Source organism: Capricornis sumatraensis, chromosome 12, assembly GCF_032405125.1.
Source record: "Capricornis sumatraensis isolate serow.1 chromosome 12, serow.2, whole genome shotgun sequence".
Classification (NCBI taxonomy): domain Eukaryota; kingdom Metazoa; phylum Chordata; class Mammalia; order Artiodactyla; family Bovidae; genus Capricornis; species Capricornis sumatraensis.
The window spans coordinates 64071645-64215823 of NC_091080.1; the positions used below are offsets into that span (position 1 = coordinate 64071645).

General features: G+C 40.3%; 1 protein-coding gene across 1 annotated transcript; it reads left to right on the forward strand.

Moving 5' to 3' along the window:
* The first annotated feature begins 25220 nt into the window (after positions 1-25220).
* On the forward strand, positions 25221-100072 carry NDFIP2 (Nedd4 family interacting protein 2). Its single transcript, XM_068984285.1, has 8 exons — positions 25221-25609; positions 63524-63689; positions 68071-68204; positions 76712-76805; positions 87304-87428; positions 91966-92032; positions 94713-94818; positions 96882-100072. The coding sequence occupies exons 1-7, from the start codon at positions 25289-25291 to the stop codon at positions 94814-94816; spliced, it is 1011 nt and encodes a 336-aa protein (XP_068840386.1). The 5' UTR covers positions 25221-25288; the 3' UTR covers positions 94817-94818; positions 96882-100072.
* Positions 100073-144179: the final 44107 nt, after the last annotated feature.

The following is a 144179-nucleotide window of genomic DNA, read 5'->3' on the forward strand; positions in this document are numbered from 1 at the left end:
AGTCATTTTTATTCTGCATTTGGTACACAAATATATACATAAATACACACACACACGTATGTATGTATTTTTCATCCTGTATTATTCGTAAATCACAGGATATCTCCAAATTGGTATATAAGGGATGAAGTCTACCTATATATAAGGATCAACTCTTTCCTTGGCCCAATCATTTAAAAATGGCACAACTAATTAACATGGAAATAAATATAATCTTACAATTGACATACTTTTTCAGCAAGAATGTCCTAAGAACAGTAGGACAGTTCTTACAACATTACAAAAGGAATGATGCTGAAGCTGAAGCTCCAGTACTTTGGCCACCTCATGCGAAGAGTTGACTCATTGGAAAAGACTCTGATGCTGGGAAGGATTGGGGGCAGGAGGAGAAGGGGATGACAGAGGATGAGATGGCTGAATGTCATCACGACTCGATGGACATGAGTCTGAGTGAACTCCGGGAGATGGTGATGGACAGGGAGTCCTGGCGCACTGCGATTCATGGGGTCGCAAAGAGTCGGACATGACTGAGTTACTGAACTGAACTGAACTGAATATGGCATAATATATAAAAATGTAACTTTCTTCTTATAAATTCTTACTTTTTATATAAAAGAGATTTAAGTAATGAAGATAAGTTTTTTGGAAGAGGAAAATTATAATTCTTCTATGAGAATGAAAGTTTCATAATCAACATGGAGACATCACTGGCTTAAAGGCATCTACCATGGTCAAGGTAGATGCTGCTTGGCCTGAGAGATTTCCAGCGTTAAAATGGAAAATCCAGGACTTTCCTGATTGCCCAATGGCTAAGATTCCACACTCCCAATGCAGGGGGCCCAGGTTCAATCCCTGGTCAGGGAATTGGATCCCACATGCCACAGCTAAGAGTCTGCATGCCGCAACAAAGACCCAGTGCAGCCAAGTAAATAAATAAAAATAAACATATATTAAAAAAAGGAAAATCCTCAATCCTGGAAAACTGCACTTCTGGGCCAACCTGGACAGTTGATTACTCTACTTTTAGCTACTGTCAGGGTAGCTAGTTTAGGGTAGCATAAAAGAAATGATTATTTCTTTTCAAATTTGGATAACAGAAACCTAACAGATGATTCACTTGTTAGGAAACACTGATTCCCAGAGTTAAAGGGGGATGTTTCTGGAAATGGATCAGGAGCAGGTGGGAAAGAAACAGCTTAGCAGTCACATGCTAACCAGTCTTGCCTGCTGTGATTGTTGCAATGTGAGCATGTGTTTGTCTGCTGCTGACACTGAGTCATGCTTATAAAGCAAGGAAGTATCAATTAGTGAAGAGGACTTTCATAGTGAACCTCAACCTTAACTTTAAGTGTTAGGGCATCAGCCTCACATCTCATTTTTCAAGCTCTTAGATAGGGTTATCAGGTAATACACAGAATGCACAGTTAAATTTTATAAAACCAATGAATAATTTTTGAAAGTTAGTATTGAGAATAACTTTAAATAAGTTTATGTGTCCCAAATAGTGCATGAGACATACTAAAAAGATGTCCATTACTTATCTGAAATTCAAATTTAGCTGGGTGTCTTGTATTTTTATTTGCTAAATCTGGCAACCATGCTGGGAAGAAAATAACTCAGTGCGCCCATTAGTATCAAGACAAACACACAACTTCTTCCCTGAATAGGGCTCTTGATCTTTCTTTATCTTTCTCTCACCAGCCCTCTCTCATCACCTGCTTGAGACAGACAGGCCTGGGGCAGTGGCAGTGGTGGTGAAAGGGGAGAAGGAAGAATTTCTTCAACCTTGTCCCTTTCCCTCCATCCCCACCTGTCCGTGTCTATGTTCCTACACTTTCTTCTTCAGTTCTGATCTCAGAACTGAGATCTTGCTCCCACTGAGAGTCATTTCCCTGCCAGATAAAAGCTACGATCTCAACTCCCCCAGCTTCTCCCTCCCCGCTGGTTCTCTTTCTTTGGCAGGTGAACAGTCATAGCTCTGATTTTTAACCAAAGGTGCCCCTTGGCCCTCTCCTGCCATCCTCTCTCTTCTCTATTCTTTGAGGAACACTCTGCACTGGTGGGTTTCACACCTGACTAAGCAAGAAAACACTACCTGGAAAATGTTACTAGACTATCTGCTCGATCCCTCTCCAGACCAAGCAGTTTCCAGGAGTGTTTACCTTCACCACATTTAGACAGTTCTACTTCTCAGTATCTCCGGGCTTTATCCCTGCCTCTGAGAGCCCCTTGTCCTTGCTCTGGTCCAGGGCAGCATGACTCCTGCCAGGATTACTGTAACACTCTTTCAGTTGCCCCGCGTGTGTGCGTGAAGTTGTGTCCGGCTCTTTGCGATCCTATGAACCGAAGCCCGTGAGGCTCCTCTGTCCATGGGATTCTCAAGAATACTGGAGTGGGTGGCCACTCCCTTCCTCCTGGGGATCTTCCTTACACAGGGATTGAACCCAAGTCTCTTACGTCTCCTGCATAGGTAGGCGGTTTCTTTGCTACTAGTGCCACCTAGGAAGCCCTCCAGTTACCCTACGTGCCTCCAATAGTCTGAACACACTTCCACCTGATCCTCGGATTAATTGTAAACCCATACTTTATCTTGTCACATTCCTTATTGGAGTCCTCAATTGACTTCTCCTTGCCTCCAGGATAAAGTCCAAGTTCCTTAGCATGCCAAATAGAGTCCTTAATTATGTGGCCTCTCCTAACCATAGCACCCAATCACTCGCCATCCTTCTCCCCAAGAATATTTAACCGCCTGCAGTTTCTGCAGGCGCTGCACATTCTTGTTTCTCTGGTTTTACTTGGGCACTTTCAAAATTCCTCCCACTGGGAACATCTTTAGCCCATTTCCTAACCTCACTCCTCCTTATCCTTTGAAATAAAGGAATTACCTGCTCACTTCTCTACTTTTGCTATATGGGTAGTAAGCTCCTCAAGGGCAGACAAGGTATCTAATTCTTTTTTGTGACCTCACTATATACCATGCCTTCCCTGGTGACTCAGACAGTAAAGAATCTGCGTGCAATGCAGGAGACCTGGGTTCGATCCCTGGGTCTGAAAGATGCCCTGGAGAAGGATTGACTACCCACTCTAGTATTCTTGCCCGGAGAATTACATAGACAGAGGGGCCTGATGGGGTATAAAGTCCATGAGGTTGCAAAGCTGAGCAACTAACACACTATACACCACAATGTCATAAACATTATTGTTGCTGTTTAGTATCTACAAATACTGTTGTGGGTACTCCATAAAAGAAAGAATGCTTGGATATACTCCTGAAAGATTCAGTTTAAAAAAAATTAAAAAGCTACAGGCTCTTTCCCTGGTAAGAAGGGTTAGAATGCAAATTCAAATTTCAAAAGCCAACTGAAACTTAGACTATTAAACTTACAGGTGAACAGGATCTCAGAGTTCTTATAGTCCAATTTATGAACGCCTGCAGACTTTAAAAAGTTAAAATATTAAATGTAACTCAAATTTACACCAGGACCAACTAAGTCTGTATTCAGCAAGGTTTCCTGTTTTTTTAGAGTTTTGTTGTTTTTCCTGTACCCTTGATTCTTTGACCTTTCCTTTGTCTTTTTCTTTATTATAAAATCCAACAATGGCTACCAAACTTCCTACAAGTGTGTTAGTCACTCAGCTATGTCTCATGGACTATTTGTGACTATTTGTGACCTCATGGACTATAATCTGCCAGTCTCTTCTGTCCATGGAATTCTCTAGGCAAGAATACTGGAGTGGGTTTCCATTCCCTCTCTAAGGGATCTTCCCGACCCAAGGATAGAACAAGAATTTCCTACATTGCAGGTAGAGTCTTCACTGTCTGAGCCACCAGGGAAGCCCCAGTGAATTCAGTAAATCCGACACCTCAATCTGAATGATAGCATGTCTTGTCTGTTCATCCCTGTATCTGAATCTCTTTGCTAAACAGGTTGAATGTCTCACAGTCCATTTTCTGTTTCTTACTTGTGGCCTGGGAGTAGAATGTTTTAGCTGAGTCAAACAACTTATTTCCTTCTACTAGTGCAAGCTTTTATCATCAACTTTTTATGTTTTCTGCATATTTTTAACTATTTTCTCTACATAACATAAAATTATAAAAACTCTGAGCAAAAATGAGTTCCTATGTGCATAACATTGTTCTTGTACACGATATATAGGAATCACTCCTGTATTTATGTATGGTAGATTTGCAAATACATGTGCAAAATATTTACTAATCTATTTTGCTTCACACTTTATGCAAAGTTTGTCTTCTGTTACAAAGAGCAGAAGTGTAGTGTGTGGTGTTTTTCCAATCCTTTTTTATGTGTGGTAAAATACAAGTAACATAAAATTTACCATCTTAATTGTCATTTTAAAAAATATATATTATTTATTTGGCTGCGCTGGGTCTTAGTGGCAGTATGTGGGATCTAGTTCCTTGACCAGGGATTGAACCCAGGCCTCCTGCATGGGGACATGGAGTCTCAGTCACTGGATTACCAGGGAAATCCCCATCTTAAACATTTTAAACTGTATGTGTGCTGTGCTTAGTTGCTCAGTCGTGTCTCACTCTGCAACACTGTGGACTGTAGCTCACCAGGCTACTCTGCCCATGGGATTCTCCAGGCAAGAATACTGGAGTGAGTAGCCATTCCCTTCTCCAGAGGATCTTCCTAAGCCAGGGATCAAACCCAAGTCTTCTACATTGCAGGCAGATTCTTCACCATCTAAGCCAATAGGAAAGCCTAAGAATACTGGAGTGGGTAGCCAATATCCCTTGTCCAGGGGCTCTTTCTGACTCAGGAATCAAACCAGGGTCTCGTGCATTGCAGGTGGATTCTTTACCAGCTGAATTACCAGGGAAGCCTGTAAATTGTATAGAAAGAAAGAAAATGAAGTCCCTTAGTCGTGTTCAACTCTTTGCGACCCCATGGACTGTAGCCTACCACACTCCTCCATCCATGGGATTTTCCAGGCAAGGGTACTAGAATGGGTTGCCATTGCCTTCTCCAGGGGATCTTACTGACCAAGGGATTGAACCCAGGTCTCCCTCATGGTAGGCAGATGCTTTACCATCTGAGCCACCAGGGAAGTCACAGTTCAGTGCTATTGAGTCCATTTCTATTATTGCCAATTGTCACTAACTTCTGCCTCCAGAATTCTTTTCATCTTGCAAAACTAACTCTATCCCTTTCCCCAGGTCCTGGCAACCACCATTCTACTTTCTGTCAGTATGATTTTGACTACTCTAAGTACCCCATGTAACTGGAATCATATAGTGTGTGCTTTTTTGTGACTGGTTATTGACTTAGCACAATGTCTGTGATGTTTATCCATGTTGTAGCACATTTCAAATTTCCATTCTTTTTAAGGCTGAATAATATTTCACTGTACGTGTATACCACCTTTTCCTTATCCACTTCATTCATCCATGGACACTTGGGTTGCTTCCATGGTTTAGCTATTTTGAATAATGCTGTGATGAACATGGATGTACAAATATCTTTTTGAGGTTCTGCTTTTAATTCTTTTGAGTATATACCTAGAGGTGGAATTGCTGGATCATAGGCTAGCTCTGTTTTTAATGTTTTTGAAACAAATGTAATGTTACTTTCCACAACAGCTGTATATCATTTTACATTCTTACTGACAGTGGAAGGGTTCCAATTTCTCCACGTCCTTACCAACACTTGTTGGGTTTTTTTTTTTTTTTTTTGATAGTTGTTGTTGAGCTGCTAAGTTGTATCCAACTCTTTTGATATCCCATGGACAGTAGCCTCTGTCCATGGGATTTCCCAGGCAAGAATACTGGAGTGGGTTGCCATTTCCTTCTCCAGAGGATCTTCTTGATTCAGGGATCAAACTCATGTCTCCTGCATTACAGGCAGATTCTTTACCATTCTTTACCAGTGAGCCATCAAGCCCCCTTTTTTTCATTTTTTTCCATAGTTCTGTTCAGTTCAGTTCAGTTGCTCAGTCATATCCGATTCTGTGCAACCCCAAGTACTGCAGCACACCAGGCCTCCCGGGCCATCACCAACTCCTGGAGTCCACCCAAACCCATGTCCATCGAGTTGGTGATGCCATCCAACCATCTCATCCTCTGTTGTCCCCTTCTCCTCCTGCTCTCAATCTTTCCCAGCATCAGGGTCTTGTCCAATGAGTCAGTTCTTCACATCAGGTGGCTAAAGTATTGGAGTTTCAGCTTCAGCATCAGTCCTTCCAATGAATATTCAGGGCTGGTTTCCTTTAGGATTGACTGATTTGATCTCTTTGCAGTCTGACTGGTTTAATCTCCTTTTTTTATAGTAGCTATCCTAACTGGTGTAAAGGAGTAACTTGTTTTTATTGTTAGGATTATTTGGCCTATTTGGAATAATTGGATAGCCTAAAGTACTTTTGCTTTTATTGGTCATTTTTGAGTTTGTTTACAAAGCTGTTGTTGTTGCAAATAAAAGATAAAACATACTGCTCTCATTTCCTGAATATTGATCCATAGTCTCTCTGACACCAAATGATCAGTGACCTTGAACTGATGACAACGTCACATGGGCTTCCTAACCTTGAAATTTGCTTTAAAGCCAGAAAAAGTGACTGGCCCTTTTCTGTTTGTTTTTGTTTAATGACTATATTTAATTATGTTAAAAATTACTGCTAGGCTTCTTTGTTTTTAGCTGTGGAAATGGATATTGTGATTATGTTTAAAAAAGAGTTCTTACTTATGTGGTAATCATTTCACATATGTGTAAGCCAAGCCCTTAAGCTGTATACCTTAAATTCATACAGTGCTTGAGGTCAATTATATCAATAAAACTGAAAAAATTAAAGGCACAACAAAATATTACAAATAAACAGAAAGCATTCTTACCTTTTGTTTGTTGCTTTAGTTGCTCAGTCATGTCTGACATTTTATGACTCCATGGGCTGTTGCCCTGCCAGGCTCCTCTGTCCATGGGCTTTCTCAGGCAAGAATACTGGTGTGGGTTGCCATTTCCTCCTCCAGCATCTTATTTTTTTCTGTTGTTCAGTTGCTCAGTCGTGTCCAACTCTTTGCAACCCATGGACTGCAGCATGCCAGGCTTTCCTGTCCTTCACCATCTCCCCGAGCTTGGTCAAACTCATGTCTACTGAGCTGGTGATGCCAGCCAACCATCTCATCCTCTGTCATCCCCTTCTCCTCCTGCCTTCAGTCTTTCCTAGCATCAGGGTCTTTTCCACTGAGGTGCATCAGGAGGCCAAAGTATTGGCCAAAGCTTCGGCTTCAGCATCAGTCCTTCCAATGAATATTCAGGACTGATTTCCTTTAGGATTGACTGATTTAATCTTGCAGTCCATGGGATTCTCAAGAGTCTTCTTCAATACCACAGTTCAAAAGCATCAATTCGCTGGTGCTTAGCTTTCTTTAAGGTCCAACTCTCACATCCATACATGACTACTAGAAAAACCACAGCGCTGACTGGATGGACCTTTGTCACCAAAGTCATGTCTCTGATTTTTAATATGCTATCTAGGTTTGTCATAGCTTTTCTTCCAAGGAGCAAGTGTTTTTCAATTTTGTGACTGTAGTCACCATCTGCAGTGATTTTGGATCCCAAGAAAATAAAGTCTGTCAATGTTTCTTATGTTTTAAAGATATATATTAAAATGTTTACAGAGGGCCTTCCCTGGTGGTCCAGTGATTGAGACTCCAAGCTCCTGATGCAGGCGCCCCAGGTTTGATCACTGATAGGAAGACAAGATCCTTCACACTGCAACTGAAAGACCCCTTGTGTCACAATTAAGATCCAGAGCAGCCAAGAAATTAAATAAATATTTTCAAGTTAAAAAAAATGTTTACAGAGAAAAATGAAATGATGTCTGAAATGTGCTCTAAAATCATCCAGTGGAAGGTGGAAGGTGAGAGCCGGTAGGTTACAGATGAAAAAAGATAGGTCATTAACTGGTAATTGTTGAAGCTCAGTGATAGATTCAGGGAGGTTTGCTGTATTAGTGTCTTTGCTGCTGCTGCTAAGTCACTTCAGTCGTGTCCGACTCTGTGAGACCCCATAGATGGCAGCCCACCAGGCTCCCCTGTCCCTGGGATTCTCCAGGCAAGAACACTGAAGTGGGTTGCCATTTCCTTCTCCAATGCATGAAAGTAAAAAGGGAAAGTGAAGTTGCTTAGTCATGTCCGACTCTCAGCGACCCCATGGATTGCAGCCTACCAGGCTCCTCCATCCATAGGATTTTCCAGGCAGGAGTACTGGAGTGGGGTGCCATGTCTTCTGAGGAAATTATAGTTTCTCTTTATAAAGTGTTTTTTTAAGCTGTGTTTAATCCTGTAAGTTAAGTATATTAAAAGAAGTATGGTAGTATGGTGAGAGTAGCTTGTCACTTAATGTAGAAGGTAAAGTGAAATAAAACATGTATATCACAGTCACATATTGCTTTTCTTGCATTTTATCAGCATAGACGACTGATGGTGTTCTCAAATGATATTAAGCTTGTATAATATTAGAAAAAATTTTAATTACTAAAATTTGCTTGATTAGTTGAATAAAATTGAGGCAAAAGCACATTACTCATAAATAGACCCATAATGCAAAGTCTACTTTTGCTGAAAGATGTACCACAGCTCTGTCCAAGAGAACTTTCTGCAATGATGGAAATGTTCTATATCAGTGCTTTCCAATATAGTAGCCACTATACATATGGCTATTGAGCTGGCTGGCATGACCAAGTGGCTAGTGAAACTGTAGAATTAAAATTTAAATTCTATTGATTTTCACTTGTACTTTTAAGTGCTTTTCATTAGAAGATCTGACAACTCATATTTTTCAGTGAAGATGTATATCCCTTTGACAAGTAAAAAACAATTACAAAGGAGGGGAAGGGGACAACCCAGGATGAGATGGCTGGATGGCATCACGGACTTGATGGACGTGAGTCTGAGTGAACTCTGGGAGATGGTGATGGACAGGGAGGCCTGGCGTGCTGCAATTCACGGGGTTGCAAAGAGTCGGACACGACTGAGTGGCTGAACTGAACTGAACTGAACTGAACTGAGAAGTCTAATAATACTGCTTTATAGATGATGTTAAAATTTAAGCTTAGAAAGCATTATAAGTATTATCTACAAATAATGTTACAAGATTTTAAATGTAGTCAATTACATTTATCTTGCTTTACAATTTCAGTTTTTAGTATACGATATCAAAGATTTTTAATAGCTAAAAATAGGTAATATTTATAGAATGCTTAGCATATGTGAGGCATTATTTATGTATTTTATATGTATTCAACGTATTAAAGATTAACAAATTTAATCCTTATACCAACCTTAACAGGTAGGTACACTATTGATATTTCCATTTTTCAGTGAAGAAACCGAAATAGAGAAGTAACTTACTCAAGCTTATGCTAACAACTTCTGGGGTTGGGGATTTGAACCCAGAAATTTGGCTTAAGTTAATATTCTTAATTGTTTTGCTATCTTTCCTCGTTTGAAATAATTTGGCTGGAAAAGGAGTAAGAATGAATGATTAAGTAGTGTATTCACTAATTAATGTGTTCATAGTTTGAAGAAAAATGTTCAAAGAAAAAATGCGTTCATAGTTTCTCATCTTAGGAAAAATCCTATGTAAGGTATTGTATGATAAGGTTAAGTAAAATTGGATACAGAGAATCACTCACTATGTTTATTCCTCCTTGCCCCTCTAAAAAACTATACTTAGGGAAAAAGACCAGAAATAAATATTTTGTCTTTTTTGTATGTTCGAATTTTCTATAATAAGAAAAATGTTTATGAAAAAACTTGTTACTAAAATCATAAATCATATTTAAAACTTCTTTATGGTCGATATTAATATTTGGTATTAGAGGAAATCTAAATCGAGATTGATAGGAAAGCTTATTAAAACTTCTCTTGAAAATTTTAGCTATTTATTTTCCCAGATGCTCACTCTGAGAATTAGTGTTAGTTGACTCTGAAGATACTTTTATTTCTAATAAGTTATTAGGCCCACATTCCTTAAAGATATTATTTTACTTATTTGTCTGCTAAACAAAATGAAACATTTTTTTAACCTAAAGAGACATGTCTTTGGTAGTCCTTAAAATGGAACTCTTTGAACTGACACTTTAACCTCTCTGAGGCTGGCAAATAGATAGTGGGTAGAATAAAAAGTACATATTTCACAAATGATTTGTCTTCATTATTGATTTGAGTATTTTAGGAGCGAAAAATACCTTTTGGATATGCCATATGTACATGACTTAAGATGACTTTTTCATAAAGGGGTACTACATTGCATACGTTAGTCAGGAATTCTCCTGAAATTCATAAGACAGATCTTTTAATTGCTGACTAGCAACATGAATCATTATGTTTCTAGCTGTCATTTATTGAACACTGACTGTCTGGAAGGCACTCTAGTCCAGTGAGATGAGTAATTTCATTTCCATTTTACAAATGAGAAAATTGATATACAAAAGGGAAATTCAATGCGGCTGAGTCAGTTTCTGTATAAGTGACAGAGCCAACTTTGAAACACAGTTCTACCATGCGTATTAATTCTGAAGATTAAATAAAAGAGCCCAGGAGAAGACAACCCAAACATCCACTGATGGATGAATGGATAAACAAAGTGTGGTATATACATATGTGTGCTGTGCTTAGTCGCTCAGTCTTGCTGACCCTATGGACTGCAACTCACCAGGCTCCTCTGTCCATGGGGATTCTCCAGGCAAGAATACTGGAGTGGGTTGCCATGCCTTCATCTTCCCAACCCAGGGATCAAACCCAGGTCTCCCACATTGCAGGCAGATTCTTTATCATCTGAGCTGCCAGGGAAGCCCAAGAATACTGGAGTGAGCAGCATATCTCTTCCGTAGGGAATCTTCCTGACCCAGGAATCAAACTAGGGTCTCCTGCTCTGCAGGCAGATTCTTTACCAGCTGAGCTATTGCGGAAGCCCGGTATACACATATAATGAATCATTAATCAGTCTTTAAAAAGGAATGAAATTCTGAAATATATTACAACATGGATGCACCTGAGGAAATAATGCTAAGTGTAATAAGCCAGACACAAGAGGACAAATATTGTATAGTCTACTTGTTTGAGGTACTCAAAATAGTCAAACAGAGACAGCAAGTAGAATGATGGTGGCTAGGGGCTGGGGGCGAAGGGAACCGGCATTAGGGTTTAATGGGTACAGTTTCCACCTGTGATTATAAAGAAGTTCTGGAAATGGATGGTGGTGATGACGGCACAACAAAGTATGATTGTACTAATGCCACTGAACTGTTCAGGTAAAAATGTGCTGTGTTTAGTTGCTTCAGTGGTGTCCAACTCTTTGTGACCCCATGGACTGTAGCCCACCAGGCTCCTCTGTCCATGGGACTCTCCAGGCAAGAATACTGGAATGGGTTGCCATGCTCTCCTCCAGAGGATTTTCCCAACCCAGGGATCAAACACACGTCTCTTATTATCTCCTGCATTGGCACTTTACCACTAGTGCCACCTGGAAAGCCTCAGTTAAAATAATCAAATGGTAAATTTTACATTATATATATTTTACCACAATAAGTAGCAACTCATGAAGACTCTAGTAGAGTTCTAGCCCATTATGAGCTTCCCTGGTGTCTCAGAGGGTAAAGCGTCTGCCTGCAGTGCAGGAGACACGGGTTCGATCCCTGAGTCGGGAAGATCCCCTGGAGGAGGAAATGGCAACCCACTCCAGTACTCTTGCCTGGAAAATCCCATGGATGGAGGAGCCTGGTGCAGGCCACAGTCCATGGGGCCGCAAAGAGTTGGATACAACTGAGTGACTTCACTTTCACTTTAGCCCATTATAGAACCAAGTCAAGACTGAGGATCATAAGAGACTCTAATCTATAAAAGTAAACGGAAGTGGGAAGGAGATCATTAATGAGATGTTGTTTAAGTGGCCAGACCTAGTTCTATTTACATTTAGGATAAACCAGCGAAAATTTCATAGAGAACAATTAGGTATTTCCAAAACCTCATTTACAAAGTATAATATTTTGTTTTCCTTTTGGAGTATTTCTTTGTTGGTATTAAAAACTCTTTAAAAAATAAGACAGCATCCTAAGAATGGATGCTATGCATCTATTGAAAGAAGAAAGTATTAATCGCAAAGTGGTATATGACTCTTTCTGACCCTATGGACTGTAGCCCACCAGGCTCCTCTGTCCATGGGATTCTCTAGGCAAGAATACTGGAGTGGGTTGCCATTTCCTCCTCCAAGGGATCTTCCCAACCCAGGGATCAAATTCAGGTCTCTTGCAATGCAGGCAGATTTTTTACCTTCTGAGCCTAGCCCTGAGCTTCAGTCAGTTATAGACAATAAATCAATAATCAGGGCCTACTTTATGCAAGGTCCCACGTCGGTTACTAAAAGTAGACACATTCTATCCTCTGCAGGTAGGGCTTGAAGGCAGGAGAAGTAAGTCTCATAAAAAGGTGTGAAAAAGAGAGGTGAGCAGGCCAAAAGGCTAAAGCCTTTTGAAGGTGATGTTGAAAGGAATACACACTAAGATGGGCAGTCTCACACTCATGTGGACAAGCAAATTTCACTCTCTGAAACTAAAGGTCAGATTTTAAAATATATTCAAATAGATGAGATGCTGATGGATAGTTCTGTACCAATGTATTCCTCCTAACCCTATTTTATTATTTATTTATTTGGCTGTGTCTTAGTTGCAGCACGTGGGATCTTTTGGGATCTTTAGTTGAGGCATGCAAACACTTAGCTGTGGCATGGGATCTAGTTCCCTGATCAGGGATCAAACCCAGCCCCCACCCCTGGATTGGGAGCGCTGAGTCTTAGCCACTGGACGCTCAGGGAATTCCCTCTTGACCCTAATTTGGAGCATGATTTCCCCCACCCTCTCCTTTGGTATTTTAAACACAAGCATAAGAGAAGAGGGGCTTCCCAGGTGGCGTGGTGGTAAAGAACCTGCCTGCCTACGCAGGAGACATAAGAGATGCAGGTTCAATCCCTGCCTTGGGAAGATCCCTGGAGGAGGAAATGGCAACCCACTCCAGTATTCTTATCTGGAAAATTCCATGGACAGAGGAGCCAGTGAGCCACTAGAAGCTAGGGGAGAAGTATGGGATAGATTCTTCCTCACATCCTTCCAAAGAAACAATCCTGCCGACATTTCATCTGTGACTTCTAGCCTCCAAAATAGTGAGAAAATAAATTTTTGTTGCTTTAGCCTCTCAATTTGTGGTTCTCTGTTACCACAGCACTAGGAAACTAATACAAGTCCCAAACTAGAAACACACTGAATGCCAATCTACTCAGTAAACAGTTAAATAATGTATGGTATATTCACTCAATGGAATCCTATACAACAGCAAAGTGAACTAACTACAACTACCCCAACAATATGAATAAATCAGGACTTCTCTGGTGGTTTAGTGGTTAAGACTTTGTGCTTCCAATGAAAGGGGCATGGGTTTGATCTCTGGTTGGGGAAATAAGATCCCACAAGCTGTGTGTCACAGCAATAACAAAACCGCAAAACAAAGAAACAAAAAAAAACAGTATGAATAAATTTTACAAACATAAAGTTAATCAAGACAATCAGACTTGCAGGGAACAAAAGGTACAATTCCATGCAGATAAAGTCAAAAGTTTGTATATAAATATTAAAAGTCAGGATTATGGTTAATATTTGTATGGGAGTAGAGACTGGGAGTGGGCCACGGGGTTTCCTGGGATTCTGGAAATATCCTAGTTCTTAATATGGTTGCTGTTCGCAGAGGCTCAGTTTGTGAAAACTCTTTGTGCTGTTCACTTAGGAATTTCATGCTTTTGTGTATATATGTTGTTTCAGTTTAAAAAATTGTTTAAAGTTAAAAAAAGAAAACTCAGCAAATCCCCTTTCCCTCACTTGATTTGTGACCTGTGGTAAATTCCTTAAGATTCTATATCTCACTTTCCTGATATGTAAAATTGTAATAACAACATGTAATAACTGCATGTGTTTGGTGTGAAATATAGTGAGATATATATGAGTGAGTGAGTGAAAGTTGCTCAGTCCTGTCTGACTCTTTGTGACCCCATGGACTATAGCCCGCCAAGCTCCTCAGTCCATGGAATTCTCTAGGCAAGAATACTGAAGTGGGTTGCCATTCCCTTCTCCAGGATTCTTCCCCACCCAGGGATTAAACCCAGGTCTACTACATTGAAGGCAGATTCTTTACCACCTGAGCTACTAGAGAAGTCCTAAGTAAAAGCACTTAGTAAAACTGACAGCTAATTTCAACAGTGTTATCCATTATCATCACAATTATAAAGTTCAACAATATACTAAGGAATAGTTGGAGAAGGGGACGACCGAGGATGAGATGGCTGGATGGCATCACGGACTTGATGGATGTGAGTCTGAGTGAACTCCGGGAGATGGTGATGGACAGGGAGGCCTGGCGTGCTGCGATTCATGGGGTCGCAAAGAGTCGGACACGACTGAGCGACTGAACTGAACTGAACAACAACTGACATACTTTCTATATATGTCATAGAACAGTGTGTACAATGTGTACTGTACAGTGTGTACAGTGTGTACTTATACACACTGTTTGTGGTTGCTGTTCAGTCATTAAGTTAGGTCCCATTCTTTACATCCCCACGGACTGCAGCATGTCAGGCTTCCCTGACCATCACAGTCTCCCAGAGTTTGCGCAAACGCTTCATGTCCATTGAGTCGGTGATACCATCCAACCATCTCATCCTCTGTTGCCCTCTTCTCCTCCTTCCTTCTATCTTTCCCAGCATCCAGGTCTTTTCTAATGGGTAGGCTCTTCCTCCAATACTTTAGCCAACAGGTGGTCAAAGTATTGGAGCTTCAGCTTCAACATCAGTCCTTCCAATGAGTATTCAGGGTTGATGTTGATTTCCTTTAGGACTGATTGATTTGAACTCCTTGCAGTCCAAGCGACTATCATGAGTCTTCTCCAGCACCACAATTCGAAAGCAGGAGTTATTATTTTATACTGACTTGTGTAGAGCATAAGTCCAGTCACTTGGGCTAGAAAAAATAAGATGTGACCAAGCTGGGAGGCCTAACCAGCTTCTGTGTTTTTAGTCTTCATCTTCCCTACATTGTGATATTTTTTAAAACATTTATTCATGCTATTTATTTGTCCATGCTATGTCTTAGCTGTAGCATGTGTGATCTAATACCCTGGCCAGGAATGGAACTTTGCTCCCCTGCATTGGGAGTGTGGAGTCTTAGCCAATGGATCACCAAGGAAGTCCCCACCAAGTATGTTGTGATATTTGTTCCACATGTTAGGTGTGAAAAGGTGTTAAACATCACTTTTTTTCTGGCAGCCACTAGAAAAGGAAAGAAGGGAAAAGGGCCTTCAGAAACAACTACCTGCTTTATTTGTATGGTTACATTTCCTGTGAACGTCCAAACAATCTGTGAGACAGGGAAGGAATTAGTATTCTGATTTTAAAGATGAACAAACAAGCTCAGCAGGTTAAGTGACTTACTCAGCAGCATCATTGCTAAGATATGGCATAGTCGGGACACAAGCCATTAGAAACTTGTGTGGCTCATTCAGGAAGTAAATGAAGGAGATTAATGTAAGGTGAATAGTAAGAGAGTTTTTGAGCAATGGTGTCCAATGGAAACTTCAGTGAAAATGCAAATGTTTTTTATCAGCACTGCCCAATATGGTAGCCACTAAACACCTGTGGCTAGTGTCAATGAGGAGGTAAAATGTTAATATTATTAATTTGAATTTATATTGTCACATGTGCCTGCATGCTCAGTTGCTAAGTCTTGTCCATCTCTTTGAGGCCACATGGACTGTAGCCTGCCAGGTTTCTCTGTCCATAGGATTTTCCAAGAAAGAATATTGGAGTGTGTTGCCATTTCCTCCTCCAGGGGATCTTCCTGATCCAGGGATCGAATCCAAGTCTCCTCCACCTCCTATATTGGCAGGCGAATTCTTTACCAGTGAGCCACCTGGGAATCCCTGGTTGCATGTAGCTAGGGGCTATTGCATGTATGTGTAGTTATATTGTTTCAGGAATCAAGGTCAAGTCCCATGCTCAGGGTTGGAACTGGGCTAATTTTATATGGTTAGGTCATCTTCAACCTTACATGAACAGATATATAAGTATGTATGGGGTTGGGATGGTTTGATGTTTAAGCTTATATACATATAACTAATGTTAGGTACCTATTCTGTTTTCAAAGAGTATATTTTTGAAGGACCTATTCATTTTATTTTAAAAAGAATTTTTGAAGATTATTTACTTGTTCCAAAGCAGCAACCCCTGAGAGGATTAGCAACTATCTCAGAATTAATCCTTTTGTGGTAAAACATTTGACTAATATCTCTTCCAAAGAAATTTTGACGTGTTGAGTTCTTGATGTGTCAGAGTTCTAAATGTTTATTCTGATTTGTACTGTTTTGGAGGGTTATTTCTGGCTGGATGTGGTGGAAACAGTCAGCGGAGTATTTTGGATTGTTTTATGAGTTACCACATTTGAACCAAGCTGAAAGTGGAGTGGTAGCTTTGCAGATAGCCCTTTAAGGTTGCGTTACCTCTCTGAGCCTCAGTTTCCATATTTTCAAAACCAAGGTGTCTGGGTGGGTGATCTGGAAAGTCCCTTCAAGTGCTAGAGTTTTTATAGCTCCATGAAAACAAACATTCCTCTCTTTTCCAAACAGATGGATTCTAAGGAAATTTCAAGGGCCTGTAGTGAACCAAATCATCTGCCTCATTCAAACCAAGAATAAATTACATTCAGTTTTCTACTCTATGTGTATCTGTGTGTGTGTGTGTTTGTAACATTGATGCTTTTCTTTTAAAAAGTTAATATCTGGATGGTAGGGTGTGAATGTTTGTGTTCCCCTAGATTCAGCTATTGAAAATCTAATGCCCAGGTTGATGGCATTAAGAAGTGGGTCTTCAGGAGGTGATTAAGTCCAGAGATGGGGCTCTCATGATTGGGACTAAAGTAACTATAAAAGAAGTCCCTAGAGAGATCCCTCACTGGCCCTTCTGCCCTGTGGGAACAAGAATTCCACACTCTGAAACCTAGAAAGGGACTCTAGTGAAAACCAGACCATGCTGCACTCTGATTTTGGACTTCCAACCCCCAAAACTGCAAGAAATAAATATCCATCGTTTATAAACCACCAAATCTGTGGTAATCTGTCATAGCAACCCAAACAGACTAAGACACTGGATAAAGAAGAGGATTTGAACTTGATGTCTTCATGCTTATTGGGGAAATAACATCAGATTTCTCAATGATCATTCTCTATAAGCATAATTTATACATATTTCATGGAAACTTTATTATTGACAGATAAACTGGGATACATTAGAAATATTTTACTTATTCTAGAATAAAACTTCCAGACATCAAGGGAATTCCACCACCACCTCGTTTTTTCCCCATTATCTGGGCTTACATTGGCTCTGTTAAGCCCTTAGGTTTTTTTTCCCCTATTTGAATCTCTTAAAATTTTTTTTTTATTTATTTGCCTGCACGAGTTCTTAGTTGCAGCACGTGGGATCTCAGTTTTCTGACCAGGGATTGAATCTGGGGCCCCTGCATAGGACACTCAGAATCTCAGTCACTGGACCACTAAGGACGTCCCTCCCCAGTTTGAATCTTAAGGCTGGGTAATGGGTATGAATTTTTCCCTAGTTCCATGTGATAAGTCACTCTGTCTAATTACTGACATCATTTTGTCCCTTCAGATTTTTTTATCCATGTCCTTTACCCTCAGTACTGAAATGAGACAACTTTGTTATATGGTGACCTTATTGTTAATATTGTATTATGTTGTTAACAGTGAAGCATATTGACTGCAGGCCACTTAACAAATAGAGCCTGGTGCCTCTCTTTAAAATGTAAAGAACACTTTGATAGGTAGAAGACACTTTTCTTTCTTATATTTTTTACACTCCCCCCTCCCCTCCACATACAAATAGTGTTTATCTTCTTTTCTTATACGATAATCAAATGTATGTCAAGAGAAACCTGAATAGGCAATATTCTCAGTGCCAGCCCTGTTCTTCTGTGATGAAAGTGATTATCAGGCTTTCAGAGAAAAAAAGAACAACACAAAAAGTCATGCTTTAGTGTGGTTAAAGAATAGTCTTCCATGTTCAAGGTAAAGCAATGACCATTTTAATAACTTTTAACTTGTGTGCTTAGTCGGTCAGTCATGTCCAGCTCTTTGTGACCCCACTGGGATTGGTAGCCCACCAACTGGGGTTGGGATTGGTAGCCCACCAGTCTCTTCTGTCCAACGGATTCTCCAGGCAAGAATACTAGAGTGGGTACTCTAGAATACTAGATTCCCATCTCCAGGGGATCTTCCTGACCCAGGGATCTAATCAGGTTCTCCTGCATTGCAGGTGGATTCTTCACTGTCTGAGCTACCAGAGAAGCCCCAGTAACTTATAACTTAGCCCAACTTAAAAAATATGTAATCCTGAAGGCAAAATGGCTGCTGATTTGCTTAGGTTTGTTGCTCATGACCTAACAAAGAAAAAATAAAAATTTTAATAAAAAATATTGTTAGCTGAGAAGTAGCTTATCAAAAATCAAATGTTTTCTAATTGTTACCTGTTGGTCCCTGTATATCCAACAATACATGTATAAAATAAAGCTGAGAGGAAATACTTACTATGAAATTTTATTTTAAATCTGTAAGCTAATTCTCTGGTACTTCCTTTCTCTCTTCTGTTCTCCCTCTTCCCTTTATCCTTGATTATATAGAGACAATTTCTTTTTGTAGTGTTTAAAAAACTTGCAATAGTTTGCTTTGTCAACTTGGTTATGCTATAGTCCCAACTATTCAATCAAATACTAATCTAAGCATGCTGTGAACTTATCTTGTAGATATGATTAAAGTTCAAAAAGGGCTTCCCTGATAGCTCAGTTGGTAAAGAACCCATCTGTAATGCAGGAGACCCTGTTTCGATTCCTGGGTTGGGCAGATCTGCTGGAGAACGGATAGGCTACCCACTCTAGTATTCTGGCCTGGAGAATTCCATGGACTGTATAGTCCATGGGGTTGCAAAGCGACTCAGTGACATGACTGAGCGACTTTCACTTTCAAGTTTCAAAATAAGTTGATTTTAAGTAAAGGGGATTATCTTCTATAATCTGGGTAGGCTTTAAGAGCAGAACCGAGGCTTCTCAGAGGAAGAAGAAACTCTGTCTGTAGACAGCACTTTCTAGAGTTCCAGTGGCCTGTGCAATGGATTTGGACTTGCCTAGCAAGCCCCCAAAACAGTGTGAGACAATTCCTTGCAATAAATCTCTTTATGTACATCTTCTATTGGTTCTATCTCTTTGGTTGAGCTGACTGATAAAGAACATTAGCTGTGTTTTAGATTCTTCAAACATACTGGAAAGAGAAGAAAGAGGCAAAGGAAGTAGATACCTGATTGTCAAGTTGCTCATTTTACAAGATTTCCTCTCTAAAATTATAGAGCTGAACAGATGACAGGAATCTCAATAACAGTTAAATAAGGAACACTATGTGAAGCCAAATTGAGGTTCATGCCTACAAACTGCCTAAAAGATCCACATACATGGTAACAGAGATAAAACTGCAGTAATAAGTATGCTTATTTTTATTTACTAAATGATAACAGTTGATTATGTTTTCCAAAATCTACTTTAGAATTCATGTACTGAAAATAATGGTTAATGAATTTTTATTAGAGACATAGAAATCTGCAGATGTGTGCTCCAGATAGAGAATGTGATTTTACCTCTTTTTGATAATTCTCTAGATAAAGCTGTGGTCACACTAACCATCAATACCTACTGAGGAGTAGTTCTACTGAGTTGGCCAAAAAGTTCATTTGGATTTTTCTGTAACATCATATGGGAAAACCTGAACGAACTATTTTTTCAACCCAATATGTTGTATGTTGTAGAGGAAGTGATATAAAAAGACTAAAAATCACTGAAGAAGCAAAGAAAATTTGGAGTTTTTCCTGTCTTGATTTAGGCCTCTGTAGATGGTCATCTGCAAGCAATGGCATGTCTACTGCTCTTTAACAGATGGGAATCTCAACAAAAATCCTGCATACCTGGTTAGAGATAAGAGGAGGATGTGGAGGGCTTCCCTGGTGGCTCAGACTGTAAAGAATCTGCTTACAATGCAGGAGGTCCGGGTTCCATCCCTGAGTTGGGAAGATCCTTTGGAGAAGGGAATGGCTACCCACTCCAGTATTCTTGCCTGGAGAATTTCATGGGCAGAGGAGTCTGGTGGGCTACAGTCCATGGGGTTACCAAGAGTCAGACATGACTGAGTGGCTAACACTTTCACTTTCTTTCAAGGAGGATAAGAACTGGGTTGACTTCTGGAGGGAACTCCTCTGCTTCTGGAAGAATAAGAGGGATTCCCAGTGGGAAGTATGTCCAGGTAAAGGGGCCCTGTGACTTGGCCTGACAGCATCACTTTAAAGAACAAAATCAAAGTCATTCTTAACAGGAAGGTTATAGATATATTACATCCCCATGAGAAAATGATCACAATGGAGGGTACTTAGGGTTATTCTGGAGATGAAATATCAGTTAAGTGAAAGGACAGTTGCAGTCATTTAACACAATTTTGATAATAACAGTGTTCAATCACTTAATTTTTTTTGATATCTATTTTCGTCATTTAATTTTGGCTGTGCTGGGTCTTTGTTGCTACGCGCGGGCTCTCTCTAGTTTCAGCGAGTGGGGGCTACTCTCTGGCTGCGGTGTGTGGGCTTCTCAGTGCGATGGCTTCCCTTGCTGCAGAGCACGGGCTCTGGGTGTGCGTGCTTCAGTAGTTGTGGCTCGAGGGCTTAGTTGCTCCGCTGCATGTGGGATCTTCCCAGACTAGGGATTGAACCCCTGTCACCTTCATTGGCAGGCAGATTCTTTTTTTTTTTTTAATTTTAATTTTTACTTTATTTTGCTTTACAATACTGTATTGGTTTTGCCATACATTGACATGAATCAGCCACGGATGTACATGAGTTCCCCATCCTGAACCCCCCTCCCACCTCCCACCCCATATCATCTCTCTGGATCATCCCCGTGCACCAGCCCCAAGCATCCTGTATCCTGTATTGAACATAGACTGGTGATTCATTTCTTACACGATAGTACACATGTTTCAATGCCATTCTCCCAAATCATCCCACCCTCTCCCTCTCCCACAGAGTCCAAAAATCCGTTCTAAACATCTGTGTCTCTTTTGCTGTCTCGCATACAGGGTTATCATTACCATCTTTCTAAATTCCATATATATGTGTTAGTATACTGTATTGGTGTTTTTCTTTCTGGCTTACTTCACTCTGTATAATAGGCTCCAGTTTCATCCACCTCATTAGAACTGATTCAAATGTATTCTTTTTAATGGCTGAGTAATACTCCATTGTGTATATGTACCACAGCTTTCTTATCCATTTATCTGCTGATGGACATCTAGGTTGTTTCCACGTCCTGGCTATTATAAACAGTGCTGTGATGAACATTGGGGTACATGTGTCTCTTTCAATTCTGGTTTCCTCGGTGTGTATACCCAGCAGTGGGATTGCTGGGTCATAAGGTAGTTCTATTTGCAATTTTTTAAGGAATCTCCACACTGTTCTCCATAGTGGCTGTACTAGTTTGCATTCCCACCAACAGTGTAAGAGGGTTCCCTTTTCTCCATACCCTCTCCAGCATTTATTGCTTGTAGACTTTTGGATCGAGGCAGGCAGATTCTTAACTGCTGGATCACCAGGGATGACCCATCACTTTCTATCTTATATAAAAAAATGCTGACAACATTTCAGTTCTACAAGGATCAAGCCATTAGGCATCACATATCTTAGAGTGTGACCTGAAGGGAATTGAGGACCGAAAACATCAGAAAACATTCTTTGCTTTGGGTATATTGGCCCTTAGTTCAGAAGAACATCTAAGGAAAAATTTCAAAGGACCTCAGACTCTTTCATTTTCCCATACACAGTTAGGCAGACTAAAGATAATTTTAATGTGAGATATCTGTTCTTTGTGATTAGCAGTAATCTTTTAAGGCTTGACTACATATTTTTTTTCCCAGCAAACAAACTTTATAGGTATCCCGGCTCCTCCTTTCCCTTTTCCGAGTAGCTCCTCAGAGCTATCTGACAAGCTGTTTCGGGGCTGCAGCCTTCCAAAAGTTCCTCAGGTAAAACAACTCACAGCCATTTTGTGCGTTTTTTTCTTTCGACTGACCATCTTGGTACTTGTCTAGGTTGGGCTCTCAAGGAAGCAGATACTGTTACGAAATTATGAGTGCAGGAGCTTTATTAGAGTTAACATCTGTGAAAGCACAAAGGATTGGGTGCGGAAAGCTGTCACAACATACTGCAGAGCTGACAAAAATCTCTGCTAGTTCAGCAGGGAACTCTGGAGCAGACGGCCCCTTAAAGGGGTCCAGTGTCAGGCAAAACAGTTAGACCTGTACCCCTGCCTTTAAAATAGCGGGACCTCAGAGTAAAAAGCTGAAGGAAAACCCAACAAAACTAACAGCTGGATGGCTCTAGGCAGAGGGTACTTTCATGACAGGGAATCCAGACATCTTATCTCCACATCTGCCCCAGTACCGCAGTGGGACACTAATTAAATTTTTGCTGGCAGTGTATTTGGTGATGAAGAGGTCTTAGTGAGGTGTACTCTAATTCTAAAATTCCACCTGAGGGACTTCCCTGGTGGTTCAGCAGTTGAGAGTCCACCTTGCAATGTTGGGGACCTGGGCTCGATCCCTGCTCAGGGAAGTAGGATCCTACATGAATCGGAGCAGCTGGGCCTGTATGTTGCAGATACTGACACCAAGCACCGCAATGAAAAATCCCAGGTGACACAGCAAAGATCCACATGCCACACCTAAGATCTAATGCAGCCAAATAAATAATAAGACAAATAAATAAATATTTATAAAATTCCACTTGAATTTATAGTGGTAGACCACCACTTTAGGTAACTAGACTTGTCACCACCAAAAGATTAAAGATGACAAATATCAAATGTTGCTTAAGGCCTCTAAAATGATCAGGATATCGTTACTCCCATGCCTTCCCCCAAAAGTTGCTCCTATGGGACAACTCAGGGCCTCTTCTGCTTGTGATGCATCAAAGATCCAATCTGACTTCCTGAAATGCCACCTCCTTGATCTGTGTGAGATCACAGATTCTCATTGTCCTCTGGAGAGCCACTCTGAGCTCCTTCTGCCCATTTCACAACGAAATGCAACAATGCAACAGTGGAGAGAAAGAGAAAGGAGCTGATTCACTGGTCGGATGGTTCATTTTAAGGGTGTATTACAGCATGGTGCTTAACATAGTAGAGGCTCTGGAATCTGTCACCACTTGTTAGCGATTGGCTTTGGAAAGTTCCTGAACCTCCCAGTGCCTTAGTTTCCTGATTTGTTAAACCCAGATGACAATTGTGCCTACATCATGGAGATGCTGTGAAGACAAAATAACGTAGCTCATGCAGTTCTTGGCTTGGGAAGGGGTCAACACATACTTGCTCTTCTTCTCCTTCTCTTTCCCGTCTTTCTCTTCCTCTTCTTCACTAAAAAGACACTTTCCTGGTGAATTTTTTCACCTGTTCTCTAGGTTAGCAAACCATTCACAAAACTTGGGAGGAGAGTAAAACTGAAAGATCTGTTACTCTAATAAGATTTAGGATGTTTACTTTGGGTCAGGTCACTGGTTTTCACCATTATGTTCTCATTACTGTTCTGGGTGTGCTAGGTGTAAACAATGGCCTCCCTTCTGTGCATCAGCTTGTTTGAAAGACAAATGGACATATAAATGATTAATGAAAGTGCAGCAGCATATAAAATTAAGTTCTAAACGAACAGTATAGACCATAAGTGATGTAGGGCTCTAATTTCATTTTGCTGACACTGGTGGTTGTCTTGATTGTTGAAAGGTAATACCATTTGGGGTGAAATTGTGAGAGTGAGTTCCTGCATAGCTACACAATGAAATGTCATGTTTACTATCTTAGAACCGAAAATGGATTAAGTTATATCTGAAGAAAGCCTGGGCTTCCCTGGTGGCTCAGATGGTAAAGAATCTGCTTGCAATGTGGGAAACTTGGGTTCAATCCCTGGGTAGGGAAGATATTCTGGAGGAGGAAATAGTTACCCACTCCCAGTATTCTTGCCTGGGAAATTCCATGGACAGGAGAGCAGCGGGCAAAAGTCCATGGGATCGCAATAAGTGGGACAGGACTCAGCGACTAAGCAACTAAGCACAAAGAAAGGTTAAAGACATTTAAGTATGACATTATCGTTGCCTCTTATTGTATCAGCCTATTAATACTTTCCACCACTGGATGTGTCAAGATGGCAGATATACCAAGAACTGATCAATGCTTTGAATAAAACAACGGGGAAGGCTTACATTTTTCAGTTGCTCTCTCAATGAATGTCTCTCCTTATTGTATTTTTGCTGTTTTTAACTAGGTGATGAGGCGCATCCAGTAGCCTTTTTCATTGCAGGGGATTTCTCTTTTGGGGATTCAGGAGGGAAGAGAAATAGAAAAGACAACTGAGCCAGGTCACGTGGGATCATAGTTTTCAGTGTATAGAAACTCGGTTAAAGAGTACGCCGCCCGATCATATTCTTTTACTTCCTAGAGAAACATGCTTTGTGTCTGGTGGGAGATACACACGGTAGGTCAAGTGTGGTTAACCGGTTATTGAGATCGTCTTACTGCACACAAAGCGAATCTTTACTGTTAAACCCTTTGAAATTACTGATGTGAATATGACCCTAGAAGAGTCCTATATTATTTCATTATCTTCGTGTATCCTTTCAGTAACCTAATGCTCCTAGGGGCTCCTTTCCTCTGCGAGATACATGAGTATGGCTGAAGACTCCTTGTTGGACTCTTAAATCTCATTATCAAGAAGGGGACAAACAAAACAACCTAAAAAGATATCCCTTAACTCACTAACGGTTTTTTAATAAGTCTTTTATAAGTGTCCTAGCATTGTTCTAGGCTGGGTGGATAACAAGACGAAGTGCGAGGAAACACGATGACTTGTCCTCAGGTGTTCCTGGAATGCGTCCCTTTTCTCCTCGACAATGTGACTCTGCCTGCACGCAACCCGTCGGACTGAAAAGACCAATCAAGGACGGTGATTTTTTTTTTTTTTTTTTCTCCGCTCCTTTAGCCACCACCCACTCCCGACAGGCTGACAACCTAGATCGCTCCCCTGGACTTGCCTGACTTTTCCATCTCATCCCACCCAGCGAAACCCCCGCTCGCGACGCGGATGGGACGCCGGAGGACCCAGCGAGCATGCGCGACCATCCCGAGCATGCTCAGTAGCGCGCGCGGCGCCCCGAAGCTTCGCCCCCCAGCTGCGGCCGATGCGGAGGTTTCCGCGGCTTCTGCGGCAGCGACGGGAAGTGAGGCGGCTGGGCCGGGCGACCGCGGCCGCAGAAACAGAGGCGGAAGAGTTGCTGAGGCGACGACGTCGTTGAAGGGGGTAGCCGAGGGGGCTGAGTGCCGAGGGGACTCACCCGCTCGGAAGCCGGACCCCGAGCCGGGCAGGATGGATCACCACCAGGCGGGGACTGGCCGCTACCAGGTGGTGAGTTTCTGTCCCCAGCCCCGGCCTCCTGCGCCGCCCGGAACCCGGGGATTGTCCCCCCACCCGCGGACTCCAGAGCCCCTTTCCACGGGTTATTCCCGGCGGGGCATGTTGGCTAATGTGTTTTTGGCTCTTCTGGCAGAACCGTGCTTCCTTCGCATCTCTCGTATTGGAGGCTGCCTGTGGGTCCTTGAGACCCTTCTTTCTAGACCCAGGTCGTCTTTTAGGTCCTCATCCTTCCTCTGTTAGACCCCCCCCCCCCCCCTTTTAGAACTTATATGTCTTTTATTTCTCACTTTCTCGATCATTTCGTCATGCCCTGACCCAGTTACTTCAGAGATTTTCCAGTGGATTGTATACTGGAAATGAGTTCACATACCTGCTGGGAAGGTGATCGCCGTCATAGATGGAGGTAGGGTGGGAAGGAGGGAGAGGTAAGCACTATGAGGGGTGAGATGTGGATTTGGGGTTAAAAAAAAAAAAAGTGTGGGTTTAAAAATTGCGCAACCGTAGAGAATAGTCGTGGGGCTGATCTTATTTCTTAGTCCTAGTTAACCTTGTCATTTTGGCCTTTTCTGCTTTTATTAGAAAAGCGACTTTTTTTTCCTATTTTTTTTAATTGGTGGGAGGGGAAACAGGAAGTTTTCCTAAAAATGCTCATCGTGTTTGAAAAATAAATTTTCTTTAAATACAAGGTTTTCAAGTTTAACCATATAAATCCTTTGTAAGTTGAAATGAGTGAAAAGTGCTCCTCTGTTTTTCCCGTGTCCGTTTTTCTAACATATATTTTTCTTCTGATACTAATTCTGATGGTGTCATTGGAGAGGCCTAGGTAAACCCTGTTTAAAAATGGACTCAGCTATAGTTGACTATTTCCTTGCAGCTAGGTAGTATGTTATTCTGTAAACTTTGAGGTGGTAATTTAGTTAAGCCTCTTTTCTGAGGGAAAGGAGAAAAACGTTGATTATGGAGCACCGATGGTACAATTGACAGTACTCTTTGTGAGATTTACAGATCTAGATATGTTAGTGCAGATTTCATGCTTCAAATCTATTTACACAGGTGAGACTTATTGTGAACTAAGAATTTCTATTAATAAGTGTACTTTGATGAATATGAAGGGTACTGAAAGTTAAAATCCCAACGTATGTAGTTTTGCGTTTTTTTTTTTTAAATAAAAACTCATGATGCATCAGTTTCATCTGGTTTACATCTGGTAAAACCTCCAAATGATGTATGTTCATTTGGAATTTTGAATTCTGCAAAATGCGGGTGTGGGGGGTATACCACGATAAAGTTATTGATCTGAATTCTGTAAAAATTTATCAGTGTTTACAGAATGGTTTGGAAAATATTGCTGCCAGTATGGGAAGACATTTTTCAAGTTGTTAGTGTATACACTTTTGATGGTTTGTTTTCATTTTTTTAAGGCATATTCCTATTTTTGCAGATGTTAGTAAAAATAAAATATTGAATATTGTTACCAGTGGGTTTATTTCTTTTCTCTAATCACGTTTCTTTCCTTTTCCTATTTGTTTCCCTTAATAGTGTTAGCCGATTCAACTCCTTTCTCTTTGGGGTTTTGCTTATAAGAATCAACCATGTTCTCATATACAGATCCCTATTCAAAACATTATTAACTGATGTATCTATGCTTTAAAGTGATTTATTATAATATCACATTTGCTTTCAGTAGTTATGGTTAATTGTATATTTTTAAGAATTCCTAAAACCAAAATGTTGGAAATTGCTCCGTGACCTTTAAGATACTTTCTTTTTCTCTACAACTCCTTTCAAAATAGTGGACGGTATGATATTTTATTGCCCTTCTTTTTTTTTCCTAGGTGGATATGTGTCCCACATAGACTTTGAATGGGTGGAGACAATCTTTCAGAGCAGAGGGCAAAAATCTGCCCTTCTAAAGATACTTCTCGATTCAAGTAGGTAGGATATCACCTTCCTTGTAAGGTGAAGTGTTTGAGAATCTTAGTACAGTTTACATTTAGATTTAAATTCCAGTTCCTGTGTAATTACATGGTAATTTCATCTGTCTAGAATAGCTCTTGGTTTTGTTGAGAATGGCCTGATCAGTAACTTTATCTTGGTATATTCCCCACATCCCTGACCCCGCACCCCCCATTAGAGATATGTCCTATGTAGACTTTGAATGGGTGGAGGTATTCCTTCAGAACAGAGGGCAAGAAAAAAAAAAAAGGGCAGCCGATTTGGTTGGCATTAAGCTAGGGACCAGTCTACAGCTCTGGCTTGCGTGACTAACACAAGTGTTGTGCGGCTGGCTTTTTTGAAAACTCTGGAATGATTAATAACCGGAGCAGTGAGCAGTTTCAGTTGTCGAATGTTTAGAGATGACTAAGTAGAAGACAGGAAAATATGCTCGGTGGCGAAATGGTATATACGATGTTAATTTTCCACTTATTCATAGAGTTAAAATTTAGTTTTCCGTATCGATAAATTGGGGCTTCCCTGGTGGCTCAGATGGTAAAGAATCTGCCTGCTATTTGGGAGACTCAGGTTCCATCCTTGGGTCAGAAAAATCCCCTAGAAAAGGGAATGGCTACCCACTTCAGTATTCTTGCTTGGAGAATCCCATGAACAGATGAGTTAATGGTGATGCCTAGGACCGTCAGAATAACTTACTGTCATTAATGAATTCACAAGCTTTATGTGAAAACTACTTTTTCTGTGATCTCTGCTCCATTGTTAAGTGTCTAAATTTTGTTCAGTAAAACAGTGTTTACAATGTACAGAGCTACCCATATAAACACCTTGCCTTGTTACCCTTCTAATTTCAGAAAAAACCATGTAGTTCCATTGTGTCATGGGAAGCTGACTTTTGTTTGGTAGGAAATGGGCAGTGTTGCCAGACTATGAAGTAGTTGACTTGGCTTGGAGCTGTTATGCCACATTCTGACTTGGATGTTCTCTATTTTAAAGGACTTGTGTACTTGAACCACCAAGCTGACTGCTAAGTTTTCAAAGGTATTCTGTGTACAAGTTAAATTGGCACTGTTGATTGCAGCAGTAGTTTTCCAAACTGGGGCATTCAGAATGAAGATAATAGATGGTTTTAGAAGAAATAGAATACATATTAGCATATGTGTGTGCTAAGTTCCTTCAGTCATGTCTGACTCTTTGTGACCCTATGGACTGTAGCCTGTGAGGCTCCTCTGTCCATGGCATTCTCCAAGCAAGGGTTTTGGAGTAGGTTGCCATTCCCTTCTCCATGGGATCTTCCCCGACCCAGGGATCAAACCTAGGCCTTTTAAATCCCCTGCATTGACAGGCAGGTTCTTTACCATTAGCGCCACCTGGAAGAACATATAGTTGCATATTATAACTGTGAGAGCTTCTGCCCTGAAGACAATGGTTTGAATTTGTTTAACCTAGCTGTCCCTAAACCACAGATTTTTAGAGACAACTTTGATTCTATTAACATTTCCAAAACGTTAGTTTTCTATAAGAATGAAGTATTCGTACTATGATGATATAGCTGCTTTGCTCTAACATATGGTGAATTAGAGTTGCTCTTGATAAACCAGCTGGGAAGGAGATTGACTATTAATGATTAAACAAAACCCTCACATCTTTTAACGTCATTTGAGCCTATATTTAGGTTGTGTTGATTACAATTTGTGAGACCTTGCCTTACTTATCTAACATCTTAAAGCCTCAGTTTCCTCAGTACCTACCTTATTAGGATTATTATGAGAATTATATAATGTAATACATGTATAAAACATAGTGTAGAGATTGATATATAATAAATATTATGAATAATGCAAGGTAAACAAACTATAAAATGTTACATAAATTGCAGTTTTTGCTGCTGTCTGTGTTTTTGTCTCTTATTTAGCAACATGAAAATCAACTAGCTCTTTGTGGTCCATGTCAAGAACTCTGAAAAATCTCAAGATTTGATTTTGCCATATTTACAAGCTGACACTTAGTCTGTTAATGTTTCATGGCTGCTGGCAGACAAACAGGAGACTCCCAGGTCAGAAACAAGTGACGTTATTACTCACGGCACTGCACACTCATGAACGTCAGCCTGTTTGTGCTGTCTTTCCTTGTAACCAGGTCGCATGAGGATGATGGGTCTAGATGGATGCACACAGTGGATCACAGCTAAGGAACTCGGGACCAAGAGGCCAGCACTTTTTTTTTTTAAGCAAGCTGCAGGCATTAAAGCAAACAACAGACAAGCTAGTTCACCTCTCCCTGAGAGGCAGTTGTCAGCTGTGGTCATCTTGACCTTCTTTGTTGCCTGTGTGACTTATTATAAGAATCCTTGCAGTATCATGAATTGGACAAGCTTTGCAGACTGTCACATGCAGTAAAAATGTGCAGGGACACTCAGACCCGCAGCTGGCTGCCTTAGCCAAGAGTACAGGTTCTGGGTGAGATGTGACTTTTAGGTGCCGTCATGTACTTTTGTTTCACATTTAAAAGAAATATTTCAGTCTTTTTCTTTATGTTTCAGTTTTTCCTTCCTCTCTTGTCCCAGCGAGATTACTTGTCACTTGTTTGTTTCCTTTGAACTTAATAATATCCTTTATCTGATTTACATTCTTCCCACACCTCTTTTACATCATCAGGGTCCATTGCTTAATCTAGGTACTTCTCGTTCTTTTCATGCTTAAGTTCTTTTATGTTGACATTGTGAACTTTTCCTTGAAACTCTTTCCTCATTCCTGAAATGAAGGAGCTCTCTACTCGGCCTGCAGTGCAGGAGGCAGAGGAGATGTAGGTTTGATCCTGGGTCAGGAATATCCCCTGGAGGAGGAAATGGTAACCCATATTCTTGCCTGGAAAATCCCATGGACAGAAGAGCCTGGTGGGCCACAGTCCATGGGGTCGCAAAGAGTTGGATGTGATTGAGCAGCTAGGCATTGACTGCCCTGATTTTTCTTCTCTCCATGAACTCACTTTGTACTTAACTCTTCAAATGTTGATATTTGCTATGGCGTGGACTGTTGTAATAGCCTGCTTAGAACTTTCTTCCTTCATCTGATCATCCTTTGGTATATGCTTGCACTGCATGAATTGTAGAATATAAATTTGATTTTCATTTCCTTGCTTAAAAATCTTCCGTGGCCTCATTGAATCTCCCCCACCCCCCAGTTTAATATTAAAACTTTCAGGGAATTCCCTGGTGGTCTATTGGTTAGGACTCTGTGATTCCACTTCCAAGGGCATGGGTTCGATGTCTGGTCAGCGAACTAAGATCCCACAGACCACACAATGCGGCCAAAAACAAAACAAGCTTTCCAATATATTCAAAAGTTGAAAGAATTGTACAGTAACTTCCATATACCATATACCAGTTGTTGGGCCTACATTTCCCAGTTCAGTTCAGTTCAGTTACTCAATTGTGTTCAACTCTTTGTGACACCATGAACTGCAGCACACCAGGCCTCCCTGTCCATCACCAACTCCCAGAGGCCACCCAAACCCATGTCCATTGAGTCAGTGATGCCGTCCAACCATCTCATCCTCTGTTGTCCCCTTCTCCTCCTGCTCTCAATCTTTCCCAGCATCAGAGTCTTTTCCAATGAGTCAGCTCTTTGCATCAGGTGGCCAAAGTGTTGGAGTTTCAACCTCAACAACAGTCCTTCCAATGAATATTCAGGACTGATTTCCTTTAGGATTGACTGGTTGGATCTCCTCTCAGTCCAAGGGACACTCAAGAGTCTTCTCCAGCACAACAGTTCAAAAGCATCAATTCTTTGGCACTCAGCCTTCTTTATAACCCAACTCTCACTTCCGTACATGACCACAGGAAAAACCATAGCCTTGACTAGACGGACCTTTGTTGGCAAAGTAATGCCTCTGCTTTTAAATATGCTGTCTAGGTTGGTCATAACTTTCCTTCCGAGGAGTAAGCGTCTTTTAATTTCATGGCTGCAGTCACCATCTGCAGTGATTTTGGAGCCCAGAAAAATAGTCAGCCACTGTTTCCACTGTTTCACCTGTTTCCCCATCTATTTGCCGTGAAGTGATGGAACTGGGTGCCATGACCTTCATTTTCTGAATGTTGAGCTTTAAGCCAACTTTTTCACTCTCCTCTTTCACTTTCATCAAGAGGCTTTTTAGTTCCTCTTCACTTTCTGCCATAAGGATGGTGTCATCTGCATATCTGAGCTTATTGATATTTTTCCCGGCAATCTTGATTTCAGCTTGTGCTTCTTCCAGCCCAGTGTTTCTCATGATGTACTCTGCGTATAAGTTAAATAACTAGGGTGACTATATACAGTCTTGATGTACTCCTTTTCCTATTTGGAACCAGTCTGTTGTTCCATGTCCAGTTCTAACTGTTGCTTCCTGACCTGCATGTAGGTTTCTCTAGAGGCAGGTCAGGTGCTCTGGTATTCCCATCTCTCTCAGAATTTTCCAGTTTATTGTGATCCACACAGTCAAAGACTTTGGCATAGTCAGTAAAGCAGAAATAGATGTTTCTGCTTTTTTGATGATTCAGCAGATGTTGGCAATTTAGTATTTGTGTTACTGTATCCATCTTATTTTTTGAGCTTTTAGAATAAGTTGCAGATATCAGTGTACCTCACTGAAAACCACATGCTTATCATAAGCCTAGAGTTAACTGTTGCTTTTTGGTTTTTGTGTAAAATTGATGTATAGCGAAATGCACAGATCTTCCGTGGCCTATTAGATGAGTTTTGACAAGTACGTAACATCAGTGTAGCCCAAACCACTTTTAATATATAGAGCAGGGACCAGCAAACTACATTCTAACTCTTGTTTTGTAAATAAAGTGTTATGGTAGTGTAGCCATGTTATTCATTTACAGTGGCAGATTGGCTTTTGAGGTAGAGCCCAGAAAGCCTGAAATATTTGCCCTTCTGCCCTTTATGGAAAAAGTTTACTGACCATTGGGACAGAACACTGCTGTCATTATAGAAAGTTCACTCATGACTCTTCCCTGTTGATTCATACCCACCAGGTGATTGTTATGCTCTTTTGTTTTTCACTTCGAATTAGGTTTACCTAATTCTAGAATCACACAGCATGTGGTTTGCCAAGCTTCTTTCACTCTGCATGCCGTTTAGGAGATTGATCCATGTTATTGTATATATTAGTGCATCCCTTTTTATTGTTGAATGGTATTTTATTGTATGGATGTATGACAGTTTGTTTCTCCATTGCTCTGTTGATAGACGTTTGGGTTGTTTCCAGTTTTTGGCTATTACAGATAAAGCGGTTAGGAATATTCTAATGCACATCTTTCTGTGGTTATGTTTTTATTTCTCTTCGGTGAAATTACTGGGTAATAGGGTAGATGTATGCTTAATTTTATGAGACATCACCAGACTTTTTTTCCAAGTCTGTGTACCATTTCCACATGTACCATTTTACACTTAGACCACCAATGTATAGAAGCTTTGGCTGCTTTACCACCTTGCCAAAATTTTGATATTTTCAGACTTTAAACTTTCAGCCATTTTAGTGGGCTTACTGGATTTTGAAGTATAAATTTTCGTTCTTTTTTTAATGTCTTTTTAAAAAAATTGCTTATTTTTGGCTGTGCAGGGTCTTTGATAATATGTGGACTTTTCTCTAGTTGTGGTGCTCCAGCTTCTCATTGCAGTGACTTCTCTCCTTGGGAAGAACGGACTGTAGGCGCATGAGCTTCAGTAGTTGTAGCTCACGGGCTCAGTTGCTCGGTGGCATGTGGGATCTTCCCAGACCAGGAATCGAATCTGTATCCCCTGCATTGGCAGGCAGACTCTTTACCACTGATCCACCAGGGAAGCCCCTAAATTTAGGTTTTTAACATGCAGATTCCTTGACTGGACCTTTCCATACCTACACAATGCCGCATCTTAGCAATTTCCCCGTCCCACTTAATTTTTATGCAATAACCACTGAAGTCCAGGAGGACGTGCTTCTTATTAGCGTGGACCCTAACGTCTTCTCTCATGCTTCCCTGACTTCACATGTGTTTGTTTCTCATCTAAAGTTCTGTGCCGCAACCCTGTGGTTTCTTTTGCTTTATAAAATCCTGTTCCTAAATGTAAAAACTCCTACGAAATTATAATTGGAAGAGGAGGCAGGGTGAGTTTCATGGATCTGTCATCTCTCCATCACGGCAGAAGGAAAGTTGAGAATCACAGTGTCGGAGAACTCGTTATTCTGAATCGTGTTTTTGTACTTTTTTGTGTACCTTCTAGAGGTGCTTTGGGGTTCTGGGAATGTCTGATTTTTATTGCCTCTTTAATATAGATTTTAAACTTTGAGGAAATGCACACTCAGGTGTGTTTAAAACCAGGTTTCCATAGCTCAAAGATTAATATTATGTTAATTTGTGTTGCCAGGGTAGTTTGTTTTTGGACGGACCCCACATTAAAGTTTCTCTGGCTGTTTCTGTGCATGTAGCAATAGTGGCTAAGAGTGTGTCATTAGTTTCCTTGAGTACAACTCATTAAAAAAAATTATACAAACAAGTGAGCTACCTTAGAATGCCTGAACAATGCTGAATCAGATGCTAGCCATCACTTATGTGTATTTGAGCATTCCATGAGCTAATAATGGTGTAGTGTTTGTGCAGTCACAAGTAAATGCATTGGGATTATGTCCTAAAAATAACATTATAGATAGCATATGTGCATGTTGTATGTTTTGAGTGCCTCTTGTCAGATTTATACTTAAAATAAGGCATGGGAGCAGTTTTTAGATATCATTATTGATTAACTGTGAAACCAAGGTCCTATAACTCATTTATTCAATATTAATTTTAAAGTATCTCTATCTGCCAAATTCTGTTTTAGGTACTGGTAAACAAGACAGTTCTTGTCTCATGGCTCATACTTTGTTGGAGGGAAGGCAGATAAATAGTAAGCATAATTTCAGATAGTAATAGGTGGTTTAAAGAAAGTGAAGCAGGATGCTGGAATAAATAATACATTTTATCAATAATGAAGTAGCAATAGTAGAACAATAATATTTTTTTGTGTTATGTATCAGGAATATGCTGAGAACTCAGCTGTGTGCTTTTACACTTAAGAGCACGTTTATTCTTTAGAACAGTTCTGTGAAATAGATAATGTCATGATCCTCATTTTGCAGATGGAGAAAAATGAGACATAAAGAGGTTAAATAATAGCCATGTGTATGAATCCAGGTGTGATGGATCTGGTATTCAAATCTTGATGCTTTAGTTTTATATTGTTTCATAACAAACTACTCAAAACACAAGCATTTTATTATGTTTCAGTTTGGCTGTGATCAGTAGACTGGTGCTTCTGCTCCATGGGCTGTTAACTGGGGCTCCAGCCATTTGGGGACTTGATTGGATTGGAACATTCAAGATGACTCACTCCCTTCACTAGCCGTTGATGATGCCTATTGACTGGAAGCTCAGCTTTGACCGTTGATCATTTCGGTTCTCCTCTGTGTGTGTCCTCTTCATGTGCCCTCCCAGTGTGACTGTGGCCTTTCACATCATAGAAGGGAAAACGAAGCTGCCATTCCTCTTAAGGCTTGGACTTAGAACTCCAGAATGTCATTTGTGCTGCATTCTATTGGTTAAGAGACTCCCTGGTGGCTCAGATGGTAAAGCGTCTGCCTACAATGCAGGAGACCTGGGTTCAATCCCTGGGTCAGGAAGATCTCCTGAGGAAGGAAATGGCAACCCACTCCAGTACCCTTGCCTGGAAAATCCGATGGATGGGGAAGCCTGGTAGGCTACAGTCCACGGGGTCACAAAGAGTCGGACATGACTGAGCGACTTCACTTTCACTTTCTTTCTGTTAGTTACAGCAGCCATAAATCCAGTCCAGATTTCTGTGGGAGCGTCTGTTGCGGTTCATGGACCCGGGCTTCCGTAGTTGTGGCACACAGACTCCCAATGCAGCCGAATAAAGAATGAAAGGAAGGAGGTTTTTTTTTTTTAAAGAATTTCAAGGTGACCATGGAGCATTAAGCCCCAAGCATGAGGCTCTCCAGTGGCTGGGTCCATGTGACTGCCCTGGTCACGTGCTCCTAAAGAGACCCCTGAAAGGCGTTTTACTGTGAGGATGGTGGCGGTGGTGGTCTGGGCTAGAGGTCAGGACACGTTCTTGTAAAGGACCAGATAGTAAGAATTTTAGGCTTTCCAGGTCATGTGGTTTCTGTCACAATTGGGTACCAGATTGGCTGTCTCAGTGTCTCAAAAGTATCCAACTTAATGTATAAGCAAGTTAACATGGCTGTGTTCTAAGAAAACTATTTACAAAAACAGATGGTAGACTGCATTTGGCCTGCTAGCTGTAATTTGCCCACCCTCGATGTTCACCTTCACTTTCACTTTTCACTTTCATGCATTGGAGAAGGAAATGGCAACCCACTCCAGTGTTCTTGCCTGGAGAATCCCAGGGATGGGGGAGCCTGGTGGGCTGCCGTCTATGGGGTTGCACAGAGTCAGACACGACTGAAGCGACTTAGCAGCACCAGCAGCAGCAGATGCAGATGAAAGAGGAATGTACCTCGTAAAGGCCTTAAGTTTGGGCATGTTGCAGGATGCTTCTGACAGATGTTTATTTCATTCAGTCTTGAACTGAACCCTTAGGAACCGTGGTAAAGTTGTTTCGCATCGCTTACTTCTTGTAACTGGTAATCAGGCAGGCACCTGGCCTATCACTAGAATTGCTGTGGAGACCCCAATTACAATATAACATTTCCTGTGAAAAAAGCAGAGACTAAGTTTTTCATATCTCATAGAATCTTCATTCTGTTAGAATGGTCACATCACTGAGGCCATTTAAAATACAGTACCCCTTCACAGTACTCCCATTTTCTGTTCCATTTTTTTCCATGGTACTTGTCACCACCTGATATTTTCAAATTTTTGTTTAATTTCTGCCCTCCCCCCCACCCCCCACCGTGTGTAAGCTTCACAAGGACAGATCTGTTTTGTTCACTGCCATGTCTGGCATCACTGACTCATGGCCATGAGTAAGCTCCGGGAATTGGTGAAGGATAGGGAGGCCTGGTGTGCTGCAGTCCATGGGGTCGCAGAGAGTTGGACGCGACTGACCTGACTGATTGATATCTGTCAATATGTGGCATATGGTAGGCACTTAGGAAGTATTTGATAAGAATGAGTGATTGGTGTCAGCTCAAGACCAGTTCCATAGATTCAAAACCTTGTGTCTGTTTTTTTATTCTAATTCTCATTTTTATAAGAATTCTTTTGTTTTTCTCCTGCTACCGAGACTTGGACTCTCTCAGGTTGTGTGTGTGTGTTTTGCATTACCTTCTGGCTTAACATATGCTGCTTAGTGTTATGTGTGTCTTTCCCTCTCCCTTCCCCCACTTGTTCTCCACACGCACGCGTGCACATGCACGCGATTGGCCCCATAGGGTTGTTCAGTAAGGAACTCACGGAGCCATGTGCAGTGGCTCTGCTTAGTACCTTCATTGACTGTGGAGCTGTGGGTCCTGCTTTTATTTTCCTCATCTGTTTTATATTGACTACTTACAGAGTATTTTCTTTTTATTCTTTCTTTAATGTCACATCTACATGCTAAAACACTGATTGTATGTGCGTTAATAATGTATTATTTTAAAAGTTTATATATATTCTACATGCAGAGGCCTGACTTAAGCTTAAATAACTATGGAATACATTCTGCTGACCTTATTAAATGTAAATTTACTCAAAAGAGCATTGTAGTTAGGGCTAGCCTATTTATCATGTGATTGTAAATCGTCGTCTGTGTTTTCATGTTATGGTTTCTTCCAAAAGTTTGGTCACTTAGCTGGAATTAAGGTGTGGGTAAGATTCTTGTTAAAGACATGCCAAGTGCAAGTTGGGAAATGCTGCAGTAGTCTGAGGTTTACTATCAGATTATTTCAGGGTTTTGACTTGTGTACTTTTAAGATTTGAACATCAGTACTTTAATTTTTAAAAGTTTAGGAATGTGCTGTGGTTTAGGTTCTCTGTGGTGTTTCTCTTGAATTACCCATTACATTATGTAAAGAAATTGGCTGTTTGGCAGAGGCTTTGAGAATAAGGAAATAAACTGGATAATTTTACTTTTTTACGAATTTTGAGGCTCTTGGGACTTGTGGCCTGTTGGATGCTAGACTGAAGAAACCCAGTGGTTTCAAAGAACATTTGTTCTCATTTGGGTACAGTGTTCATTTATATCAGGGTGACTTTTTGTGTGATTTCCTCAAAAGGGGAAGGATGAGCACTTGAAATAATACTTGACCCTTTTAAATTTTTGTTTGTCAAAAATTAGAGCTTAGAGCTCAGTCTGAGTCCCTGCTAACTTCTCTCTGCTTCGTTACTGCACTGCACGTGTGCATGTTTTGCATGGGAATCTTTTTGTTTTCTTACCTTGTACCTTGCCAGCCACCACTCCACACCATGCTCTCCCTTGCCTTCTGGCTTTGGAACATACTGTTGCCCTTTTCTCTTTTCATTCTTCTTCCTCCAGGATGAATTTCTATTCTTTATCCAAATCTGTTTAGCAGAAAACCTCCCCTCATCCTCTGCCTCGCCAACTCCATTTCCTCCCTTTCCTACCAAGTTCGCTGTATGCTTTTAATACTGTGCCCTTATCATAGTCTTTGCTCCATGGTATGCATTTTGTAAACTCAATGCGAATTAGGGCTTAGGTCTGTCTTATTTATAATAATACGTAGTGTAGGTCTGGGCCCATCATATAGTGCATTGTAAATGCTTACCGAAGAAATAAACATGCTATTTCTGAATGAATTCAAGTATATCCATGAGATTACTGATATATTTATAAAGTGAATAGATTTCCAGAGTACTTTTATGTAAAAGTGACATTATATTGCGCAGCCCATACAGTGATATTTTGGATGTCCATAATTAGAGTATATACTTTGCTTTTAGAGTAGTGCAGAGAAATCTCTTTAGATGGATTCTGGTAGTTTTACATAATTCCTCATCTGACTGGTGACTTGCATTTGCAAATAATTAACCATGGTTAGGTTATTTGGTTTACTTATGGACAGAAGGAAACTGTTTCCAGATATTGTGAAAGCAGGGATCACTTTCTTCAGCCATCTCATTTTACAGAAGACTGCCCGAGGGAGGATCTGTTCAGGGGTTTTTCAGCAAAGCTTGGATGACAGATTTTTTTTCTCTTACGTATAAGCATTATTAGCTGAGTTAAAAGCTGGGAAACAGAACTTTCATTTTGGTTGCTGCTGCTGCTAAGTCACTTTAGTCATGTCCGACTCTGTGCGACCCCATGGACGGCAGCCTACCAAGCTCCCCCGTCCGTGGGATTCTCCAGGCAAGAGCACTGGAGTGGGTTGCCATTTCCTTCTCCAGTGCATGAAAGTGAAAAGAGAAAGTGAAGTCACTCAGTCATGTCCGACACTTAGCGACCCCATGGACTGCAGCCTACCAGACTCCTCTGTCCATGGGATTTTCCAGGCAAGAGTACTGGAGTGGGGTGCCATTGCCTTCTCCATCATTTTGGTTACCTTCCTTTTATTGATGGCGATACCAGACATGGTGATACTGCCGGGCTTGACCAGTATAGGAAGAACCTGGTAGTCACTGGCCAACCGATTGTCGAGAACCCAAAACTGTGTAATCTTTCAGTGGGCTGGATTCAGCTTGGAAGTGAGTTTTCTTTGACCAGCATACGTTATTTAAAATCAAAACAATACAAGTATACAGTTTGGAAAGTTAGAGTCGACAAAGACAATGAGAAACATCAGTCCTCCTTTCCCAGGCTTGGTCCTCCAAGCTTTCTCCTCAAAAGAACACAGTCTTTAACTGTTTTAGCTGCTTTGGTTATTTAACTTTGTATTTTAAATGTAATGATATTAAGCTACTACTTGATTTGTTTGTTTTGCTTTGGATTCTTCCATGACCTGCTTTTCCTTCCCAGATCATCTCTGTAGTCTCACCTCATAGGTTCGCATCTTGGCTTCTCACTTAAAGCACTGTAACCCTTAGGCTGATTACGTAACTTCTCTGTGCCATCGCTTCCTCACCTGTAAAGTAAGGATGTAGTGTAGGTACTTCCCTTACTGCTAATAGATAGAATTACTGGGAAGAGCAAATATTGGGAAGAGCAAATGTGTGAAAGGCTCCTAACATTTGGTTAAGTCGATAAGTAGTGTTTACATTTTATGACTATGAAAGCATTGTTCACTAGTGAGTCAAAGTGGTGTGTTTTGTATAACTTGTAAAATTTTTCATAGGGTTGCCTAGTTTTTATTTCTTCATTGTCTCTTTATTTTTATTGAGGTATAATTAATTTACAACACTGAGCTAGTTTTAAGTATACAGCAGTGTGATTCAGTTACGTATATAACTGCATTCAGGGTATTGAGTATAGTCCCTTGTGCTCTGCAATAGGTCCTTGCTCTTTACCTGTTTTATGCATAGTGCTGTGTATGTGTTAATCCCAACCTCCTCTGATTTATCCCTTACCCCCACCCCCTTGTGTATCTGTGGTTGATTCTTTACAGATCTTCTGTCATTTTTCAGAATTTGCTTTTCAGCTGTGTTTTTGGCTTGATCACATGGATTGGATAGGTATTAGTTCCTTTATTTTGTTCTTTGAAGACATTCTTCCTAGAGCCGTCCATCCTGCTGTTTCTAACTATTACTATTTGTTCTTTAGGCCTGACACACAGCTGCCATACCGAGACTTTCCTTCATCACTTTGCTATCTATGTTGGATCCTCTATATTTTGAATTCCATTTGATTTCCATTTATTTGGGATTTTCTTATATGTCTTTATAAAATTTTCTTTTTTTTTTTCTTTTGGTGGTAAGAGACCACATTCACTGTGGTCTGATTCCTTTTAAATTTATTGAGACTTGTTTTATGGCCTAGTATATTACCTTGGTGATGTATTGTGTGCACTTGAAAAGAACGTATATTCTTCAGTTGTTGGATACAGTGTTGTATAAATGTCAGATCTCAGCTTGTGGGATCTCAGCCCCCTAATCAGAATTTGAACCCAGGCCAGGGCAGTGAAAGTGTGCGCTCCTAGCCACTAGGCCACCAGGGGACTCCCTATAGATACATGTTTTGGGAACAGAAAATTCCTGACTGAGTTTGTTTTCTTTCAGCTGTTTAAGATTTTGTTCCGTTTTCTTGTGATGATTTGTGGTTTCTGATGACAAACCTGTAGTTATTTGAATCCTTGTTTCTCTGTATCTAATATATTGTTTTTCAGCCTGCTCCATTAACTTTCATCTTTGATTTTTATTTATGTTTTTCTATTTTGGCTGTACCTTGCAGCATGTAGGGTATTAGTTCCCTGACCAGGGATGGCACCCATGCCCGCTGCATTGGACGTGGAGAGTCTTAACCACTGGACTGCCAGGAAAGTCCCTATCTTTGATTTTTAGAAGTTCTATTATGATCTGTCTAGGTGTAATTTTCTTTGAATCTGTTCTGCTTTAGCCTCACTGAAGTTGAATTTGTTAATTTACTCCTTTCATTACTTTGATGAGTAATGGACATTATTTCTTCAGTTTATTTTTCCTGTTTTTCTGTGAGTTTCAAGTTGCTTGTTTTCTACACCTTTTAAAGGTTTAGAGTTCTTGTGGCTCTGTTTGTTAGCATGTTTATTTTTTCTATTCTTTTTCTTTTCTGTTCTTTACAATGGATGAATTTTCTAAATCGATTTAAATTCACTCTTTGTGCTGTGGATCCCATCCAGTGAATTTTTTGTTTCATGTATTTAATTTTTCCAGTCTACAGTTTTTATTTGGTTCAGTTTTTTGTTTTCTATTTACCTTCTGAGTTCAGTTCAGTTGCTCAATTGTATCTGACTCTTTGCGACCCCATGAACTGCAGCACACCAGGCATCCCTGTCCATCACCAACTCCCAGAGGCCACCCAAACCCATATCCATTGAGTCGGTGATGCCATCCTGCCATCTCATCCTCTATCATTCCCTTCTCCTCCTGTCCTCAATCTTTCCCAGCATCAGAGTCTTTTCCAATGAGTCAGCTCTTCGCATCAGGTGGCCAAAGTACTGGAGTTTCGGCTTCAACATCAGTCCTTCCAATGAACACCCAGGACTGATCTCCTTTAGGATGGACTGGTTGGATCTCCTCACAGTCCAAGGGACTCTCAAGAGTCTTTTCCAGCACCACAGTTCAAAAGCATCAATTCTTCGGCGCTCAGTCTTCTTTATATAGTCCAACTCTCACATTCATACAAGACCACTGGGAAAACCATAGCCTTGACTAGATGGACCTTTGTTGGCAAAGTAATGCCTCTGCTTTTTAATATGCTGTCTAGGTTGGTCATAACTTTCCTTCCAAGGAGTAAGCGTCTTTTAATTTCTGCAGTGATTTTGGAGCCCAGAAAAATAAAGTCAGCTGCTGTTTCCACTGTTGCCCCATCTACTTGCCATGAAGTGATGGGACTGGATGCCATGATCTTATTTTTCTGAATGTTGAGCTTTAAGCCAACTTTTTCACTCTCCTCTTTCACTTTCATCAAGAGGCTTTTTAGTTCCTCTTCACTTCCTGCCATAAGGGTGGTGTCATCTGCATATGTGAGGTTATTGATATTTTTTCCGGCAATCTTGATTCCAGCTTGTGCTTCTTCCAGCCCAGCATTTCTCATGATGTACTCTGCATCTAAGTTAAATAAGTAGGGTGACAGTATATAGCCTTGACGTACTCCTTTTCCTATTTGGAACCAGTCTGTTGTTCCATGTCCAGTTCTAACTGTTGCTTCCTGACCTGCGTATAGGTTTCTCAGGAGCCAGGTCTGGTATTCCCATCTCTCTCGGAATTTTCCACAGTTTATTGTGATCCACACAGTCAAAGGCTTTGGCATAGTCAATAAAGCAGAAATAGAACCTTCTGAGATTCCCTCTCATTTTATTGGTTTCAAGGTGATACTACTTTATTTCCCAAAATATAGTTGTAATACCAGCTTTAAAATCTTTGTATGTGGTGCTAGTGGTAAAGAACCCACCTGCCAACATAGGTTAGACATAAGAGATGCAGCTTCGATCCCTGGGTCAGGAAGATCCCCTGGAGGGGAGGGCATGGTAACCCACTTCAGTATTCTCGCCTGGAGAATCCCTGTGGACAGAGGAACCTGGTGGGCTGCAGTCCATAGGGTCGCACAGAGTCGGACACAACTGAAGTGACTTAGCGTGCATGCACATAGTAACTATAATCTCAATCATCCTGGGGTTGGCATCTCTTGATTGCCTTTTCCCTGGAGAGTGATATATATTCCTTAATATTTTGTGTTTCTAGTAACTTTGGATTTTATCCTGGATCTTCTGAGTGTTTTGCTATGGTCCTCTGGAAAACATACGTATTTTGTTTTAGAAACAGTCAGTTCAGCTTCAGATTTTAAGTACTGTCTCCCATTCTGTGTGTAGTGGTTCAGATCTAAGCTTAATTCCTTAGGCCCTCATTCATCTATTTTAGTTTCAGTCCTGCACATGCATGGTTCGAAGAGTGGTGATTTCCCCTCACTTCCTGGCCTGCCTGGGCTCCGTTTGTTCCTCACTTCCTCTGGTTGGAAATAGCAAGGGTTCTGTTGGGGGTTTGGTAGCCCCAGCCAAGGTGCCTTGCCACAACTATGGTTCTGCCTCACAGCAAGGCTGCAAAATGAACAGAAAGGGAACACTCTCCTTTGTGCAGGTTGCTTCTCCAAGGCTTAATTTCCCTCCAAATCCCTATTTTCCTTAAATTTCAGAATGTTCAGATAGTTCTTTTTTATACTTCAGGTTTGTAGTGGCTCTCTGGGGGAGGGCTGTACTGTAGGGGGCCTGCCATGCTGGAACTTGAGCCAACTATAGATTTTTGAGGTTTTTGTTTTTCTACTCCCTGCATTAACTTTATTCCTATTATTTTTGTTTGTTTTTCTTTCATGTGAGAGGTTTTCTTTAAATTTGGGTGCTCTTTCTTTGCTTATTTATATTCTATAAGCTGGGTTTGTGTTTCTTGACTTGTTCATCCAGGATTGTGTCATTTCTTGGTGAGCCAGCCTTTTCACTGGGGGGCCTCCCAAGTGTCAGAGTCTGCCATTTAGTTAGGAAGCTATGGCAGTAGTTTAGGTAGGCAATCCTGGTAGTTTGGATTAGGTAATTAGATAATTAGTAGCATTGAAGAGAAGTAGATGGGTGGATTCAAAGATGTGTGTGGTGTGGTAGTGATGGAGTGTGTGTGTGTGTACTTGAATTAGAATCAGAAGTACTCATGAGGGTAATGCTGTGGCAGAGTAGATTACTACCTGTGAGTTTTTATTTGAGGCATTTTGAAATAGAGAATCTGAATTTAGAGACAGTAAAACCTGAGTCTGAATCTTGTTTTTGCCCCAACGAGGTGTGTCAGTTCAGTTGTTTAAAGCTTGTTCCAGTATACTCATCTCAGAGGGTTGTTGTAGGAAGTAGGGTAGATGCTATAAGTAAAGTGCCTTTGTTTTGTTCTGTTTTTTAAAAAGTAACATTTATTGGACCTTTACTATGTCAGGGTTTATTTTAAGTGTTTACAGGTATTAACTTTTGTAATCCTTATAAAAGCCCTGTAAGAGAAATAGACTCCCATTTTGTAGATGATAAAAATGCCTAAGTAGGTCACAGAGTTGGTAAGTGTCAGAGCCTAGGTTTGAGTCTTAAAAAGTTGTTTCCGAAGCCTTTGTACTTAACTGGTATGTTTCATATCCTTAGCCCAGTGTAGGTGGTTGAGGACAGGCTTAGAACTGTTTGTCCCAATTTGCTTTTTGGTACATGATATTGTCCTACACAGTAATTTTTATTGACTTATTAATTGAAAGCAAAATTACTGTAGTGTCTAATGAAATATTTTAGGTCCATCTTTATCAATGTTTTTCTTATACTAACTCAGGTTTCTCTTTAAAGCAAAATCTAGTCTTTTAAAAGGTAAAGTTAAAATTTTAGTTTACCAGAGGTTTTCCTCTCCAAAACTATATGGTAAGTTTGTTTTTTTGTGTGTATGCTGAGATGGCTTTGCTGACAGAATTTGTGTGCCATAGAGAATCACCTATCCAGTTCCTCTTGGGATAGGATTTTCGCTCTGGTTTTTTCAGAGGCACAGTTTATAACGTATTTTGGTCTTGTGCATCTTTGCAGTAATGAATTCATGTGTGTGTAAATTTTTACTAGAAAATGTCAGTGTTGTGGAAAATCTTGTTGAAATAGTTTCTTTTTTTTTAAATTGATAAATACCTTAGAGTTGTAGGATTATAATAATCATTGTAATAGAGAATAAGTATCATTTATACAAATTAGGAATTATATAAGGTGAATCAGTTCAGGGGCACATAATTACCAACTTTTTGAGAGAGAGAGTGTGTGTGTATGTGTTTGGCTTTTGATAGCATGAAGTTATTCAGATCACATATTCATATTTATCAACCGGCTTTGGAGGCTTTGCTTTGGCATGCAACGCTTTAATGGATGAGTCCTTTTAGCTCTCTCTGGCGGTGGCATCTTGGCGTTTGCTCTGCTTCCTGGATGACTCACCACCAGCAGCATGTCCAGGTAATTGATATTACTGTATTTAGCTTTGCCTGAGAGTTCTGCTGTTAGCTTCTCTGTTTCAGTTGAGGAAAAGACTGAAACTTGCTCTGAAGAAGGCTGGTATTTCAGGCCTGGTCCTTGCTAATCTTGCCTCCCTAATTTACCTGTGGTAGAATACGCAGACTTTTTATTTTAATGCTGCATGTGGCTGCTCCGGTCGTGTTGAATTATGCCCTTGCGTCAGAACTCCTAGTTGTTAGAAGTTCTAGGGACTGATGGGTTGGGATTTGCACATATTTCCTGCATCCAGTTTAGGATCTCAGACATACTGTAGTAGGCATTTAGTAACTACTGGTTGAGTGACTAATAACTGAGTGAAAATGAATGAATCACAGAAAGAAGAAGAGGCTAAAAAACCCAGTCAGGATTATACAGGAGGTGCTAAATCTATATCTTAAATTTAGATTTTTTCCCATCAGACTATCGTCCTCAGTGTGTAATAGGCAGTATCCACGGCTCTGGATTCAGTTTTTGCTAAGACTCTTTAAAGTTGGCAGAAGAAAATAAGGACCCTTAGAAAAGAAGCCGTGAATAGTCAAAGATAGGAGGCAAACCAGAGGAAATATTTCTCTGGAAGCCAAAGAAACCAATTAGAACTACAGTCAACTGTGTTGAATGTACATAGTACCCCCTCTGTGTTCTTCAGTTCTGAAATCTGCAGATACAGAGGCTGGATTCTCAGTATGCCATTTTATATAGGATTTGAGTATCTGCACTGTGGGAGTGAGGATCCTAGAATTCCAGGTTATCCAGGGACAATTGCATTCAAGATTTTTGATAGAATGAGTGGGTTTTTGGACCTTACAATTAGGAAGAAGGTCATTGTTCTTAGCAAGAACTATTTGAGCAAAAGCCAGATGGTAATGGATTCAGGAGGAAATGAGAATTAGAAGTGCACCGAATTTTTGTTTTTCTTATTAGGATGTTTGTCACTAAAGGAAAAGAAGTATAAGATGGAAGTAGCTCAAAAAGCATGAGATAGAAATTTAAATTTTAGCTGGGTACAGGTTTTTTTCCTAAGTATGGTGTGAATAGAATATACATGTGGGCAGAGAGAAGGAAGTTAGTGGAGAAAAGAAAGAAGAGACATAATGTAAAAAAAAACAAACAACCCAATCCTTTGGGAGGCAGGATCTTTTCTGTGTGGTTATCTCGTATTTAGGAGTAAAGAATATAAACGGAAGCCATATGCTAAATTTAGAGCTGCATGGGAGAGAAATTGAAGGAGTTTTTGCTCGAAATCCTGTTTTTCTTTGTGAAGTAGGAAGCACAAATTTTGACCGAGAGTTCCATGGTTGGAAGTGGGGGCTAGAAGAGTGGTGAGCTGAAACACCTGCCATGGTGATGACTAGTTCTGACGGCCTTGCTGGAATTGGAAACCAAATTTTTACGGGACCCATCTATATAGTTATGGGATTTGCTTCCCTCCTTCTACCAGGAGATAGTAGACAGACTCCCCTCAAATTGAGTCTCAGTGGGGTAGATGTGGCAGAGGATATGGGAGCTAGGAAATTGAGGGTGAGTGTCATTCGAGTTTTTCACTTTAAAGTCCAGGCTGCTTCATGTAGGATAGAGAGCGAAACCAGGTGACAGTGAGTGGAGGGCCCAAGGAAGAAACTTAATGGAAGTAAGGGAGTGAAAAAGGTAAAGGTGAGGAGGTTGTGACCAGTAATTAAGATGTAGAAATCTAGTGTTTTCTAGTAGAAGCATTTTAGATGATTGTGAGGTCAGGGAAGTAGAGAACTGATGGAGTTACTAAGACCACTCAACTTTGAATATTATTACTTCCTGTTTCACAGCTCAAGTTGGTTTAGCTGGTGGCTCAGACAGGAAAGAATCTGCCTGCAATGCAGGAGACCTGGATTCAACCCCTGGGTCATGAAGATACCCTAGAGAAGGGAATGACAACCCTCTTCAGTATTCTTGCCAGGAGAATTCCACGGACAGAGGATTTTGGTGGGCTACAGTCCATGGGGTCGCAAAGAGTTGAACATGACTGACTTAAACGTGCATACATCTTATGTTGTAGTAGGAATTAAGGTAGAGGGGACGGTATTGGAAGTGTAGGGGGCTGGCATGTAAGTTTAACTCCCTGTGGAATTATATAAGAACAGGATTAGAGAAAGAAGTCTGGAGGACTGTGTGGAATTGTGAGCTTCAGGAAAGACGCTTGATCTTGTATTGGCTGTATCCAAGAACATTTTCTTTGTCTTCTTGTTTCCAGATAAGGGAGAGTGAGGTGAGGATTAACATTTTTGTTTGAGAGGCTTTTGAGAGATGTACTGTAATGCCATTCAGGGAAAATAGGGTTTTGATGAAATATGGAGAAATCATTTTGAAAAGTGACCAGTCTATATAGTGTTCAGGTTTTTAATGATCATATAGGTTTCTAGTGATAGAGTGGAAATTAGAAGCTGGGATTGTAGAGTTTTAAATTAATCTGTTTATGCAATGTATTTTTTCTGTTTTCTTGTCCTATTGCATTTTGATTTTTAACTTTAGTTTAAAATAATTTTAGACTTATAAGTATGGGAAATTAGTACAAAGGATTCCTGTATACCATTCATATTATTTCCTCAAATGTTGATTTTTTATTACATATGCCTTGTGATATTTTGTTTGTATATATGTGTATATATACACACAGGTTATATTTTTCTGAAACACTTGAAAGTAAATGGCAGATATGTTACCTGTTTACGTCTAAATATTTCAGTGTATATTTTCTAAAAAAAAAAAAAAAGACATTCTTTTACAAGCCAGTGTGCAGTTACCAAAGTCAGTGACATGAATGTGGTACTGTAATCTATAAATATATTTTACCAGCTTCTCTATTAATGTCTTTTATTGTGAAAAAAACCCACAGCAACGTATTTTTAGATTAGGATCTTAGTCCCTGATCAGCTATTGTTCTTAGTTATTGTGTCTTTTTGTCTCCCTTAATCTGGAACAATTCTTTAATCTTCTTTGTTACGGATTAGATTAATGTTTTGGAAAGATTCATATGAAGTATTTTATAGTATACCCTACAAAGGACCTTTAATTGTACTTTGATGCATTGATTTTTAGAACTCCCTGGTTATTATTGTCTGAAAGATTTACAGTGATGGTTGTCAAATGGCGATTTCTGTATTCTGTCGTTTCTTCTGCATTTATTCTGTAGAATTCTGTAAGGAAGAGCATTTGTAGCCTCCAGTTTACTTATTCATCTCAGTTAGTACGAATTCATGGATTTTAACTTGGTTGATTTTACTCTCACACTACCATCGTTTTGAGACTCAGATGATCTCAGAGTTGACCATCTGTTCCTATGTGCTTGTGACAAGTCCCCATCATTTTTGCACTTTCCTGCCGTCCAGCAGTTGGATGATGTGAACATGTCTGATTTCTGCAGTTCAGTTTGGGTGGGGGAAGCACCATCTGCACTTTCCATGTAGGCCTGCAGTGGAAGAGCAGTGACTGACAACCATTGTTGCTGCCGTGGTTTACTGCTGGTGTGCTGGGTGCTTAATGAGCATTTTCTCAGAGTCGTTGGTAGAAAGTTTGTGGAGTTTTAGTTTTTTTTTTTCAGCTAGGCCATAGAATAAAGCAGTTGGAACATTGATGTTGGTGCTGCTGACAGTGCTAGTACCATCCTCACTGAAGCTCTGAGGACTAGATAGTATTACTGTGGCTCAGATGGTAAAGAATCTGCTTGCAGTGCGGGAGACCCGGGTTCCATCCCTCGGTTGGGAAGATCCCCGGGAGAAGATAATGGCAACCCACTCCAGTGTTCTTGCCTGGAGAATTCCATGGACAGAGGAGCCTGGTAGACTCCAGTCCATAGGGTCATAGAGTTGGACACGACACACACAGATTATGTAGACAAATACATAACGTGATTAACAACTATTTAAGGTCAGAGAGCGCCCTGGAGAATACACTTGTTATAGGTGGGAAAGAGACAAAAAGCTTCATGAATCACTTTGACCTCTAGAATGGGTTTCTTAAGAATATAATCACATTTATGGGATGGGGAGGGAGGTGGGAGGAAGGTTCAGGATGAGGAACACATGTAAACCCATGGATGATTCATGTCAATGTATGGCAAAAACCACTACAATACTGTAAAGTAATTAGCCTCCAGTTAAAGAAAAAGAATAGAATATAATCACATTCAAATGGATACATGCTGATACTGCTTTTATGTGTAGTACCATTAACTGGTTGATGGAAAATAACAAACATCATAGCATCTGGGTTTATGTACGTGACTTTCTTTTCTTGTAAATACAGTAATGGGGTAGTAGTTATAAAAGGTTACTGAGTGGTTGCAGAGACTGGTGATTTTCTTTATAGTATTAATGAGAAGTTTTACAAATGTTGGTTTTCTGACTTGTAGAAACTTGTTCCTTTAAAGCATGGATGGAAACCTTTTTAACTTAACACATGCTGTCCTACATTAAGAACAACAACAAAAAAAGACTGTTTCATACTTTCTTTGATCTCTGTTCTAGAGAACTTAGAAAAAATACAGAAAAGTTAAAAAAAAACAAAAAACCCAAGAGAATCGTTTGCAAGCACCCATGCTAGCCATTTGTCTGTTAACAGTCATTTTGAAACTGCCAACATTTCATCTTACTTCAAATAAGATGAAGAATGTATGATTTACACACACACACAATCTTGTTAATTCTTTAACACTGTATCTCGAACGTTTCCTGTTTCATCAAGTATCCTTTGGCCTCTCAGTCCTGTCTGATTCTTTATAGCCTCATGAGATTTTCCAGGCAAGAATAGTGCAACGGGTTGCCATTTCCTCCATCAGGGGATCTTCCTGACCCAGAGATTGAACCTGGGTGTCTTGTGTCTTCTGCGTTGGCAGGCGGGTTCTTTAACACTGCACCACCTGGGAAGTCCCTTTGGAAGCACCATCTTAAATGGCTGTATTCTATTACGTTGATAACAGTGTTTGTTCTATTTTGGATGAATAGGATGTTTCCAGTTTTCCATTATTATAACACTGTGTTGAACAGCTTTATGAAGCTAATCTTGTTTCTGATTAGTTTCTTTGGATGTAGTCTTAAAAGTGTAGTCTTAAAACTTTCCCAGTCAATCACTGGGCTAAAGTATGTTTTTATAATAATTTTTTAATTTTCATAAAAAGGGATACATAACTATTTTTAAAAATACAGGCAGTATAAGTACAGAAAAAGAAGCAAGTTAGGCACCCAAATCTTACTAGCCAGAAATACCTTATGTTGACATTTGGTGGACGTCTTTCCGTTTGTGCTTATAGACAGGAATAATGTAATAAGAAAGAGATCATACTATTTTTTTAAAAGGAGAGTATGAAATACAATTTTGTTTGACTTTAATGGCAAGGAAAGAAATCTTTAAAGAACTGCTGAATTCTAGATAACCTTTCTTCCAAGGAGTAAGCGTCTTTTAATTTCATGGCTGCAGTCACCATCTGCAGTGATTTTGAAGCCAAAAAAAAAATAAAGTCTGACACTGTTTCCCACTCTTTCCCCATCTATTTGCCATGAAGTGATGGGACTAGATGCCATGACCTTCATTTTCTGAATGTTGAGCTTTAAGCCAACTTTTTTGCTCTCCTCTTTCACTTTCATCAAGAGGCTTTTTAGCTCCTCTTCACTTTCTGCCATAAGGGTGGTGTCATCTGCATATGTGAGGTTATTGATATTTCTCCCGGCAATCTTGATTCCAGCTTGTGTTTCTTCCAGTCCAGCGTTTCTCATGATGTACTCTGCATAGAAGTTAAATAAGCAGGGTGACAATATACAGCCTTGACGTACTCCTTTTCCTCTTTGGAACCAGTCTGTGGTTCCATGTCCAGTTCTAACTGTTGCTTCCTGACCTGCATACAGATTTCTCAAGAGGCAGGTCAGGTGGTCTGGTATTCCCATCTCTCTCAGAATTTTCCACAGTTTCTTGTGATCCACACAGTCAAAGGCTTTGACATAGTCAATAAAGCAGAAATAGATGTTTTTCTGGAACTCTCTTGCTTTTTCCATGAACCAGCAGATGTTGGCAATTTGATCTCTGGTTTCTCTGCCTTTTCTAAAACCAGCTTGAACATCAGGGAGTTCACGGTTCACGTATTGCTGAAGCCTGGCTTGGAGAATTTTGAACATTACTTACTAGCATGTGAGATGAGTGCAATTGTGCAGTAGTTTGAGCATTCTTTGGCATTGCCTTTCTTTGGAATTGGAATGAAAACTGACTTTTTCCGGTCCTATGGCCACTGCTGAGTTTTCCAAATTTGCTGGCATATTGAGTGCAGCAATTTCACAGCATCATCTTTCACGATTTGAAACAGCTCAACTGGAATTCCATCACCTCTACTAGCTTTGTTCGTAGTGATGCTTTCTAAGGCCCACTTGACTTCACATTCCAAGATGTCTGGCTCTAGATTAGTGATCACATCATTATCCAGATCATGAAGATCTTTTTTGTACAGTTCTTCCATGTATTCTTGCCACCTCTTCTTAATATCTTCTGCTTCTGTTAGGTCAGTACGATTTCTGTCCTTTATCGAGCCCATCTTTACATGAAATGTTCCTTTGGTATCTCTAATTTTCTTAAAGAGATCTCTAGTCTTTCCCATTCTGTTGTTTCCCCAAATCACTGCAGATGGTGACTGCAGCCATGAAATTAAAAGACGCTTACTCCTTGGAAGAGAAGTTATGACCAACCTAAATAGTATATTCAAAAGCAGAGACATTACTTTGCCAACTAAGGTCCGTCTAGTCAAGGCTATGGTTTTTCCTGTGGTCATGTATGGATGTGAGAGTTGGACCGTGAGGAAGGCTGAGCACCGAAGAATTGATGCTTTTGAACTGTGGTATTGGAGAAGACTCTTGAGAGTCCCTTGGACTGCAAGGAGATCCAACCAGTCCATTCTGAAGGAGATCAACCCTGGGATTTCTTTGGAAGGAATGATGCTAAAGCTGAAACTCCAGTACTTTGGCCACCTTATGCGAAGAGCTGACTCATTGGAAAAGACTCTGATGCTGGGAGGGATTGGGGGCAGGAGGAGAAAGGGACGACGGAGGATGAGATGGCTGGATGGCATCACGGACTCGATGGACATGAGTCTGAGTGAACTCCAGGAGATGGTGATGGACAGGGAGGCCTGGCGTGCTGCGATTCATGGGGTCGCAAAGAGTCAGACACAACTGAGCAACTGAACTAAACTGAACTGAACTGAATTCTAGATAAAGATTTCTGTCCACAGAGTTGTTAGGTTCTGTAGGATTTCACTAAAATTAAGAGTTTAAAAAAATCAATAAGAAATAGTGCTGCAAGGATTCTTCAATATTGCTATACTTTAATGTGGCTTTCCAGGTAGCTCAAGCTGTAAAGAATCTGCCTGCAATGTGGGAAACCTGGGTTCAATCCCTGGGGTGGGAAGCTACCCTGGAGAAGGGCATGGCAGCCCACTCTAGTATTCTTGCCTGGAGAATTCCATGGACAGAGAAGCCTGGTGGGCTACAGTCCATGGGGTGGCAAAGATTCAGACACGACTGAGCGACTAACACACACACACACACACACACACACACACTTTAATATCTGAGATTCAGTTCTTTATTATGAAGTATGCTGCTTAGCCAGTTTGGTTTCTTGTATTTGACCTGGTACTGCATTTGATGGCTTACTTTGGCACATACAAATAAGTAACTCTTTGGAGAATCTATGGAAGTGTTCTTATTTAATTTGATTATGTAAACAGAAGGAAACCTTTCATTGCATGCTGCCATTGTCACTATACTGATCATTGCTTATGCTGGAATGGATATGTTGACCGAAATAAACATGCACAGTGTACATGTTGTGAGTTCGGGGACCTTACTGAGAACTGTAGCCTGAGAGATAGCCCCTCAGCTTAGGACTCCTCAAAGAAGAGAGGGTAAGGGAGGAAACAGAATGTATATGAGCTTTATTTGCTGGGAAAACGCTATAGTGAAGCATAAAAAGATTACTGAAGAGTTGACTCATTGGAAAAGACTGATGCTGGGAGGGATTGGGGGCAGGAGGAGAGATGGCTGGATGGCATCCCTGACTCAATGGACGTGAGTCTGAGTGAACTCCGGGGGTTGGTGATGGACAGGGAGGCCTGGTGTGCTGTGATTCATGGGGTCGCAAAGAGTCAGACACGACTGAGCGACTGAACTGAACTCATCACAAAATCAGACATCTGAAGTGAGTGATTTTAGTACTTTTCTGTGGATAGGAAGACATAAGAATCTGAGATCGTTTGAAATGTTTTCTTAGATGTGTATCTTCACTGTCTGAGGGCTTTACATCCAAAGCTCAGAAAGTTCCTCATCTTTCACCATCCTGAATTCCCCTCAGAGTGCACGGCCCTTGGGCCACCGCAGTAGCTAATGGCTTGATCCTTGTAGAACTGGAATGGCAGGCCACATGTATTTCTTTACAAATACTGATATGTTAGCTTGTAAAAATCAAAGCATGGAGCTATTTTGAAAGCTCCGAATTTGAATAGATTTATAAGTTTAAACATCATCATTAAAAATTTCTCCTGCTTATAAAATATGTGTAGCAGTACTTTCTCCATTGGAGTTTCTAAATTATGGTCCTCAAACTACTTAAGGGAATCGTAAAGCCTGAAATTGCTCTGTATTATTATTTCCACAGCAGTTTTCTGTGTTCTCTAAGTGGATAATCTTTGCTTATTTTATTGCCCAGGCACCCTGCCCAGGAGGAGGGCGAGGTTGGTTGGGAAACAGTTGCTGTGCCCAAGGAGTTGATGTACCCTGACTGATGTAGAGTGTCCGGGTATAGTCTTGGAATCTGGTGGCTTCAGCCTCACCCAAGGTATTGTAAGGTATCTGTAATGAAAGAGTGATGGACAGGATTTTAGGGGGACAGTCCCATGTCTGCCATAGATAACCTAATTGCTTAAGACCACAGCATAGTCATTAATTAGTATACCTCAAAACGCTGCTTGAATTGTAGAGAGACAAAAACCCAAGTTAGTGACCAGGTTTGAAAAATGAGGTGTTTTTTTTTAAAGTAAACTTAAACATATTTTATGTTATATAACACATATTTTGGTACAAAACCATGGCAGGCAGGGCTGAAACTACCATCTTCCTGTGATGAAATATATAGACGTTTGTGGTCTTTTCATGCTGAGTTATTGTGAGCTAGATTGAGAGATTATGGGGAGACTGAGAAGGTACATGAAGGCTGAGAGGCAGCAGTGCTATGTAGACAGACAACTTTAGATGTAACAAAGTATGAGAAGCTGCCAGTCCAGTTGGTACACAGATTTTTTTCTCTTTTCTTTTTGTCTTTCTCTCTTTTTCCCCCTTGGTCTATGATAATCTGTTGGTAATCTGTGTTAAGATCATATCTATCTGTTGCTAAAGAGGCATAATTATAGGGCAGATTTGTAAGTACGTGTTTTCTTAGGTAAGGCCTGAGAAAGCCAAATAGAATTTTGAGAAAACTATTTTTCTGTTGACATAAACATTTAAGAATAAGGTCAGGTACTTGTCATTTGAATTTCTCTGGTGGCTCAGATGGTGAAGAATCTGCCTGCAGTGTGGGAGACCTGGGTTCAATTCCTGGGTCAAGAAAATCCCCTGGAGACGGAAATGTCTCCAATATTCTTGCTTGGAGAATTCCATGGACTGAAGAGCCTGGCAGGCTACAGACCCGTTAATTAAAGGATTATGAACACGAATAATGAGTGTAGTATATAGAGCATTTTGTATTCAAAGAGAATAATCTTAGAATCTAGCATATTTAGGTTTCAGTTTTAGCATATATAAAGGAATTTAACGGGAGCCTAAATTCTTTTAAAAATAGAAATTTATATAAGATCTTTATCCCATCTGTTTGGTTTCTTTGTTCCTTGGAGGTCTTTGGGATGTAAATATACTCTTTCTCCTTTAACTTCCTAATGCAATAACTAGCTATTAGAGACTTCAGGATCAGTTCCTGAGCCTGCGATTGCAGCCTGGATCTCAGCTTCCCTGGTGGCTCAGATGGTAAAGAGTCTGCCTGTAGTGTGGGAGACCTGGGTTCAATTCCTGGGTCAAGAAAATCCCCTGGAGAAGGAAATGACAACCCACTCCAGTATTCTTGCCTGGAAAATCCTATGGAAAGAGGAGCCTGGCAGGCTACAGTCTATGGGGTCGCAGAGTTGGACATGACTGAGTGACTTCACTCTCTCAGAGACTTCAGAGTACTTGGGTTATAGCAAGGTTATTTCTCCAGTCTTTGCATTTTATACTGTTGTGCCGAGTGACTTACATTGCATTTTCTTTTCATTTTAACCAAGGCTGATTCCAAATACTTTGGAGCTTATTTTCATAGTGTTCAGCAAGACAGACATAACATCCAGTTTTGTAGAGCTCTTACTTTATCTGGGAAAACAGACTGTAAGTGAATGATTACACAGATACTTTCTATTGTGATAAGAGCTGAGAAGAACAGGGTGCTTTAAGGTTGTGCTGTTTTGTTGTTGTTCAGTTGGAAGTCATGTCCAGCTCTGCGACCTCATGGTCTGCAGCATGCCAGACTTCCTTGTCCTTCACCATCTCCCAGAGTTTGCTCAAACTCATGTCCATTGAGTCAGTGATGCCATGCAGCCATCTCATCCTCTGTCATCCCCTTCTCCTCCTGCCTTCAGTATTTCTCAGCATCAGGGTCTTTTCCAATGAGTCGGCTCTTCACATGGCCAAAAGGAGGCCAAAGCTTTGGAGTTTCAGCTTCAGCATCAGTCCTTCCAATGAACATTTGTGACTGATTTCCTTTAAGATTGACTGGTTTGATCTTGCAGTCCAAGGGATTCTCAAGAGTCTTCTCCAGCACAATTCAAAAGCATCAACTCTTTGGTGCTCAGCCTTCTTTATGGTCCAACTCTTGCATCCATACATGACTACTGGAAAAACCACAGCTTTGACTGTACTGACCTTTGTCGGCAAAGTGACGTCTCTGTTCTTTAATATGCTGCCTACTTTTATCATAGCTTTTCTTCCAAGAAGCAAGTGTCTTTTGATTTCATGGCTGCAGTCACCATCTGCAGTGATTTTGGAGCCCAAGAAAATGAAGTCTGTCACTGTTTCCAGTTTTCCCCCATCTATTTGCCATGAAGTGATAGGACCGGATCCCATAATCTTAGTTTTTTGAATCACAAGCTGGAATCAAGATTGCCGGGAGATATATCAGTAACTTCAGATATACAGATGACATCACCCTAATGGCAGAAAGTGAAGAGGACTAAAGAACCTCTTGATGAAGGTAAAAGAGGAGAGTGAAAAAGCTGGCTTAAAAGATTGTGTTAGAGTCCTCATCTACTTTTGAGAGGTAGGAAAGATTTTCTTGTGAACTCGATTTTAAGTTAAGATCTGAACAGTGTGTAAAAGTCAACTAGGCAGTGCAGTATGTGTGTTATTTAACAGAGCCTAGAGCCCCTTTTTGGCCTTCGCAGGTCAAGAATCTGCCTGCAGTTGAGGAGACACAGGAGATGCTGGTTCGATCCCTGGGTCGGGAAGATCCCCTGGAGGAGGAAAATGGCAATCTAGTCCAGTATTCTTGCCTGAAAAGAAATCCAAAGGACAGAGGAGCCTGGCAGGCTATAGTCTGTAGGGTCACAGAGTTGGACACAACTGAGCGACTAATGTAGAACCCCTTTGTAGTATGTGAATATGCTTAATTTTAAGAAGTGAATTTAATGAGTGGATATTTAGGTCGGCAGCCCAGAACTGTCCAGTGTGACAGTATAAAATTAGTCTTGTATTCTTTAATGACTCTATTGCGGTTAATTATGCCTCTCCCTCTTTTTTCTTTTCAAAAAACAGATACAGTTGCTCATTTGTTCTTCAAATATATTTTTTCTGTGGTTACAGTTTCAGATTGTGTCATTTTCAGCAGAAGATTGTACATACATAAACCAAAAGGAGAACTATTATAATATTATGATGGTATTTTATGTGGAAAAAGCTTTTTTATCCTAGGATATCATGTTTACCTTAACGTTGCTTCTGAGACATGCCAAACCAGAAATCAGAGGATTTTTGCATTTTGGTTTTACTTACTAAAAATTAAAAAATTCAAATTAATTTATGTTTAGGGTGAAAAGTCAAATAGTAGAGGATGATGAAATTTCTTCCCTGCCTGCAGCTCTTTGTAGTTTCTTCTGTATCTTTCCAGAAATCTTGATTGCCTATATATATTACATAGATAATCTTTTTCTCTTCTTTAGGGGAAGGGGAAGTTTGTAGGAAATAGCTTTTAACAATATTTTGTTGATATACAGTTGACTTGTGATGTTGTTTCTTCTTATTTAAAAAATTCAGTTATACTGTACATAATTTTTTATACCTTTCTTTCAGTTGACATATCATAAGCAGACAGTAGCAGTTTACAAATACAATAAAAGCCCTGTTTATTTAAAAGACAATTGTGTCTTGTTAAAATATCTTTTGATCCTTGGCTTTAAATGTTTGTTTTGCAGACTCCTTCAGGTCATGGAGACTCTGAAGCCCATGGTGTTATTTGTGGAGCACCATGAAATAATGGTATTCTCTCGTATGAGCAAGAAAGGTTTTGACCAGCAGAAATATGCCTGTATTATATTATGAAATAGAAAACTGGAACCAAACTTTTGTATTTTCAAAAGAAGAAGCTAAAAATTAGGCATATTTTCCCATTAATATTTACTTGTTGCTTGTGTACTCTTTTCTAATCATTTGTATCATTTCTTGATCACTGCTTTATTATAGATTCTTTCTCATTAATGGAAAGGTATGCAGACATTGCAGAAGTTTAGTGGAAAAAATTTGGTGGGGAAATAAACTTAAGATTCTGTTAATTTGTTTAATGGTATATGTGTGCATGAGGAAGACTGCTGAAATTCACTTTTATTTGTATGAAAATCTAGTTCCATTTGCTAAGCATCAGTGTTTTGTGTGACTGTCCTCTGAGCTACTGGTTCTAACACTTGGGTTGTTTGTAGAAATTTCTTAGCACCGGCTATTACCTTACCTGTAGGAGGATAGATACAGCAGCTTACTTTCTTCTTGGGTGACTAAACTCAGTAGCTTGACTCTACAGCTACAGATTGATTTTATTGTAGCCCTTATCTGTTTGCTTCTCTAAATCAGGTGTTGGGTAAGGCAACATTGACTGACAGAGATTACCAGAGTTTTTTTCCTAGAGTCTTGTTACGTTAGGGCTAGAAGAAACCCTTATCATCTCCTACTTTTGTATGAAGGATAAGAATCCCATCAGATGTTGGTTGACTGACCCTGCTATTTTTTTTGAGAATGAAAGAGGTGAAGAAAAGTCTAAAATGAGTGGGGCCCTGGTGCAACAGGCATAAAGTGTCCTGGGGAAAACAGCTATATGGTCATCCTCATTATACAAGTCTTGCCAGATGTCATTCAAAATCTGCCTGAAAGGATTTGTTGCCCCACAGAAAAGCTAGTATTCTAAAAATTAAAAGGTACTAACTAAAAAATTTTAAATTGAGCTAAAGTTTGTCTCCTTGGAACTACTAACTCTTCTTTCCAGCTTTTGCCCTCTGGTACTAAACGTAGTCAGTATATGGCAGTATACAAAATATATTAGCTCTTTAGAAATTAAAAAAAACAAAAAACAAAACAAAAAAACTAAAAACTGCCCCTTCCCTGCAGTCTTAGATTTCTTCCCTGTAATTCAGTTTCTGTGCTAGAGAAAAAAAAGACAAGACCATGCTGCTGACTAACCCACCAGGCCCTGGTACTGGGGTAGAGTTCACTAAACAACATTTTACAGCACAGCCATGATTGTTATCTTCGTATGTTTAGAAACCTTTCAGTGAGATCTCTAGCTTCTCAAAAGCAGACTTTGCAGTTATTATCTCAATGTTTTATCACCTTAAGATAGAATGAAGGAATATGTGTAGGAGGCATGCCAATTCTAGTTAAAGAAACAGTAGTTTATACACAGGAAGGCTAGACCTCCAGCTAGCTAATCATAACGCTTACAGTTTTCTCATCATTAAAAATACTTAATGTACATGTAGAATGACTAGCTACAGATATATCCTTCAGACTAAAAAATTGTGTTTTCCTGTACAGCTTTTCATCACTCTGATCACTGGGTTAAAGATACTTTAATTTTCATGTGCTATTGCCCTTTTTTTTTTTTTTTTTTTTCCCCAGGAGGCCCATAAATAGGACAAGCTAGGAGGATAACGTTTGAGGTGATGTATGGATGAGACACAGCACCTGGTTCATTACTGTGTATATGTGGGTCCCATTCCACTCTTCCCCTCTTTTTCTGCTATTTAGGAAGTTGATACAGAATGTAAAATAGAAGCATTGAACAGCATAACAGCATGATTAGGGAAAAATTTCTACAAATGGCATTGTCTACTTTGATAAACGTATTGCTTAGTTTGAACCCTTGTGTGAATTTAGAGGAAAGGCAGTCAGATGTCAAAAAAATTAAACAGTAGTCCATCTGAGAAAGGAGTGGAGATTCTTCTTGGAGCCAGTCTGAGGATTGTAACGCAGGAGACAATCTTTCAGAAAGTTCTGATTGCTGTTAAAAGTTAAAGCACAAATGTGTAAGTTTTTGCGACAAAAAGTTATACATCAAAGTAACTGGGTTGGGAAGATCCCCTGGAGGAGGAGGAAATGGCAGCCCACTCTGGTATTCTTGTCTGGAAAATCGCACAGACAGAGGAGCCTGGCAGGCAACAGTCCATGGGATCTTGAAAGAGTTGGACATGACTTAGTGACTAAACAACATATTGACGCTTTACATAGTCCAACAAGGTAGGTAGTGGGGTCACTGTGACTCCTTACAGGACCGAGAAAGCAGTGTTACCTCCTGAGGAGTTACCTTGCTGGCACCAGATGGAAATTGCATTTTGGGGGTGAGCAGGCATTCCTTTGTCTTCTAAGGGGATCCAGTCTAGTCAATAGTGAATGCACAATGCACAGTAGAAGGGAAGGGGTGGTGACTCAAAACGGCAGAAAAATGTTTATGCTAAAATTTTTCTTGTCCTGCCTTAAAAATAAGTTTGTTTTATCACATTATAGGTTAATCTGTAGAGACACCAAAGATATATAAAAAATTACAGTGTTACATTTAAAGTGAGTTGGAAGTTCTGTGCCGCAGTGGACAGACACTGTTGACTGAATTATTGGGTTTTACTGTTGACACAGAGCAACTGTTCACTGTATACTATAATTTTGTAAAAATGAAACTGAAGGTGTTAGTAGGGCGGTTGAAATTAATTGGTGTGTTGTATAAGTTCCAAAACTTTATTTCTGAGATCATATGTAAAAATGTCTGTAGTAACTGTTTTTATTGTAGTTATGTGAATGTGTTTTGATAGGTTGAAGAAGAGAGTTGGTCATTCTGGGGAGCATATTCGATGTGGTAGGGGTGTTTCCTGTGAGGAATTAGGGCAGAGCTGTTTGTCATACAGGGTTTTCTTTTTAGTACAGTTCATCTCCATTTGCAATATTAATAGTAGATATGGAAAATGGTTTTCCCCTTTTTTTTTTATTTAGACACCTTCACTATTATTTGTTTGCAACTGTTACTGCTAAGTTGCTTCAGTCGTGTCTGACTCTCTGCAGCCCCATAGATGGCAGCCCACCAGGCTCCCCCATCCCTGGGATTCTGCAGGCAAGAACACTGGAGTGGGTTGCCATTTCCTTCTCCAGTGCACGAAAGGAAAAGTGAAAGTGAAGTCGCTCAGTCATGTCTGACTCTTAGCAACCCCATGGACTGCAGCCTTCCAGGCTCCTGCGTCCATGGGATTTTCCAGGCAAGAGTACTGGATTGGGGTGCCATTGCCTTCTCCAATTATTTGTTTAGTAACACTAACTTCTACATATACTAAATATACTCATATAGGCTAAATTACTAAATATAAGCTATTTCTAAGTATATATCTGTACTTTGTTTGACTTGACTTGTTCATGTGACATTTTTGCTCTTAAAAATGTGGTCAAAGGTGACTGAATGCGTTGGGAGCTCTCCTGAGTGCTTTGTAATGGGAAACATAGAATATGCTTCATGACCCTAGAGCAGAGTGTTGCTAGTCAAGAGGTTGCTCATTTAGTGCCTACTTAGAAAAGCCCTGCAAGTAAATAAATGTAAAAGCTCATAGAGTTGACTTTGTGCTTATTTGAATTCACTTTCTGCGAATGAATTTTGTTACATAAATTTTGATGCTGTCAACGGAAGAAAAACACATAACCTAAAAGTTGCAAGTTATGTTTTATTTGGGGACCTTAGTGAGGACTGTAGCCCAGGAGACAACCTCTCAGGTAGGTCTGAGGAACTGTTCTGAAGAGGTTAGGGAGAAGCCAGGATTCGTAGGAGTGTTTTTCTGGGGGAAGGCCAGGGGAATAGTAGAACATGAAAAGAATACTGTTAATCACAAAAAACAGACGTCTGAAGTTAAAAGTTAATGATTTTAGTTCTTTTCTACGACTGAGCGACTTCACTTTCACTTTTCACTTTCATGCACTGGAGAAGGAAAGGGCAACCCACTCCAGTGTTCTTGCCTGGAGAATCCCAGGGATGGGGGAGCCTGGTGGGCTGCCATCTATGGGGTCGCACAGAGTTGGACACGACTGAAGTGACTTAGCAGCAGCAGCAGCAGGTGTGTGTGCACATGTGCTCAGTTGCTCACTTATGGCTGATTCTTTGTGATTGCATGGACTGTAATCTGCCAGGCTCTTCTCTCCATGAGATTTTCCAGGCAAGAATACTGGAGTGGGTTGCTATTTCCTCCTCCAGGGGATCTTCCTGACCCAGGGATTGAACCAGTCCCTCCTGTGTCTCCTGCATTGGCAGGTGGATTCTTTACCACTGTGCCACCTGGGAGGCTCTTTGTGCAGAAGATATTAAAGTCTGGGCTTATTGAAATTATTCTTCATATGTGCTTCTTAACTACCCAGGGCCTGTATCCTCTCTTTCACCATCCTGAGTTCCTCTCAGGGTACAGTGAATGTGGTTGGCGGTGTTTGTTGGTAGCTTGATGGTGGGCAACCTTCATTGCTTGCTGGAATGACAGGCAACGTTTTTCCACAGTGTTATGAAAAAGGTTATCTTTTTGAATTGATTTTAGGTTGATTTGTTTTGTTAAAAATTATAATACATTTATGAACTTTAAAAAGTGTTTTGCTGGTGTAATCTCTTACCCCAAGACACATCCAAAAGCAATGAAGCAAACTGACCTCCTGTTTTACTTCACATATTTAAAAAAATTCTTTAGTGACTACTTATTAGACTGAAGCACTGCATAGTTTCTGTTTTTGAGTTTATAAAATAAAGTATATTAAACGAGAAGAAGGGTAGAACTAGTATTTGCTAAATGCCTTTTGTGTGTTTGGCATTATGCTAGTTGATTTTTAAATATTATTTTACAGTTCTGTGAGGATTTTCGTTTCATTTAGAATTTACATGTGGAGTCACTAAGGTACAGAGAAAGTAAGTTTAGTGAAGCTTATAAAAAATGGAGTAATAATTTTCATGTTCTAAAATTAAAAATGCATTATATCACAGCATGCAGATTTATTCTCTTGACACACTTTTTTTTTTTTTTTTAACTATAAAGCAGGAGGTGTGCAGCCACATTGCTTGGATTTGATTCATGGCTTAGCCTTCCTACCTATTGTGATGTTTGGCAAATTACTCTAAGTCTTCATGTCCAAGGTGGTTTTGGTTTGGTTGGTTTGGTATTTTTCCTTTTTTCTTTTAGCCTGTCAAATGGGGATAATAGTCTAACAGTCTCTTGTTGGTTGTGAGGATTAAATGAGTTAAACCATAAAGATCTCAGTATATTATCTAATATTTATTGAACTTTCAGTAAACTGGTTGTAATGAAGAATAGTTTTCAAAGTTTTATATGCACAGTGACTTATTTTGCTTTATAAGTAATTCTTTTGGAACTTAGGAGAACCTCAGAGTATTCCACATTTTTAGAATGTTTATAAATTGTCATTATATTTCATTAATTCATTTTATATAAGATACCAGTATAATAGATAAGGTATGGTTGTATTAGGAGTTTTACTTTTCTTTGCTGTATACAGTGATTAATACGTGGTAGACAATATGTACTGCAGGATTGAGCGAACTTGAATCTGTTTATCATTACCTTTTCTTCCTATAAATTCCTAAAAATTTGACCTTTAAAAATTCTAAACTTAATGACTGATGTCTCTCAAAAATTTTATTCATCTTTTAAAATGCTATTTTAGCTTGTTTTTAGCTACAAAAGAAAAATAAAAATGATTCTTTGCCTGAAATAATCTTTAAAAATTAAAAAAAAAATGTGCTTTACATTAATGTTTTCATTTTCCTTTGTTCTCTCAGCTTCACAATGAAGAGGATAATTCAGAATCGTCTGCTGTAGAGCAGCCATCTACTTCAAACTCAGCAACACACACCGTGCAGGCTGCTTCTTCAGCATCTGGACATGAGACTGACTCTTCTCCTCCTCCTTACAGTAGTATTACCGTGGAAGTACCTACAACTTCAGGTATTGTTGCTCTTAGTAGGGAACTGCTAGTAATGTTTTTAATAACTTAATTTTTTTTTTTTACCAGTATGGTTTTGTATAATTATCAAGTCTGTTAATGGGCTTCTCCAAAACAAATTTTTCTAAAGGTAGTTTATAAAATAATTTACTTTGTGCCTTATGTGTCTCACATTTTAAAAATTAATTTAAAATTGTAGCTTGTCAAGCTTTCTTATGCTTGCTAGAATCCATTTCCAGTGGACTAACCTATATAACTTGTGGAAGAAATAATACATACCTATAGATTCATGCACACATATAATGCCTACAGACATGCATGTATATTAACATACCCATACATATGTGTGTTTACTTGTATAGTCATAAAACCAGGTATTATTCATGATGAACGTGAGTGGGAATGTGGTTTGCATATGTGAATGGAGGTGAAGGGTGTACATAATGTTCCCCCCTGCACATGGTAATATTTCTTGAATATAAGGCAGTGATTCTCGCTTGCTACTGTTCATCTCATCCTTTCAGGTCATTCTCAAGAATACCCTCATCTGTTTCTCTGGCCACAATTTATATTTTCCCAGTAATGCTAAGTTAATCATTCTGTGATGGAAGATGCTAAGAGTGAAAGTCCCTTTGCTGAATGTCCCTCTGTTGTAGCTACTATTTGTTTAACAGACCACCTCAAACCTCATGGAGTAAAATAACAGTCATTATTATCAATTCTCAGAATTTGGAGGGTGAGCTTGGCTCCATGATGAAGTTCTCTGCTAGAGTCTCCTGTGATTGTTGTCTGATAGAGGCAATTGCAGGCTTACTTATTCACGCATTTATTTACTGGTTGAGGCAGGTTTAAACTGGGGCCTCAGCTGAGGCTTTTGGCCAGAACAGTTGTTGGTGGCCTCATCTTGTGGTCTGGGCTCCTCTCTGAATGCAAGCTGACTTCTAAGAAGAAGTGTTCTGAGGGAAACCCAGATAGAATGGGTTACATTGCCTCAAAAGTCACAGTGCAGGTTGTTAGAAGTGAGTCAGTTTAGTCTCTCTTCAGGATTATTGAAGAATTAGTCTCTGCCTCTTCATGGGAAGTGTTTCAAAGAATAGACTGTGGTTTAAAACCACCACAGCTGTATACAGCCTCAGCCTCTTTGCGGCCAGGCCTGCTCCTTTGACAGTCTCCCCTATTTCAGTAAATGGCTCTAGCAGGCCAGAAACTGGGAGTCAGCTTTTTGGTATCCTATTATAAAATCATGTGGTTTTTCTCCTTCAGTTTTTGTTGTCATGAAATATTTTATTAACATATTTCTTCTTGAAGCTAATCCATCCCTATATGCTTGGTCTTTTTGTCATCATGTTCCAGTGTTTCCTGGATTTGAATTCATTAATATTTTAGTGTTTTTGCAGCTTTTTTGATGTGATCTGTAACTTTATGTACTGTCTTTTTGGTTTGGAAAAAGCAAACTGTTGGAAAGCAAAGTTGAAAGCAAAATTTTTTGAAAGCAACATAAAATGACTTGAGAAGCTTCTCGTTTTTCTATGATGTATAGTGGTTTTGATAAAGTAGCATGATATTTTTTTTATTGCAAATATTTCCTCATTTTTATTTTATAATTAAACATATAATTGAACATTAAACATATATAATTATTATTTTTTTAATTTTATTTTTACTTTATTTTACTTTACAATACTGTATTGGTTTTGCCATACATTGACATGAATCCGCCACGGGTGTATACGAGCGCCCAATCCTGAATCCCCCTCCCACCTCCCACCCCATATCATCTCTCTGGATCATCCCTGTGCACTAGCTCCAAGCATTCTGTATCTTGTATCGAACATAGACTGGTGCTTCGTTTCTTACATAATAGTATACATGTTTCAATGCCATGATATTTTTAAAGGTTAGGCGGATTTCAGCTGTGAAACAAGTGAAGCCTGGTACCTAGATGTTCAGTTATTCTCACCATCTCCTTTGTGATTCCTGGTCGTTTAAATTTTTTCACCTCTGCTAAGAGGCCATCCCTGACTAATGGAGAGTAAGAACTGAGTAATTCTAGAATTTTGGGTCTTTGCTTAATGAAAGCTATTATACTATTTTTCTTTAGCTTTTTGGTCAATGTTAAATTTTTGGTATGGACAGCACCTGTTTTCTGTGGAGATTATGTTCTTCAGTAGATCCCTTTATGACTGTTTTTATAGATCTGAGCAACATCAGTTATAAAAGGTGACATTTGTATATAATGCTTCACTTTTTACAGAGTCCTCTTGAATATTGTTCTATTTTATCCCATAATAGCAAGTAATACATCGCTGGGTCAGCTTCATAGATGAGAAAGGAGAATTTCATAAGACTTAAGTGATGTGCTTGAGGTTACACAACTTCCAAGAAGGAGGGCTAGGGTTGGAACTCCCCAGACTTAACATTCTGTGGTTGAGAACCAACCTTTGCCTTAAAGGGGAGAAGAAAAGGAAGTAAAATTGACAAGTGAAAATTAAAGATGCGTCATCTCAACTTTTACCTGTTATTGGCAGAGGTATTTTTTCTATCGTGGGGGTTAAAAGTTTTTAATAACTTACATATATATATATTTTTTAATTGGAGAATAATTGCTTTACAGTGTTTCACATCTAGTTTTAAGGTAAAGGATCTCATTACCTTGGATAATATATATGCCAGTGTTCGAGGTTTTTACATAAATATTTATTTATCTTATTTTTGACTGTGCTGACTCTTCATTGCTGCGTGCGGATTTTCTCCAGTTGCAGTGAGCAGGGGCTACTCTTCAGAGCGGTGTGTGGGCTTCTCATTGTTGTGTCGCCTCTCGCTGCAAGATCAGGCTCTAGGGTGCTTGGGCTGCAGTAGTTGTGGTACACAGGCTTAGTTGGCCCGAGGCATGTTGGATCTTTCTGGACCAGGGATTGAACTTGTGTCCTCTGCAGTACAAGGTGGATTCTTAACCACTAGACCACCAGGGAAGCCACCATTGTTTCAGTTTTAAAAGTTTATAATTTTAATGTTTATTGCCTTAAACTTCATAATCATTGTTTTTACTGAAGTTTTGCTTCTACTTTGGTCTTCAGAATTAAAGAAATCTATTTACTTGACTGTGTGCAGTGTTTTTACATCCTAATCATAAGTCTTTTCTAAGACTTTGTGACTCTTGTGCCTTTTGTTGGATAACATTCAGTATTATGCTGCCGCTCACCACTTCCTGTTACTAAGTTAGAAATTGCCTAACTTCAGACCTTTAGCTCTTATTGATAGCATTAAAAATACTTATTTTTAAAACCTATAGACCTTAAAATACAATAGGAAAAATTTTGGTGGAGTGTAGTGTGTTTTCATGTTGAAAATGCAAGAAAGTCTGATAAAGATAGGTAAAATTATAAACAATATAGAAAATGTGAAAATACTGTCATAATAGAGGAAATCACAGAAGTAGTGTTAAACACTGTGGTATGAACTACTTTTAGAATCTGCCTGTTACTTATGTCAGTAATTCTAGCACATCTTAGTCGACTGATTGACCTATGTGTATGATTTTACTTATACGCAAGTTGGCAATAAATGTTGCAGCTAAAAAAAAATAGTTTATTGTAATATACTTCTGGAGATCATATTTCAAAAATAGCTTAAAAATTGCGGAGGGACAAACTCTTCCAAAAAAAGAAAATCTAAAGAGCTAGGTAGATGCAGAGAAAATGGGAGAAGGGATAAGAGTAAAAAAGAGTTAAAAGCATTAATCTTTTAGCAAAGAGAAATACTGAGTTTGCTTAGGAGTTGCTAAAATTGACCCATGTAGAAAAATTAATGTCATATATTAGCAGAACAAAGTCTTTGGAGTCTGGAAATTTCTGGGTTCTGCCACTTCTTGATTGTGTGATCCTGGGCAAATCACCTAACTTTTCTGAACCTCAGGGTTGCTGGGGTTAATGTATTTAGAAGTGGTATAGGAGGTGGCGAGTGCTATTTCAGTGTTTTGTTTTGTTTTTTTTAACTATTATTCCTGCTGTTTTTACTTTTTTTGACTGTGAGATTATGGGCAGATAAATTCTCTGAGCACAGCAAGTGGGTGCACAGGGCATGTTCACATATGGTGAGTTTCTTACCTCGTTAGTGTTGCACACATTTTCAGAGTCTCTTTCTTGATGCTCTTGTTTTGTGTATCAGTCTCTGGATGATATTTATCAGTCCTTTCTCAATAAATACCGGACTCCAAGAATATGATGTAGTAAAAATTTATATGTTATACAGCTTATAATGTAGGACTACAAATGGCAGTGATCATCCTCAGTGGTATTCTGTAACTTGTTAAATGTATTATGGCTGTAAAAATGTCACTAGTTTGTCTTAATGGTTATCTTTTTTTAAAACCCTTTCCTTCAGATACAGAAGTTTACAGTGAATTTTACCCTGTGCCGCCTCCTTACAGTGTTGCTACCTCTCTTCCCACGTACGATGAAGCTGAAAAGGCCAAAGCTGCTGCGATGGCAGCTGCAGCAGCAGAAACATCTCAAAGAGTAAGACAGTGTTATTGTTTCCTTTTGAGAATAATATCCAAGATAGTTCTCTCTGCATGCATTATTTTTTTTTTTATTAGTATTTTCTATACTGCTGCTCATTTGTGTCATCGTGTTTTGGCACTCTCTGAGTGAAATATACCTTCTGCATTCCTTGACCCCCCTCATTGTTGTTTCTGTTGGTCTTTTCCTGCACCCTGTCTCAGACTGTGGTCATCTAGGTGTTCTTTTTACCATTAATGTATCATTTTCTAAACTTGATTTCAGGCATCTCCTGCACTAAGACTCATCCCTCCCACCCTTCCCCCTGCCATCCCTCTGACTTCCTCATGCAAGTTACCCCCACCCTGTTGACCTCTTCACTGTTAATGAAGTGCCTTTAGTGTCTTTACTTTCTTTCTTATGTAGCTTAGATTCTGTGGTCCATAACTATAATTATAAATCATTATTTTCTATTCATTTTTTATACATTAGCACAGCCAGTCCAGTGACTCTATGAGTGTACTTGCAGTAGGTTAAAACACTCACAGGCAAGTCTTGGTCAGTCTCTTGTGGGCTCACTGCTCCTTTCTCCTGGGTCCTGGTGTGCACAAGGTTTTGTTTGTGCCCTCTAAGAGTCTGTTTCCCCAGTCCTGTGTAAGTTCTGGCAGCTCTATGGTGGGGTTAATGGCAACCTCCTCCAAGAGGGTTTAGCCATACCCAGGTCTGCTGCACCCAGAGCCCCTGCCCCTGCAGCAGGCCACTGCTGACCCGTACCTCCGCAGGAGACATTCAGACACTCAAAAGCAGGTCTGGCTCAGTCTCTGTGGGGTCTTCTGGTGAGGACAAGCTTTTGTTTGAGCCCTCTGAGCATCTCTGGCAGGTATGGAGTTTGATTCTAAACATGATTTTGCCCCTCCTACCATCTTGCTGGGGCTTCTCCTTTGCCCTTTGACATGAGGTATCTCTCTTTGGTGTCTGAGGAGGCCTTACAAATCGTTGTCTAAGGGGGCCTTACAAATAGCTGAGAAAAGAAGAGAAGCTAAAGACAAAGGAGAAGAGGAAAGATATACTCATTTGAATGCAGAGTTCCAAAGAATAGCAAGGAGAGATAAGAAAGCCTTCCTTCGTGGTCAGTGCAAAGAAATAGAGGAAAACAATAGAAAGGGAAAGACCAGAGATCTCGTCAAGAAAATTAGAGATACCAAGGGAACATTGCGTGCAAAGATGGGCACAATAAAGGACAGAAATGGTGTGGACCTAACAGAAGCAGAAGATATTAAGAAGAGGTGGCAAGAATACACAGAATAACTATACAAAAAAGATCTTCATGACCCAGATAACCACAATGGTGTGATAACTCACCTAGAGCCAGACATCCTGAAATGGGAAGTCAAGTGGGCCTTAGGAAGCATCACTAGGAACAAAGCTAGTGTACGTGATGGAGTTCCAGTTGAGCTATTTCAAATCCTAAAAGATGATGCTGTGAAAGTGCTGTGCTCAATATGCCAGCAAATTTGGAGAATTCAGCAGTGGCCACAGGACTGGAAAAGGTCAGTTTTCATTCCAATCCCAAAGAAAGGCAATGTCAAAGAATGCTCAAATTACTGCACAGTTGCACTCATCTCACATGCTAGCAAAGTTATGCTCAAAATTCTCCAATCTAGGCTTCAAGAATACATGAACCGTGAACTTGCAGATGTTCAAACTGGATTTAGAAAAGGCAGAGGAACCAGAGATCAAATTGCCAACATCCGTTGGATCATCAAAAAAACCAGAGAGTTCCAGAAAAACATCTACTTCTGCTTTATTGACAATGCCAAAGCCTTTGACTGTGTGGATCACAATAAACTGTGGGAAATTCTTCAAAAGATGGGAATACCAGATCACTTTACCTGCCCCCTGAGACATGTGTATGCAGGTCAAGAAGCAACAGTTAGAACTGGACATGGAACAACCGACTGGTTCCAAATCAGGAAAAGGAGTACATTAAGGCTGTTTGTTGTCACCCTGCTTATTTAACTTACATGCAGAGTATATCATGAGAAATGCTGGGCTGAAGCACAAGCTGGAATTAAGATTGCTGGGAGAAATATCAGTAACCTCAGATACACAGATGACACCACCCTTATGGCAGAAGATGAAGAAGAAGTAAAGAGCCTCTTGATAAAAGTGAAAGAGGAGAGTGAAAAAGTTGGCTTAAGACTCAACATTCAGAAAAATAAGATCATGGCATCCAGTCCCATCACTTCATGGCAAATAGATGGGGAAACAATGGGAACAGTGAGAGACTTTATTTTGGGGGTCTCCAAAATCACTGCAGATGGTGACTGCAGCCGTGAAATTAAAAGACACTTGCTCCTTGGAAGAAAAGCTATGATAAACCTAGATAGCATATTAAAGAACAGAGATATGACTTTGCTAACAAAAGTCTGTCTAGTCAAAGCTATGGTTTTTCCAGTAATCATTTATGGATGTGAGAGTTGGACCATAAAAAAAGCTGAGTGCCAAAGAATTGATTCTTTCGAACTGTGGTGCTAGAGAAGATGCTTGAGAGTCCCTTGGACAGCAAGGAGATCCAACCAGTCCATTCTGAAGGAGATCAGTCCTGAATATTCATTGGAAGGACTGATGCTGAAGCTGAAACTCCAATACTTTGGCCACCTGATGTGAAGAACTTACTCGTTTGAAAAGACCCTGATGTTGGGAAAGATTGAAGGCAGGCGGAGAAGGGGACGATAGAGGATGAGATGGTTGGATGGCCTCACCGACTCAATGGACATGAGTTTGAGTAAGCTCCAGGAGTTGGTGATGGACCATGGAAGCCTGGTGTGCCGCAGTCTGTGGGGTCGAAAACAACTGGACACAACTGAGCGATTGACCTGAACTGAACTGAACTGAGGTTAAAACACAAAGAAAGAATTTACCAGGCCTACAAACTTGTTTGTCAATTCACTTTTTTTTCTTTTTCTGTCCTTTGAACACATGCCACCCCACAATTTGGGAATGATGGTCAAAGATTCCACCACCCTTTCTCCCCCACCTTCCCTGTCTTGGTGATCGAGTTAGTGATAGATGCATATGTTATTTCCTGTTCTGGTAAAGGAGTGGCCATCTCGATAAAAGGGAATGAGCTGTATGTATGCTGTTATTCTTCAGTCATGTAAAAAGTGGGGAATTACTTACATTTTACTGTGGCTGCAAGCAGGACTAGAGTTTGTTACCTTTTTTTCTTGCCTTAGAATTTAGAGATGTCATTTCAAATCTTGGATTCATCCCCATTTTGTTCAGGAAAAGAACACAACATATGTCATGGAGGAAAGCGCGAATGAGGTGAGGGGCCAGGGTGGGGAGGAGCGTGTTTGTAGATGCAGCTTTCTCACCCTGCCACCAACAGGCCAGCGCCCAACGAGTAGATTGTCTGATGGGTGAGCGGTCGGGTTTCTTTCATCAGCCACAACCGTCTCCACACCTTCTCCCACTCCCGTCCTCCAGCACACACAGAGTTAAACATCATCATAAGTAGTTTGGGGCACATAAGTAAAGATAGTAAACCACAAATTTATTATTGATGCATTTTCCATCTGAGAGTTAAATAAGTTTCTGTTAAGACCGTGGTATAAATATAGCTCAGTCAGTGAGGATTTTTGATGTTGGGAGGGGAGAATTATAGAGCAGGAGGACAGATCTGTAAGGTGTGGAGTTTTTATTAGTGCATGTGTGTTTATGTACGTGTTTGTATATACATTCACACACGCTCTTGGTGACGTGGGACAATAGCTGCTTTTCTCAGGGAATGTCTCCCTGGGGACTTTGGAAATGGTAAAGGTCTTTAGGGCTTTCCTGGTGGCTCAGATGGTAAAGAATCTGCCTGCATGGCAGGAGACCCAGGTTCAATCTCTGGATTGGGAAGATCCCCTAGAGAAAGGAATGGGTACCCACTCCAGTAAAGGATGTTAAGGACCTTATGTCCTCTGTTGCCCTAACTTCCACTCTATTGGATCAAAACTAAAGAGAAAGTAAGAATCATTAAGTCTTGTTCTCTGTGTCTTGAGATAGAAGTGATTTTACCTTTTGGAGAGAAAACTGAAGTGTTACTGTTAGAACCTCTCACTGTCGTCATTTCCAGTGTCTTGTTTTAGAAAGTAATGTGATTCTCTGCCTGAATTGGAATATGCCCATAAAGAAAAGTTTTCTGTTTTTACTTGTTTCTGAGACCATTTTAACTCTAAGAGCTTGTGAAGATTGTGGAAAATTTTACAGAAAGTAGAAACAGAGTTGTAAAAAGAAACTAACTTTGACCCTTGTAAAATATCTTTCAAATTTGTCTGTTTCTGTCCCCCTGCTCCAGCACCCTCTTTCTGCAGATTATCATCAAGTATGAGTTTCTCTACCTGATTTGGATAAAAAACTGATCTGATTAGGACTTGAGTACTTCAGTTGTAAATAAATCTCAACTGGATTAACTGAAAGTTTATTTCTTAAACCCAGTTTCATTGGGGGAATATAGGTAGTCAGGACACTTGGAAACAATACTGTTTTCTACTGTTTCTTATTTTTATTGTATAGGGTTGCAGGTATGATTATGTGATGACTCAGTAGATTTACTAAAATGCATTACCTATTTTTAATATTTCTATAAAAAAATAGAAAGAACTAAAGAGCCTCTTGATGAAAGTGAAAGAGGAGAGTGAAAAAATTGGCTTAAAGCTCAACATTCAGAAAACTGAGATCATGGCATCCGGTCCCATCACTTCATGGCAGATAGATGGGGAAACAGTGGAAACAGTGGCTGACTTTATTTTTCTGAGCTCCAAAATCACTGCAGATGGTGATTGCAGCCATGAAATTAAAAGACCCTTACTCCTTGAAAGGAAAGTTATGACCAACCTACACAGCATATTAAAAAAGCAGAGACATTACTTTGTCAACGAAGGTCCATCTAGTCAAGGCAATAGTTTTCTGGTAGTCATGTATGGATGTGAAAGTTGGACTGTAAAGAAAGCTGAGTGCTGAAGAATTGATGCTTTTGAACTGTGGTGTCGGAGAAGACTCTTGAGAGTCCCTTGGACTGCAAGGAGATCCAGTCAGTCCATCCTAAAGGAAATCAGTCCTGGGTGTTCATTGGTAGGACTGATGTTGAAGCTGAAACTCCAGTACTTTGGCCACCTGATGCGAAGAGCTGACTCATTGGAAAAGACCCTGATGCTGGGAAAGATTAAGGGCAGGAGAAGGGGATGACAGAGGATGAGATGATTGGATGGCATCACCGACTCAATGGACATAGGTTTGGGTGGACTCTGGGAATTGGTGATGGAGAGGGAGGCCTGGTGTGCTGTGGTTCCTGGAGTTACAAAGAGTCGGACATGACTGAGGGACTGAATTGAACTGAACTGATGATATTTGAATTTCACATAATTCACTTTATAAAACTTTTAAACATGGCTTGCCACTTAGTCTCATCTTCTAAGCATATAGTAGATAGGATTCATTTTTTTGTACCTTGTTTAAAATTGTGAGTACAATTTTGACACAAAAGCTAGCACTTCATAAATTATGCACAACCCCAAAACTATTTCTAATACCTAGCTATTACCTAGCACATCCTTGGTGTTTAGTAAATAAGTTAATTAAGTTAATGGATGCTTACTTTAAAATAGCCAGTGTGGGAATTTAGAAAAAATACTATTGTCCTAAGACAGCTGTTTGTTTTAAATTTTTTCTTAAAGGGCTTCTAAGTCAATGTTTAATGTAATTGAAATTATTGTGTAGCTACCATCTTTTATTTTTTTAAGTATTTGATGTATTTTCTGTTATGTTAATGATCGAGTGAGATCCCATGGAATCAGTATACTCTAATATAGGGGCCATTCCTCTCTAGTGAACAGTTAGAATCTTTTCAAGAGTGTTTCCAGTGTTAGTGTTATAAAGGATATCTTTGTGTATATGTCGCCTATCTTTGTAGAAATGATGTCCCTATGGTAAAATCTCTTGGACTGGACTGGTGTTTCAGAAGAATATGAAATATTTATATGCTTGCCATTATACTGACAGTGTTTATTTGGAGCTCCTACTATGCTTTAGTGTTTATTTCTTGAATTAGCTTAAAATGGTACAAAAATTTATTAATATGTATTTAATCATTGCTAGTGATTACACTGACCATCAGAAGGTTGCCTTGGATATAGGATTGCAGAGTTTAAGGGATCTTTTTGCCTAAATAATGAGCAGTATGGTTTTGAAAATCTTTTTCCTTCAGGAAAACAATATACGTAGTGAGACAGCCATGCTTGGATGGAAAGAACATTGGTATCCTGGGTTCAAGTCCTGCCTTGACCTAGCTAATTATATGATCTTGGGCAGGGTACTTAGCTTTTCTGAGCTCTGTCTATACCAACACAAAGTTGAAACAAAACACCCAGAGAGAGTACGTGTATGTAACATGGAGATAATATATTTGTAGATCAGGTCATGTCACTTATTTGTTAAAAATTTTGTAAGACCTCCTAGTTCACTCAGTAAAACTCAGGGTCCTTTCGTGGACTCTCTGACATTTCTTCCTGTTTGCTTTCAGTGGTTTCAACCATGTCAGCTTCCTTGCTATTTCTGTAACATGCCAGGTCTGATTCTATCTTAGGTCCTTGGCGCTGGCCTGTCCCTCTGCCTGAAACACTCCTCTATGAGATATCTGTATAGCCACCGTACCTTTTCTCTCCTTTAAGTCTTTGCTCAGTGTTGCCCTAATGAGGCCAGTGCAACCTCCATGTTTAAAACAGTAATCCTTCCTTAACATTCTAAACATCCTTTCCCCCCACCTTTTTTTGTGTGGAACATTTACACCTTTTAATAATTTTATAAGTAACTTGTTTGTTACATCTTTATTTGTTGTCTGGTTCCCCTCACTGGGATATAGGCTTCAGAAAGACAGACATCTTGGTTTTACGTACGTTCATGTATCCCAAATACCAGGAAGTGAACTCTTATGTAGAATGGGTGTTCTGTCAACAAAAATACTCAATGTTTGTTGAATATTAGAGGCAATTAGTGATAACAGACTTTGTATGTACGTTCAGAGAACTTTCTCAACATTTACAAGCAACTACATTAATGTGTTTGTATAATTTTTGTACACAAAAGCATTGTACTGTACAAATGACTTTCACTTAGTATATTTTGGAAATTGTCATTTATTTTTAAATATTTGCTGTTTGAATTTCATTGCTTTCAATATACAATAATTTATTTCACTGGTCTCAGAATTATCAATGGTCTGAGATTTTACCCTACTTGCAAGCTGTCTGATTAGCTTGTCACAGTTTTGTGGATGCTCACAGAAGACATCAGACAGAAACTTTATTATTCACAGCAGCAGTAGTAGTAGTCAGTATTATCATTTGCTCATGCCAGTTTCCTGAGCTTCAGGTCCCACAGGGCAGCTCAAACAAGGCCAGCGATGCCTCCACTTGTAGTGTGGAACCCTGAGTTTAGGGGAACCCAATATTTTCTGATGGTCAATAAGCACACCTACCTCTCTGCTCTGGTGAAAGTCAGTCAGTCACGTCTGACTCTTTGTGACCCCATGGACTGTATAGTCCAGGAATTCTCCAGGCCAGAATACTGGAGTGGGTAGCCTTTCCCTTCTCCAGGGGATCTTCCCAACCCAGGGATCGAACCCAGGGATCGAACCCAGGTCTCCTGCATTGCAGGTGGATTCTTCACCAGCTGAGCCACCAGGGAAGCCCAAGAATACTGGAGTGGGTAGCCTATCCCTTCTCCAGGGGACCTTCCAGACTCTGGAATGGACCCGGGGTCTCCTGCATTGCATGCAGATTATTTACCAGCTGAGCTTTCAGGGATCCCTGCTCTAGAGGGGGATACTGTTTGTCTCTCTCAAAGCTGTGTGCTATATAAATATCCTTGAAAAGATAATACACAGCCAGTGCCTCTACCTGGAAGATGTAGAAACGCCGAAGACTCGTAGATAATTGTCTCCTGACAGTAGCCCACTACTGATGGGCATTTATATTGTGTCTAATTTTTTACCCTTATTAACATTGCTGCAGTGAATTGTCTTCAATACATCATTTCTTACAGGTGATTTTCAAGAGCTGGAGTTACTGTGTCAAAGGATGTATACATTTAAATTTTTGATAAATACTGCCAGACTGCCAACCGTGGAGTTTGTATCAGAGTTCACTGTTGATTATGAAAAATCCTTTCTCACTTTGCACTAAGGTAGCAGTGTCGCATCTTTCTTTTGTGGTACCATTTTCATTGATACAGTGTTACTCAGTTTTTATCTTTTTTGTGTTCTTTCAAAGTTACTCTTTTTAAGGGTGCCCATGGAAACTAAGAATTACTGACATTTTTTGAGTACTTATTACGTGCCAGACGTTGTATCATCTCAATCCTTTTGCTTATATATTACATTGAGGACATTAGACTTTATTTAAATTTTTGTCTTTTCACTTAAGATAATAAAGTTGTAATTAGTTTAGTGAACTATTCTAATGGTGAATTTTTTACAGATTCAAGAGGAAGAGTGTCCACCAAGAGATGACTTCAATGACGCAGACCAGCTCAGAGTGGGTAATGATGGGATTTTCATGCTGGCATTTTTCAGTAAGTAATATTTCATTTCCAGACCTTTTTCTTGCAGGTGTTAGTTGTGTGTGTATTTAAAGTAATGTGGACAGTGAAGGAAGACAAGTATTGTCAGTGTGTGTGACATTGTTTAAAATGTAAATTGCTCTTGATATTGAACTAACTGTGATCATATGTTATGATGCAAGTCCTTGAATTTGTTCAGCACCTACCAGGTAACTTTATATTGCAGTTATTATGCTAGATGCTTACTGTATAGAGATACATATAAGCATATTGAAAGCTAGATATGTTTTTGTATGTGAAATTCTACATGTCCATTTGGGGCCATAGGAATATGTATAATGAAATGGTAAATTCTGTTTTTGGAGCAGAGAACATCCACTTGAATGTCTTTAAACAGGAGGAAATCTGGGCAAATGGGACAGTGTGATTTGAGACACAGAAATAGGAGTTTGTCCTATTTGTGGAGAATGGTGAATCACTAGAAGACCAGAAACCTGAGTAATAGTTATTTTAACATTTTGCAACATTCTTAATTTAGCATTGGACTTTATAAAGTAGATTATGCTTTAAGAAGACTTCGTTATAGTCTTCATTATTTCAATTCCTAACTCAGGGATTGGCACATAGTCCACTCAGTAAATAATAATGTGACACTCAAACTGTTTAAATTGCTAAAATAATTCTTAGAAACCCAGTATTCAATAATTTTTGCCCTCAACTAGTTAAGTGATCAAGCTTTCATATCTTCTTTGATAGCATGCTGACTTAATGTATTTCAACTGTATAGTTAATTTTAATAATAAAACTGAGGAATGTTTTACCTAAAGTACCACATTCAACTTTAACAATAGGCAGTATAGAAAATACATACTTCCCAAGTTGAGTTACTTCTGAGTCTAAAAATTCAGTTACCTTTTCCTCCATTTTGAAATGGTTTCTTGCTTCTTTTCTTTCTTTCATTTCATCTGCTGAAGAATAGAAGTATCAGAAGTATGTGGATGGATGTGCAGGCAGTTATATTTTCCTCTTCAAATTTACTAAATTATATGCAGGTTGGCAATCAGATAATGTGTATGTAATATTTATATCTTGTGGTTTTAGTTACAATTTGTCGTTAGATATGTTAAGTACGGGACTTCCCTGGTGGCTCAAACGGTAAAGAATCTGCCTGTGATGCAGGAGCCCTGGGTTTGATCTCTGGGTTGGGAAGATCCCCTGGAAGGGAACAGCTGTCCCACTCCAGTATTCTTGCCTGGAGACTTTCATGGACAGAGGAGCCTGGTGGACTACAGTCCATGGGCTGCAAAGAGTCGGACGCGACTGAGTGGCTAATGCACACATGCTTATATGATGAAAAGGAAAGTCACACTTTGGCTGCAAAATAATTCTTCTTTGTTCTGTTAGTCTATTAGTACTATTGTACTATTAGTAAACCTTGATTTTTTTCTTAGTTCAACTGGTAATTCTTTATATTAATAACAGGCTTCCCACATATTTTCTTTACAAAAAGAGTAGCGTAAACATTAATTCCTTTCATGGTTGTCTTTTAAGAAATCTTAATTGGTAAAGGAAGAATTTAAATTTATTGTAGTTATTTGTAGTATAAATATCTCTTTCTTAGAAATAAAAACATGTTATTTGACACCATCTAATTATTTGACTCTAGCTTAGTTATCATCTCTGCGTTTCTGTATTTCACTTAACTGTGCTATCTTCTTCTCAATCTGTGTTTTTACGTCTGAAAGCATTTTACTGATACACCAGTGTTGTAAATGCACAGTAACCTAGGCACTTGGTTGCCTCTGTTTTTGGTCAGTGGTGGTATATTAATTGATATGAATGTAAATGTTTACATTTAATGTGTTAATGTGAATTATCTGCTTATTATTACAGTTTTATTAAATTAAGTTTCTACAGTTTATATCTTTATGCTTCCTATTAGAATAGGAACCTTTGTAGACAAATATTGCACTGATATTGTAAGTAAGATTATATAACTTGTCACCTTCATTTAGTGATACATTACTTTGGGTAAAGGCTATAGGCCAGTGCTTCAGATTTATTTGTAGTCACTGCCATCTAGTGGCTGTCTACAAATTGCAACGTGCTACATTTTCCACATAGTAAACAATACAGTAGCCATGCAAGGGCTAGCTACTCCGGTACTCCATTACCCCACTCCAGTACTCTTTGCCTGGAATATCCCACGGACAGAGGTGCCTGGTAGGCTACAGTCCCTGAGGTCGCGAAGAGTCAGACATGACTGAGCAACTTTACTTTCACTTTTCACTTTCATACACTGGAGAAGAACATGACAACCCACTCCAGTATTCTTACCTGGAGAATCCCAGGGACAGAGGAGCCTGGTAGGCTGCCGTCTATGGGGTCGCACAGAGTCGGACACGACTGAAGCGACTTAGCAGCAGCAGCAGCAGCTAGTTGAGCATGACTTAGCGACTAAACAGCAGCAAGCTATTGTTTAGATTCTCTTCTGCTGGCTAAGGTCTGGAAATAGATTTTCTTTAACATGGTTTATAATTTAAACATTTCAGATTACATAAGTTGTACAAATAAAACTGTAGTGATATTCAGTAAGAATATTTCAATTTAAACCTTTTGTTGGTTTAATTTTACTTTCTCTGTTTTCACCATCCACAATTCAGTCTCTTACTACATGTTACCTTAAAGTTTACACATAAATTTGGTAAGATAGTTGCTTGCTCATGTTCAGAAAATGTAAAGAAAGAAATGTGTATATCTCCTGATGATGCTTTGCTTCTTGTAAATCCTTTGAAGGATTATATAAGGCATCCTCCAAAATGCCTTATATATGCCTTATCTCCTTGCATCACCGGGGCTTCCCTGGTGGCTCAGAGGTTAAAGCGTCTGCCTCCAATGCGGGAGACCTGGGTTCGATCCCTGGGTCAGGAAGATCCCCTGGAGAAGGAAATGGTAACCCACTCCAGTATTCTTGCCTGGAGAATCCCATGGATGGAGAAGCCTGGTAGGCTATATACAGTCCATGGGGTCGCAAAGAATCTGACACGACTGAGCGACTTCACTATTCCTTATGTCTGAGCCGATTTTTAACAGACATTCTCTCAAAGGGAATGAAATAGAAGTCAGGTATACGTCTGTTAGTTAAAAGCTAGAAATTAAAGTTTGGTTCATTGGATAAGTGACATTCTGTGGAAATTACCTTGAACTCTAGTGCTTAAAAACATAATCTATATTCTGCTTAGAAAACTCTTCTGAGGTTTATCCTTTTGTACCATGTGTGAGTCTTCATATCAGCATGCTATCATAATAATTAATCACTTGCATTATTCCCATTTTAGACTTGAGGGAAACATAGTTAAAGAGATACTAGGTTGTTCGTAATTTGGGCTTCCCTGGTGGCTCAGACGGTAAAAAGTCTGCCTGCAGTGCTGGAGATGTGGGTTCAACCACTGGATCATGAAGATCCCCTGGAGAAGGAAATGGCAACCCACTCCAGTATCCTTGCCTGGAAAATCCCATGGATGGAAGAGCCTGGCAAGCTACCGTCCATGGGATTGCAAAGAGTTGCACACGGCTGGGCTACTTCACTTTCACTTTCAAGTAAGTTTAAAAAGAATTAGAAAGATGTTTTGAAATGTGAATTCTGATTTGTAAGAAATTCTTCCAGTTCCGTTCTGCATTCCCACCAGCAGTGAATGAGTGTTCCTATTGCTCCATCCTCATCAGCATTTGGTGAAGTGAAGTGAAGTTGCTCAGTCGTGTCCGACTCTTTGCGACCCATGGACTGTAGCCCACCATGCTCCTCTGTCCATGGGATTCTCCAGGCAAGAATACTAGAGTGGGTTGCTATTTCCTTCTCCAGGGTATCTTCCTGACCCAGGGATTGAACCCAGGTTTCCCACATTGCAGGTAGACGCTTTAACCTCTGCACCACCAGGGGGTACTGAGAGTTTAAAAAATTTTAGAAATTTAATAGTTGTGTGGTGGTATCTAGTTGTGGTCTAATTTGCATTTCCCCAATGATTAGTGATATTGAACATCTTTATTCAGTAAGTACTTTCAAGTACCTACCATGGATGAGTCATATAAGCGACAGTTCTTAAAGAGGTTATCTGGGTACCACGCATTGATTGCCTTGTTAGGCATCAGTGACTTACTCTCTTCATATAGAGCTAGGTTTTTATATAGCTTTGGGCTCACGTATTGTAATTGTATCCAGAAAAGGGAGATATGTAAGAGTTGTAACTGTACCTTAAGAAACTCATAATATTTGTGAAGTATTAAATTTTATTGAATTTATTCTGTTTATAAGGAAAATAATTTTTTGGTCATTTCGTTGCTTGTAGTTTAATGGAAATGGCTGAAAATTAATACGTTGTTAGCTTCATGTTTTTCTCAACTGTTGATAGTTTAAATAAAGAGAATTGCATGAGGATAAGACAGAAATTTGCCTTTATGCAGTTCAGAATCAAGTATAGTAAAATCGATTATTCTTTGGGAATTTACTGTATTTGAAATGTGGTGCATTTATATATAATGAGGATTTTTCTTTGATAAAATTAATAAGTGCTTAATGTCAGTATTATATTGGTGTTCATTCATTTGTAATATTCACTTGTTTTTAGAGCAAGTATCAAATTGTTTAAAATTTAAACATTTTAAACTTTTCATTTTTGAAATAATTTCAAATTTAGGAAGAAAAATGCAGAAACAGTACAATTGGCATATAGCTTTCATCCAGCTTTTCCAAGTGTTAACATACATAACTTTAGTAATCAACGCTGAGAAGTTAAATTAACATCATGAAATAACACTGACTAGTTTGTAGACCTTTTTCAGATTTTCCCAGCTGTCCCACGGATGTCTTTTTCTTGGTCTAGCATCTGTTTTGGGATTACGCATTGTATTGTGAAGTGAAGTTGCTCAATTGTGTCCGACTCTTTGCAACCCCATGGACTGTAGCCTACCAGGCTCCTCTGTCCATGGGATTTTCCAGGCAAGAATCCTGGAGTGGGTTGCCATTTCCTTCTCCAGGAGACCTTCCCGACCCAGGGATTGAACCCAGGTCTCCCGCATTGTAGGCAGACCGTCTGAGCTACCAGGGAAGTCATTTGCCTCTGTGTTTCCATCATCTGCCTCAATCCAGAACAGTTTCTTAGTCTGTCTTTGTTTTGTAACAATTTTGATTCTTCTGTAGAGTCCTGGTCAGTTATTTTGTAGAATGTCTTTGAATTTGGATTTAGCTAGTGTTTCCCAGTTATTAGATTCAGGTGGTACATTCTGCCCCCTCCTTCGCACCGCCCTCTCCACCACCAAGAATACCGCAGAAATGCTGTGTTTTCAGTGCGTCATATCAGAAGGCAATGATCTAGATACCTTATTACTGGGTATCTTGTTACTAGGTATCTTATTACTAGTGATGTTAACTCTCATTAGGATAAGGTAGTGTCCGTCAGCTTTCTTCACTGTGGAGTTACTCTTTTCCCCTTTATTATTAATACATATCTTGTGGCTATTGAAAATTCAAAAGTGTAGCCATACTAAGTTAATGGATAAACTATAGTATATACTACTGCTTTCTGATTACCCGACAAATTCTTTGGGTAGGTGGGAGGTATATATATAAAATGATCAGTGTATACACGTGTAAAAGAGTTGGTTGCAAAGAGAGAAAAAGACTTGGGTGCCACAGTCCTACCTACAATGCTTCTTACCTTGTGACTTTGTGTGTAGAGCCTGACTGTTCTGAGTCTTCATTTGCCCTTCTGTGAAAGGGAATCAATTTTGATCTCGTCCTTCTTAAAAGGCTAATGTAAGGATCAAATGAGTTAATATAGTGAAATGCCATGAATTATGAGTGCTGTTAAGTGCAGGTGGTGTTCTCCTTTCTCATGCTTAACTGAGACTTCACCTCTCAGTTCCTGTAAGTCATTTGATTGGCAGCCTTCTTTCAGATGCCATTCACCTGTCTAAACCTGCCTTATTTGCTCTTAAGGAAAAAAAAGGACCGCAAGCAGAGAATTGTAATTGGAGCAACACTAAGCATACTTTACCAACTTTCCTGTGCTAATTTTCCTATTTCCCTGTTATTTACTCCCCCAAATCTTACTTTTCCACAGGAGTATAGCTTATATGAACCTGTTGCTTCTCTGGGTTCCATCTTGGGCCTTGCTATGTTGGGAACAGGTGACCGCCACCTTTTTAAAAAAAAAAAAATTGATTTATTTTGCTATGCCAGGTCTTAGTTGCGACATGCAGGATCTTCAGTTTTCACTGCTGTCTGTGAGATCTTTTCAGCTGTGGCATGTGGATTTTTAATTTTGATACATGGGGTCTAGTTCCCTGACCAGCCATCTGCAAGCCAGGAAGAGAACCCTCACCAGAAACAGAATTTTCTGACTCATTGATCTCAGACTTCTGATTGGGAGTATGGAGTCAAAGCCACTTGACCAGCAGGAAAGTCCCTTCCCTACACCTTTTAAGCTTCCTTATTTTGTTCTAGCTCTCTAGCGGAAAATGCAAAAATGAAGGTGGAGCTGAAAGAAAAGTATCCATGTCTTCTCTCTTAGGCGTGTGTCTGTTCACCTGTCTCTACTACACATTCTTTTATGGATTTTCCATACCTAAGCTTTAGTGTATGTTGATTAAATCCTTTTCCTGACGATTCAGACATGTCTTAGCAGTACTCAACGTTTTGGCACCAGGGACCAGTTTCATGGAAGATAATTTTTCCACAGACCAGGGAGGAGGGGGGATGGTTTTGGGATGGTTCATGTGCATTGCATTTATTGTATACTTTATTTCAACTGTTACATCAGCTCTACCTCAGATCATCAGGCATTAGATCCCAGAGGCTGGGGACCCTGTGACGATCCAGAATGGAATGCTCTGCCCTTTCTGTACCTTAAAGACTTACTCAGCTTTACTTTCTGTCTTATAGGCCAAAGGGCATAAAAAGTGAATCTATCTGTGCTTCAGTCGTCACAGCTTCTCTGTTTCACTAGTGCATGTGTATGTGAGAGCAGTTAAAGGTGATTAAGTTACATGTTTGTCTGTTCAGGCTGCTGTAACAAAATATCACAGACTGGGTGGCTTAAACAATGAAAATTTATTTTCTCACGGTTCTGGAAGCTAGAAGGCTGAGATCAGAGAGCCAGAAACTTTGGTTTCTGGTGAGGGTCCTCCTGGCTTGCAGATGGCTGTCTTCTTGCGGTGTCCTCACATGGCCTCTCCTCTGCGTGTGTGCACAGAGAGCTCTCTGCCGTCTCTGCCTCTTCCTCTAGGGACTCCAGTCTTGTTGTATTACACCTTTACCCTTATAACCTCAGGTCCTCGTGACTCCCTCCTTAAAGGCCCTATTTCTACGCAAGTCACACTGCGGGGTTAGGACTTTAATCTACAAGTTTCAAGGAGGATGCAGTTCAGTCAATAACAAATTATATCACGTGAGCACTGTTGATAGGAATTCATACCGCTGGTGGAGCCCCTAAAGAAAACATGACACCTCATTAAGTACTTTTTCATCCTTTTGAATCTTGTTCCTCTTTAAGGCACAATGATATGTCTAGTAGATGGTGGTAGGTCTGATTTTGAAGAAACTGGACAGTGTTTAAATGCTTTTTTTCCCCCAAAGCTAAACATATACATGCTCAGTGGTACAAAAAAAATAACACTTTTGAAATATTTTACTGTTTTGGATTTCTCCGTCAGTGCTTCCTGTGTTTTAATGTAGGAAGATACCTGTGACGTGAGATACTTGCAAAATGATAAAATGTTCATAGCACACTGGGATGGGGTGCTCAGGACTGGCGGTGTCTGTCCTCTGCCCCAGACCTCTCCTGCCTGCCCTAAGGGTTGAGGAGAGAAATACCTCAGCTTGTCATTAGCACATATGTAGCAACCAATTGGTAATCTCCGCTGCTGCTTGGTAATGCCAGTTCTTTAAATAGATATAAAACTGGTTTTGTTATCTGCTTTCCCCACAGCTAACACAAATATCAGCCAGTTAGATAGAGAGCTGCTGTATGCAGTAGATTATTCTAGAACAATGGAAATGTTCTATCTCTGTTGTCCCGTATGACAGCTAAAATTAGAGAATAAACAAGCTTTATATAGTGTAGCTCCCCTGGTGGCTCAGATGTAAAGAGTCTGCCTGCAGTGCAGGAGACCCAGGTTTGATCCCTGGGTCAGGAACATCCCTGGAGGAGGACATGGCAACCCACTGTAGTATTCTTACTTGGAGAATCCCATGGACAGAGAATCCTGGCGGACTACAGTCCATGGGGTTGCAGAGTTGGACACCACTGAGCGACTTCCATACTTCTACACACTTTGTTTATAGTAGTGTCTCCTGAAATGTTTTTGGCAGGAAAGATGGGACCTACTCTAATGTGGCGAGATCGTTTTGTATGTGTAGGGATGGTGGCAGACATTTTTTAGCAACCACCATGCGCCAGGTGCTGTGCTAAGCTTTTTACATTCTCACTTAATCCTCTTATCAATCTCATGAAGTCAGTGCTTAAAGATAAGAGAACTGTGGCTCAACAGAAGTCAGCAGTGAGTCCAAGGCTGTATATCCAGTGAGTGAGTTGTGACTCAACACACAAGTCTCTTATTTAAAAGTTCATTTTTCTGGCTATCGTATCACCATGTATTATAGCTTCCCATTAATGATTGAAAGGCTGCATCTAGAAAGTTTTAGGAAGGAAAAAATGATAATAGTAGGGGCATTGCTTCAAAGAAATAGCAAATAGCCATTTCATTTGAACTTATCTTAAAACATTTCCTCTAGGTCTTTAGAATTTTGAAAAACCAGAATTTCTCTCGGTAATTTACGAGCAGTGAACAAGACTTATGTTCAAGTTGGTCTTTAGTTTTATTATTGCTATTATCATTGTGATATTGTTGGTATCTTGAACATAAATATGGCACTCTGATTATATCTCAGGGACCTGGGATATAATCCCAGGTCAGAATGGTTTATGCTACAAATAGTAGGAAACCCTCACTCAGCTGTTGTAAACAGTTAGGAGACTGTCCCATAAAAGCAGAAGTCTCTGGATAGGCAGACGTCAGGCACAGACTGTGTCAGTGCTGTGGCTCTGCTTTACTTTCTTCTTCCCGAAAACAACACACACACACACACACACACATGCTCATGTGCACACAAACCCTCCCACGCACCCTCTACCCATCCGCCCCTCCACAATCCACCCCAGCAGACTTAGGATGGTGGTTTAGTTCTCAGGCTGATAGCAGGATCACGGCAGCAGTTTCAGGTATGAGGATTAAATGTGACATCCAGTGGAAGAAGAAGGCCTCTTCTTTTTCTTCTTCTTCCTTTTTTTAAAGCTTTTATTGTAAAAATTCTCAAGCTGGATGAGAGTATATTAAACATCTCTGTAGGATTTCCTTGGTGGTCTAGTGGTTAAGACTCAGTCTTCCAGTGCAAGGGGTGCAGGGTTTGATCCCTGGTTGGAGAACTAAGATCCCACATGCTCTAGGATGTGGCCAAAAATTTAAAATAAGCACACACAACATTGTAAATCAAGTCTATTTCAATTAAAAAAAAACAAAGCATCTGCATATCCATCACCCAGCTTCAACAAGGATCAATTTAGAGCTACTGTCATTTATCCTAAATTCCATCCTCTATGTCCTTGCTGTGTTTTTAAGAATGTTTTTCAGAAGTCCTATTTACAAAATAAAATCACTGGCAGGGGATTTGGGCCTCCTGTGATTTTTCCCAGACTACTGAGGACTCACCTTTGGGGGCTAAGTACGGAGTCCAGCCACCCCTTAAATACAGGCTCTAGAAGTGGATGGGTTCCTGGGAAGGGGAACCACAGGTTTTGTTAGGTAGGAGGAGGCTGTGAACAGTATTTGCTCCTGGAACATTAGTATAATTTATATATTATTAAAATACATAATTTATTCAGCTCATCTTTAATACTGCTTTTTTAAAAAGCTGATTTGGTCGGCTGGTGTCTTAGACTAGACTTTTTGGGTAGGATTGCATGGCAGCCACTTTGTGACTTAATTTTTAACTGGTTTAAAATTACAGTTTCACCTTTTGGATTATAAGCTCTAACGTATTGATTCTTGACCAAACTGACAAGAAACCAAGCTTACCCATTTGTTAATGGATAGTAAACAACTAAAGACATTTGAAAAAGGTAGACTACAGTCTGTAAGGAAGACTTAATTAGTACAGAGTTAAAAGAAAGAGAACTGCTATTTCCATTGAGCAGTGAAGTATTATTTATATTCCACGAAGTAGTAGTGGCGTTAGTCGCTCAGTCATGTCCTACTCCTTGAGACATGATGAACTGTAGCCTGCTAGGCTTCTCTGTACATGGAATTCCAGGCAAGAATACTGGAGTGCGTTGCCATACCTTTCTCCAAGGGATCTTCCCAACCGAGGGATCAAACTCAGGTCTTCTGAATTAGATTTCTGTTCATTTGTTTCCAGTGTGTGGTCTTTTAAAAAAATTATTTCTCTTGCTTTCAGTGGCATTTATTTTCAACTGGCTTGGATTTTGTTTATCCTTCTGTATCACCAACACCATCGCTGGAAGGTATGGTGCAATCTGTGGATTTGGCCTTTCATTGATCAAATGGATCCTTATTGTCAGGGTGAGTGTCTTGATAGCCTCTACCACTTTAATCGCTAAAATTAAAGTACATGAAATTTCCTGTGTGATTCGTAAATGTTCATTTTGTATATTTTGTGTATATGAGTTCAGTTATTTTGAGACTTATTCTTAACCTCTGTCCTTAATTATTATAGTGATCTCTGTGGTGTGAACATTTTCTGACTGTATTGTATGAGAACTCGTTAGTATGTGGAAAGAACTTTGGAATCAGATAACTTAGAGTTTGAATCTCATCATTTTTATATCATTGTTCTGACTTTTATGTTTTTAAATTGTTCAGAGCGTTAGTTTCTTCATAATAGATAATAGGTGCCTTTCAGTATTTTTGTGAGATAAGAACAGGACATATTTTGAGTACCTTGCCCAGTTACTGCACAAGTATATGTGCTTAGTGAATCATGGCTGCCACTGTTGTGATAAAGCATAGGTCTGCTTGGAATTAGTTAAGACATAAACATTTCCATTGGCTAGTGAAATTATCATGGATTTAAATATTCTCTTACTGAGCCACTGGGGAGGCCCCCAAAAAAGTAAAAGTACACGCCTTTAAGGTAGTTATTAGAACTCATCTTTTCCTTTATCGGCTTCCCTGATAGCTTAGTTGGTAAAGAATCTGCCTGTAGTGCAGGAGACCCCGGTTCGATTCCTGGGTTGTAAAGATCCGCTGGAGAAGGGATACACTACCCACTCCAGTATTCTTGGGCTTCCCTTGTGGCTCAGCTGGTAAAGAATCTGCCTGCAATGTGGGAGACCTGGGTTCAACCCTTATGTTCCTTCTAAGCCTTTCTTCTCATTTTCCAGTTGTTCTGGAAATCACCCTCTGTCTCCCTCATGTCATTTACAAAATGAAGTATAGGGAGATAACAGTAAGTTCTTTCCTTTGTCCCATCTCATCAAAGAAATAAAATTTTTGTAACCATTGCACAGGTAGTACTATCGTTAGCATAATCTTCCCCCAGCTCTTTTCCTTTGCCTCTTGAAGGCCCCTTTGGTTCCTTTTTACAAGGATTTTCCCCTGGTTTCTTCAGCTAGGAAAGTGCTTTGTTAGTTACTCTTATTAAAAGTAACCCACACATTTAAATGCTATATACAATTAATAAATATATACTTTCCACAAATCATGTGTATTTAAACAATGACTTCTAATTGAATGAGTCAAGTCCTCCTGAAATTTTCAGTAGAATCACATACTAATATGTCAGCTTCAGTGTTTCAGACACTTCATTTACGCACCTACATTATCAAATATCTTAAGAAAATCACCCATTACAAAAATACTAAAACTGAATTTTATGTGTTTTTTCATTAATTTTAAACTTATTTTATTACTTCCCAGGGTTTCAGTAATCTTGTCAGACCGTGTCTCTGTTCAGACCAGATTATAGGCTGTGGTTATTAAACAGTCCCAGATTCTTGGTGGGACCTGCAAACTGGCTTCTTTTAAGGTGATTAAAACCTGGCCATTGTAAGAACTGCCCCCTGGCAGTTCCTTGTTTTAATTTTATTTGAAAAATGTAAAGTAGGTTCTCACCACAAGCATAAATCTGTTAGGTGTTATGAGGCATGCAGAGATAAAGAGACAGTCCCTGCCCCTGCAGAAGTTACTAGTAGGAAAAACTCAAGAGTTGGAACTAGATAATCTAGTCCAACCCTGGTTATGTTAGTAATAGAATTAATGACTCTTATTCAAATGGGATTTCTGGTCTGAGTCACAGAACATGGAAAATGATTTGACTTTCTCAGTTTTCCTAAGGTTATTGAATTGCTAGTATCATTGGCAACCAACTCCAGTATTCTGCCTGGAGAATCCCATGGATGGAGGAGCCTGGTGGGCTACAGTCCATGGGGTCGCAAAGAGTTGGACATGACTGAGCGACTTCACTTTCAGTATCATTCTAGAACATAAAAAATAGATCAGTGCATTATATGCAATGTTCGACTCTAGTATATTAAGGCCTAATTCTCTCGTAGAACCCCAGGTTGTGAAGAAGTTAGATTGTCTCCTCATCAACTCCAGTCAGTGTGATAAGATGGGACCTTAAATTCAAAGACTGGAGTTTCTCAAAGTTTTGTAAGGAATTTAATAGCATGAAGTTTAATCCTTGGGACTGTTTCCCTTTAAAATACCTTTACTGAGCTAAGGTTAATGTTATACCTTCAGTGTATATTGAGAATTGATATAAGAAAAGGATTTTAAGGAATGTTCTGTTTTAAAATAATAGTTGTCATTCAGTGAGCACTTACTATGTTCCAGGTATGATTCATTATAAACAAACACCGAATAATCCTTTGTCATCCATCAATGATGCTGGAGACAAGCTAGCCCTTTTATTGATGATGAAACAGAATAAAAAGCCTAATAGCTTGCTGAGTGTCCCACAGTTTGTGGATTAGAATCTAGCTTGACTTCCGATCAGTGCCTCTTTCCCTAATTTTGTACTGCCTCTGTAACTTTGACTGTACTTTGGCTTTTGTTACAATACTCCAAGCAATAAATTCTCCTTGGAGTTCAGTGCTGAGGGAACGTTTTTTTCCTAAAAGCCTGGCATTTCCTTTTATTAGATAATAAGTAATTTATAAATCACATTGCTGCTTTTCTTTTTGTTTCTGAATTGCTGTGAGCCTCACATTTAGTGTAAATATGTTTAGCCCAGGATTCTCTCCAGGGCTTTTAATGTTTTTATTATTTGTTTAAAATTGCATATATATTTTATTAAAAGCTGACAATTCCTTTTAAAAACAGACAGGAAGTAAGCAAAAAAATGCTGCTGTCATATTAACAAAATAAAATCATACTTATTTCAAAAATTTAAGTCAGATAAATTCTTACTGTTCGTTAATTTATTTTCCAAAGTTTGATTTCTTGCAGCCTGTGGTTGACTACTAAATATGAGTTATTAAAAAACCCAAAACACAACTTGACTGAGCCCTCTGATTTTTTAGTATTTTGAAACACGTTTGATAACTTGCTAATGAGCCCCAAAGCTTATTAGTTTATTCTTTTTATGTAGTGAGTTTTTCCCTTTGACTTCAAAATGAAGATAATTGTATTCTTTACTTGGGAACAGATAAAGAACAGCTGCAGGTTGGTACTTCTGGTGAAGAATTACATTGTTCTTTTCTGGTTGCCTCTTGTTGTGGACATTGTACATTAAATATATTTTAAGAATTAGAAAGGTAAAAATGTGTGGTTTTAGTTCTTTACTCCTTTTGTTCTTATAATCTCTAAAAGCCTTTTGTTTCTTATTAATCATTTGATTAAAAAGTAATGCAGCTGTCCTACTTTACAAGCTATATTTTCAGTTTTCCAATTCTTCTTTCATTGTACATATTTTAAAGGTATAGGAATACATGGGCTTTGTATCTATAATGGTACTTTGAAATCTCTATTCTTTGAAATTTCTTAGACTCAAAGCTGAGAACTTAGATCATGGTTCATGTATTATAAATACTTCCTGGGAAATTACTTTAAAAGCTTTAAGAAACATTTAGATACCCTTCAGTGGATGTGCTTTCCCACACAGTAACATTATTTACAGTTTGTAAGCGTTTTTATTCTTACCAAACTTGTAAGATTTTTTTTTAAAATCTTTTGTGGAAATTACCAGTGAAAAGTTGGAAATAGTTATGTACAAATTTGGAAATAGATACATCTGAGGACAAACATGCTTTTAACAAACTCATTTTTAGTTAAATTCAGGTTGGAGACTGGTAGAAACAGAGTAGATAAAACGAACAGGAAAATGAGACAGATCTAAAAAGAAAACTTTTAAAAAATAATAAATCATCATGTCCACAGTCAAATCAAGGAATAGATACCTGTGTTCAGTGTCATCAAACCCTACCTTCCATCTGTCTGTTCACATTCTCATTTCACAGAGAATTTATAAACTGTCTACCATGGCCTCTAATAGGAACTGTTGAAATGCCACTTCAAGGTTCATTTAGCTGTTCTCAGCTCACTGTTGGGAAATGAATCCTGGAGCATCTAGTTTGAAAATAAAAAAGACTCTAATGAGTTGGGGGTCTTTATGTGCCTAGTATTCTTGGCAGTGATTAACAGTAGGGGGTGTGCAGAAGGTCAAAAGCTCTTCTTTTTAGAGGTCAGCAGAACATCCCCATCTGATAAGATTAAACTAATGTGGCTTTTGGTGTTAATATCTAAAGCAGCGGGTTGCTGTAGTGTGTTTGGGATGGTAGTTGTGGCTTTGAGAGATTATGAGAAAAGAACTGACATGTGAACTTTTTAATGAGAAAAATGTTGGATTTGGATACATAACACTTATCTTTCTTCCTTACATGCAGTTTGAAACATTTTTATTTCTTAAATATTTTGTATAAGTTTGTTTGCTGATAAAAAACTTCTAAAAGTTTTTTTTCCTCAAATAATTTTATGTGTAATATTTTTCTTTTCTCTTTTTATTTTTGTGCTGTTTTATATGCTGATGATTATTTGAATTATGATTTTCAAATTTAGGTCCATAAATACAGTAAATATATTTATGTTCATTCCATAGTTTTCTGATTATTTTACTGGCTATTTCAATGGACAATACTGGCTTTGGTGGATATTTCTTGTACTTGGTAAGTTTATTCTTAATGCATTTCAGCATGACTAATTTGCATTTAGTTTAACTTTGGTATTTCCTAAAATTGTAAGATATAAATATACTGTGTTATTTAAGTGAAAGAAAAATTTTCTATTGAATAATTCTCATATCCAAACACATGTCATCTTGGCTATCCAGATAGTTCTATATAACACTCTGGTTTCTGATTTAAAATTCAGAGCCTGTCAATTTAAAGAATCAGTGGTTGAATGAACTGAATACTGCAAAACTTGAAAATCATAAGATGATTAAAAAATAATTGCCTTCAGCATTTATTTTGGAAAATAGACATGCGTGAGTTTCTTTTAATGATTGTAGGAAATGTTGAGAGGAGGCTAATTGGATATTCTACCTATTCTTTTATTTTTGGATCATTGAAACATTCTTTACACTTTTGAAGTGCACTCTGCATTAATCATTAATCAGTCAGGCGTAAGGGAAGGCTTCATGCTTAATGATCACAGTGCTTCTGTTGCGTTTTCTTCTTACCAGGCGTGTCGTTTATTAATATTGATGAATTTTATGGATTTGCAATCTGTGTTTTCTTGTGTTTTCCTCTTTAGATGTATGATAATTAAGTTAATCTTAAAATCACATTATACTTGTAATCCACATTTCAGATTTATTTACCAGCATGAAAAATACAGGTTGTTTCTCTTTAGGTTTAGGAGCCCACATTTCTGTAGTAAATTACTTGTACCGGAAAACAGCACTTCAGTAGGTGGCAGTGTTCTCCTGGCATTCTTGTTTAGTCCTGCTGTTGCATCTGTAGGATCTTTCAGGAAACAACATCTTAGTGGTCAGCGGAGGTCACTAAAGAGCCTAGATTCTTTTTCTGATAATTATAGTGAAATTATTCCAATTATTTGTATATCTCTTGTGATTTTGTTGGGGTGTCAGATTGGACAAAAGTTTAACCAGTTTTTTTGTCTTGTTACTTGTTTTCTGACCGATTCTGTGCTTGACTGAGTTTCTTACTCAAAAGTGAAAAAATTTATAATGTCTTTTAGGTGTTTAAGCACATTGAGTGAGATTCTTGCTTATAAATATTATTAGGGGATTGAAGAGTCTTAGGAAGACAACCGTGGAACACAGTAGAATGCAGGCACAGCCCCAGTTCCTCATCAGAGCCATAATCTAGCATTTAGGGGAATGTGAAAGCTTAATCCGTGATGGGAATGTTGCTGTCACGTACCCAGAAGAATGTTGCACACACCCCGGAACGCTGAGAAACCGTAGCTGCTGCTTGATTGGTTTCTAGGTGGGAATTGGCTAATTTTGGAAAATGCCTGAGCAGAGCAAAATAGGTCTTAGCAACAGCAGCTTCATAGACTAAAGAAGGGATTTCACAAATAATTTTGGTTTACATTTTTCAGTAATCCTTTTATGTTTGGATCACAATGTCATTATCTTTGAACAGCGTCTGGAAGGGCATAAGGGCGGAATTCAGAGTGGGAGTCACACATGGAAAAGAGGATATGGGAAGCAGATGGGATCAGATTTAGGTGAAATTTATACCGCTTGTTTTAAGTCATTATTTGTGCCTCTCTTCTGTCTTCTGTCTCTAATTTATTGTAACCATGATTCTTATTTTAGGGCTTCGATTATTGTCTTAGAATTGGGTTACAGATTTCATTTGAGACTTTGAATTTAAATTGACAGGCTCGTCCTCCTGGTGAGGAAAGTTCCCTGCATACATATCATCTGCTTCTTGTCCCAACTCCACCTCACCCCTTTATTACCTGGTTAAAAATTTACCAGAGTTAATAAATATTTCCCTTAGAATTGTATGCTTAAGTATATCAAAGACTTCACTAATAATGGTAATGCTTTTGACACTTAGCTAATATTTTTCATCTGAAACTTTGATACATTTCACAGGCTTTGTTTTATTGATTACTAAAGATACTTGTGATGTAAATGGTTATTATTTAAATACTGTTTTACAGAGGAGAACACTGAAATAGAAGATGTATCTCAAATCATTCAAGAACTCACTAGAGTGGCTACTTCCAAAGTCTCCTGTCTTGATTTTTCTCAAATTTTTAATTATAAATTAATCTACTGTTATTACTTGGAAATAAGAACTAATAGTTTAATTATTTATATAATTCACATATCTCTAAATATAGATTTTGCAGATGACAGGCACCCGGTCTGGCTAGACAGGCTTATTACTGGTTTTACCCTACAACTGTTAGCAATTACATATGCTGCATATGTTCTCTCTTGAATACTTTATATCAGTAAATATGTCTTAGTTTGCTTAGTCATTATAGTGATTTAAAAGTTTCATGTAAAATGAGGTATCTGTGAGTTGAATCAGTTTAAACACATTAGGTAGTTGTCCTTGCTAAAAAAATACTTTAATAAGTGTGTGTTTTTGTGTAAGTTAGGACTTTCATGGCTACCCTTGCTTTACTTTAGATACTTCTAGGCTTAACAAATTGAAAGAATTTGGAGGTAGCAGTAAAGTTTTATTATATTTCCTTACAATAGAGCTATCATTATAGTGTAAAATGTGGAATGAATGGAATCCTACACATTAAATTCCTTTGACCAAGAGGACCTTGTTTGTAATTGTCTATTTCAAATTTATCATGTCCCTTTTCTTTTTAAGAGCATAATATATCCATATATTTCATCCTCCTCAGGCCTGCTTCTTTTCTTCAGAGGATTTGTTAATTATCTAAAAGTCAGAAACATGTCTGAAAGTATGGCAGCTGCTCTTAGAACAAGGTATTTCTTCTTATTATAAAGGTAAGAAATATTAATATATTAACTGTTTATTCCCTTTGTATTCAAATTCACCCCATGCATTTGTTGTTTAGTCACTAAATTGTGTCTGACTCTTTTGAGACCCCATGGACTATAGATCGCCAGGCTCCTCTGTCCATGGGATTTTGCAGATAAAAATACTGGAATGAGTTGTCATTTCCTCCTCCAGGGGATCTTCCCAACCCAGGGATCAAACCCTTGTCTCTTGCATTGGCAAGCAGATTACTTTACCACTGAGCCACCAAGGAAGCCCTTCACCTCATGCATATTAAATGCTTAATGTGTATTCATGTTGTTTACTCAAATTTAGCATTTTTAATAGATTTTTAATACTGTTAACAGTATTGAAATTTTAAAAATTACAAACTTTTAAGATAACTTCCATTTAAAAAATTGAATTTCATTACATTTTAGTTTTAAAAAATACATTATGAGTAAACTAAAACTTTAAATCAGACCTTTAAATTTCTGTTTAAAGCTTGGCTACAGGTTGTATACGAAGTAACCACCAGCGCAGCATCTAAAGGCTTGAAAAACAATAAGACAAAGCACTTACACAGAAAGAATGAGCATCTTGTATCACTGTGAATTTCACAGAGATATCTGCAGGCTAAAACAGACAAACAAAAAACCAAATCCGTGACTGAAAAGCAATTTGCTATGCACTGATCTTTTTTTTTTTTTTAATCTTTATGATTTATTGAGGTTTAGCTGATTAACAATGTTGTGATAATTTCAGGTGAACAGCTAAGGGACTCAGCCATGCATATACATGTATCCATTATCCCGCAATCTCCCCTCCCATCCAGGCTGCTACATAACATTGAGCAGAGTTCCCTGTGTTACACAGTAGGTCCTTGTTGATCATCCATTTTAAATATAGCAGTGTGTGCCTGTCCATCCCAAACTCCTTAACTGTCCCTTCCCCCTGGCAGCCATAGAAGAGATGTCATATGCCATTTCTCCTTCTCTGACTTACTCCACTCAGTATGACAGTCTCTGCGCCCCTCCATGTTGCTGCAAATGGCTTCATTTCCTTCTTTTTAATGGCTGAGCAATACTCCATTGTGTATATGTACCACTTCTTCACCCATTCCTCTTTGAGTGGGCATTTAGGTTGCTTCCATGTTTTGGCTACTGTAAGCAGTGCCATGCACTGACCTTAACAAACTGGATCAAGGAGTAAAGGTTGTGCAAAGAAAATAGGAGCACTCTTACTGTTCTCTTAACATGTACCAGTTTATATCAACAATGGAGGCTACAACTTGAATAAATGGAAGAGTAAAGAAACGAGCAGAGATTGTCTTACTAGTTATCAAGTAAGTTTCTGGAGGCTGTGTGTATAGTACAGGTATTTATTTATTGTGCGGCTAGTAGATCGTCAGTGAAGAGACCTCATACCTCACTGCAGTACTTTAAAAGCAAGTACTATACACTTCATTGTTTTGAACTTTTCAAGTATTTGAACTGCGTTAGCCAAAGGTCTACTGAAACACTTAACTTCCTGATGTGTCTCCAAATACAAGATGTTTCAAGGTTGCTATGACTAAGTATACGTAAATTATATGGTTTGTGATTTGGTTGCTTAAATTTTATGCTTATATGACTGTTACCTAAGCTAACATAATTTACTTAATTCTGCTGAAGATGATTGCAGTTGCATTTCTGGATTGTATTGAAGTATTATTTTAAATGTTCCATTAAGGTTTCTTCCTTCCCCTTGAAGATGTCACATTTTCTCTTTAACTTGTCTACAGTGACCTGAAGAGTTTGTAATTTTATTAATTTAAATGATACTCTGTGAATATTCAGTGTGATTATCTTGTTTTCCTTTTCAGGAGTTTAAAATATAATGTAAATATTTTTTAGATGCTCTCCTTTAGAAGTTTACTTTAGAATATATTTTGATCTGTGCTACTTATGTCATTCTTACCAGAAGGCTATTATATTCTTGATGTCATACTATAAAATGGGTTTTCATTGTACTATCATTTGGATAATTGCAACTTAATACACTTTAAGACTAATTCTTTCTCTGTCCCTAGACTGCATCGACCAGACATTCCTTTCTTACATCAAGGTGAAATTTCCAGATCATCTGTAAACCTGCAACTTTAATGGGATAGAAGACTATTAAACACAGAAGACAAATTTGTGAAGAAAAGATAAGAGTTTCAGAATTGAATGGCAGAGTGGTTTATGCTTAAAAGCCATTTCTGTTCATTCTTTTAAATATTTATGTTTCATTGGTTTTGCATAGTTGCATATGTGCCCATTTAAAAGAGTTGCATATACCTGAAAGAAACCATGCAGTTGTCGCAGTCAAGTCCAGTCACATTTGATTAATCAGTGTTTGATATAATTGAAAGAGTTGAGTGATAAACAGTCTTCCAGCATGTAAATGCCATTGACTTCTGACCTGACATTTAGTATAATAAAAATGAAATTACTAACCATGTCAAATGCTTTAGTTTCTGGCTCTCAGATTTATCTAGTAACTCTACACAGGAAACATTCTTTGTTATATATAAAGTTTTTTTGAAACCTGCAGTGCTGATTATTAGAAAGGATTTGTCAGACTTTTGAACATGATAGTTATATCATTGTTTAGTAAAACTTTCTGTAAATAACCATGCAAACCATGCATAAATTACTTTCTGCATTGTTTTCTTAGAAATTGTATCTAGGTATCTTTTCCTTAATTTAAGTGGACTTAATATATTTAGAAAATTTGGATGTTAAAAAGATAGTTTTAGGACAAATTTTTGAAAACGTGGGTATGCCACATTTCCTTTATAAGAAAATCTTTTTTTCTTTTTTTTAAAAGGACATGCCAACTTTGGGGATTCTCAAATGAGAAGCTTGGTTTTTAGCATTGTCTATCTCATAGATTCTTAGAGGAAGAGATTGTATTAGATATTATATTTATTTCATTTAAGACTTCTTGAAAATTAATTTCCTGAATAAGATATTCTCATTTGCATTTTGTCTTTTAAAAAACCAATAAAAATATCTTTCAGTATCATTGTAATATTTTTTTCCTTTAGATGTTTAGCTTAGCAAATAAAAACTTGTGCTTTTAATATGTTCTTGCTTTCTGATTGTAAGGTTAACTTGTAAAAATCATTTCCTGAATCGAGATACATGAAAAAGTTTTCAAGTTATGGAAATGTGTCTGTGGAATATGGGGGTGTGAGTGTGTTGCGAAAGTGTATGTGAATATGTGTTATTACAACTGGAATCTATTTTGCATTCATAAGCTACTACATTTTGCAAATCATTTTATGGTTCATCTGTCTTCTTTTCAGTTATATCTTTGCTTTTGAATGCCAACATTAAAAATTACCTTTTGAACTTAAAAATCAGTTAATACAACTATATAGAATATTTAAAATTGATTGCTTGTTTATTATTAGACACCAACTACTAAGAGATACATTTAAAACTATTCAGGGTCATTTTCCACTTCTGAAAAAATAAAATTTATTATGCTTTATAACTTTTTTGTATTTCTCTGTGTTTTTTCATTTACTTCATTGTCTTAGGAAAGTAAACATGCCATTTTGTTTTTCTGATTGAGCCTCCTATTTTTTGTTTCCATCATTTATTCTCCTCCCCTGCATAACCTTTCTATTATTGATTAAAATATCTTGAATCCTTGATTATTGATTAAGGTACCCTTTAACAATAGCTGGGGATAAAGAAAACAAAATATTTGATTTACTTGCCTGTATTGGAAATTAATTAAAATTAGAATTTATTTATGAGAAATGTGAGCTCATGTTAGAATTTTTTTATTGTGTATTAATTTCCTATAAACTTGTAGTTTGTAATAGTTTTTAAATGATACAGAGTACGTTAAAATTACTAGATCATCTATCATACATCAATTTATTAAATTTTTATTTTTGTTTTTGTGATCTTAATGCTTGGTTTATGCATGTAGATGTTGACCCGACATCAAAACTTCACTTTTTGTTTTGGTTTTTACCCCCACAAATCTGTAAGATTCAAGTGTGTTGTTACTTAATCCTCTATAATTGGTAGAGTTCATTTTTAGTCTTAAATCTCATCATCCAATGAGGAGACTCAGAATATTCTTTTAGAAAACAGCACTCTCTCCTGGATTTATCAAATCCTACACACTTCCCTTCATTTCCTGTGAGCTTGGACAGCATAGCTGCTGCTGTGTTTTAGAGACACTTAACCGCCTTTGCACTCTGCCTTAAGTGAAAATCAAAATCCTTGTTAGGGTACCTATGAACAATTTTTGAATGAATGTGAATTGAAGGTTGGAAGCTAATAAAAAAAAAAATGTATTACATTATTTCTGTTATATTTGCCATTATGAACATTATCTGTTCATTATGACCAGAAAAATCCATCTTTATGTTTTCATGAAAAAAAAAAAAGCCTGAATTTAAAGTAAAAATACATTTTCTATACAGTATGTCTAGGATACATTTTAGGAATTTAAAATGCAAATTCTATTATACTTCGTTAAAATGAAAACCTCTTTTTAATAGAAAAAAAAATACTAATGCTAGCCTTTTATTTTGAGTCTATAAGCTATATCCCATGCCTTTGAAGATCATAAATGTTAACCTAAGACAATAATCACTAATATTTCAAGCAAAACCTCTAATGACAGGAAAAGTGGAGTTCCAAGGGTCTAGTTGGAGAAGAATTCAGGGTTTGTTAATTTACCACAATTTTTTTTCCAACTGGTCTATCGACATGAAGCACAAAGGTAATGATAGTGCATCTGGTACCTGTATTTAACTAGAGTGACATATATCCTGATTTGCTCATAACAGACCTGGTTATTACTATTTCCTGAGCTTAAGTTGTGCCTCCTTTCTCATAAGTGTCCTAATTTGGAGGAGAATTTGTATGATCACCCTGTATATAACTCTCCACTGTATTGAGAAGTGACTGCCTAAATCTACTGCCTTGCAGTATTAGGGCAGGAGTCAATTACTGTTGTCACAGCCTTGCCGAGACACCTGTTAGGCCTGTAGAAGATACAGTACCTATATATATTTTTCCTTTTTCTGTTTTTTTTTTTTTTAAATAGAAGTATTGAAATGATTCCACTTATGGTAAATAGTAAATAGTGAGCTTTTATATGTTTAAACTGCTGTTAAATTTTTTGTTAATTCTTCAAATAGTCATGAAATATGTGTATTATTTTTTAAAACTTCATTCTTGATAAAGTTCAACTGTTAGATGATAATGTGCCATTTATTATTGAATGTCCTTTCCCATATATAGAACATGTTAATATGTGTTTTACTTGTTAATAAAGTTCAGTAAATGTGGAACTGTGAACCTGTCATGCATCCTTTTGAAAATCAGTGTGATTGACAATATATTAGCAACACCTTGGCCCCACAAAATGTTCATATGCTTGAACTTGTGTTACGTGGAAAACAACTGGCATGGAATTGGGTTGGAGAGTGAGTAATTTGTATGTTTGGAGATAGGTTGCAGTTTAATTTTAATAAATGCAAATAACATGTTTATTTCTACTTTGCAAAAGATTAATGGTCACCATAGATCAGACCTGCCTATGGGTATATACTCATTAGGGAAAGAAAGGAAAGGAAAGTGAAGTCGCTCAGTTGTGTCTGACTCTTTGTGGCCCCATGGACTGTAGCCTACCAGGCTCCTCTGTCCATGGGATTTTCCAGGCAAGAGTACTGGAGTGGGTTGCCATTACCTTCTTCAGGGGATCTTTCTGACCCAGGGATCAAACCCAGGTCTCCCACATTGCATGCAGACGCTTTACCTTCTAAGCCACCAGGGGCATACAACCTAAAATGCAACCTACCCTGTAGTTAGTTAGAAAAAAAGAAAAAACTCATTCCCTACTGCATAAAAGTTAAAAGGAAAATGTTTATTTAGAGCTCAGTATGTTTTCTTGTTTTCATTTTTCTTGATGTTTTTAACTTAGCTTTCAATTTTTGTTTGATTTTGAGAGGTTGAGCTATATGCTTTTAAAAACTCCATTTGGTTTTCATGGAAATCAGTGAAAAATCCAGCAGCTAAATAAGGAAGTTGTTTAGTTGCTAAGTTATATCTGACTCTTGCGACTCCATGGACTGTAACTCTCAGGCTCCTCTGTCTGTGGGATTTTTCCAGGCAAGAAGAGTGGGTTGCCATTTCCTTCTCCAGGGATTCTTCTGACCCAGGGATCTAATATGCGCCTCCTGCATTGGCAGGTGGATTCTTTACCACTGAGCCACCAGGGAAGGCGCAGATAAGGAAGAGATAGAGTTGCTGCCCTTTAACAGCTGAGGTTATAGCACACCCAAATCCCATACTGGTTCACAAAACCTTTTATAGATATAATAATTTTATTTGTTTTTGGCTGTGCTGGGTCTTTGTTCCTGTGTGGGCTGCTCTCTGGTTGTGGTACGTGGGCTTTTCATTCCCATGGCTTCTCTTGTTGAGTTAGGGGCTCTAGGGCACATGAGCTTCAGTAGTTGCGCCTCCCGAGGGCTAGAGCACAGTCTCAATAGCCATGGTGCACGGGTTTAGCTGCTCTGCGACATGTGAGATCTTCCCAGATGAGGGATTGAACCCGTGTCTCCTGCATTGGTAGGAGGGAAGCTTCTGGTTCACAGAACCCTGGAGGCAGTTTTCCTCTCTCAAACTTCCAAAACAAACCCATTTTTAAATTACATTCCTACTTCTTTCATGTTTGAATCAGTGTTTTACCTTTAGTGACACTGGTTATCCTTCCTTAAAGCTGTGTCATCTTGTAGCTTTACCAGAGCATCATGGGATCCACAAGTAAGACCAAAATTTGTTCAAAGCTCAGAAGAAACCTGGAGGGCAGCCTCTGCTCTCATAATGTGAAAAGCAACAAATTACCCTGTTGGAAAGTGTGAACTCTTCTGTGGAGGTATAAGAACTGTACTTGTGCAGGAATCCCTAGTGTAGAAATACGTTGTTTCTTTTCCATCAAACTTAGCTTCTCAGCCATCTAAATTCCTGCATAGTAATTTGGTTTTACTAACTGTGGCATTTGGGCTCTAAAATTTTAATTCCCATTTTATTCATTCAGAGAGAAGACCTGAAAACCATTAATTGCTAACAAGCAATGACCACTCATCCTAATATGATAGGTGGTGATAGAGGAAGTAAAATATCACTGCTTAAATCCAGGCTTTTAAAATGCTGATTACTATGGAAAGCATCAGTTCACCTAATTAATGAACTCCCCCCCTTCCCAAACTGGATAAAATCGAACAAAAGTTTAATATGTAAACATGGGAGAGACCCAGAAAAACAGTAACTTGCCAAAATGGCAAAAACCCTCACCTTAAATCTTCAGCTGAGAGTTACAAACTTCTGAGAGACAGCTGAGTCATAAATTTCCCTGAGTCTACAGGATGTCCAGGGATGAATTCCTGATGGAGTGATTCCTGGAACCTTCCTTTAGAGCTGTGATTGTCGTTCAGTATGTGTGTTAATCACTCAGTTGTGTCTAACTCTTTGTGACTGCATAGACTAGCCTGCCAGGCTCCTCTGTCCATGGGATTCTCAAGGCAAGAATACTAGATTGGATTCTATGCCCTTCTCCAGGGGAGTCTTCCCAACCCAGGGATTGAACCTGGGACTCCTGCATTACAGGCAGATTCTTTATCATCTGAGCCACCAGGGAAGTCCATTGTTCAGTACAGTGCATTATAATCAACACAGAATTTGGGGCAAGTTAACACCTCAGCCTCAATTTCCAGAGGTTCCAATGTAATACGTCTGCTCCATGACTGCACGTCTTCTTGCCATAGTTTGAAGTGGTGGGAGCTCGGTCTAGCAGTACTGCCGATTCCTCTCTTATCAGGTGTCCCTCTCTGTATCTAGCTCCTTGTGTACTAAGGATAGAAAGTTACAAGTGTCAGGATCAACACATCAGTCAGACTTTTCCTGGGCAAGGGAAAGGTACATAAAACAGATCTTAAAACATTAATGAGCATTTCTAGAGTTGCTTTTTGACCTCTCACTGAGAGCCTTCTCATTTTCCTGCCTTTAAACATCCTACATGGCTGGCTGCAAGGCTGTGTCTCCAGGGTCATGTGGGAGCCTTGGGATAGAATAGAACTGTTTGTGCTGAGAAGAGAGTTTCTTTCTCCATCTTCTGGAACACGAGCAGAATTGGACTGATCTTTTTTTTTTTGCTTCAAAAAAAGTTGATTTTTTTTTTTTGCTCCAAAAAAAGTAATTTTTTCTCACTTGTATCTTCCCTTCTCTATCCTTGAAGAGCCTGTGGCTGATTAAGGGAGGTAGCTTTATGTAACAGAAAGACAGGGTTTTGGAGCCAGGCTAAACCTGGACTCAAATATCAGCACTCAATGCCAGCTCAGGCAGTTTCTTTAACCAACATCTCAGTTTCCTCACCTGTTTGTTGGGAAGCACAGTGTGTATGTATCTGAGGATTACGTGAGGTTTATGTGAAAGAGGTAGACATTATATTGTGTGTTTGCTGACCAGGCTGCCAATTAGTGTTAGCTGATGTCTCCAGGACTTGAAGCAGGGCCCTGCCTGGTGTGGGCATTTGATCTGCCAGACCCTCTGACAAGAGTGATCACAGCAGGATCATGTGGACCCAGTACTGGCTCCTTGTATCTTCTCTGAAGCAAGTGGGAATTCAAGCAAATGTTGCTTAGGTGACCATCAATTTTAAGAGGTGTAATCACACACAGAGTGGAAGGGAGGTACCTGTGTGCCAAGCAGTGAGGTGCTCCGGCTGGTAGGGGCAGAGGAAGTGTGCACATGTCTCTCGGGTGAAGCTTGGAAGCCTGCAGGCCAGTCCCTTAGAATTTCACGATGAGATGCTGTTACTTAAACATTGGTGACTTGTGGCTTTCGCTCAGGGAGCCAGTGCACTGCAGTCATGGTTGGGAAGTGATCAGAAAGTAGGTTGGTGGGCAGCTTGACTCTGATTCTCAGATAGGTTATTTCACCAGCTTCCTCTTACAAATGATGGGTTCTTTGTCTTGGATTTATTTATTTTTTTTTAATATCTAAGGCTGGGACTTCCCTGGTGGTCCAGTGGTTAAGACTCCATACTCCCAAGGCAGGGGTTTGAGATTCAATGCCTGGTCAGGGAACTAGATCCCACATACTGCAACTAAGACCTGGGGCAGCCAAATAACTCTATAAATAAATCAGTAACAATGAAAAGCAGGAGATGTCTAGTGGGAGTTAGGACTTTAACCAACAGTGATAACAAGGCCACCCTTCCTCAGGGAGCTGGAATACACTTCCTTCCTCAGCGGTAATGAGGAGGTCCCCTTCTTGAGCATCAGAGCAGTCCAAGTGGGGGATCTGGGTTTCTACTCTGCCTTCAATACCAAGGCCACAACTCCTTTTCCTGGCTAGAGAAAGCCAGAGAAACAGAAGGTATTCCTCAAGATCCAGAGGCTTGTAGTTTAGCATGAAAGGTGCAGGTTTCATTCAGAATCTCTTGCCATATAACAAGGATTTCAGCTGTGCAGTTACTAAAATCTAAACCAGGAAAAAAAAAATGTCAAGAAATTTTCATGTGACTGTTCAAGTAAGTACTTAAATCCTATAAGTCATTTAGGTAGGAGAAAAACCATACCAGTTATAGTCAGTGGTTATTCATTTCAGTGTGTTTCAAGAATGCTAATAGAAGCAGGTAAAGCTTTATGATTATTAAGCCTTGAAGTTGATGCTGTGTGAAACATAGAGCCCTGGTGATGGGAGCTTGGAAAGAGAATGAAAGGGACATGTTACCCAGAGAACCATAAAGCAATAACCTTAAATCGTGAGACTAAAGAGTCCAGGTATACAATGGGGCCTGCAAATGCTGAAATTTTTCCAGAAATATCTGGAAAATAAAGCCAGCAAGATTCTTGGAAGTAGGAATAGTTCTTAGCTTTTATTGAAGGAAGTAGATTATATAGTAATAGTTGCTCATGTCCATAAAAATTTTAAATGCTTTAAAAAACCTTAAACATTTCTATATGTAGTATATATTGTTGCTAATGATGCCACAGATTTGGGGGTGACTTTTGAAAATCTTTAAAGATGGAAACAATGACATTCTTCAGTAAAGAAAATAAAAGAGTACCACTAATTCACTCCTCTCCCCCAGGTCCAGCACTCTTTAGCATTCTTGTATCAGTAGAAAGGTGCATGAGAAACGGATAACATGTTTAGTTGTATAACTGAGTTTGTCTCCCTTTGATTTCCTGAGAAGGAAAACAGCAATTAGATGTGCTTACTTAAGGGGAAGGAGTAACTGAATGCTCATTGAAGGGCTGGAAGAGTATTTGAAAGAGCAATGGGTTGACATGTATACACTGCTATGTACAAAATAGGGCTTCCCTAGTGGCTCAGACCAGAGAAGGCAATGGCACTCCCCTCCAGTACGCTTGCCTGGAAAATCCCATGGACGGGGGAGCCTGGTGGGCTGCTGTCTATGGGGTCGCACAAAGTTGGACATGACTGAGCGCTTTCACTTTTACTTCTCACTTCCATGCATTGGAGAATGAAATGGCAAACCACTCCAGTGTTCTTGCCTGGAGAATCCCAGGGACGGGGGAGCCTGGTAGGCTGCCATCTATGGGGTCGCACAGAGTCAGATACAACTGAGGCGACTTAGCAGCAGCAGCAGCAGCAGCAGTGGCTCAGACTGTAAAAAATCCACCTGCAATGCAGGAGACCCGGGTTTGACCCCTGGGTTGACCTGCTTCAGTATTCTTGCCTGGAGAATCCCATGAACAGAGGAGCCTCGTGGGCTACAGTACATAAGATTGCAGAGTCAGACACGATCGAAGCGACTTAGCACGCATTAATGTATGAAATGGATAACTAACGAGAACCTACTGTATCTCACAGGAAACTCTACTTAGTGCTCTGTGGTGACCTAAAAGGGAGGAAATCCAAAAAAGAGTGGATATATGTACACATTTAGCAGATTCACTTTGCTGTACAGCAGAAACTGACACAACATTGTAAAGCAACTAGACTCCAATAAAAATTAAAATAGTAAAAGCTGAGATCTGAATTTAAAAGAAGAGCAACAGTTTATGTAAGCTTTCAGTTCTGCAGATGCTTCTGCCCACCCAGAATGCTCTATAAAACCTTCACTCTTGTTCTCCTAGTGATGAGCCTTCCTGAATTTACCACATAAAATTTTTTTTCAACCACATAAACTTTTAATGAGTGACCTATTTGCAAAACTCTCTTCTGGATTAGCAAATACAAGCTGATAGAAACTTTTACCTTGTAACTTTTCTCCGGTATTTCTCCCATCTGAACTTTACCAAGGTAGGAATCTTTCTCTGTCTCTCACACACACCCCCCATACAATGGCGTTAAACTCTTAAGCAAAAACCCAAACCAAACCCAAACCAAACACACAACCCCTCCCTCCAAATATGACTCCCCAGCATTCACAGCAGCCATCTGCAGCATTTTTGTACTGTGATTTTTCTGAATGAAATTAATTAGGCACATTGGCATTGAAATATAGTATCTGCTTTAACCTAAATAGGCATTTTAGATAAAAACTTTCTATTCAATACTAGAGCTTACCTAATTGTTGAAGGAAGGACAAAGTAATACATGATGATACTTAGAAGCAAAAGGAATAAAGACCTAAATATTGATTTAAAGTAAGCAACTAGAACCGTTAATGCTATTATCCATTTTTAAAAGGCAATTTTACAAATGGAAGAAATATTTATTACTTGTCCATACAAAGCAAGGCCACTTAACTCTCCATGTTATTTCCTTCTCATTGTTTGTCTTTCCTCTGGAATTTATGTACAAGACGTAAACTAAATTCAAGTCTGGATGAATGAAGACCAAAATATGAAAAAGGGATTATTCAATTTTGTTGAATTAATAGAGCAGGCATTATTACAATCCCTAAATGTGCATATTTATGAGAAAGAGCAATACAATAAAAACAAAGTACTTAGCAATTCTTTTTGTTGTTCTTTAGATGCTTTTCAAATATTGAAACCCCAGCAAACAATGCAATTATACTTGACTATGTCATTAAAAAGCTATAATGTTCTGAGAAAAGCAACTATTTCCCCATATACTCTTTAGAGAATAAGAATAAATACCTTTTTAAGAAGAAACTAATGTGCTCCTATATTAGAAAACTTCAATGCTGTTTTTAAAAATTCCAGCAAAATTTAAAATTACATATTTTTGGGAAAAACAATCAGAATCTCATTATCTTGATACACTTTTCATTTTGACACTTTCCACCCAGGTCTCGACCTCATATAGAGTGCCTACAAGTTTTCAGGCAAGTTGTGTTTTCTTTTTTTTCTTAATGATAGTTTACCCTAAATTTGAATTCTATACAGTTGTCATAATTATTATTTGTGATAGTTTTAATAATTTCATTTATGGGAATTTATCATATGGAGAACATTCAAGTGAAGAAAAACATTATTTATAGAGTTCATGGTAGCCTTATAGGTGATAATAAAATGATGACTGTGATCACTGTTGAGCAGTGATAAAGCATAGCCTATAAACTGTACAGAATATGACATCAGAGCTTTTTTCAACAGTAGCCAAAAGGATCAAGGTTCTGATTGTGGCTCTTTGGTCAGCTCCTGGGACCCTGATGGTCAAGCTGATTGTCTCAGCGGCGTGAATAGTCTTACAGCAGTGCCTTCTGTGTTATGTCTTGAACAAAAAATTCACTTGACTGACAGAATGGGAGGAGAAGACTCATGAATAAGGGAGCCCCAGGGATGGCCCAACTATTCATTGGCATTGAGAGCAAAACAGAAGTGAAACACTCCCCCAAATTTGGCAGTGCCACAGGCAGAGATGAGTTGACAAGTTGTAGACATTGTTCTTTCCCATCAAGCTCTCCCTTAAGGAAGCACGATTGTGTGGAGCTGACCCCAGTCACCTGGCTCTGGAATCCAAACTAGGAGAAAGTAACTTGATAGAAAAAGAGTGCAGATGACTGGGCTAAACTGCACTGAAACCTTGGAAGCAGGCAGCCTGGTGAGGCTGGTCCCATAGAGGTCGCATTTCCAGCTCCCAGTGCAGAATGTAAATGTTCTTTGATAGAAAGAGCCAGGCTTGTGACTGACCCTCATGGAACCCTTGCAGTTCTGACCTACATCCACTGGATTGGCTAGACAAACTGGGACTTTGGGTCTTTGTTGCATATGGTTGTCCTATTGGAAATATACCTAAGAAATGTTCACACCCCCATCTTTAACAAAGAACCCGCACATTATGTCAAAATTAAACTGAAAATGAAAATAAATCAGGGTTTTCATGAATAGATTTGCTGCTTATCAATACACATTAATAAATGCTCCATTTCACTTATTTAGGATAAGTTAAAATCTCATACATTCGACCATATTTATTTTACCATACTTATTTTGAAATGAAATAGCAAAAAATAATTGCAGGGACTCCCCCAGGTGGTCTAGTTGTTAAGATTCTGTGATTCCAATGCAAGGGGCACTGGTTTGATCCCTGGTTAAGGAAATAAGATCCCACAATAAAAACAAAAACAAACAATACAAACAAAAACTTTATCAATTAAAAAATTCTTAAAAAAAAAAAAACAGCTGCAGAATTTTCTTTGGTGTAATGAGGCAATAACCTAAAATATTAACCTATACTTCTCTTCTTGGCTGCCTCATGAGTCATACTATATGTTCTCCAGTCAGGCAACAGGGAAGGTAATACTAAGGGTCTCGCCAGCAGATTTTTTTTTACCATCTGAACAACAGGGAAGCCCCAAAAAGTGAAAGTGAAAGTTGCTCAGTCGTGTCACACTCTGGACTGTGGTCCATGGAATTCTCCAGGCCAGAATACTGGAGTGGGTAGCCTTTCCCTTCTCCAGGAGATCTCCCAAACCCAGGGATCAAACCCAGGCCTCCTTCATTGCAGGTGGAATCTTTACCAGCTGAGCCACAAGGGAAGCCCACTACAGGTCTCAATGTCTGTCTATTAGAACAGCAATGCCAGGACTATCAAGTAGGGGCCTTGACTTATAACAAACAAACAGGCAATTTTTAGTTTCATGTTCTCAAATGCACATATGACATTCATGGCAGGGGCAGTAGTTGAAGATAAGAGTTTTCATTGCAAGAAAATTAGTGCCAAAAATCAGAATTCTGAAGAGCCCAACTATAATTACAATATGAGCTTCCCAGGCGGCACAGTGGTCAAGAATCCAGCTGCCAATGCAGGAGATGGAAGAGACACAAATTCCATCACTGGGTTGGGAAGATCCCCTGTTGGAGGAAATCCACTCCAGTATTCTTGCCTGGAGAATCCCATGGACAGAGGAACCTGGCGGGCTACTGCTTGTGTGGTCGCAAAGTTGGATGCAACGGAGCACACGCAAACACACATGGCACAAATAAGAGGCACAGAAGAATATTGGACAGATCCAGGTAACTCCTCACCCTCAAGACTAGATCCACTTGCCACGGTTGGGGGGATAAAGAGTAGATAAGACAGCTGTGGTGAAGGGATGCACATAGTTGCCATTTATTCCTTGGCTTTTTTTGCTTCAGCTTCTCTTCTGTTGAGATGTACTGTTGCTTTGTAGTTTTGGTTGCAGCCTTAAGGATCTATGTCAGCGTGTTTTGTACATGTTTTATATGCTGCATATATATTTATTTTACACTTATATATATTGTCTATTATTTGTAAGCGTTTAGTCCTTTTGCTTCCTCCCTCCCATCTACTCCCTTTAACGCCTGGGTTTTGGACCCACCATCTCTCATGGGCTCCTTTCTTCCTCCGTGGCTACAATATTCAGGGGCAGGAAAAGGGAGAGTTTCCCCTGGTGTGCGTCATTCATTTGTAAAATGTTATGATTGGAGTATAATTGCTTTACATCTTTGTGTTTGTTTCTGCTTTACGACCAAGTGAACCAGCTGTAAATATACATATACCCCCTCTCTCCTGAGCCTCCCCACCCCATCCCACCCATCGAGGTCGTCACAGAGCTCAGAGCTGAGTTCCCTGGGTTACCCAGCAGCTTCCCACTAGCTATTTTACACATGGTCGCGGATATATGGCAATGCTGCTCTATCGATTCGTCCCACCCTCTCCTTCCTCCACCGTGTCCATTCTCTGTCTGTATCTCTATTCCTACCTTGCAGATAGGTTCATCTGTACCATATTTCTCGATTCCCTGGTGGCTTTAAACCATTCTGGCGGTCCCTTAGAGATGTCTCCTCATGTTTCTTTGTTATTTCCAAACTAGTCACTGGCAAAAGCAAACTCATCATCACAGCTGAGCCAACAAGACGGCAGAATTATCCACCTTCGCTTGCAGCACATGCTTCCTAAAATGCAGATTAAGGTAAGTGTCTCCCAGAAGGAAGTGGAATAAGGAAAGAGGGCACTTGCCACACAAGCAGGATTATGGTTGAGATGATGTGAGATACGTGAAAGAACAAAAAAATGTACGATATTAAAGGTTGAGCACGTTGAAGCATAAAATATGGGACATTTTCTAACTACTAGCTTATCAAGTTTCAAGGATAATTGTGAACAACAATGAAATGATTAATCTTTTTGTAGAGTTGGAAACGACTGAAGTGACTTAGCATGCATGCATGCATTAGAGAAGGAAATGGCAGGAATTCTTGCCTGGAGAATCCCAGGGACAGAGGAGCCTGGTGGGCTGCCATCTATGGGGTCGCACAGAGTTGGACACGACTGAAGCGACTCAGCAGCAGCAGCAGCAGCAGGAGAAGAGATGTTCTATGAAAAGCTGACATTTGAAAGGTCCTTCATCTAATAACCGCTGTCCAGAATCCAGTGGAATATGGGATTTATGGGGGGCTGTAGCAAGAAAGAAAGCTTTTGCAATTTCTGCTGCTTTACTGTTGTAATAGAAAGTTTCATGTCCTATATTAGACATGGAAACTGAAATGGCAAACTAAAATTTCTGTTCTTCTTTGTGACTTTGGAAAAATTAAACTTAAGAAGAAATTTCATAAGATCCTCAAGAGACTTATGTCTCTGAAAGGGAATATTTTCCCTTTAAATACTGTCAAATTATTTTTAAAATTTGAGTTTAGATTTTAGCTTTTCTTTTTCCTGCAAATATTAACTGAACAAAAATATTGATGACAAAATTTCCATTTGATATGTTCTAGGAAAGATTACCTTGGTCAAATAATTTGAGCAAATCATAAGCATTATACTATATATAGTAATTCTATAATTATTAATTGGTAATAGAAAGATGATCATATTAAGTGTAATAGACTTTCTAAATACTTATATTGTCTGATATCTAGATAAAATTACAGAGCACTTTTATCTTAATAGGGTATAAAGATTTAATTTATGTTTACTCCTTGGAAGAACAGTTATGATCAACCTAGATAGCATATTCAAAAGCAGAGACATTACTTGGCCGACTAAGGTCCGTCTAGTCAAGGCTATTGTTTTTCCTGTGGTCATGTATGGATGTGAGAGTTGGACTGTGAAGAAGGCTGAGCGCCGAAGAATTGATGCTTTTGAACTGTGATGTTGGAGAAGACTCTTGAGAGTCCCTTGGACTGCAAGGAGATCCAACCAGTCCATTCTGAAGGAGATCAACCCTGGGATTTCTTTGGAAGGAATGATGCTAAAGCTGAAACTCCAGTACTTTGGCCACCTCATGCGAAGAGTTGACTCATTGGAAAACACTCTGATGCTGGGAGGGATTGGGGGCAGGAGGAGAAGGGGACGACAGAGGATAAGATGGCTGGATGGCATCACTGACTCGATGGACATGAGTCTGAGTGAACTCCAGGAGTTGGTGATGGATAGGGAGGCCTGGCGTGCTGCGATTCATGGGGTCGCAAAGAGTCGGACATGACTGAGAGACTGACCTGAACTGAACTGAACATAGAAAAATATGTTTCTACTGAGAGCAATTTTATATTGTGACAAAAGACATTTTGGACACATTTCTTTTAGTTTGTACTCAGAGCAGGACTTTTGGACTTGATAGTGTTACTGTCAGTATTATGCATCCACAAAGTCTTTTGATGCCAGAGTATAGAATGGAAAAAACATTAAAATTTTTATGATAGAGTTTTATAAAAGATTGGTGGTGGCTGGCAACCAAGGATGGTGATAAAACTGAGGAACGTAACTGGCCCATATGCTGTGTCCATTTAGAATTAGAGAACAGAAAAAGAAAGAAATCAAATTTCTTATCGTCTTTCTGTTCAGAGATTCTTTTTTTTTTTCTGGCTCAGTGTGTAGCATGTGGGATCTTAGTTCCTTAGTTCCTCCACCAGGGATGGAACACATGCCTCCCGCGGTGAAACTGTAGGGTCTTAATAAATGAACCATCAGGGAAGTCCATCTGTTCATAGGTTCTTAGTTTTTCTTTTTCACCTGAAGAGGAGAGTCAGAGAAAGGAATTACAGACAGAGAAAAGTAAGGGCACTGGTAAGATGGTGAGAGTAAAACCAGTCCAGTGTTTCTGAGCAAAAAGTTAGAGGGGGTGATGGAAGAAGAACATGGAGACTTAAGTGGCGACAGGTGAGATGGGAGCCAGATGAGCTGCAAGAGGTCAAAATATGGGAGGAGAGAGGAGATTTCTGATGGATTTCTGTGGGGTATGGAGTTCTAGAACAATGGAAATATTATGGGTGGGGTGGGCCCAGCTGAGGCTGGAGGCATGTGACTTTTGTACTCCAGCCTATCTACATGGCTGTACAACAGCCTCCCAGGCACCTGCAGCAAGGACAGTGAAGACGGCCTGGATCCCAGCCTGGGGTTTTGCTTGGGAGGCTTTGAGCATGGATTGGAAATGCAGGAGAACTGAGACAGACTCTGATAAAGGCATCTCTGTAATTGACCATTTCTGGGTATACACCCTCTTGATGAGAGGAGAGTGAAAAAGCTGACTTAAAACTCAACATTCAAAAAATGAAAATCATGGTATCTGATCCCATCAGTTCAGTTCAGTTCACTTCAGTTCAGTCTCTCACTTGTGTCCGACTCTTTGCGATCCCATGAACCGCAGTACACCAGGCCTCCCTATCCATCACCAACCCTCAGAGTCTACCCAAAGCCATGTCCATCAAGTCGGTGATGCCATCCAGCCATCTCATCCTCTTCCATCCCCTTCTCCTCCTGCCTCCAATCCTTCCCAGCATCAGGGTCTTTTCCAATGAGTCAACTCTTCACATGAGGTGGCCAAAGTATTGGAGTTTCAGCTTCATCAGTCCTTCAAATGAATACCCAGGTCTGATCTCCTTTGGGATGGACTGATTGGATCTTCTTGCAGTCCACGGGGCTCTCAAGAGTCTTCTCCAACACCACAGTTCAAAAGCATCAGTTCTTTGGCACTCAGCTTTCTTTATAGTCCAAATCTCACATCCATACACAACTACTGGAAAAACCATAGCCTTGACTAGACGGACCTTTGTTGACAAAGTAATGTCTCTGCTTTTTAATATGCTATCTAGGTTGATCATAACTTTCCTTCCAAGCAGTAAGCATCTTTTAATTTCATGGCTGCAATCACCATCTGCAGTGATTTTGGAGCCACCCAAAATAAAGTCTGACACTGTTTCCACTGGTTCCCCATCTATTTGCCATGAAATGATGGGACCAGATGCCATGATCTTAGTTTTCTCAATGTTGAGCTTTAAGCCAACTTTTTCACTCTCTTCTTCACTTTTATCAAGAGGCTTTTTAATTCCTCTTCACTTTCTGCCATAAGGGTGGTGTCGTCTGCACATCTGAGGTTATTGATATCTGATCCCATCACTTCATGGCAAATAGATGGGGAAACAGTGACAAACTTTATTTTCTTGGGCTCCAAAATCAGTGCACTCTAAAATCACGGTGATGAAAGCCATGAAATTAAGAGACATTTGCTCCTTGGAAGAAAAGCTATGACAAACCTAGACAGCATATTAAAAAGCAGAGACATTTACTTTGCTAACAAAGATCTGTATAGTCAAAGCTATGGTTTTTCCACTAGTCATGTGTGGGTGTGAGAGCTGGACCATAAAGAAGCCTGAGCTGCTTTTGAAATGTGGTGCTCAAGTAGACTCTTGAGAGTCCCTTGGATGGCAAGGAGATCAAACCAGTCAATCCTACAGGAAATCAACCCTGAATGTTCATTGGAAGGACTGATGCTAAAGCTCCCATACTTTGGCCACCTGTTGCAAAGAGCCGACTCATTTGAAAAGACCCTGATGCTGGGAAAGATTGAAGTCAGAAGGAGAAGGGGATGACAAAGGATGAGATGGTTGGATGGCATCACTGACTCAATGGACATGAGTTTGAACAAACTCCGGGAAATAGTGAAGGACAGGAAAGACTGGCGTCCATGGGGTCACAAAGAGTTGGACAAGACTTAGTGACTGAACAATAACCAGGGCATAGTGGCATTTTTATGACCCACCAGGAAGCAGAGAAAATGAGGAACATCACCCCACACCCTATGCCCCTGCAGTGCCCTGGGGGGTGGGGTTCACCCTTTGTTCTCACTCCCTTACAGGTTGGATTAGTCTAGCCTGTGGGGAGGCTTGGCCTAATGAGGGGAGGCCTTGCTGCGCATGCCTGACCTTGGGAATCTCACAGAGGAGGTGCCACTGCTCCTTAGGGAGATGGTGGTGAGATAGACCAACCAGCCCCTGTCTTGGAAGGCCCCGATTGGACCATATTCTCTGCAGGAATGGAGACTGAAATACAGCCAGCCCTGGCATAGGACGCTGATACCCATGTCAAACTCCATGGTGGGCCAGACATTTATGACATGGGGATGACCCACTGCTGATCTGGGGGAAACTGACATATCCTGGGAATGGGTAGGGGCTTTGGAAAAACCGAAGACAGAAAGGGAGCTTCAAAAGCTATCCCAAACAGATTTTGAGGATCTGGTAAAAGTATTAATAACCTGAAAGCAAATGTCGTTTGACCTCATGGCTGCCAGGACCCACCTGGAATGTAGTGTTGGTCTCCTGTGAAAACCTGGACAGTGCAGACCTATCCACTGCCCTGCCCATCTCCGATGCCCCGCCCGCTCCATCAGAGGCCTCAGGGATACAGTCCTAGTCAGGGTGGGTACCCTCCGCACCCAGGGTTTAGGATGCAGGCCAAGCTCACCTCCATCTGAGGGCCATTGGAGCCACAGAAGACCTCATGTTGAGGTCACTATTCCCTGTCCCCTAGAAATAAACTAAAGGTGACAGCTCTGATTGACACTGCGGCTATCAAGGTGTGGGTTAAAGATACGTTCTGGTGCCCCTTCTCTCTCATGGCTCAAGCTCCCACACTGAGTGAATGACATGCCCCTTTGTAGCACGCTTCCCTAGTGGCTTGGACGGTAAAGAATCTGCCCACGATGCAGAAGACCTGGGTTCGATCCCTGGGTTGGGAAGACCCCCTGGAGGAGGGCATGGCAACCCACTCCAATACTGTTGCCTGGAGAATCCCATGGACAGAGGAGCCTGGCAGGCTACACTCTATGGGGTTGCAGAGTCAGACACGACTGAGCAACTAACACTTTGTAGTACCAGAGTGCCCTGTTGGCCAGCCCATTGTCTCTAGAAATGGGGGGTGCTCCTAGGCCCTGTGTTGGATGCAGATTCTCCAGATGCTTTCCCCCCATTCCCCTGCAGCCCGTGGGGGTTGGGGAAGTTCCTGCTGATGGCTGGTATGTGATGATCTAGTGGGCCAATCTGTCTTTCATGGACTGCACTCTATTAGCCCAACAGTGACACCATCTGGATGGAGAGAGGAACGACCCACAGCAGGCCACGGGCTGAACTGAGTGGTCTGGGTGGTGCTCACTCGGGAGTCCTGGCCCTAGCCGTTGGCACTGATAGCTGGGCTATTTTGAAGGGATTAACCCTGCGGCTAGGATAGTGGGAAGCCAAGGGACAGATGATCGTGAATAAGCCCTTGTGGGGTCAGAATGTGTGGAAAGACACTCTCGCCCTCTTCCTTGCCCTGGCTCATAGGATGCTGTGCTGTGTGCTTAGTTGCTCAGTTGTGTCCAACTCTTTGCAACCCCATGGACTGTAGCCCACCAGTCTCTATCCATGGGATTCTCCAGACAAGAATACTGGAGAGGGTTGCCATGCCCATCTCCAGGGGTTCTTCCCAACCCAGGGGTTGAAACTTCTAAGTCTCCTTCATTGGCAGAGAGATGCTTTACCACTGAGCCACCTGGAAAGCCCACCATGTACAAATCCCCTTATCAAATTGATGATGATCAAGGGTCACATTTCAAAACTCATGACAGGAAAGACTGGGTAAAAGAACATGACGTTGAAGTGGTTCCACCTCCTTCAAAGAAAAGAAAAAACCACTCTTCTGATTCTTACCGTGGATCACTGTCTATATGCTGAGAACATCATGTCCCATTGTGCTGGGAAAGGCGTTAATCCACTAGAATGTTTGATGGGATGGCCCACTGGGATGGATGGGTTAATTTGCACCCTCGGGTGAGGGGGAAGCACTCAGTCTTTATGGGGATCCTTTTGTCTTGTTGCAAACAGGACCTGCTGAGATGCTGGAATGGCACGTTGCACCACTGAGAGAAGGTGGGGGACCTCCTCTGGCCTCCCCACCCCCAGTGCATCCCCTCACAGTGCTGCCTTCCCAGCCAACACGGAGGGTCTGTACAACCGGGTAGATTTCTAAATCTGCAGTCCCATTCACGTCTAAGGATCAGGCCACATATAGAGAGAATTAATTTTATTTTTGGCTGTGCTGTGTCTTTGTTGCTGCGCAGGCTTTCCTCTAGTTGGGGTGAGTGGGAGCTACTCTTGCTTGCAGGGTGCAGATTTCTCCCTGCAGTGGCTTCTCTCCCTGGAGTACAGGCTCTAGGGCACATGGATTTCAGTATTTGTGGCAAAAGGGCTCAGTAGTTGTGGATCCTGGGCTCCATAGCACAGGCTCAGTAGTTGTGGCCCATGGGATTAGTTGATCTGTGGCTTGTGGGATCCTCCCAGACCAGGGATTGAACCTGTGACTCCTGCACTGGCAGGCAGATTTTTTTTTTTACCCCCGAGCCACCAGGGAAGCCCACACAAGTGTACTTCTTATAGAAGTGGAAGACCTTCCCGTACAAGTTACTGATCTGTCTTTTCAGCATTAGACTTCTGCTCCTCTTACGGTGTTTGGTCATGGAATGGGTCAAGGATGGAAATGCCTTTCTACAGGGGGCCCACTTGTATGCCTGGCAAAGGAATTGATCCATCTGTTGGGTGTGTGGGCAGCTGCCCCCTTTCGCTCGTCAGGATGGTGGGTGTCACCCTTCCAGGAAGGGGACTGGAAAGCACTAAAGCACGTAAGGGAAGAACAAGCTGGAACTCACAAGCTTCATTCCTCTGGTATTGCCCATGCTGATCTGGACACCTGGCCTGTGACACATGCTATCACTGTGTCTGGGTATTCATTTTCTGTCCGTCAAACTACACAGGCAGCCCATCACATGGCTGACCAACAGAGTCCTAAAAATACCACCACCAGCGCTGTGGGTAGCTACACAGATTGGGGGCGTTTATGTCCGTCATCCAGGTAATAGGCATTTGAGCCCGTGGGCACCCCTATGTTGGGGATGGAACAATCATGCTATAAAAATGACCAACCTAATTGTATGAGGAATAGGGGATGAATATCACTGGAACCTTGCAATCATTCTGTCACATCAGATGAATTAAGCATACTAGTTCCAGCTTGGGTTTTCCCTGAGCACAGGACAGAACCCACCCCATAGTAACAAACACTGCCAACCTCCCTCTCCTTGAGGCCAGATGAGCATGTTTTGTTTATCATTTGGCCACAGTCTTTGTCCCTTCTGCTGGCCTGGAGCAAGATTTAAATGAGACCTGGCAATTACCGAATACTGAAATCTCTAATGAGAAAAGCTGTCCTCCCAAAAAGGATGGACTTGGACATTATACAGCCCTGAAGGAGGCACCTGTGTCAGGATCCAGACAGACTGTTGTGTGTTCACACCCAATGAGTCTGCTAATGTGTCATCTTTATTAAGTCACAGGAGAGCACAAGCGAATGTTCCAAATGAGCGGAAACCTGGCCTAGGGGACTTAAATAACCAGTAGTTTGGATGATGAGCCTTTTCTTTTTTTAAAGTCTTCATTGAATTTGTTACAATATTGCTTCTGTTTTATGTTTGTTTGTTTGTGTTTCCGGCCTCGGGGCACGTGAGATCTTAGCTCTCTGGCCAGGGATCGAACCAGCCCCACCTCCTGCATTGAAAGCCGAAGTCTGAATCACTGGACTGCCAGAGAAGTCCTGATGAGACTTTTAATAGGAAAGCATGTTACTTATTTTGGGAATCATTATCTTAACCTGTGTTTCCTCCTGCATCTGCCTGTATTGTTACTGCCTCCAGTGCAGCCAGAGTCACCAAATTAGTGAAACCCCTTGATGACCGCTCAGGTGAAAATTGTGGAGGGGAAAAAAGGGGGCGTGTAAAATTGTAAGAGCCGGTCGTGGGGGTGGTGTGATCGCTGGTTCACCCTTGAGCTGAATCTGGATGGGGGAGGCTCTTCCCCTCCTTCTGCCTGAGTCCCGTGAATGTACATTTCACCTGCCATTCCCACGCTGGGAACCATTTTCAAGGACACAGACTCGAGAGAGAGCAGTGTGTTGCGGAGACTGTCTGGATGCACACTTAACTGAGCCCCCTTAAGGCTTCTGTATAAACTGTTAAGATGCTTGGCTACTGTAGACAGATACCCATCTTGTGGCTGCTGAAGACAAGCCTCGTAAGTTCCCTTGCTTGAGAAAACTGCTACCTACCCACCTGGGGTGGGCTGCCTGCTTCTTGGGTCTCTCTCTGTACTTTCATGCCCATTTTGGATATCTCTGGGATGCCGAGTTCGTGAACCAACATCTAGAATAGTAAAGTTTGCAGAGACAGAAAGTAGAATAGAAGTTACCAGGGCTGGGGAGTGCAGATGGGGAGTTATTTGGGATGGAGTTGCAGTTTGGGATGATGAAAAAGATCTGGAAGTAAATGGTGGTGATGGTTATATGATATTGCAAACACAGGTAATGCTGTTGAACTGCACGCTTAAAAATGGTTAAAATGGCAAATTGTATGTTACATATATTTTATCATAATAAATGCTCAAGGCCATGAATGTATTCATTCAATGAGAAATAACCAATACGGTAACACAGGGCTTGATGTTTTTAACATCTGGCCCCCCTGAAACAGCCCTGACCCCTCTGAGGGTTTCATAAGCTCCTTCAGGAACTTAAGTCCATTTTTCAATTGACTCCTCTCAGAGGGACTCAACATCAGGCCCGGGGTGTGTTACAAATGCCAACCTTCATTCTGTATCACTTTCTCTGCTCGGGAGCATCTGTCCACTGAAAATAAAACCGCTGCCTCCACTTTAGGTACTTTTCTGTCCCACCATCGCAAGAAAAGCCAGGAGACTACATGTCAATAAGTTCTAAGAGGTGCTCACAGCGGTCACCAGCTCCCCATTTCAGGATCCAAGCCTGAGCCAGCAATTGTTGCTGAAATTTGACGTCTGTATACCGGTGTGGGTTCAAATCTTGGAGACAGAGCTTTGGGTGAAATAGAAAAGAATAGCATTATTAAAAAAACTTTTTTTGGGCCATACCAAGTGGCATGTGGGATCTTCTCCAATCAGGGATTGAACTAGTGCACCCTGCGTTGGGAGCACACAGTCTTAACTACTAGACTGCCAGGGAAGTTCCCCAAATAGCTTTTATTGCCAAGCAGGAAGTCCAGAGTAGCTAGTGCTTAAAAGACTTGAACTCTCCCAAAGGCTTTCAGGGAAACTTTTTTTAAAGATAGGGTGAGGAAGGGTGGTTGGGGGTGTGTTATCAGCTCATGGACATTCTTCTGATTGGTTGACGGTGAGGTAATTGGGAGTCACCATCATCAACGTACTGGTTCCAGCTGGTCTGGGGTCTATGTGCTTGTGGACAGCATACAGTTAATTTCTTCCACCTGGTGGGGGCTTCAGTATATGCAAAAGAGCTCAAAGGACATGGCTCAGAATATTATCTAGAGACCTTGAAAGTGAAAGTTGCACAGTTGTGTCCGACTCTTTGTGACCCCATGGACTGTAGCCCGCCAGGCTCCTCTGCCCATGGGATTTCCCCAGGCAAGAATACTGGAGATGGTTGCCATTCCCTTCTTCAGGGGATCTTCCCGACTCAGGGGTCAGACCCAGGTCTCCTGCATTGCAGGCAGATTCTTTACCAACTGAGCCACTAGGGAAGCCCTTGAGTTTGTTTAATGGCTAAATTATTATTGTTTGTCTTGCTTGACTATTTTCCTTTCGTTCTGCATTTTCTAACTTCTCTGATTAAGTTTGTTATATGAGTAAAGTTTTTCTACAGACAAAAGGCAGGCGGAGATCATGGGTGGGAGGGTCTATTCCGGGAAGGCCTCATAGGGTCCTGCTGAGTTACAGAAGGACTCACCAGTGTAATAAAAAAGTTAGATCATATTATTCTGAAATTAACTGTTTAGTGTTTATTCCCCTTAAAGGAAGCTAGTAGAAGGGAGGGCATTGATTCAAGTGTGTGTATTCCTAGCCTCTGGGCTTCTCTGGTGGCTCAGGTGGTAAAGAATCTGCCGGAAATGTGGAAGACCCGGCTTCGATCCCTGGAATAGGACGATCCCCGGCAGGAGGGCATGGCAACCCACTCCAGTATTCTTGCCTGGAGAAGTCCATGGACAGAGGAGCCTGGTGGGGTCCATGAGGTTGCAAAGAGTCAGACATGACTGAGCAACTAACACACACACATTCCTAGCCCCTAACACGGTGCCAGACACATAGGAGTAGGTGTTCAGCAAATTTTTTTCAGCTGGAGATATTCAAGCCAATTAAAACAATTTAACATTTAGTTACACCTCTATTAGTTATCTATTGCTATGTTGAAAACTACCTGAAACTCAATGGTTTAAAGTAAAAATAATCATATATCATCATTTACAATTTTGATGAGTCCAAATTTTAGGCATAGCATAGGAGAAATGGCTTCATAATGACTGGGGGCCCCAAGGGCAGGCTCAGAGGCTGGGGGCTGGAATTGTCCGAAGGTTCATTTGTTCGTGTGTCTAGTGCTTGACTGTGGGTCACCACACATGGCCTTTCCATGTGGCCTGGGCTTCTTGCCAACATGGTGGCTGGGTTTCGAGGGTAAATATTCTAAGAGAGAGAGAGAGAAAGCCTTCTATAACTTACCCTCAGAAATCACACTACATCATTTTTGTAACATTTAGGCTAGTTATAAGGTGTGTCTGTGTTCAAGGAAAGGGAATGTCAGAGGCATGTCAATGTCACTTTGTAAGAAGAGCGTGGGAGATGGGTGTGCCACAGTGGTTCAGACGGTAAAGAATCTGCCCACAGTGTGGGAGAGCTGGGTTTGATCCTTGGGTTGGGAAGATCCTCTGGAGGAGGGTATGGCAACCCACTCCAGTATTCATTCCTAGAGAATCGCCATAGATCGAGGAGCCTGGCAGGGTACAGTCCATAGCGTTGCAGAGGGTGGGACACGACTGAGGGACTAAGCACAGCACAAACGGCACAGAAGCTATAATGGGTCAGATACTGTGTTAATGCTCTTTCCCTTTAGAATATCTACTTCAGTTTCTTTAGTTCAGAAATCAACGATTGCAACATTTTTTGCTCTGTTCTTCTACTTTGCTATGCTATGCTAAGTCACTTCAGTCGTGTCCCACTCTGTGCGACCCCATAGACAGCAGCCCACCAGGCTCCCCCATCCCTGGGATTCTCCAGGCAAGAACACTGGAGTGGGTTGCCATTTCCTTCTCCAATGCATGAAAGTGAAAAGTGAAAGTGAAGTTACTCAGTGTGTCCGACCCTCAGAGACCCCATGGACTGCAGCCCACCAGGTTCCTCCATCCATGGGATTTTCCAGGCAAGAGTACTGGAGTGGGGTGCCATTCCCATAAATGTAAAAAAGGCAGAATATAACTGGCTGTCTTTTTCATGATTCAAAGTTGATTTACTTGTTAATGTGCTTGTTCAACAAATCTTGATTTGAGCACCAACAACTAGATGCTAAGTTAGGTGCTGAGGAGAGAGTTGAACAGAACAGAATTGGTTTCTACCCAGGTGGACTGGTTGGTGGTGGGAGAAAGTCTCGTGACCATTATTTTATTTATGTGTAGATTCCCCACAGAGTCGAATAATAGAGTCATAGATTGATATGACTTTCACGAAGGCCACCCTTCTTTCTTGGTAGGGCCATAGCAACCAAGTAGTGGCTGACCATTCTGATTTTGAAACTATCCAGGGGATAAGAGAGAAAGTTCCTGATGATAAAGGTTTATGGCAATTTAAGCTCATTTATCTTTTGTCTAGTTTTCTGTGAAGCCACAAAAGTATTCAGGTCTCTCTTCACAAACATTGGTTACACATTAAGTAGTTATTATTGATCACTTGTTAGCTCTTTACTTTTCTGGCTAATTTTTCTCAACTTTTAACTTTTCCTTAAGGGGTAATTATCTATTTTTAAACATTTAAACATTTTGTCTTCTTCCTGTAGGGAAATTCAAACTGTACACAGAATTTTGGATAAAGTCAAGAAGCTAAGAAAGTGAAAGGATAGCTTGCAGGCCTACAAATGCTGTATTTCTGTGAGTACACACTGATAATACTGGCTTTTGATGTGATACCGTGTTGTTTGTACTTATACTGAAGTTTGTTGATTTTGATTCCTCTTCTTTGTAATGTAGCTTCCAACTCATGTTTGTAACCTTGCTCTAGTTTGTGCTTTGTTCTTTCAAAAAAGTTTTTTGTTTTTATTGAAATAGAGTTGGTTCACAATATTGTACTGGTTTCATGAATATAGCAAAGTGATTCAGTTATATATATATATATATTTTCAGCTTATTTTCCATTAGAGGTTATTACAAGGCATTGAATATGGTGCCTTATGCTATATGGTAAATCCTTGTAATGTATCTACTTTGCATACAGTAATTTGTGTTTTTTAATCACATCCTCCTGGTTTTTCCCTTCCCCTTGCCAATTCTTTTTCCTTTGGTAATCAACAGATTTGTTTTCTATTTCTGTGAGTCTATTTCTGTTTTATATATAATTTCATTTGTATTATTTAGATTCCATATATATAAATTGAAGAAAGTAGGGAAAACCACTAGACCATTCAGGTAGGACCTAAATCAAATCCCTTATGATTATACAGTGGAAGTGAGAAATAGATTTAAGGGTCTAGATCTGATAGATAGAGTGCCTGATGAACTATGGAATGAGGTTCATGACACTGTACAGGAGACAGGGATCAAGACCACCCCCATGGGAAAGAAATGCAAAAAAGCAAAATGGCTGTCTGGGGAGGCCTTACAAATAGCTGTGAAAAGAAGAGAGGCGAAAAGCAAAGGAGAAAAGGAAAGATATAAGCATCTGAATGCAGAGTTCCAAAGAATAGCAAGAAGAGATAAAAAAGCCTTCTTCAGCGATCAATGCAAAGAAATAGAGGAAAACAACAGAATGGGAAAGATTAGAGATCTCTTCAAGAAAATTAGAGATACCAAGGGAACATTTCATGCAAAGATGGGCTCAGTAAAGGACAGAAATGGTCTGGACCTAACAGAAGCAGAAGATATTAAGAAGAGGTGGAAAGAATACTCAGAAGAACTGTACAAAAAAGATCTCCATGACCCAGATAATCATGATGATGTGACCACTCATCTAGAGCCAGACATCTTGGAATGTGAAGTCAAGTGGGCCTTAGAAAGCATCACTACAAACAAAGCTAGTGGAGGTGATGGAATTCCAGTGGAGCTGTTTCAAATCCTGAAAGATGACGCTGTGAAAGTGCTGCACTCCATATGCCAGCAAGTTTGGAAAACTCAGCAGTGGCCACAGGACTGGAAAAGGTCAGTTTTCATTCCAGTCCCAAAGAAAGGCAATGCAAAAGAATGCTCAAACTACTGCACAATTGTACTCATCTCACATGCTAGTAAAGTAATGCTCAAAATTCTCCAGGCCAGGCTTCAGCAATATGTGAACTGTGAACTCCCTGAAGTTCAAGCTGGTTTTAGAAAAGGCAGAGGAACCAGAGATCAAATTGCCAACATCCGCTGGATCATGGAAAAGGCAAGAGAGTTCCAGAAAAACATCTATTTCTGCTTTATTGACTATGCCAAAGCCTTTGACTGTGTGGATCACAATAAACTGTGGAAAATTCTTTAAGAGATGGGAATACCAGACCACCTGACCTGCCTCTTGAGAAACCTGTATGCTGGTCAGGAAGCAACAGTTAGAACTGGACATGGAACAACAGACTGGTTCCAAATATGAAAAGGAGTACGTCAAGGCTGTATATTGTCACCCTGCTTATTTAACTTCTATGCAGAGTACATCATGAGGAACGCTGGACTGGAAGAAACACGAGCTGAAATCAAGATTGCTGGGAGAAATATCAATAACCTCAGATATGCAGATGACACCACCCTTATGGCAGAAAGTTGAAAAGGAACTAAAAAGCCTCTTGATGAAAGTGAAAGAGGAGAGTGAAAAAGTTGGCTTAAAGCTCAACATTCAGAAAACGAAGATCATGGCATCTGGTCCCATCACTTCATGGGAAATAGATGGGGAAACAGTAGAAGCAGTGTCAGACTTTATTTTTTTTTGGCTCCAAAAACACTGCAGATGGTGACTACAGCCATGAAATTAAAAGACGCTTTCTCCTTGGAAGAAAAGTTATGACCAACCTAGATAGTATATTCAAAAGCAGAGACATTAGTTTGCTGACTAAGGTCCGTCTAGTCAAAGCTATGGTTTTTCTTGTGGTCATGTATGGATGTGAGAGTTGGACTGTGAAGAAGGCTGAGCGCCGAAGAATTGGTGCTTTTGAACTGTGGTGTTGGAGAAGACTCTTGAGAGTCCCTTGGACTGCAAGGAGATCCAACCAATCCATTCTGAAGGAGATCAGCCCTGGGATTTCTTTGGAAGGAATGATGCTAAAGCTGAAGCTCCAGTACTTTGGACACCTCATGAGAAGAGTTGACTCATTTGAAAAGACTCTGATGCTGGGAGGGATTGGGGGCAGGAGGAGAAGGGGATGACAGAGGATGAGATGGCTGGATGGCATCATAGACTCAATGGACGTGAGTCTGGGTGAACTCCGGGAGATGGTGATGGACAGGGAGGCCTGGCGTGCTGCGATTCATGGGGTCGCAAAGAGTCGGACACGACTGAGTGACTGAACTGATATGTAAGTAATAACATATTTGTCTTTCTGGTTTACTTAGTACGATATTCTCTAGGTCTATCCATGTTGCTGCAAATGCCAATATTTCATTCATTTTTATGATTGAGTAATATTCCATCGTATAAATATATCCACCACATCCTAAACCAATCATCTGTCAATGGGCACTTGAGTTGCTTTCATGTATTGGCTATGATGAACAGTGCTGCTATGAACATTGGAGTACATGTGTCTTTTTGAATTAGAGTTTTCATCTTTTCAGTATGTATGCCCAGGAGTCACATTGCTGGATCATATAGTTTGTGCTTTGTTCTTAAATGTCCATGTCAATCTCTTATCTTCAGAATTAACATCTTAAGTGAAATTACTCAGATCCTATTTTCTTGTTTTGATATTTTAAATATTTTAGCATTTTTCCTGACCTGGGCTTGAATGTCTGAATTTAACGTGTTTAGAGAAAGCTGCTCTAAATACCCTTGGAACTAGTATCATTCATTTAGCATTACTGAACTCCTATTATGTGCTAGGCACTGTGCCAAGTTGCAGAGATCTGATGCCCAGTAAACAGGCATGATCCCTGCCTTCTCAGAATCTAGTGTCTGGCCAGAGAGCTAGACTTAATCAACTGAGTTACATACCAAGAAAATGCTTGATTAATAAGACACAGAATTGTGTGTTATTATAGAAAGATGTTATGCAGAGATGTTGGGCATTTTAGTCAAATGAAACTTTAACTTTTGGACAGTTTTAGATTTACAGAAAAATTGAGAAGACACTACCAAGCATTCATTCTTGTATACTGGGCACACAGTTTCTCCTGTTACTAACATCTTATATTCCCATGGTATATTTGTTACAGTTCATGCACCATTGTTGATATATTATCAGTTAAAGTCCATCATTTATTTACTTATTTATTTTAATGTATTTATTTTTAATCGAAAGATAGTTGCTTTACAATATTGTATAGGTTTCTGCCATACATCAACATGAATCAGTCACAGGTATACATATGTCCCCTCCCTTTTGAAACTTTCTCCCACCTCCTGCCCCTTCCCACCTCTCTAAGTTGTTACAGAGCCCCAGTTTGAGTTCCCTGAGTCATATGGCAAATTCCCATTGGCTATCTATTTTACATATGGTAGTGTGTATGCTTCCATGCTCCTCTCCATCTGTCCCACCCTCTCCTTCTTCCACCTGCCCATGTCCATAAGTCTGTTCTCAATATCTATATCTCCATTGCTGCCCTGCAAATAGGTTCATCAGTACCATCTTTCTAGATTCCATCAGTTCAGTTTAGTCGCTCAGTCATGTCCGACTCTTTGTGACCCCATGAATTGCAGCACGCCAGGCCTCCCTGTCCATCACCAACTCCCGGAGTTTACCCAGACTCATGTCCATCGTGTTGGTGATGCCATCCAGCCATCTCATCCTGGGTCGTCCCCTTCTCCTTCTGCCCCCCAATCCCTCCCAGCATCAGGGTCTTTTCCAAGGAGTCAACTCTTCACATGAAGTGGCCAAAGTATTGGAGTTTCAGCTTCAGCATCAGTCCTTCCAATGAATACCCAGGACCGATCTCCTTGAGGATGGACTGGTTGGATCTCCTTGCAGTCCAAGGGACTCTCAAGAGTCTTCTCCAACACCATATATATGTGTTTATGTTTTTCTCTTTCTGCTTGCTTAACTCTACGATAGGCTCTGTGTTCATCTACCTCGTTAGAACTGACCCAAACGTATTCTGTTTACTCCATTGCACATGTGTACCACAACACCGAAGTCCACAATTTCTTCAGATTTCTGTAGCTTTCACCTCATGACCTTTTCCATCTAGATTCCATCTAGAACACCAGAGTAACTTTAATCATCGTGTCTCCTTAGGCTCCTCTAGGCTGAGATGGTTTCTTAGATTTCCCTGTCTTTGCTGACCTCGACAGTTTTGCAGAGTGCTTGGTCAAGTGTTTGTAGAATGTCGCTCAGTTGGAATTTGTCTGTTTTTCTCATTATTAGACTGGGGTGATGGGTTTTTGGCAGGCAGACCACAGAGGTAAATGCCACTCTCATCACATCCAATCAAGGGTACATACTGCCCAACCTCCCAGAACTGGCTGGCCCCAGCCAGTTCTTTAGCCCCAAGGGTGGCTACTCTTTCTAGTCCCTTTGAAGCTGCTCCCCTGCCACCAGGGTGCTGCCCTGCGTATATATGTTGTTGTTCAGTCGCTCAGTCATGTCTGACTCTTTGTGACCCCATGAATGGTAGCACACCATGCTTCCCTGTCCTTCACCATCCCCCGGAGCTTGCTCAAACTCATATCCATTGAGTCAGTGATGCCATCCAACCATCCCATCCTTTGTTGTCCCTTTTTCCTCCTGCCTTCAATCTTTCCCAGCATCAAGGTCTTATTCTGATGAGTAGGCTCTTAGCATCAGGTGGCCAAAGTATTGGAGCTTTAGCATCAGTCCTTCCAATGAACATTCAGGGTTGATTTCCTTTAGGATTGACTGGTGTGATATCCTTGCAGTCCAAGGGTCTCTCAAGAGTCTTCTCCAACACCACAATTCAAAAACATCAATTTTTCAGTGCTCAGCCTTCTTTATGATCCAGTTCTCACAACCATACATGACTACTGCCCTGTGTATATAGAGGTGAATTTGGTGTCAGGGACACTCCCGCTCTGAAATCCACAGATGTCTTTGGAGCAGATCCCCTCTTCCCATCAGTCTCTCTGGCCCAGACTCTGAGCTGCTCCCTCGAGTTGATGGGAAGGGAAAGTGGAGATACTGCAAGTGTGAAAGTGGCATCTGAGAATCTCCTCTGGAGGCACCACCTCGGGCCTCTTTCTAGGTTCTGCTTAGAGGCCAAGCCCCACTCTCTCTCCCCTCATCACAGAGAAGAAGAGTTTGTTCTCCTGGAGGACAGAGAGCTTCCCCACTTCATCCTGGTGGAGAACGGGACACCGAGCTCCCCCTGATCTCCCACAGTGGGGAGGGAGCGTCCTGGATCCTATGCTCTGCTCTAAGTGGGGACCCTGGAGGGTCCTGCCTGGCAGTTCTGGCTGCTCTGTGTCCCCACAGGCAGGGGGAGGCTGGAGTGAGGAGCTGAGGTAGGAGAGGGCTTGCCTGGTGGAGTCAGGGAGGCCTGGCCTCTGCCCCGGAGACCTCTGCCTTTGCCTAGGCCTAGGCCTAGGACTTCACCTCCACCTCCCCTATATCTGCTAGATCCTTACGAAGGACCCTGCTTCTTTCCTCCCCTTCCCCCACCAAAAAAAGGTACATACTGTCTACATGACATATCTCAGTTGACATTGACCTTGACCAGCTAGCGGCTGAGGCTCTGGCAGTTTCTCCACAGGGCAGTGACCCCCATGCTCCCATGCCATCCTCCTGGAAGGTCGTCACCACATACTGCCCGCACATACGGAGTGGGCAGTTCTCTTCCACCTCCCTTGGGCATCTCCATAAATTATCTGGAATTTTTCTGCAAGACAAATTTGTCTTTTCTCCCCTAGAAAGTTCATGTTCATAACCAGTTGGGTCATTTGCAAGCCATGTGACCTCTGGTGAGCTGCTTAACCGTGGTGAATTTGTCTCCTTATCTTTATTTTATTTTTTATTTTAATTTATTTATTTAATCAGAGGCTAACTGCTTTACAGTATTGTAGTGGTTTTTGCCATACATCAACATGAATGAGCCATGGGTGTACATGTGTCCCCCACCCTGAACCCCCCTCCCACCTCCCTCCCCGTCTCCTTATCTTTAAAATCTGTCTTCCACATCAATTTTTGAGACATGGAAGTCTAGAATGCTTTGTGCTTTACGAACTGTGACTCTCTGGTTGTTTCTCTTAGTTCAGATTTCTTGTCCCCCGAGGCAGTCTTTCCTGGAGGTTATCTGCGTGGTGCTCCCCCTCACCTCCGGCGGTGGGAGGGGTGAGGGGACAGTGGACCAGCCGACAGAGGAGGAGGGTCTGTGGTTTCAGGGCGTGGCTGCTGGTTGGGGACCCAGACCCTCAGGCCCTGGTTGGAAGTTCTGCACGGCTTGAAACTCTTCACCTTCCTGCCAGGAAAGCCCCTCACCTGGGTGATGGCTGTGGTTAAGATTAGTCAACAGCAAGCCTTTTCAGGACTGTGAACTGGGTCAGAGGTATGAGGAAGAGAAGGGCTTTTTCTAATCTGGGGACAGACAGGGTGTCAGGAGCATCTGGGTCCCAGGATTTCAGTCGAGGCTGCCTCCGCTCCTCTTTTGAGCATCCTCCTTTTCTCTGCTCCTCCCTGAGACTCTCTTAGGAGGATTTTTGCTTTCAGTTTTGTGCAAGTTCCTCACACGGTTGCCCGTTGTGATTGGAACGATTGTCTTTATAAAAGACACTAGAAAGTCAGGTTGGAACAAGGCACGGTCTCTGCAGAGGATGTTAAGCGTGTTGACTGGAAGCCTGCCTGCCAGGACAAGATCCCTCTGCGAACACCACACACAAGCTGCTATTGTCTCCAGGGATGAGACAGTGCCAACAAAATATGCGAAGTTCCAGCCAAGAGGAGGAATCCTGCCTAAACTGCTTCACCACTAAGAGTCATTACGGGAAGGGATTGTGAATGTGTGCGTGCGCTCAGTCGTGGCTGACTCTTTGCGACCCCGTGGACTATAGCCCAGCAGGCTCCTCTGTTCATGGAATTTTCCAGGCAAGAATACTGGAGTGGGTTGCCATTTCCTGCTCCAGGGGATCTTCCTCACCCAGGCATTGAACCCTTGTCTCTTGCATCTCCTGCATTGGTGGTGGAGTCTTTACCATCTGAGCCAGAAGGGAAAGAGAAGGCAAAACCCCTGTCCTTGGTTTAAAGCCTGCAGACACCAGAGCACAGATGGGACCAGAGCAGAGCCTGTTAAGTGTCCTGGCACCATGGAGCCAGTGGTTCCCTCCCAGGTGGGCACTGGTCAGCATCAGAGCCTTGCCTCTGTTCTGAGCTTGCCTGATGCTGCAAGTGGGGAAAGTCAGTGCCCCCTCACTTACTTTTCCACCTTCTTGCTGTGGTCCCAGAAGTGTTCCTCAGGGCTAACCCTGTACCAGGACTGTGGGGTTAGTTTTGGGGTAGCCACATAGCTTTTTAGGCACTTTAAGGAGAGAGGATAAAATGCAATATGCAAGGAAGGAACTCAGGAAGAAGAAGCAAGACAGAAAAGAACAAAGAAATTATACTGAGTTAGGTAATGGAGGCTTCCCAGGTGGTACTAGTGGTAAAGAACCCACCTGCCAAACCAGGAGATGTAAGAGACACAGGTTTGATCCCTGAGTCAGGAAGATCCCCTGGAGGAGGGCATGGCAACCCACTCCAGTATTCTTGCCTGGAGAATCCCATGGACAGAGGAGCCTGGCAGGCTATAGTTCACAGGATCCCAAAGAGTCGGATATGACTGAAGCACCTTAGCACACACACAGGTAGTGGAGAGATTTGTCTTAATTTTATTAATTCTTTAATTTGCAACTTCACAAGTATGGGGGCAGTATGAATTTTCTTTCTTCTCACAGCCTGTGTCAAGGTTTGAGCCTCACTGCCACTCACAGGAAACTCATCACTGCTATTCTGAGTTCCTGTTCTTCGCTTGCCCATGAAGGCAGTTCATCCTCTCCTATCCTCTCATCCAGTTCAGCTTTACTATTTAAAAATTCTAGTGCTGTGTCCTAATTCAGGACTCCAGGCATTTTGGAAAATACTGGCTTCACGTGAGTAACCCCTCAGGGGTAAAAGGACTGAGTCTCTGGGGCAATAGTCAGCATTCCCTCCTCTTGCCTCAAGTCCTCTCCATACAGACCTACCGTCTTCAGAGGAAAAGCCCGTTTCTGAGTCACCAAGATGCTTAGCCAGGTCCCATTCTAGTTCCACTCACTAGAAGTTTGTCTGTGATCCTTTACGAACTGTCTGTGGTGAAGGAAGGTGGACATCTGCTCAGGTCTTAAAGCTTGAGCCTGATCACTTTGATACCCGAATAGCAACTGGGTCTGGTTCCATCATGGATTATTTTACCTCCTAGTCCTTTCTCTCAAATGTATCTGACCATCTTCCAGGGAAGCCTGGAGCTCATGTATGAAAAGCTGCAGAAGGTCTTGAACATATTCTCTTTCTCCAGAGAGTTTCTTTAGCTTCTGGAAGGCAGTTAGAGGAGCAGATCCCCTTAGTCCAATTAGGGGACAAGCTGATTTGAGCCCAAGTTCCAATCTTTATGGCTTCTTTACTTGAGCTTTGCTTTTACTTCAAAAGTATAGGACATCTCACATGAAACCCTGAAATGACTGCCTGGGCATCTCCACATTGGCAGCTGCTATACTTTTTTTTTTTTTTTTTTAAATCTCCCAGCACAGTGAGACCGCCAATAGCCCTCCTTAGCTTAGCAGAAAAAAGCACTTTTTGGATTTGCTTCCCCATCTCTTGGCCTGCACCACAGACAAATGGATGAATAACTCGAGAGCAAAAGTGGCTTATTTTCCTGCATTTCCCTTCTTTCTAGGATCTTGTGTGTGTGTGCATGCTAAGTCAATTCAGAGGTGTCTGACTCTATGCAACCCTATGAACTGTAGCCCACAAGGCTCCTCTGTCCATGGGATTTTCCAGGCAAGAATACTGGAGTAGGTTGCCGTGCCCTCCTCCAGGGCATCTTCCCAACCCAGGGATTGAACTCAAGTCTCCTGCTTTGCAGGCAGATTCTTTACTGCTGAGACACAGGGGAAGCCATCTAGGCTCTTAGCTTCTTGCATCTTGGGTCTTCTGATGATCCTGATGCAAGAGACTGCTCGCTGGTCTCACTGCATGTATGTGCAAGTCACTCAGTCATGTCTGACTCTTTGCGACCCCATGGACTATACAGTCAATGGAATTCTCCAGACCAGAATACTAGAGTGAGTAGCTGTTTCCTCCTCCAGGGGATCTTCTCAACCCAGGGATCAAACCCAGATCTCTCACACTGTGGGTGGATTCTTTACCAGTTGAACCACAAAGGAAGCCCAAGAATACTGGAGTGGGTAGCCTATCCCTTCACCAGTGGATCTTCCTGGCCCAGGAGTTGAACCGGGGTCTCCTGCATTGCAGGCAGATTCTTTACCAATTGAGCTAACAGGGAAGCTGCTGGTCTCACTGGTTGAGCTCAATTTTTCTGCATCTCAGCAGCCACTTTCTCTCCAGCCCCTCAATTAACTTTTCTTCTGCCAAGGATCTTGACCTTCTCAAGCTTTTGACTGTTTTTACAGTCCTTCAGCATCATTAAATAATGTGTGTGTGTTGTCCTTCTTTTCTGGTTTTATACAATTGGTCAGCTATCAGCCAGGTAGCAACATCCTGCCCTTGTTATAAATGTCATAGATGGAAATAGTCTACAGTTTACCTTTCTTCTGCCTTGTTCTGAGCCATTGGTTTTAACCTGAGGAAATAAAAATATACTTGTTTGATTTTGTTTACAGCTTCAACATAACAGGTCTCATATTTGGGGTTGCAGATGTGTTTTAAAAGACAGGGGTTCATATTTCCAGCTTCCCCCATTGTGACCTGGGCTTCCCTGGTGGCTAGGTGGTAAAGAATCTGCCTGCAGTGCGGGAGACCTGAGTTCGATCCCTGGGTTGGAAAGATCCCCTGGAGGAGGGCTTGCAACCCACTCCAGTATTCTTGCCTAGAGAAATCTCCGTGGGCTACAGTCCACGGGGTTGCAAGAATGGACATGACTGAGCAACTAAGCACAGAACCCCTACAGGGTTGGTACTGTAGAGTAAATGCATTTTATAGCTACCATCTTACTGGTGAGAACTTCTCACTCTCTGGGAATCCAGATGAATCATCTGGGGTTTCAGCCAGACAGAGATTTCCTGCCCGAGTGAGAACAGACCATCTGTATCTCACTTGAGACAAAGGAGAAAGGAAGCCAAGGATAGATTCCTTCGGTTTCTTCAGCTGTGAAATGAATAGGATGACACTGTGTGTGTGTTAGTTGTTCAGTCATGTCCAGCTCTTTGCGACCCCATGGATGGTAGCCCACCAGGCTCCTCTGTCCATGAAATTTTCCAGATGAGACTACTGGAGTGGGTAGCCTTCCCTTCTCCAGGGGATCTTCCCAACCCAGGGATCGAACCTGGGTCTCCTGCATTGCAGGCACATTCTTTACCAGCTGAGCCAAAAGGGAAGCTCCAGGATGACACTAGGTGATCTCAAAACTCCCTTCTGATGGTGAGCCCACCTTCATTCTTTGATCCCTTTATTGAGGATTTTGTTAAAAACAGCACATTTTTGTTTCCTTCAGCTGCTCATTGGTACTGTAGTCTGGGTTTTGACATTTGCATGAATTCTGTGCATCACTAAGTTTCTTAGGGTTACCATCACAAAGGACCACAAATTGGGTGGCTTAAAACATCAGTGTATTAATAAATTCATTCTCTCGCCAGTTGAAGGCCAGGAAATATGGAATCAAGCTGTCAGCAGGGTTGGTTTCCTCCAGAGGCTGAGGGAGGAGTCCTGTGCTGCTTTCTTAGGTTCTTGGGGCTGCTGGCAACTGCGGACTTTCTTTGCCTTATAGATGCGTGTGTGTGTGTGAGTGCTAAGTCACTTCAGTCATGTCCAACTTTGTGCGACCCTATGAACTGTAGCCTACCAGGCTCCTCTGTCTGTGGGGATTCTGCAGACAAGAATATTGACGTGGAAAAAAAAAAAAAAAGAATACTGGAGTGGGTTGCCATGCTCTACTCCAGGGGATCTTCCTGACCTAGGGATTGAACCCATGTCTCCTGTATTGAAGGCAGATTCTTTACCACTAGTTCCACCTGGGAAGCCCATGATGACTTATATAGGGAGAGAATCTAGAAAAGAGTGAATGTAGGTATATACATGGCTGATTCACTTTCCTGTACAACTGAAGCTAACACAATATTATAAAGCAACCTACTCCAATAAAGAGCAAAAAATAGTAAAAAATGAATCTGGAATGTAAATCAATACATAAACATATTTAAAATAAATATATATTTTAATAAGACTTAGATAAAAGGACTCTCAAACATTTAGATAGATTCAATCTTGAAAAAAGAATGATATTTACTTACCGAGTTTATAATGTTTCCCTGAAGAAAGAAGTAGCTCATTTAAATTAGTCATCAAAGGAAAAGAATTCCATGTTTTCCGGCATCCAGTCTTTTAAGGCATTACTGTCTGCATCTCTTCTATTAAACTAGGACATAAAGAGGGAGGTGACATTACACATAACAAGCTGCTCACCATCCAACTATGAAATCCTTTCTCATGCTGTTTCTGAGGGGTGAGATTGTATGGTAGCCTGCAAACATCTCAACTTGGTGCACTGTTTAAACATCGCTATTACCTTTCTGAACTTCAGATCTAGCTCTTCGATTTGTTCTCTCCAGCTCCTTAAGGCTTCTTCTGCACCAGTTTGGATTGTATTTAGGAATCTGGATGGATATGCTCATTATCTAATACAAAGTGACATAAAACACTCCTGCCACGAACTCTGCCACAAAACCATACCCCGCTGTACTCCTGTGATTCATTCAGTACTAGGTTAATAGCATTTATGTTATTCATAGATCTCAGTTGACCTTAATCAGCTAGAAACTCCCTCCTTTTTATCTCTTTCTATACTGGGGAGGTTTTGTCCCACACAGCAGTGGTTCTTTTGTACATCAAAGGACATGCATCCCGCTACAAGATCTCAAGTTTTAATTTTCCTTGCTTGCATAATATGTACCCCTCCTCTGTTCAAACTCTGTTACTTCTTACCCATGTTTAATTGATGGGTAATAGAATTTTCTATTTACTTTGCCAAAGAAAAGTACTTAAAAATTAACCTTTCAGTGTCTGAATAATTAAAAAAAAAGACTAAGCTTTGTGAATGAAAATGTTTGCAAAAAAAAGATTTTTCCTTCTCTTTTTCAAATTTAAGAAATGAAGAGAAAAGCAGAGATCAGGTCTCACATATCTTTATTTGTCCAGCATCTCTCAAATAACAGTCTATTTGTTTTGGAAAACAAAAGAATTTTAAACACACTGAAATATCCATATTTAGGTTGAGTATTAAATATATATATATATAACACACACATACAATCTTTCTCTGAGAATTATACAGATGTTGAATGAAGGTTTGTGGGCAATAACTAAGAGTTTAATTCAGTGAGTCAATTCTGCCATTCCTTTTAGAAAACTTCTTTGAAAAGTCCTAATCAAAAACCAAACAAATATGCACAAAATGAAAGCAAAATCTAAAAACAAAATTCTCATAACCTAGGAGTTATTCTGTAACATGGATCTTCGCTACTGTCAATAAGATACCTTAATTATAAAGCACTCCCTTTAATTAGCTTACTTTTTTGTAATCAGTGAACACTTACCTGGTATTTAGTAGTTCTGTGTAAAATATTTGTTCTCCAGCAATTACTCTAGTGGCAAGAGTAGGCGGGTAAAATCTTTTAAAATCTTTTTTCAAGGAACCCAATTCAGTGTGCAGCCTCTTGTTTTTACTTGTGAATTCAAAAATTTATTGGATGTGTCTATTGTTCTGATTTGTTACTTCTCCATGAGAAGGCATAGCATAGCTATTTCTGACAGCAAGATGTATAGTGAGAATTGTCTCCCTTACTTAAGAAAAAGGATCCAAATCCTCCAACTTTAGTGTGACAGATAGCACCAGGGCAACCTTTTCCAAATGTAGATTCCTGGATCCCATCTTGAGAAACGCTGACTTAGTAGACCTGGAGAGAAGGACCCAAGTCTGTATTTTAAGCAAGCAGCCCTGTTGATTCCAGTTTGCTGGCCTCAGATCATACTTTGAGAAACCTTATTTTACAACCTTATGGAGCAAAGGGCTTAGTTCTTCTTCTTTTAATTGTTTTAATTTTACTGATGTAGAATTGCCTTACAATGTTGTGTTAGTTTCTGTGGTACAGCGAAGTGAATCAGCCGTATGTACACGTATACCCTCTCCCTTTTGGACTTCTTTCCCACACTCTCCTGCATCCACCCATCTGGGTCATCACAGCACTGAGCTGAGCTCTCTGGGCTTTACAGCAGGTTCCCATAGAGTAAAATAATTCAGAAAGAGAAAAATATCACAAAGAGATGTGATAAAAGAGAAAATCATATATTAATGCATATATGTGCAATCTAGAAAGATGGTACAGATGAACCTATTTTCAGGGCAGAAATACAGACACAGACGTAGAGAATGACCATGTGGATGTGGGGGAGGGGAAGAGAGGGGTGGGGTGAATTGGGGAGATTGGATCGATATATATATATTCACTACCATATGTAAAATAGCTTACTTCTATTGCTGGGAAACTTACAGTCTGAAGGTTTGAAGGATGCAATGGAAATGTTTTCTGGAATGCTAATATTGTAGCTAGAGATGCAACAGAGATGCATAAAATATGTGAATTAGGTGGAGGAAATATTTCACAGGTCTGGCTTTTAATACAATGTCAAAAGTAGGAAGGGAGAACCCTTACAGGGATAGGTGTCAAGGATAAACAGGTTGCCAAGTATTGGTTGAGCTGAATGTGGTAGGGCATTTTCCTTTTTTTCTCTTTTGGGCTTATTTAAAATGAGCTGGGCCCCATGATTACTCATGCCAGAGACTGGGACAGGCTAAAACTCCTCCATGGGAATAAAATTATTCATTTACCCATCTATACTTGTTTTTGTTTTTAAGTCTTCCCATAATTGTGCCATGCAAATACTTTGGAAATGAAACGATTGAAATCGCTAGACTTAACTCCTCCAGGGATAAATTGCTCATTTCCCCAGATGAATAGATGTGGGCTACTCATAGCCTGGATTAACACAATTGGTGTCGTGCCTACTTTAAAATTAAATCATATAGTTAATTTTTTTAATCTACATTTGGCTTTAGTTAATTATGTGACATAATATGTGTGAAAGTACCTGGCACAGAATCTGGCATATGTTTATACTTAGATCCAATTGCCTATTTAGCGTCTCCTCTTAGATAAATTGCAGCTACCTCAAACTCGTGTAAGTCAGATTAAACCGTCTTCTCTGCTTCCTTTCCAAAGTTTCTGTAAACCAACCAGTGACTCAAGCCAGAAACATTTGTTTCATCCTTAGGATTCTTTTCCCCTCCAAGTTTGATGAACTGCGTGTCTTATTGATACATACAAATTATTCACGTCATTCATTTATTCCTCAGTGAAACAGTTATGACTTGTATGAAGTTTCTAGGCAGGTTATGTGTGTTTGACCTCAATGTCCAAAGAATTGGAGAAGTAGATGGGTAAACTCTTTCAAATATTTCAAACGGTACAAGGAACAGAGAGGGTCAGTGCGTAAGAGGGCAGAAAGAGGCATCCAGAACATGAAGGGTCCTTTAATAAGCCATGTTAAAAGTTTTTGAAATTTTATCCAGAGAATAATGGGAAATGTTTGAAGAGTCTCAAGTGTGAGAATGACATCATCAGATTGGAGTTTTACAAAGAATGCTCCCTTCCTTTCTCTGATTCCTTCTGTCACAAGACTAGATCCCAAGCATTTCTCCCATGGAGTACCACATCTAGTCTTTCTCCTCTCAAAAGCTTGCTACACACTGTAACCAAACAAACAGAGAAAAACTGACAAGCACAAGCCCTAGAAATCCGATGCTATCACTCTCGTTTCAAATCTTTTAATGATTTCCCAATGCCCCCAGGATATAATCCAAATCCTTTGACAGGTGTTCCAAGGTTTAGGGTTCCTGTTTGCCTTTCCAGCTTCTTCTCTCACCACCTTCCCTCTCACATGCTCCAGGTACACTGAACTTCTTTCAGTTATTCTAATGAACCGTGCTCTCTCACCCAGACCTTCCTGCTCTCCGTGCCCAGGCACCGATCCTGCCCAGCCCACCTTGAGTGGCCAATTCAAGCTTTGCTTCTATAAATTTTAACTCTGTGAGATCTCCTGCCACTGATCGCCATCTTTCTCAGTTGTAACATTTATCACATTTCCCTGCTGGTCCTGGTCGGTACTCCAACCACAGTTCCTCATATGGCCCTTGCCACCCAGCAGGCTCGCAAGAAGCTGGCAGATTCTTAGTACATACCTGGAGAATGAATGAATGAGCTAATACCTAATAGCTTACTTCCTTTTGCTTTTTACATCATATCTTCCTTAAAGAGTTCACTGGGGAAAGGAATGTCTCCACAATGGCATACCTGCTTTGTGTTTAGATGACAAATGTTACCATGTTTGGAATAACGGTTTGTTATTGTTCAGTTGCTCAGTTGTGTCTGACTGTTTGTGACCCCATGGACTGCAGCGTGTCAGGCTTCCCTGTCCTTCACTATATCCTGGAGTTTGCTCAAACTCAGGTCCATTGACTCAATGATGCCATCCAACCATCTCATCCTCTATTGCTCCCTTCTCCATTCCTCAATCTTTCCCAGCATCAGGATCTTTTCCAATGAGAGTTGGCTTTCCACATCTGGTGGCCAAATATTGGAGCTTCAGCATCAGTCCTTCAAATGAATATTCAGGGTTGATTTCCCTTAGGATTGATTGTTTTTAACTTCTTGCAGTCCAAGGAACTCTCAAGAGTCTTCTCCAGCACCACAATTTGAATGCATCAGTTTTTCAGCACTCAGCTTTCTTTATGGTCCAACTCTCATATCCATACATGACTACTGGAAAAACCATAGCTTTGACTATACAGAATAATGGTAACCAAGTTAAATTTTAGACAGAGATGTGAGATCTGATCGATTCTGGCAAACAAGGAAAGGCTTAAGGGAAATTATTTCTAATCTAAAAGAGGGATGCTAAATGATTGTTATATAAAATCGATTTAATCATTTGCTTTAGGTTTTTACTTATTCCTTTCACAATCATAATAATTAATATTTCAAACATGCTTTATATTTTATAAAGTGCTTTTCAGACCCCTAATCCCATTATCCTAACAACCCTATATCATTATTACTCAGCTCCTGCATTAGGAAATTGAGGCCTCACAAAGAGAGATGGGTTCGATCCCTGGGCCGGGAAGATTTCCAGGAGAAGGACATGGCAACCCACTCCAGTACTCTTGCCTGGAGAACCCCATGGACAGAGGATTCTGGCAGGCTACAGTCCATAGCATTGCAGAGTGACTGAAAGGACTCTGAAAGGACTTAGCAGGCAATGAAGCAAAGTGACTGTCCAGCATAGGCGGTAGACCAGGGCTTACACCCACATCCTGTCTTCAGATCCAGAGTTCTTCTGCTATCTGTTCTTCTTCCTTAAACATCTGAAATGAAAATCAAAGTAGTTGGTTACTTCTGAGAATGGTTTCACATGCATCATTATTGTATTTTAAAAATAATTTGAAGAGGAGCTAAAAAGCCTCTTGATGAAAGTGAAAGAGGAGAGCAAAAAAGTTGGCTTAAAGCTCAACATTCAGAAAACGAAGATCATGACATCTGGTCCCATCACTTCATGGGAAATAGATGGGGAAACAGTAGAAACAGTGTCAGACTTTATTTTTTTTGGCTCCAAAATCACTGCAGATGGTGACTGCAGCCATGAAATTAAAAGACGGTTACTCCTTGGAAGAAAAGTTATGACCAACCTAGATAGCATATTCAAAAGCAGAGACATTAGTTTGCCAGCTAAGGTCCGTCTAGTCAAAGCTATGGTTTTTCTTGTGGTCATGTATGGATGTGAGAGTTGGACTATGAAGAAGGCTGAGCACCGAAGAATTGATGCTTTTGAACTGTGGTGTTGGAGAAGACTCTTGAGAGTCCCTTGGACTGCAAGGAGATCCAACCAATCCATTCTGAAGGAGATCAGCCCTGGGATTTCTTTGGAAGGAATGATGCTAAAGCTGAAGCTCCAGTACTTTGGCCACCTCATGCGAAGAGTTGACTCATTGGAAAAGACTCTGATGCTGGGAGGGATTGAGGGCAGGAGGAGAAGGGGATGACCGAGGATGAGATGGCTGGATGGCATCACTGACTCGATGCACATGAGTCTGAGTGAACTCCAGGAGTTGGTGATGGACAGGGAGCCCTGGCGTGCTGCAATTCATGGGGTCTCAGTGTCAGACACGACTGAGCGACTGAACCGAACTGTGCTGGGTCTTCGTTGCTGGGAGGTCTTTTCTCTAGCTGTGACAAGCAGGGCTATTCTCTAGTTGTGGTGCATGGGCTTTTCCTTGCAGTGGCTCCTCTTGTGCAGCACAGGCTCTGGGGCAAGCGGGCTTCAGCAGCTGTGGCACGTGGGCTCTGCAGTTGTAGTTTCTGGGCTCTAGGGCACAGCTCAGTAAGCTGGGCTTAGCGAGCAACAGTGCATGGCCTGGGTTCCTCAGCAGGATATGGGCTCTTCCTGGACCAGGAATCAAACCTGTGTCCCCTGAATTGGCAGGGTGATTATTTACCACTGAGCCATCAGGAAAGCCCACATCATGATTTAATTCAGCGAAAGTTGAAACAAATGGGAGGAAAGGAAAAACAAGTGGTAAAATACTGCTTTGGCTGGGAATGGAATCCATTTCTGCAACATTTGCCTGTAGAAGGAGCCGTGGTAGTACGGCTGTGTACCCCACCTCCTAGAGCTGGTTCTCACCTAGCAGGTTATCACCTGAGGAAGAAAACGCTAAAAGAGGGAGGCTTCCAGCTGCTGTCAGAGTTTTCAGTCTTTAAGAGCCAATCAGTCAACAGAAGATAGAGATTCAACTGGGCCCTTAATGAGATGAAAGGAAAGCTAGACGGCAGAGGTTAAAAAACAATTAGAAAATAAAGAGATAATTCTGGTCCCGATGAAGCTGCTAATCTTTGAAGGAAATATATAAGCTTTCAAAACCTCTACCGACATGATTAGAATAGGTCTAAGTTAATTAAGAACAGATGATTTATGAAGAATCTATGCCATTGGTTCTCAACCTTGGCTGCACATTAGAACTTAAAAATTCAGTTGTCCAGACTGCAGCCCAAACCAATTAAATCAGAGTTGCTGAAAGTGGCACTCAGGCATCAAGAGTTTAAAAAACTCCTGGTTACTCCAAGTAATTCTAGTATTCAGGCAAAGCTGAAGTGTAAGAAACAGTGCCCAGGATCCTCTTCTCTGCTAATTTAGAAGGAGTTATTCCAACCGAGACTCCGGTTCAAGGCATGGGTCAGGAAGGTCCCCTGAAGAAGGGAATGGCCACCCACTCCAGTATTCTTGCCTGGAGAATCCCGTGGACAGAGAAGCCTGGCAGGCTACAGTCCATGGGGTCACAAAGAGTCGGACACACTGAAGCTACTTAGCATGTACACAAGCACGCATTCCATTCTTAGTTTTATGATCCCTTATACGGAGGAGGCTGATGGGATGCAGTCCATGGGGTCGCTAAGAGTCGGACACGACTGAGCGACTTCCCTTTCACACTTCACTTTCATGTATTGGAGAAGGAAATGGCAACCCACTCCAGTGTTCTTGCCTGGAGAATCCCAGGGACGGGGAGCCTGGTGGGCTGCCATCTATGGGGTCACATAGAGTCGGACATGACTGAAGCGACTTAGCAGCAGCAGTAGCATGCAGTATTTTGGCTTCCCTGGTGGCTGAGGACATGACTAAAAGACTAACACACACACAAACACATGCTGTATTTCAGATTATTTTAAGAAGTGCTGAGAAATTTCCGAGCTATTGAACCAAAAGTTTGTTCAAATCTTCTTTAAGTGAGCATGTTACAACTAACATCCACTGGCATGTGTTAGTAGCTCAGTCATGTCTGACTCTTTTTGACCCCATGGACTGTAGCCCACCAGGATCATCTGTCCATGGGATTCTTCAGCAGGCAAAAACATTCGAATGGGTTGCCATTTTCTTCTCCAGCGGATCTTCCCAATTTAGGGATCGAACCCCGGTCTCCTGTACTGCAGGCAAGTTCTTTACTGTCTGAGCCACCAGGGAAGCCAGCATCTATTAGAACACTCATTAAGGCCCAGCATAAGACTAACGGCTTTTTCTAATGTATCTAATTTAAACTACTGTGCTCCCTTGTTACCATGGGGTATTGATTCCAGGACCCGAGATGGATATCAAAAGCCATCGATACTCCATACTCAAGTTCCAAGGTGGGCCCTCTGCATCCAGGATTCTGCACCCACAGATTCATCCAAGGGAGGGGAGAGTGGTACTGTATTTATTGAAAAAAATCCAAATATGAATGGACTCCTGCAGTTCAAACCTATGTTGTTCAAGGGTCAATTGAAATTGAATTCTCACAACCCTGATGTTTCATTATTATTTTGTTTGATAATGAATAAGCTGAGGTTCGAAAATACATTACCTGCTTAAAATTCACAGAGCTCTCAAGGAGTGGCAGAGACAGAATTTGAACTTTCTGCCTGACTTTATGGTTATTAGTTTTCAAACCATGCTGCATATTCATCAGGGGAGAGAAGAGATGATATTAAAGCAAATAACAGCCAACCTTGTATCCAGGTAGGCTGGGCCTTGCTGGGACTCACTTTACAGCTAGAGAATGTAGATTGAAGTTTCATTTCTGCTACTGCTTTCAAAACCTTTAAAATTTTAATTTTTAGGCTTCAGTTTTTTAATAAAAAATGGAGGATGATGTTATTTACAAATTTTATATAGCTTTTTTTCTATACATGCTTGTTCTTATTGAAAAATTTAGAGTTCAAAGATGCTTTTAGAGAAAAGTATATCTCTTTTCAATCCCCATCCCCCAGCCACTGGTTTCCTCCAGAAATAGTGGTCTGGAGATTTTATTGTATTCCAACAGGGAGAATGGAATGACCGTGATTGAGTTACACTCTTCAAGACTAATATATCATTGTGCTGGGGAGAGAATTAGCAAAATACGGACTGTTAGCACAGTAAGTGGTGCCAGTAATGAAGAATCCACCTGCCAATGTAGGAGATGCAAGAGACACAGCTTCCACCCCTGAGTTGGGAAGATCCCCTGGAGTAGGAAATGGCAACCCACTCCAGTATTCTTGCTTGGAAAATCTCATGGACAGAGGAGCCTGGTGGGCTACAGTCCATGGGGTCGTGAAAGAGTCGGACACAGCTGAGCACGCGTACACACACATACCAGAATAGATGTTGGGCGGTAATCACTGGATAGGTAAACAAGAATGCGGCCATTGTTGAGATGGCTTGTCACTTATTTAAGCGATGTCTTACCTGATTGCAATTTCCAAACTTTTGCTAATTTGTTGTTGTTGCCCTGATGGTCTTCATGTAGATCTCTTTTTGCACACACATCGTTCTTTCCATTGGATGAATTCCTGGAGGTGGAGTTTCCATAAGTATGTGCATGTACATTTCGATAGATATTGCCATTGCTTTCCATGAAATTTGGATTCATTTACACACCACCAGGAACAGCTTAATTCCTGATTCACTGTACACTTGAATCACTATACATCACAAAACTTTTTAAACTTTGCTAATCTGGTGGGTGAAAAATAGAATTTCAGTATAGCTTAAGTAGCATGTTAAAATTATTCTTTATTGAAGATTTTTCCATATTTTTAGGAGATATTTGTATTTACTCTTCAGTGACTTACTGTTTCTAAACTTTGCTTACCTTTTGTTGGTCTTTATACAGATATTTAGAAGCTCCTTGTATTAGAGAAATTATACTTTTTTTTCACATGAATTACAAATTTTATTCTCAGTTTGTTTTGGGCATCTTACTTTTCTTATTTTTCTCCTTAAATATTATCTCTCTGATTACTAGACAGATTGCAGGTTAAAAGCTTTCTCTACTATGGACAAATACATATAAGGAAATATTTTCTGCAAGTTTTTTTATATCAACTAAATATTCAGTGGCCTACATATATGTTTAACCATCCACGTCCATAAAATCTCTAGTTATCTTTCTGTAAGGTGAAGTTTCATACTCAATTTAAAATTTTTTTGATTTAAAGTTATTTATTTATTATAGCTCTAACTTGGATTATAGTCTTTTTTTAAAGATGGGTTTCCCTGGTTGCTCAGATAGTAAAGAATCCACCTGCAATGTGGGAGACCTGGGTTCAGTCCCCGGATTGGGAACATCCCCTGGAGGAGGGCGTGGCAACTCATTCCAGTACTCTTGCCTGGAGAATCCCCATAGACAGAGGAGC

What these genes read in the sequence shown, in the direction of transcription:
- NDFIP2 (XM_068984285.1), top strand. Translation starts at nt 25,289, where the DNA reads ATGGGACGCCGGAGGACCCAGCGAGCATGCGCGACCATCCCGAGCATG. An exon ending in CAGCAGAAACATCTCAAAGA is followed by an intron (nt 68,205 to 76,711) that starts GTAAGACAGTGT and finishes AATTTTTTACAG; the next exon opens with ATTCAAGAGGAAGAGTGTCC. An exon ending in GTGGATATTTCTTGTACTTG is followed by an intron (nt 92,033 to 94,712) that starts GTAAGTTTATTC and finishes CATCCTCCTCAG; the next exon opens with GCCTGCTTCTTTTCTTCAGA.